At 31.1% G+C, this 140,978-nt stretch overlaps 17 protein-coding genes and 1 non-coding gene across 30 annotated transcripts in view; 10 read left to right on the plus strand and 8 right to left on the minus strand.

The window, feature by feature from the left end:
* The first annotated feature begins 1,121 nt into the window (after nucleotides 1-1,121).
* LOC8283244 (FT-interacting protein 7) lies at nucleotides 1,122-4,836 on the plus strand. Its single transcript, XM_002521771.4, has one exon. The coding sequence runs from the start codon at nucleotides 1,450-1,452 to the stop codon at nucleotides 4,546-4,548; it is 3,099 nt and encodes a 1,032-aa protein (XP_002521817.2). The 5' UTR covers nucleotides 1,122-1,449; the 3' UTR covers nucleotides 4,549-4,836.
* Nucleotides 4,837-4,957: 121 nt separating this feature from the next.
* LOC8283243 (threonylcarbamoyladenosine tRNA methylthiotransferase) lies at nucleotides 4,958-12,438 on the minus strand. Of its 2 annotated transcripts, XM_002521770.4 has the most exons (11): nucleotides 12,161-12,438; nucleotides 12,024-12,062; nucleotides 10,361-10,452; nucleotides 9,134-9,383; nucleotides 8,776-8,895; nucleotides 8,629-8,704; nucleotides 7,845-8,053; nucleotides 7,603-7,711; nucleotides 6,809-6,901; nucleotides 6,121-6,281; nucleotides 4,958-5,701 (listed from the first exon to the last, which is right to left on the minus strand). In XM_002521770.4, the coding sequence occupies exons 1-11, from the start codon at nucleotides 12,344-12,346 to the stop codon at nucleotides 5,144-5,146; spliced, it is 1,893 nt and encodes a 630-aa protein (XP_002521816.1). In that variant the 5' UTR covers nucleotides 12,347-12,438; the 3' UTR covers nucleotides 4,958-5,143. The 2 variants fall into 2 exon arrangements, with proteins under 2 accessions (XP_002521816.1, XP_015576425.1); XM_015720939.3 differs by lacking the exons at nucleotides 12,024-12,062; nucleotides 12,161-12,438 and adding an exon at nucleotides 11,189-11,315.
* Nucleotides 12,439-17,841: 5,403 nt separating this feature from the next.
* On the plus strand, nucleotides 17,842-22,988 carry LOC8283242. 2 transcript variants are annotated; one of them, XM_015720955.2, is made up of 7 exons: nucleotides 17,842-18,201; nucleotides 18,439-18,570; nucleotides 20,417-20,551; nucleotides 20,882-21,016; nucleotides 21,466-21,594; nucleotides 22,220-22,457; nucleotides 22,614-22,988. In XM_015720955.2, exons 1-7 carry the CDS (start codon nucleotides 18,025-18,027, stop codon nucleotides 22,787-22,789), a joined length of 1,122 nt encoding a protein of 373 aa, XP_015576441.2. In that variant the 5' UTR covers nucleotides 17,842-18,024; the 3' UTR covers nucleotides 22,790-22,988. The 2 variants fall into 2 exon arrangements, with proteins under 2 accessions (XP_015576441.2, XP_015576442.2); XM_015720956.2 differs by having other exon boundaries at nucleotides 17,843-18,201; nucleotides 20,885-21,016.
* A 3,255-nt stretch (nucleotides 22,989-26,243) lies between these two features.
* On the plus strand, nucleotides 26,244-29,571 carry LOC8283240. The gene is made up of 4 exons (XM_015720918.3): nucleotides 26,244-26,861; nucleotides 27,124-27,730; nucleotides 28,171-28,380; nucleotides 28,519-29,571. Exons 1-4 carry the CDS (start codon nucleotides 26,317-26,319, stop codon nucleotides 29,404-29,406), a joined length of 2,250 nt encoding a protein of 749 aa, XP_015576404.3. The 5' UTR covers nucleotides 26,244-26,316; the 3' UTR covers nucleotides 29,407-29,571.
* Nucleotides 29,572-34,770: 5,199 nt separating this feature from the next.
* On the plus strand, nucleotides 34,771-35,229 carry LOC107261465 (basic salivary proline-rich protein 1-like). The gene has a single exon (XM_015720917.2). It carries the CDS (start codon nucleotides 34,771-34,773, stop codon nucleotides 35,227-35,229), a length of 459 nt encoding a protein of 152 aa, XP_015576403.2.
* Nucleotides 35,230-37,853: 2,624 nt separating this feature from the next.
* Nucleotides 37,854-53,197, minus strand: LOC8283259 (phosphatidylinositol-3-phosphatase SAC1). Of its 4 annotated transcripts, none has more exons than XM_048370643.1 (16): nucleotides 52,925-53,196; nucleotides 51,760-51,964; nucleotides 51,512-51,677; nucleotides 48,555-48,777; nucleotides 47,921-47,997; nucleotides 46,545-46,732; nucleotides 46,324-46,421; nucleotides 44,979-45,112; nucleotides 44,730-44,870; nucleotides 41,459-41,843; nucleotides 41,235-41,356; nucleotides 40,895-41,002; nucleotides 40,570-40,782; nucleotides 39,315-39,506; nucleotides 38,730-38,841; nucleotides 37,854-38,420 (listed from the first exon to the last, which is right to left on the minus strand). In XM_048370643.1, the coding sequence occupies exons 1-16, from the start codon at nucleotides 53,042-53,044 to the stop codon at nucleotides 38,217-38,219; spliced, it is 2,688 nt and encodes an 895-aa protein (XP_048226600.1). In that variant the 5' UTR covers nucleotides 53,045-53,196; the 3' UTR covers nucleotides 37,854-38,216. The 4 variants fall into 4 exon arrangements, with proteins under 4 accessions (XP_048226600.1, XP_048226601.1, XP_048226599.1 ...); XM_048370644.1 differs by having other exon boundaries at nucleotides 37,854-38,408; nucleotides 52,925-53,195; XM_048370642.1 differs by having other exon boundaries at nucleotides 40,892-41,002; nucleotides 52,925-53,195.
* An 880-nt stretch (nucleotides 53,198-54,077) lies between these two features.
* On the plus strand, nucleotides 54,078-55,407 carry LOC107261466. Its single transcript, XM_015720927.3, has 4 exons — nucleotides 54,078-54,389; nucleotides 54,885-54,944; nucleotides 55,044-55,090; nucleotides 55,217-55,407. The coding sequence occupies exons 1-4, from the start codon at nucleotides 54,222-54,224 to the stop codon at nucleotides 55,302-55,304; spliced, it is 363 nt and encodes a 120-aa protein (XP_015576413.1). The 5' UTR covers nucleotides 54,078-54,221; the 3' UTR covers nucleotides 55,305-55,407.
* TRNAR-CCU lies at nucleotides 54,704-54,776 on the plus strand. Its single transcript has one exon. It is a non-coding gene; the product is annotated as a tRNA-Arg (tRNA).
* Nucleotides 55,408-57,340: 1,933 nt separating the features above from the next.
* Nucleotides 57,341-59,448, plus strand: LOC112535291 (probable LRR receptor-like serine/threonine-protein kinase At3g47570). Of its 2 annotated transcripts, none has more exons than XR_007214679.1 (2): nucleotides 57,341-59,110; nucleotides 59,261-59,400. XR_007214679.1 is itself a non-coding variant. In XM_025157823.2 (2 exons), the coding sequence occupies exons 1-2, from the start codon at nucleotides 58,741-58,743 to the stop codon at nucleotides 59,446-59,448; spliced, it is 492 nt and encodes a 163-aa protein (XP_025013591.2). The 2 variants fall into 2 exon arrangements, 1 of the variants encoding a protein (XP_025013591.2); XM_025157823.2 differs by having other exon boundaries at nucleotides 58,741-59,044; nucleotides 59,261-59,448.
* LOC8281638 (protein NRT1/ PTR FAMILY 5.10) lies at nucleotides 59,167-63,130 on the minus strand. 4 transcript variants are annotated; one of them, XM_048370646.1, is made up of 5 exons: nucleotides 62,819-63,129; nucleotides 62,496-62,713; nucleotides 60,847-61,406; nucleotides 59,862-60,724; nucleotides 59,167-59,516 (listed from the first exon to the last, which is right to left on the minus strand). In XM_048370646.1, the coding sequence occupies exons 1-4, from the start codon at nucleotides 62,964-62,966 to the stop codon at nucleotides 59,896-59,898; spliced, it is 1,755 nt and encodes a 584-aa protein (XP_048226603.1). In that variant the 5' UTR covers nucleotides 62,967-63,129; the 3' UTR covers nucleotides 59,167-59,516; nucleotides 59,862-59,895. The 4 variants fall into 4 exon arrangements, with proteins under 4 accessions (XP_048226603.1, XP_025013590.2, XP_048226605.1 ...); XM_025157822.2 differs by lacking the exon at nucleotides 59,167-59,516 and having other exon boundaries at nucleotides 59,773-60,724; nucleotides 60,847-60,924; nucleotides 60,994-61,406; nucleotides 62,819-63,130; XM_048370648.1 differs by lacking the exon at nucleotides 59,167-59,516 and having other exon boundaries at nucleotides 59,773-60,724; nucleotides 62,496-62,647; nucleotides 62,819-63,130.
* A 1,562-nt stretch (nucleotides 63,131-64,692) lies between these two features.
* Nucleotides 64,693-67,933, minus strand: LOC112535293 (protein NRT1/ PTR FAMILY 5.10-like). Its single transcript, XM_025157830.2, has 4 exons — nucleotides 67,571-67,933; nucleotides 67,238-67,455; nucleotides 65,801-66,315; nucleotides 64,693-65,699 (listed from the first exon to the last, which is right to left on the minus strand). The coding sequence occupies exons 1-4, from the start codon at nucleotides 67,734-67,736 to the stop codon at nucleotides 64,883-64,885; spliced, it is 1,716 nt and encodes a 571-aa protein (XP_025013598.2). The 5' UTR covers nucleotides 67,737-67,933; the 3' UTR covers nucleotides 64,693-64,882.
* A 9,142-nt stretch (nucleotides 67,934-77,075) lies between these two features.
* LOC8281636 lies at nucleotides 77,076-77,891 on the minus strand. The gene has a single exon (XM_002521761.4). It carries the CDS (start codon nucleotides 77,848-77,850, stop codon nucleotides 77,299-77,301), a length of 552 nt encoding a protein of 183 aa, XP_002521807.1. The 5' UTR covers nucleotides 77,851-77,891; the 3' UTR covers nucleotides 77,076-77,298.
* Nucleotides 77,892-78,877: 986 nt separating this feature from the next.
* On the minus strand, nucleotides 78,878-88,934 carry LOC8281634. The gene is made up of 4 exons (XM_048371250.1): nucleotides 85,847-88,934; nucleotides 82,916-83,011; nucleotides 82,536-82,643; nucleotides 78,878-81,911 (listed from the first exon to the last, which is right to left on the minus strand). Exons 1-4 carry the CDS (start codon nucleotides 88,675-88,677, stop codon nucleotides 79,055-79,057), a joined length of 5,892 nt encoding a protein of 1,963 aa, XP_048227207.1. The 5' UTR covers nucleotides 88,678-88,934; the 3' UTR covers nucleotides 78,878-79,054.
* On the minus strand, nucleotides 81,884-84,005 carry LOC125369187. Its single transcript, XM_048370987.1, has 3 exons — nucleotides 83,665-84,005; nucleotides 83,452-83,502; nucleotides 81,884-82,643 (listed from the first exon to the last, which is right to left on the minus strand). The coding sequence occupies exons 1-3, from the start codon at nucleotides 83,781-83,783 to the stop codon at nucleotides 82,484-82,486; spliced, it is 330 nt and encodes a 109-aa protein (XP_048226944.1). The 5' UTR covers nucleotides 83,784-84,005; the 3' UTR covers nucleotides 81,884-82,483.
* Nucleotides 88,935-98,069: 9,135 nt separating the features above from the next.
* LOC8281633 (protein ROOT PRIMORDIUM DEFECTIVE 1) lies at nucleotides 98,070-102,695 on the plus strand. 3 transcript variants are annotated; one of them, XR_003079451.2, is made up of 3 exons: nucleotides 98,071-98,421; nucleotides 100,310-101,941; nucleotides 102,362-102,695. XR_003079451.2 is itself a non-coding variant. In XM_025157824.2 (2 exons), the coding sequence occupies exon 2, from the start codon at nucleotides 100,428-100,430 to the stop codon at nucleotides 101,625-101,627; it is 1,200 nt and encodes a 399-aa protein (XP_025013592.2). In that variant the 5' UTR covers nucleotides 98,070-98,421; nucleotides 100,378-100,427; the 3' UTR covers nucleotides 101,628-102,046. The 3 variants fall into 3 exon arrangements, 2 of the variants coding, with proteins under 2 accessions (XP_025013592.2, XP_002521804.2); XM_025157824.2 differs by lacking the exon at nucleotides 102,362-102,695 and having other exon boundaries at nucleotides 98,070-98,421; nucleotides 100,378-102,046; XM_002521758.4 differs by lacking the exon at nucleotides 102,362-102,695 and having other exon boundaries at nucleotides 100,310-102,046.
* A 1,449-nt stretch (nucleotides 102,696-104,144) lies between these two features.
* LOC8281631 (protein NRT1/ PTR FAMILY 5.10) lies at nucleotides 104,145-108,813 on the plus strand. Its single transcript, XM_048370830.1, has 4 exons — nucleotides 104,145-104,557; nucleotides 104,657-104,874; nucleotides 106,398-106,939; nucleotides 107,897-108,813. The coding sequence occupies exons 1-4, from the start codon at nucleotides 104,410-104,412 to the stop codon at nucleotides 108,699-108,701; spliced, it is 1,713 nt and encodes a 570-aa protein (XP_048226787.1). The 5' UTR covers nucleotides 104,145-104,409; the 3' UTR covers nucleotides 108,702-108,813.
* Nucleotides 108,814-121,258: 12,445 nt separating this feature from the next.
* Nucleotides 121,259-124,136, plus strand: LOC8281630 (patellin-3). Its single transcript, XM_002521755.4, has 4 exons — nucleotides 121,259-122,814; nucleotides 122,913-123,037; nucleotides 123,198-123,339; nucleotides 123,432-124,136. Exons 1-4 carry the CDS (start codon nucleotides 121,453-121,455, stop codon nucleotides 123,684-123,686), a joined length of 1,884 nt encoding a protein of 627 aa, XP_002521801.1. The 5' UTR covers nucleotides 121,259-121,452; the 3' UTR covers nucleotides 123,687-124,136.
* A 14,518-nt stretch (nucleotides 124,137-138,654) lies between these two features.
* LOC8281627 (patellin-3) overlaps nucleotides 138,655-140,978 on the minus strand; it is a 2,654-nt gene continuing 330 nt past the window's right edge. Inside the window, exons 1-5 of one of the 2 annotated variants that reach the window (XM_048370765.1) lie at nucleotides 139,827-140,978; nucleotides 139,604-139,728; nucleotides 139,332-139,482; nucleotides 138,971-139,197; nucleotides 138,655-138,814 (exon numbers count right to left, since the gene is read on the minus strand). The exon at nucleotides 139,827-140,978 is cut by the window's right edge and continues 330 nt beyond it. In XM_048370765.1, coding sequence (XP_048226722.1) covers nucleotides 138,799-138,814; nucleotides 138,971-139,197; nucleotides 139,332-139,482; nucleotides 139,604-139,728; nucleotides 139,827-140,978 — 1,671 coding nt within the window. In that variant the 3' untranslated portion in view covers nucleotides 138,655-138,798. Of the gene's footprint in view, nucleotides 139,198-139,331; nucleotides 139,483-139,603; nucleotides 139,729-139,826 lie in introns of both variants that reach the window. The other variant, XM_002521752.4, reaches the window with a different exon arrangement.

Genomic DNA, 140,978 nt, shown 5'->3' on the forward strand with positions numbered 1-140,978 from the left:
TTTAGAAAAGAATTTATTCAGATGATATGATCAGTATACTGCCACAGGAAACCTGGTTGTTGTGTTGCCTTTCTAACCTTTAAGTCAAAGAATTAGGCTTGCTGAGTTCATAACAATGAGAAAGAATTCTTGAACTTAGTGTCATGTTTTGAAATTGATGGCTCCAAAGGTTTTTATGGACTGTTTGGATGGGAGTATTTTTAAGGGTTTTATAAAAGCTTTTTGTTTGAAAAGGAAATAGGAATTTAGAAGATAGATATCTTAAATTTCAACTTTATCATATTGATGAATTCAAGAGGATAGAATAAAAAATAATATAATTTTATTTTCTAAAATTATTATTTATCATTCATTTCTTAAATAAAATAAAAAATCACATGGGATCAAATTGAGAAGAGAAAAACACAGATGTAAAAGCATTAAACTGTGAAATTAGCAGAGTACAATTTTATTTTAAATTTTTTTAAAGAAAAAAAAAAGGGTTGAAAAGTGACTGTAATGGGAAAAGAGAATCAATCTGATTTGCTGATTAGAAAAGGTGGGGGATTTATGGAATTGGTGACCTTTTAGACAATAGGAGTAGACAGCCCCCTCCCACAGTTATTAATAATAATAATGGATCTTCTGCCTAATTCCTTGAAAAGGAGAGATCCTATTAAAGGATATATAAGATTGCTTTTCAAATTAACTTTTTAGGCTTTCATCAAACAATTGATGATCACTTTCAACTTATTATTATTATCTTCTCTTCCTATCTAAGCATTGTGTCCATTAAATTCTGCTACTAATATACTTAATTATTTATTTTACAATAAAAAATTTAATTTGATTTAAATATATATTCTTATCAATATATTAAATTAATAGATAATTAGTATATATTTATTAATTTTATATAATTGAGTATATATTAATTAAATTTATGTATATTTATTATTTCTGTATTTATTGGGATGTTCACATTAAGTAAAAAAAGTTACTCCTTATAAATTTACATTTGCCAACTCATTTTATTTAAGAATTACCCAAAAAATAAAAAAAAAGCAAGACTTTATCTCCCTCATTCTGAATAAAACACATGTAGCCATCAGAATCTCCCTCTATCAGAGATATATGGCTTCAGGGGGCCACCTTCACACTAAAATAACATTTTTTTCTCTTTCTCTATTTTTCTTTTTTAATTTTTGCATATGGTTTCTGTCTTCACACTCCAAAATGACCACCTCATCTTCACTCTCCACTCTTCTTTACACCTCTCTTCCCTCTTCTCCTAACACCATAGTTCTGTCTTCTTCTTCAATCCTACTCTTTTCACTACCCACCACATCTCTTTCCCCTGATTCTTTTTTTTGTTAGGTGTGAAATAGTTCCTTAGAAAGATATAGCATAACCCATTTTTTTCTTTTCCTTTTTCTTTTTTCTTTTTCTAAGGCTTCCCTTAATTCCACCATGACCAAACTAATAGTAGAAGTTCTTGATGCAAGTGATCTTATGCCCAAAGATGGTCAGGGTTCTTCTAATCCTTTTGTACAAGTAGACTTTGATGAGCAGAGACAGAGAACTCAAACCAAACCTAAAGACCTCAGTCCTTGCTGGAATGAAAAGCTTGTTTTCAATGTAAACAATCCAAGAGATCTTCCTAACAAGACCATTGAAGTTAATCTTTACCATGATCGAAAAGGTGATCCTGGTCATGACAAGAACTTCCTGGGTCGTGTTAGAATTTCTGGTTTTTCTGTCCCTTTATCTGAGTCTGAAGCTAATGTCCAGAGATGCCCACTTGAAAAACGTGGCCTGTTTTCTAATATCAGAGGTGATATAGCGCTCAAGATTTATGCAGTTTTTGATGGTAATGGTAATAATTACTATCCTCCTCCTCCTCCTCTTTCTCATCCTCAACAGCAACACAATGCTGTCAATATTGAAACTGAAGCTACTCCTGTTCAAGAAATCAATACCGACAAGCAGCTTGAAGAAGATATTATGGCTGCTGCTGAAAAGAAAACCAAGAAGAAAAAAGAAAAAGAAGTGAGGACTTTTTACTCTATAGGGACGACTGCAACTGGTGGAGGTCCCGCCCATTATCATCATCCTCCTGCTCCTGCTCCAGCTCCTGCTCCCATGTCTTCTGGGTTCGGATTCGGGTTCGAGACTCATGTAATGAGGGAAAAGGCACCTACAGTTGAGGCAAGAACTGATTTTGCTAGAGCAGGGCCAGCTACTGTTATGCATATGCAAGTTCCTAGGCAGAATCCAGAATATTTACTGGTGGAGACTCGCCCGCCAGTGGCTGCTCGTCTGCGATACAGAGGTGGAGACAAGACCACAAGTACTTATGATTTGGTTGAGCAGATGCATTACTTGTATGTGAGTGTGGTTAAAGCTAGAGATCTTCCAGTTATGGATGTTACTGGTAGTCTTGATCCATATGTGGAAGTGAAGCTTGGGAATTATAAAGGCAGGACTAAACACTTGGAGAAGAACCAGCATCCAGTGTGGAATCAAATTTTTGCTTTCTCAAAGGATAGATTGCAGGCCAATTTACTTGAAGTTACTGTGAAAGATAAGGATTTTGTTAAGGATGATTTTGTGGGTAGAATTCCTTTTGATCTATCTGAAGTTCCTCTTCGTGTTCCACCTGATAGTCCACTGGCTCCTCAATGGTATAAATTGGAAGACAAGAAGGGTGACAAGACTAAGGGGGAAATTATGCTTGCAGTTTGGATGGGAACACAAGCTGATGAATCATTTCCTGAGGCATGGCATAACGATGCTCATGATATTGGTCATACAAACTTGGCTGATACTAGATCAAAGGTATATTTTTCGCCGAAATTATATTATCTTCGAGTTCATGTCATGGAAGCTCAAGATCTTTTCCCCTCGGAAAAGGGTCGAGCGCCTGATGTATATGTGAAGGTTCAACTTGGGAATCAGGGAAGAGTCACTAGACCTGCGCGAAGCATCAATCCAGGTTGGAATGAAGAGCTTATGTTTGTAGCATCTGAGCCTTTTGAGGATTACATAATTGTGAGTGTTGAGGACAGGGTTGGACCTGGCAAGGATGAGATCATGGGAAGAGTGATTATACCAGTTAGAGAAGTTCCACCAAGAAGAGAGACTGCGAAACTCCCGGATCCTCGTTGGTTCAATCTCTTCAAGCCTTCATTGGCAGAGGAGGAAGGGGAGAAGAAGAAAGAAAAATTCTCTAGCAAGATTCTGCTGTGTCTCTGTTTAGACACAGGATATCATGTTCTTGATGAGTCTACTCATTTTAGCAGTGATCTACAGCCATCGTCCAAGTTCTTAAGGAAAGAAAGAATTGGAATTCTTGAACTTGGGATCTTGAGTGCAAAAAATTTGCTGCCCTTGAAGAGCAAGGCTACCGATGCATATTGTGTGGCCAAGTATGGTAATAAATGGGTTCGAACCAGAACACTTCTTGACAATCTAAATCCTCGTTGGAATGAGCAGTATACTTGGGATGTTTTTGATCCTTGCACTGTGATCACCATTGGCGTTTTTGACAACTGCCACATTAGTGGAAGCAAGGAGGACGCTAAGGATAAGAGAATTGGAAAGGTGAGAATCCGTCTTTCGACTTTAGAAACTGATCGAATTTATACACATTATTATCCTCTGTTAGTTCTTCAACCTGCTGGGGGATTAAAAAAGCATGGGGAAATTCAATTGGCATTGAGGTTCACCTGCACAGCTTGGGTTAATATGGTGACTCAATATGGCAAGCCATTGCTTCCCAAAATGCATTACATCCAACCAATTTCTGTTAGGCACATTGATTGGCTTCGCCACCAAGCAATGCAGATAGTGGCAGCAAGGCTAACAAGAGCTGAGCCACCACTCAGGCGCGAAGCTGTTGAGTATATGTTGGATGTGGATTACCATATGTGGAGTTTGAGAAGAAGCAAAGCAAATTTCGCCCGCATAATGTCGCTGCTTTCAGGGGTTGCAGCTGTCTTTAAATGGTTTAATGATATTTGCACTTGGAGAAATCCAGTAACAACCTGTCTCGTGCATGTACTGTTCTTGATACTGGTTTGCTATCCAGAATTGATTCTTCCCACCATCTTCCTTTACCTGTTTGTCATTGGAGTATGGAACTATAGGTTCAGGCCTAGACACCCATCTCACATGGATATTCGGCTTTCGCAAGCTGACACAGTGCACCCAGATGAGCTTGACGAGGAGTTCGACTCATTCCCAACATCAAGACCAGCAGATATTGTGAGGATGAGATATGATAGGCTGAGAAGTGTTGCAGGCAGAGTACAGACAGTAGTTGGGGACTTGGCAAGTCAAGGGGAAAGAGCTCAAGCAATACTGAGCTGGCGAGATCCAAGGGCTACAGCCATCTTCATAATCTTTTCATTGATCTGGGCTGTGTTCATTTACATTACTCCATTCCAGGTTGTGGCCGTACTGGTCGGACTGTATTTGTTGCGACATCCCCGGTTCAGGGGCAAGATGCCCTCTGTGCCTGTCAACTTCTTCAAGAGATTACCATCCAAGTCAGATATGTTACTATGAGCTGCAAATTATTATCAATAATACATTCATTCGGCTAATTATTTTCAAGGAAGGGTGAGTAAGTAAATAAAGATTCGTCAGTGTCATAGCAGCAGAAGACAGAAAAAGAAAAGCAACAATGCACCTTTCCTTCCTGCTACACCAACCTGCAAAAGAATCTCACTTTTCGCTAAATATGCATATCCTACCTTTTTGAATCTCATGTATGTCACCCCACCATTCTTTTTGGCTCTATATTCCATATTCTGTAATATTGCTGAGGAATAATATTCTGCATTTCACAAATAATAGATATTGTCAAGAAGATAAGCTGATAAGGGAGTGGTTGGAAAATGTGCAAAGCACAATATCATATTTGTTTAGAACAAACTGCGTGTAACAAATATCATTGTAGCTAAACAAGAATCAATGCTTTTTGTGGTTATCCGAAACCAAAAATCCAAATCAATGAAGCCACATCTTAGTAATGATTGTGCAGAAAAATACAATTTTAGTATCAGTATTACGACCAAAAACTTTCCTGGCATGTTCTTGAATCTTTCATAAGAATCCTCTCTCAAAAATTGGACAGGTAAAACTTAAAAGAAAGTACAGTTTACTTGGTTGAGGTAGTCCTAAAACCAAGATGTAGTAGTAGAGCTACAATTGTTACTAAGCTGACAAGCATTCCTCCGAGGAGAGCCCTATCGACAGCGCCCCACATACTAAAGGTTCCTTTGGTCCACTCTTGCTTTTTTATGGATTCCAAGGCAATATTATTCTCCACTATTTTCTGTGTTTGGTTTTTTCGCTTTCTTAATAACCATCCTATTAGATTTCTTCTATTTCGATCTTCCAGCAGCATATCATTCTGTGCAATGGCACTTTCTTCCAAAGGATTCTGTCCTCCACAACTCTCTGGTCCGCAAGCACAAGACTCTGGCTCTTTTGAACATGCACAAGTTTCACATGGGTCAGAGCAGGGAGAATATTTGCCCCCACTAGGCATTTTTTCGGCAGAAGCCACTCCCCTATTTGTTTGGTTGAGAGTCTGGATCACTTCTCCAAAAACAGACCACCTTCCAACAGACGTTATCTTAACAATAGCCGAGGTTCCCAGCATGGTTTCTGGAGCAATCACAAGCACCTGCACATATCCCTTTGTATGGCCAACCTAGGGAAGTAAAGGAATGACTAATTAGTAGAAATAAGAGGTTTCTCCACAAAGCTCTAGTACATTGTCATACAGTGATGGTAAAATCATACCAACATATCTCAAGATCATTAATACAAGTTCTTCCTTATCATTCTATTCATGCTAAGTATGAATTTGGGGAGAAGGGAACATTCTTTCATATGGGACATAAATTATAAGCTCATTTTGACAATGTATACCTATTGGTTTCAATAGAAAATGAGATGCATGCCAGAACAGCCATTGGGCACAAAATACAGTCTCTCACAAGTCACAACCAACTAACTTTATTTACTGGATAGCAAACTGAAATCAGCAACTTAACCTCACAAGTAAATGACATAACTAAATATAAAGGCAACTGTGTTTATCTTAGATACTGAAGTTAACAGACTCACCAAGTGAATTCCATCAGTTGCTATTTCAGTTATCCATATTCTTTCCACTCTACCCTCCATTCCATTATATGGAGTGAAAGCTTCAAAAACAGCAGTCAATTCACGGCTCCGTTTCTTCACTATGTTACTTGGAACCTTTTTCATCCTTGCAGCAGGAGTTCCTGGATTCAGAAGCAGAAAAAAATGAAATGGCAGAAGATTTGTACAGTCAAACCACTAGGTTCAAGCCCATAATGGTAGAGCTGACAGATAATCATAGTCAAGTTAAAAAGTTCAGCATGCACAAATGTGCAAGTTTTTCCTCCTTGCATTGAAGCGAAGTAAAAAATGATACTGCCTATATGACTTGCAAAATTCAAAAGCAAACTTTAGAATAGGTGAACTACCAAGATGCGCACACAAGAAACAGCACAGTTTATTATAATTTTCTCCAATTTTAAGCTTTGCTCTTGCAAGGATTTATATCTAAAAGGAGAGTAAATTAGTTCTAAAGCAGGCATGTTTCATAGGATATTCAGATTGTCCTAAAGGTCTATATGATACAAAGAAGCTTGTATGCCTAAACAATTTAATACACACATTTTGAGTGCTACAAAAATCTTGCGAGAACCCACTGTATTAGAGAGAGCATAAAAAAGGCTTAGCATTTTATATCTATGAATGAAGTTGAAAATCATACACAACGTACCTGGTCTAGGATAAAACTGTGATATATGAACTTGAGGGAGTTTGTATTCATTAATAAGGCTGACAGTTTGAGCAAAATCATCATCCGTTTCACCTAAGAAACCCAAGAAATCAGTGCCATATCCTAAGAACCATTCAACTGAAACCTTATTACATAAAATGCTATAAATAAGCCATTAAGACTTCTTTAGTTCCTGGATTTTTCCAATTGAAGTTATAAAGTGAAAAGAAAAGGAAAAATGATTGAAGCTTCTTTTTTCTCCAACATACATTGACAACAATAATAATTAAGAAAAGAGTGCCCACAGTGCATAAGGCTCCCTCTTAGCATAGGAGGAGGGTCGTCTATCATATGTAGACTCTTTCTTTTTTTTTTTTTTTCGGCTAAAGGGCTGTTTCTATGATTTAAACCTGTGACCTTTCAGTCATAAGGGAGCAACTTTAACATTACCCTTGCCCTCTTACATTGAAAACAACCAAGTAAAATTAAGTTCAACTGCCCCTGGATTACTGAGAGAAAAAAAATTTGAAAAAAGAAAAGAAGAAGAAGAAGAAGAAGCAGCTAAGTTCCATACTCCATTTTTTTCTCTGTGATATACGATCCCCACCTAGAAATACAAATGTCCATGGAAGAATTATACATTACTTGCTTAAGCTGGATTCCTTCTCATGCAACCAGTAAAGCAAAAGTCTCTATTCTATGATTTGAGGAATTTGCAGATTAGTGATGTGAAAACTTTATTATTATGTGACATATAAAGGTCTGTGAAGTGAATATTTCATCCAGAAACTAACCTGGGAAACCACATATTATGTCGGTGGCAATTTGCATCCCTGGAACCAGTTCAGTTAAGGTATCAACCACTGTCCTGAAATTGCTCACAGTGTATTCTCGATTCATTGCCTGAAACAAAAAAGCAGCCATATGGTTGGGCTTCTCTGGCAGCAGCCTTATATAAATTGTATATTGCAATTTCTTTTCAGAGTAAAATTGGATGTAAAGGAAGACTGAGTTTAAAAATAGCTTTTTGACTTACATTTAAAACATTATCACTCCCAGATTGCACTGGTACATGAAGAAAAGAATATACACATGGGTGACGCAAAACTTCTGCTATCTCTTTCAAGTGCTCAAGAATAAAAGGAGGATTTGTCATCCCGATACGGAGCATTGTGCTTGCATCAGCAGGAAGTTCAGAAACAATAGCATTCAATAAACGTGGAAGATTGACCCCAATATCACGACCTGCAAGATTTCAAGAAACCTAAAAGTGCTCAAAGGACTTGCATACTATAGAAAATTACAGATTAATTTATATTTCAAAAGCATCACTCTAACTCTAAGTTATTTTTAGGAGTTCTGAAACAAATTTTTCGTGCCAAACACCAATACATTTCCAAATGATATCAACACTGTGAATTTATAATAATTTTTGTTTTACCACCTTGCTAGTTGGTGGATAATTCACTTGTAATCTCTATAGAGAATATGCTTCAAAACGACACATCGCCGTTATCATATCTCTAATCTATAAGAAATGAATAGTGATGTTGTATAAACACAATTTGTACTTTCCATAGAATATACTTTAAAAGTCACATTGTTGTCAACTTATCTTTGATCTGTATGAAAATAAGAGTGATGCTGTATAAACAGAGTTATTGTTCTTAATGCGCATGTGCAGGGAAAAAAAATTCTATGTAAGAGGATTCCTTGTGAAAGCTTTGCTCAGAGGATTCCTTTTAAGAAACAAGAACTTTTAAAGTAAATTCAGATAAGCAAAAAGCAAACGTTACAACAGAAAGGTCAAAGTAAACTACCATATGCTCCAGTATCTTCACTGCTCAACCATATTTCTTTTACTCCATCACCTACAACTGTTCTTACACGCCCTACCTGCACAATTAAATTTTAATAACAGAAAATCAAATAGGAAAATATAACAGTTTTTTCTGCCATAAACTTACAAGGCTGTCAATAGTGTAGCTCCCTAGATGACCACGGGCATGCTTTGTCTTGCAGTAAGTGCAAGCCCCTAAACAACCAACATTAATTGGAAGAATCTCCACAAACTTGTTCTTTCGAACCTGTTGGGAGATCAAGTGAAATACATGCAAAGAAAAGAAGAATTATACTTCATCTCTAAGAATAGTTGGTGATTCAAAGTGAATTAGAAATGTCATACATTTGTAAGGAGCAAAGAGAGAGAGAGACAGAAGGCAGGAAGGGGAGGGAGAGAGAGAGTAGGATGTGGTTCCACTAAACAGCCATAGTGAACACATGAAATGTTAATGCCACAGTGTGTATCTGGAACTAAGTTTGCACCTTTGGGAGGTCGAGTGCTGGCAATGTCTTGCGGGTTAAAAGCCGCACTTCATGACCTTTTAGAGTCTCTTCAACAACTTCAACTACACGGTCTATTTGCTGCACTCCAACTATACTGACTCCTTCTAGTTCTTTCAAATTTCGACTACCTTGGGGCACACATCCAGCAACCACGAGGGGCTTTTTTGCACTTTTACCCTTTGCTATTATAGTATCCATGGCAGATTGACTTGGAGACTTTACAGTGCATCTGCATTGGAGAATATAAATTAGTATTTTGCTGGCAATAGTAGTACTTCAATGCTACTACCAGTGTCAGCAGAAAATAACATTTTACAAATCAAATCTATATGTTTCCCTGGTATACCAAAAGCTTCAAAGTGCTCTCCTGAACTCTAATTCCAAGTAGGCCCAGCCAAATAGACACAGCAAGCTTAACCGCACAGCCGAAAAGCCTGAATCCCACGTTGTCAGTGATAAGCCTATTTAAGTAGTTATATACAACACCATTATAGCCTATATTTCTATTGTGGACTTTGGCATTACGATATCCCCACTTTTCATGTCCTTATTGCACCTTGTCACAATCTAGCCTACGATCAGCTATGGTAGATGACGAACATGGATATGCACAGTCCTGAGAGACACCAATTTCACATCTGTGACACAACAGATCAATAGAATCTAAATAGTTGTATTCCTAGGTCACCTTGTAACAGCCAACAGCATGATGGAGCAGGCATAACCTTGCGGCTCAGGAGCTTAGCCTCATCTTAGTAGTAGCCTATTTTAGGTACTTAAACACAAGACAATCTGAGAATTTGTTTTTTTTTTTTTTTTCTTTTCTCCTCTTAGGGGAAGAGATTTGAATATTTAAGCACCAGCAAGACACTGGAAAAGGGATTGCTATGATACTAATTTTGCAAATCCAGGGATCTCAACCAGTTCTCAAAGCACCACCTGGAGATGTTACAATCAGCTTAGCCTAGTTTATCTTTTTGTTAATGTAGATAATAAAGTGTGAGAGATGAAAAGAAAAGAAACATTCCGCTTGACTTTTGCATCAACTCATGTATAACAATCATCAAATATGAAACAACAAGACTCTTATATGCCACATAATGATGTCCAATTGATTGGCTGAGAATCTAAAACAGTATTTGCAAGAAACAAAAAAACAAATAAAAAAGAACTTAAGAGAAAATGAGAGAAAGAATGATTGCTCACGTATTGATCAGCCACAGGTCTCCATCCTCAGGAATGTCAGTTAATGCATAACCAAACGATGAAAGCTGACCAGCCATATATTCACTATCACTCTGCCACAATTACCAGTAGTGAGAAGCATAATTCAATGGGAATTAACTGAAAATAAGCTCAATCAACACTGAATCAAGAATAACAATGCTAAGATACTATTAACTTCGCTAAGCTCAGTAGAGCGTAATGCTAGGCTATGCATATGATGGCTAACTGCTAAAATGTAGATCAACTTATGACTCAGTAGATACATATTATGTCAGGCAACAACTTTTACTGTAGCTGTACACTGCGATGCTTAATTAGTTAGCACAACGGGAGTTTAAAAATCATTTTATAAAAAAGCACAAAAAGAGGGAAGAGGAAAAAAGAAAAAGAAACACCATATGATAAGAGAGCAGAACAGCATGAATATCTTTAGGGAAAAGGGCAGATCTTTAAATTTTGAACAGATCCATACACCTTTGTTGTGCTTATTTTCTAACAGATCTAAGACTCTCCTGATGCTTTAAGGAAAAGGTTAAAAGTTCTGAAAGGGGGGCTAGAATGCAAATAAGCCAAATGACCAATTCAAACCTGCTTAAACTACAAATATCAGTCTTGCAAGTTAACAGAGGAACCTAATCATAATACATTAGAGAACCTTACATTTAAAGCAGTACCTTCATTACACTTCGATCGCCACTGATTATGACATGAAAAAGAAGTGTAAAATCAAATACACCACTCTAATAGTCACACTTGACTCTCATGTTATTAATTACTAATCATCTATTTCTAAAAAGCGAGCATTACCTAATTTTCTGCTTGTACTTCGGCCTTCCTTTACCATTATCTCCTGCTACTTAACAGGAGTCCTAAAGATGCATTTGTAACAGCCATAATGGCTTTCCATTATCACTAAGAGCTCTTTTAAAAAGGCCTCACCTAAAAATTAAAAAGAAAATACAAAGAATAAATAAGAAAGCATTCTCTCCTTTATTTCATGTTAGAAAACATAAAAAGTCGCTTACAACTTTGAATATTCATCTCAGCTACGACAGTGAAAAGGGAAGCTCATAATTCCACATTCAAGCATTATTCTGAATGTTCCTTGCAAAATTTAAACTAAAACTACTGTGTTTCCAATTTTTCATTTTTCCTTTTTTCCATTGGAAAACTTTCATTCAAACTTGACCTTTTTAAGCACCAATACAATGTCGGTGGAAAATTTAAATTAATTTTCTATTTGACAGATAAAAAGATTAAAAAATAAAATAAATTGACATTGCATCCCTTTTAGCATTTCTACTAATAGTACAAAAATATCACCATGAGATTGGAGCAAAATAAAAGAAAATAGAAAGAAGTAGAGTATCGTAAGAGTAACAAGATTAATGCATTTTCCTCAAAAATGAAAAAACGAGATTAATGCACTGAAAGTATATAAGTAAGGCACCAATTACAAAATCAATCAAACATATTATTGAATTCTTCAAGGTCAACATGAAAACAACAACCTTTACACAGAAGAGTCATAATTATTGCAATTAAGCATCTGGGTTATTTTCAAGCACACGAATCAACATATAGTAAATAGTTATATTCCCATCGTAGTCTTAAAAAATGGGAAAAGAAATACAGAACTTGCCTGATTATGTGAGCATCCAAAAGTCTTGATATATATGGTCTGGAATAAAACAACAAGATTGTTGAGGCGCAAGTGTAAACATACATATATATATATATATAATTTAAATAAAAAAAAAACAGAGTGAAAGCAAAGACCTGAGTGCCAGGGATTTTGGGAGATAAAAGGGATTGAGAAAGGCTGATTCCATGATTAAGGTAACCTTTGTTCTTCTTAATGATTTTCTTGGGATAAACTCCAACTGAATTGAGTGGCAAACGAAACCCAGGAGGAGCACCACCTCCACTACCACTACCAATTAACAAATCTTCTATGTCTTCCATTTCGCTCTTTCAAACACTTGCAGACTGCGACTAGTGCTGTGTGTTTACTATAGTACTTTTAAGTCCATTTCAGTTCTTGCCTATATTCAAGCTCTTCTTTTTGGGCTGAGAGTATATTGGATCTACTTGCAAACTTGTTTGATCCTCACTTTTAATTATATTAAGCCCATCAAAGTATAAAATTTGATTAATTAACTAATTAATTTTTTGTTCAATTTGAGTCCTTCAATTTTATAATTTAACCTTTTTTTAGTTAAAATATAATTCAGAAATAAAGATTGTCATAGTATTTAGTTGAAATCTATAAAATTTATAGAATTTGTTTACAAATCTAAAATTTATATTTAAACGAAATGAAAGTTAAACTAATATGTTATATAATCAAATTTGTATGGAATTAGCTATAATTAAATTAAATTCTAACAAAATAGGTAGAATTGTTAAATAAATATTATATTAGTAAGTTAATTTATTTCATAACATTAAAATATTTCTTTTTATTTTGTTTTCTCTCTCGTATCTTTTTTTCAAATGAAATGAATTCTTTTATGAATTTCAACCAAATATAATATATATGTCTTTTTTCTTTATGGACTAGATCTGAACTTATATATAAATTTTTCAAGTCGAATTAAGATATAATTGTTTGCCATACTATTTTAATTAAATATGAAAAGTATTTATTCTTTTTCTGAAAAAGTGAATCAAAGATAAATTTTTTGGTTCATGTATATTGTTAGTTTTATTTTACTTATTCTTTAATGATGTTTTAGAATTTAATAAATCCTCATATTTCTATTTTATCATTTTTAAATATTTCTATTAAAAGGCATGCACACAAACGATGTCAAAATATCTGCAAAACTCTTATTATTAGTTTATTGCGTCCTTAAAAGATTTATTTTATTTTAAAAATTTCTTATCTTTAATATTTTAAAATTTATATCTATATATAAATCTTTGTTGATTTTGAGAGTTTCTCTCCATGGGAAGAACTTAAAGAAGGAAAAATAAAATAAAATAGAAATGCGAATGAGATAGAAAGGAAGAGTAACATAAAAATAATAAAGTCAAGAAATAAAATGCATTTTAGCAAAATATCATTTGTAGGACAGCTTATTACCATATTTTTTTTGGATAATATACAACAATTCAATCGATTTTATGAGATTGGTATTTATTAAAAAGATTATTTGCAAAACAAAAAGAAACTAATGCTATTAATCCGATATTAATTAGAGTTAGAATAATGATTTTATAGATATTTTAGGATGCCTTGAAATAAAAAGAAACTATTTTTAAAAAAAATAAAAAGCCTAAATTTAACAATAGTCTCATATTGAGATTTTGATTTTCACATTGAATAAGAAAAAAAAAGAATGAATGAAATAGTAGAAATGAGACAAATTAAATGAATGACAAATCTATTATACAAGTATTAGATTTTTTAATACCAAATCTAATAGTATAGCGAATGAAAATTCAAATAGTGTTTAAAAATAAAAATTATAATTCAAAACTGTTTAGATGAGATGGTAATAATATTTTCTAGCTGAATTAAGATTTTGAGTTTGAAACTTGAATATGCAATTATGTTAAAACTTTTAATAGAATGACATTTTAAAGATTATGCTCGACACACTCTAGATTAAATTTATATAAATTTACACTAAAAAGATAAAAATTATATAAGATATTATATCAATTAGTAGGACTTAATAAATCAAAATTAAAAAGTTAGGATCCTTTAATAATATAAAAAAAGAATTTAGGGACCCATTAAATATCAGTATTTCATTGATATATTTTTTGTTACTTATTCGTCATAACAATATTTATATGCATGTTTAGCTGATAAAAATAAAAGTATAAAAATTTATTAAATAGATTAATATATATAAAAAATAATATGTGATTTTATCTTTTGACAATTTTAAGTACGTAATTTTAGATAAAAAAAAAACTATATAGTTATAAACTGTGATAATAAATAGTATTTCATTATTAAAATTTTTAATTTCCAATGATTTAACCATTAATGTTATGATCAATTACGATTATCGTATTCATCGTGTCTAATAATATAGATTTAGAATTTAACAACTCATAATGTCATTGTTTGACCATCAATCTAACGATCAAACTATGAAGGTAGAAATTATTAAGCTCTAAATTTAAATTATTACATATAAATAATATGTGATAATAAGGACTAATTAGAACGAAGATTACAAAATTTTTATAGATTTTTAATTTTTTAAGAGCGACATACTTAATTTTCTTTCTTTGTATGAGAGGTAAATGTGAGATACTGATTCAATGATGTAAAGGCTAAAAGGACAAGTACATGTAGTTCAACCTGAACTCATACTGGCTCATCCTGGAAATTCCTGCTTTAGCTGTTTAATGAGACCTGGCATTAAATTCTGAAATATACTGACTCGTCTTGTAATTGAGCTCAGGACATTCTATTAGTTTGTCTAATCTGGGCAGCAAGATATCAGTTCAGCTGATTGAAGAAACTGAAATCAAATTTGTGACAGTTTCTGAAACACTGAAAAAGATTGCCAAAACTAACATCACCTTTTTAGAAACTAGAAGGTTTATTACATAAAAGAAACAGTCAACAATGTGTATGGAAGTGTAAATCGAACACAACAACTTTAAATTATTTCAGTAACATGCCATTCTCATGAACCCGGAGCTTCTGCCCTCAGGAATTTTTTGTTATTGTTAACACAAGACTTAACAAGTTGTGGACTAATAATATTTACCGTAAAAATGAAAACTCATCTAATATAAAAAAGAGAATTCAAACATTAAATTTTTTTATTTTATAAAATAAAAACTCTTGCTTTCTAAGCTTAGAATTCTGAATGCGGGAAAAGTTTCTCCAGGGCCACTTGGCAAGGAGTTAGATTCCTGAACTGTAACTATAGAATGCTATTTTGTATTATCTATCTTTCTAAAGTGGACCTGAAGCAGGAAATTTTTTAAACGTTTGTCCTTCCAAAACTAAGTCATGAAACTGACTCACTACACTTAGCAGCTCCTGTCTTTTCAGGGACTAGGCTTAACAGTCCATGAATAGAGATTAATTATTTTATGTCAAGATAATATAATGTTATTATTGTGCCACAGATCCTGAATGAAGAAAAAGGAAAAAAAAAAAAAAAAGACATATGTAAATTAATTTTTTTTTCTGCAATTCTCTCACAGAAAATGATGACCAATGTAAAGATTATTCTTTTGATTACTCAATGTAATTGTCATATAGAAACCAATGATGACCACCTGAATTTTGAATTAGAAACAGAAAACAAAAATTACATTTACTATGCAAAAAATTATCTTACATAGTTCTTGAAAGGGGATATTGTTGAATTATTATTTCTTTTTAATTCAAGATTCTTATAAGGAAATGACTATGGAGTCAATAATAGTAAAGCAATAAAATCCAAATCTAAGAAGAGTTTCAAAAGAAGAGAAAAAAACAATAGTATAAACAAAAAGAAAAACAAAGAAAAAAAAAGTGAGAACAAGAAATTGTTGAGAAATAGAAAGTAACTTTATTTGTTTCCTTGAAATGCACGAGGCAGATTGCATGTACATGAACATGAACATGGAACAGTTGTCAAAACAATTCTGCCACTCTTCTGTCTTTTTTCTAACTAATGTATTTGCTTTATCAAGTTTATGCAGATTCTTTTTAAATGCAGGTACCTCATTTCTACACCCTTTCTTTCTCACTTGAATTGGCAAGTTCATTAAAACAAAATCTACAATTGACCCATTCCAGATAATTTGTCCTAAAACAGCATTCTCTTTCAAGAAAAGGAAAAAAAAAAGAACAACGCAGAGAGAAAGAATACATTCAAGCCCTTGAAGTCTTGATATGTCTCCTCTTGAATTGTCTTCAGATTTCATTTTCAGTCTCTCTATTTCTTAAATGGAGGATTTTTAATTTATATTTAATTGTACTAGTTAACATTTAACTATAAATGACCCTTTATAATTACAAATTAGCAAATATAAATACAACACTTACCAAATAATAATTTATTTTTATTAATAAAATCTACCTAATAATTTCTGAAAAAATAAAAGGCAAATTCATATGGGTTTTACAAATCCTTGTTCCTGAATCTAAAGCAAGGGCATATTTTAAAGTCCATTCATGTGTTACTCCACTTATGTATCTTACTATTATTATAACCATTTCAATCACGAACCTTTAATAGTAGAAATTAGAATATGAGAAAATCTGACAACTAGATTTTTCGTTTTCACTAATAAAGAAATCCAGGTTAAAAATAGAGAAAAAATCTACCCTAATTTATATAAAATTTACCTATATCTATTTAATTCATATATATAAATTACAAACCAAAATAGTTCAAATCAATTAAAAATTACTAATTAATGACAAGCATGCTTTCTTATTATGAGTGGTCAAGTGAACAAGTTTATGAACAAGCATAAATTATAATAAATAGTAATTTCTTTTTTGTTTTTCATTTGAATACATATATAAGAAGTGGTGAGTAGAGATTTATAAATTATTTTTGTATTAGTTTACATTTGACTCATTTTGTTATCAATTAACCAAAAATAATATTTTGACCCTTTGTATTAACATAGAAGGCTATGTTCCGATTTATGTTGCCATTTTTAAGTCTAATATAATCATTATTCTATTTATGAAAATTAATAAATATGGTAGATAATACATTTTTCTGCTCATATTTAGAAATATAGAGATTATTGCAATATATTTAAGAGAAATACTAGTAATACTTACTTTCGATATTCTCTTTACACATTTTCTATATAATTAATTTAATTCAAAAATATTAACAATTATCTTTTTTTCTTTTAGTTATAGAAATTGAAAAGAATAATATTACATTACTATGCAAATTTATCTCTCATTTTCAAAAGGAAACTTTATTGGTTTATTCTTTTAAAATGGTCATTTTTTTAAGGGAAATGAATATTAAGTTAATCGAGTATTTATAGACATATATTATCGAAAATGCTATAATAATAAATTATATTAAGTTAATTTATTTCAAATATTTTTTTAATTACATTTATAATTAAGTTTGTAACATCATTAATTAATATAACTTATTTTTATTAAATATTTCTATAGATGACTTGATATATAAAATTATTTCCAAAATCTCTCAAAATAAAATAATAGAATCAAAATCTAGAAGGGTTTCAAAAAGAAGAGAAAAGAAAAGGTAAAAAATAAAAGAAAGAAAGGAAAAAAAATGGTTGGAGAATTACTTGAAATTAACATATATTAATATTATAAAATTCCCTCAAACAAAACCACCTTATTTGTTTTCCTTGAAATGCACGAGGCAGATTGCATGCATGAACATGAAACAATTGTCAAAACAATTCTGCATCTCTTCTCTCTATTTTCTCTAATATTTTCTTTTAATCAAAATTATGTTAAATTGTTTTGATTATAAATAAACCCATCTCCCCACTCTTTCATTCTCACTTGAATTGGTAAGTCTTTTACCAAGAACATCAACACAAAGCCATTCTAAGTAATTTCTCCTAAAATGGCAATCTTTTAGCAAAAATCCATTCAGGCCCTTGTAACCTTGATTTGTCTCTCAATTCTTGGCTTTTAAATTCTCACTCTCTATAATTCTTGGATGGGAGATTTTTATTTTATGAGCCACCAAGAAAGAAAGACGACAACAACTAATAATACTACTACTACTTCTTCAGATTTACAAATCTTTGTTCCTAAACCTAAGCAAGAAGAAGATGTTTTGTTCATAAGCCGCAAGCACTTTTTGTCTGCTCTTTATACAAAAAATATACAAGGGGTAATTTCTTTTTATATGTAGAAATTCAAGATTTGATGGATTTTGACTCTCCTTTCTTCATCAATTTATGTTATGACAATTTTTATTTGCTAGATTTTATCTTGGTTTATTTAGTTCTTGAATGAGATTAACCATATTAAAGGGCCTACTTCTATTTTTAACTTTTTAGTTGATCTAATGCATGGATTAATTGAAAAATTCTTTTCTTTTGTTGTTGTTGTTGTTTTCTTTTTTCAGAAGCGATTGCCATTCTACAGATTTGTCCAACAGAGTGGAATCGGAATGAATCTAGTGCCAAATCCACCGATTCCTCATCAGCTTCAAATTTATACAAAAAAAACTAATGGATCCGTTGGTGTTGAAGAGTTGGTATATTTTCTTCTCTCATTTTCATTTCTATAATCTTCCCTCTCTTAGTTTTCTCTATGTAGTGCATAAATTTATACATAGATTTACACATGCATGACATATCCCTTGTGAGAGCTTGAAATCAATACATCATCTTGTGAGCTTTGCTCATATGTTGTGATTATTGATGCAAATCTTCAAAGGGGGTAAACATTTTAGACACTAGATGTTCATATAAGACTCCTAAAATTCTACAAAATAGAATCTTAATTTAAAATGATACTGATTTTTTTGTAAATGAAAAACCGCAAAGTGATAGTAAAATTTAAAACAAATTGGTGATATAGATTATTTATGCTCGAAATTTGAAACCCTAAAATGGTAGAATGGTCGACATGCACACGACTGATCATTCGACGTGCCGCCTTTCTCTTTTTAGAATTAGCAAGTGAATTGTGATCTTTATTAATGTAATTACAAAATCTTTATAACCATAAACAAATTGCGGCGAAAGAAAAAAAAAGATATACTAAATGTGTTAATTATAAATAGATTTTTTTTGCTAACACCTCTTGTAATAAGATTTTTTTTACATAGATAAAAAGGCGGCATAAAATTTATTTATTTTATATTCTTAAAATAAATAAATTCTACGCCAATTTTTAACTATGCAACTATATTTTGTTATGACATGTGTTATCAAAAAAAAATCTTAAGGTTATTAATATTTATGATTAATATATATTTTCGGATCTAAAATATGTTATAAGACCTTTAAAATGATATAACTATTGATACTCATAGGATTTATAATTTTATCTATCATTTTTTTTTTCTTTTAAAACAATCATATGTTGTTGCTAGTTAAAATAACATATCTTACAACTAAAAGTAGCTTGATCATATCAAATCTTTAAATGATTGGATCACCGGTATATACATACTTATATATAATTCGACACGCCGTCTTTCTTTATCAAAAATCATTATTGGGTGTTGATCTTTATTAGATAAATACAAATGATATTTTTCAACTATAAATAGTGAAGCTAAAAAGAGAAAGACCACCAATTTATATATAATTTGACGCGCCGCCTTTCTTTTTTTAAATTATCAATTGATTGTTGATCTTTATTAGATAAATACAATTGATATCTTTCAACTATAAATAGTGAGGCTAAAAAGAGAAGATCACCAATGTATATACTACTCATATATAATTCGACGCGCCGCCTTTCCTTTTTAAAATCATTAATTGAGTGCTGATCTTTATTAGATAAATACAATTGATATTTTTCAACTATAAATAGTGCGGCTAGAAAAAGAAAAAAATACACTAAATGCTTTTACCATATAAGATTTCAATAGTATAAGAAATTGCATGACTAAGATTGGTTGTGAGATTTACTTATTATAATTTTTAGATAAAGAACATAGCCTTAAGGCTATAATCTTATTAATATAGATTAATTAATAACTTAAACTATAAACAGATTTGCAAGATATTTCATTAAAAAAGATGCAACATAATTAAAAATCAGCCAAAAGATTAATATCTTTCCATAACTTAGAGTAAGCTTATGTATTAATTCAGTGTGCTTGAAAATATAAATTCTGATTATACATTTATAATTTTGTTTTTGTAGCCTTTTCATCTTCATTTCTTTTGGGGCTTTGCTTAACAAGGCTAATTTATACTTAGCTCAAGTCTTTGTGCAACTCCAGTTTTAGTGTCAGAGATTGTTTAATGAAAATTCTACTGATTGTATTGATTTCAAATCTTGCTTAAATAATGAGAAATTCTATTAGAACCTTAAATTTTGTTGTTTAATTATGTATTCACTTGTGATTGCTTTGTGCCAATTAGGCACCAAAGCCAGTGGCAGGAACATCAAAAGTAAAATCAAAGCCACTTCCCTCAGATATATCAGTGGATGACTATCCCATTGAAGCTGTTCCAATTTCATTTAAGATGCCGAATTTCATCGTGCCAGATGACCAGGTACTATTCTTTTCCATAATACTAATACATAAATACATATAATCTCCAAACAATATTGGAAATAAACATTGTGCTGGCTTCAATATGTTTTTGGGGGTTCTTCAATTTATCTATGATTTTGTTTTTTTGGTTCAATGTTGGTTGTAATAGTAAAGAATTTAAATTATGCCAAAAGTTTAAGAAAAAATTTAAGCAGATAAAATAATATCATGTTCATACATATAGTGTCAACCTTTTATTTAAAATAAAATAAAATAAAAAAAATTATTCTTAAGTGGTGGATTATGGCAAAATCTAATTCATTGTTATTTTGCTTGATTATGGGTATAGCAGCTTGTTGCTGGTCAAACTGAGGAGAATGCTACCTTGAGGAATATTGGAGCTAGAAGCAGGAAAGAAGAGCCCAGTTGGCTGAAGAATTGGAACATTTACCCTAGACAACGCCCAAATGGGAGAATTGACAAGGTATTTTGTTCACTCCCCACTATTTTATACTTACCCTTTTTCTGAAATTTATACTTAATATGTTCTATTTATTCGTAAAATTATTTGTTTAAGAAAAATTCAGAATTTTATTGATATTCTTTAGCAAATTACCTTGCCACTTGGGTGATATATAGAACTAATGCAGGTTAAAAAATATATATTTATGATTTCGATAATTAAAAAAATAAAAATATAGCAGCAATCATTCACTACAATTAGGAAATATTGTGATACAAAGATTACTTGCTTGAAAAATAGTGTATTATATCAGTCATTAAAGCATTTACATATGTGCACTAGCTATCAATTAAAATTAATTATAATATTATTTTTTTCTTAGCCTTCAATAGATAATTAATGTTCGCAATTTCCTTTGGAATTTAAGCTATAATTTATTTTCCTTTTGGTACTAAATTGTTTGCCTGCAGTACTATTATCACAAAGAAACCAACGTTATGTGCCGATCACTTGTTGAGGTTGATAACTATGAACTGTATGGAATAAGCCCAAGGCAACTGAAAAAGATGAAGAAAGAGGAAGGGACCGAAAATCCAACGGTGAGTTTGGAAAACATTTACACATCTGTTCAAATATTTTAGTAGTTCATTTTTTCTCTTTGAATTTCTTGGGATATCGCAAATTTTTAAAAAAAGAATAAAATTGTAATCTCGAATTTTTTTTTTAATTTGAAACCTTATAATTTAATAGTAATTGCGAATTCTTTTTGAATTTTTTTGGCCATTCTTTGTTTGTTGCATTTTTCATATTAGATGAGTAATAAGAATAGAATATGTAGTCGTAAGACGAGTTAGTGGTTGGTGCAATATAGTTAGGCAAAAATTTTCTGATTTTATAAAGGAATGAAGGGTAGATTTCAGATTTTCTGACAATTCAGATTAGAAACTATTCCTTCTTTCTGGTATTTTGTAGATGACCTGAGGAGTGGGGGTGGGGGTTGGGGGTTTAGGATTTGAAGCTTTAATCTCCTGAGCGTCATACATAGGCAATCAGCAAGAGAAACACTTTAATTAATCATTGGGTTGCTAATAATAGATGACATGAACCTGAGACTGAGTTATTAATCAACCTAACAATTGGAATAATTAGCATGGAAGCCTTCTATTAGTGTTATTGGGACATGATCATATGTACTACGGTATATATGTTATGATAATTTTTCAGCCACAAGCTTCAGCTTCTGAAGGGGCAAGCAAGGCCTCATTGAAGAGGAAAAGGGCGTCCTCTAATAGCTGTTTGAAAGAAGAAGATCAAATGGTGTACCAGTCACCAGACAATTCCGATTCGAATCCCATTTCCAAAGCAAAAATACAACAAACTGTTGAGGAGTTCCTCAGAGAAGCTCATGAAAACCAGCTCAACCAGGTTTATGCTGCTGAATATAGTCCAGAGGCACCACTTGGTATGTAAAATTCATCTTTTTTTTTGGGATTCCTTTTCATAATTCTTTGGTAAAAACATGCTTACTTAATTACTGAATATAAAACAAGTTCCTTTTTTAATCATACACTAAATTTTTGTAACTTGTTATTCTTTTCTTTGACCTTGGTTTCCCAAGATTGCTCAACTCTCGTCATGGCTGAAGAGAAGAATGCAGAAGTGGGTGACAGCATTTTGCCTGAAACTGACGGGAAAGACGACATTGCTAGCGGAGATAGCCAGATCGAGGAGCCTATGACTGATTTTCTGCTTATGGACATCCCTATCGACTTTGGTTTCGACTCTATGATTTAGTAGATAATTGTTTTCTTCAGAATAACAGAAAGAAAAGAAAAGTGTGCTTGTTACTTTTCTGGGATAATACTCCTCTAAGGACATTGGACTTATCTAGAGGTTCCAGTTCCGTTTTAATTCCTGTCTTCAGAATAATTATGTAATGAGTTAAAACTCATTTTGGTTTATAACTTAATTTCATAATCGCTTTTATATGTCATTATGAATTGAATTTTCCTGGTTTTTACAGCATGATTAGTACGTGTCTAGGTTATTTATATACTATATCTTATGCCTGAACATGCAGCATTCTCATGGCTCTTGAGACTCGAGGCTTGTTGGAAATAATAAACTTAAGTTAAAGTATTAGTCACAGGTGAAGAGTTCCTGATTCATGTGTGAAGTGATTAAGGTAAGTTGTTATATATTTTTAGATTTTGTGGTACTCCATCATTTGATATACTTTCTTGCATAATTTCAGAGCACTTCCTCCTTTAGATTCCAAAGAAACCAGAACCTCCTCCTCCTCCTCCTCCATCTCCACCTCCACCTCTCCCCCTCCACCCTTTCAAGTCACCCACATCCGAATCACTTTTACCTGCTGCTAGAACCCGCCAGAACTATAATGAACTTGTTTTCACCACCAAACCCCACCCCTCCAGAGGTACAGAATGGCACAATAAGTACATATCAGTTTTTCTGTGTGGATCATCTATGAATATGATTATCTTTTTACAAGAATATATTATTCGAAGATACATTAATTTTACTCCAGTACGGAATATCTTAATAATAGAGTTCATATAATACTTGTACCAGTCGTGCTATTTTTTTGAAAGAATTTCATCAGTCAGAACTATATTTTGATGGTATCCAATGCACCATAATCAAGGCATAAAAATGGTGGCATTTAAAAAACTGAAAAATCTAAAGAAATAATATATATATAATTGTTAAAAATCATATATTTTATATTAATTATTAAATTTAAAAAATTTTATCTAAACTTAATGTATGTTCTCACTTATACATCAAATCAATACATGATTGACACATATTTTATTAATCATTTATCAGTTTATTATCTAAAACTAATAAATATGTATTACTTTCTTATTAGTTGTGGTGTATATACTAAATTTAAGTAAAAAAATTTTAAATTTAATTTATAGCTTTTAAATTTTAAAAATATTAGTATTATATTTTAATATTAATTTTGATTTTAAATCTCCAAAAGAATTATTATCCAAATTTAGTGAGTTCGTGACATTCAACTAAACTGACTTAAGAGATAGGGTTATGTAAGACATGACGTTGAGCTTGTGGTGCCCAGTGACGTAGTTCCCACATTTTTTTCTTTTGTCTTTTTTGGATACATCAGAATATAGCAATTCACAAGCTTCTCCCAGGAATTAAAGGTTCATAGACTTATCTTGTATGAATTTTTGCATTTCCAACTCTGTGAAACTTCCAGGAAGGAGGAGTTGTGCCAGGGCACACCTGATTCCTTAGATCAGTACAAAAAATTAGTTATCTTGCATGTTAATTAGATCGACCCGTCAAATTATCTGCACAAGATAATATTTAAAAACAATTTAAGCTTTCTCCCAGGAACTTAATTATTTGAATAATTTAGCAATTTCAACTTCCAGAAAGTACCAGGAAGTAAGACTTGGATCAATGGCACACTAATCCAGTCCCTTAAGATTATCCATTACTAGATAATTAATTAATTTAATTACATATTAATTAGAGCTACCCGTCAAATTGTATCTACCCGAAATAACTGTTTATAAATAAATATTTTTAGCTTTCTCCATTTCCGCATTCCAATGTTTTATGGAGCGACACATGTGATGAGTAAAGACAAATATATAAGTTGCTGTCACAAACCCTAGATCTAGTTGACCCAAAAAGAAAAACCCTAGATCTCAAAACATGTATAATAGTCACAAAAGTCAATGAAATTTAAGTGATTTTGTTGTTTATCACGTTATTTGAAATATATTTGAACAAAAATAAATCAAATTATTAATTAACGATGATATTAATTTAGAATAGTTTATTTTAGATATATTTAATTAAATATATATAATAAAATTTAATTAATTATTCTAGATGTTTTCTCATTAAACAAGTCAATAGATAATGTATGAAATTTAAAGAGGCTAATCAATAATAATACTAAAAAAAAATATTTTTTTTATCTCACGTTTCTATCTTTACATTTTTCTTTTAAATCTTTCTCTACCCACTTATTATAATGTGTATGTATTCTAGAAAACTCTTTTAACCGAGGTATTCTCGTATTTTTCTTTTAATTTATTCACTATTTTCTGATCACGCGCAAATAATTTTAAAAATTTCTGTAACTATTTTTTTCACTTCCGACACTCTGACACTCTTATTTATCACATATTGGTAATCATTAATGATTATCAACTAATTTCTAACCCGTGAATTTTAAGGAATAAATACGAGTCAAGAATCGAGATTATGACTTAGACTTTCATAGACTCATAGAATTTAGATAATATTTAAATAAATTTCTCATCGGGCTTGACCGATACTCAATAAAGTGAAAAACTAAAAATGGCAATAATGAATTTTTTATATGATTCATTTAATAATTTGATCATGAGAAGATTGAACCTCAAGGCAACAGTGTAAATGAAAAAGAAAAGAAGTATTGAAATGGATGCAAAGTTTTATAGTAAGCTTATCATGTAACATTTTTCAGCTGCAGTTGAAGTTGAAGGTTATTAAATTACCAGAGAAGGAGCTCAATAAATAAGCACAGTTGGCTGCAGTTAATTAATTTTAAGACCCATGTGTGAGGTGCATTATGCACTGAAATAAATGTTCTTGTACTTTTACAAAACTGTTCCTTAATATTCTAAAATTAAAAATAATTTTATAAAAACAGTAAATACCGCAGAGGTAAATTTAATGAAATAAAAAATATTGAAATTTTTAGTACTTTCTCTACTTCAAAAGCAGGTTAAATATTATGCAATTTTTAAAAATGTTGGAGTGGGAATGACCATCCCATTCTTTCCAAGAAGCTCTACCTTCTGCAAAGCTAAACATTTGTGGTTGAAGTTTTTCACAAGGAAATATAATGGTACCTAAAGGAAGAGAATTCTCAGAAACTGACTTAATTATTTATGCTAATTATACGAGCCGTGACTCAATTCTTGAATAACATAAGCATATAATGTATGAATGCAGAAATAGTGATTTAAATATGACACGATATAAATATAAAGATGCAATAATTTAATTTTTAAAAAAGGACATGATACAAATATATACATAATGATTGATTATATATAAGATAATAAATTATCTCATTTTATGTGTTATATAATGTTTTAATATATAATATAAAATATGTAATATCATGTAAAAAGAAATTTTAAAAAGAAACAAACTACTGTATAAAGACTCGTCTTGTTGGCTGAATGTCCAACGCCATAGCCAGTCAACTCACTATACTTTTCTAACATCACAAAACACTACCAACTAGTTAATAACTAGATTCTGCAATGGCAGCGGAGGGCATTGAAGAACTCCCTCGTTCTTATCCTCATCCTCCTCCCTCTGATCTTCCACTGCCACCGCCACCTCCTTCTCAGCTTTCTTCCTGGAGATACGATGTTTTTCTCAGCTTTAGCGGTCAAGACACCCGCGAGAACTTCACTGACCATCTCTACACTGGTCTAGTTGAGAGAGGCATCAAGACATATAGAGATGATAAGAAACTAGCAAGGGGAAATGTCATTACCGCAACCCTTCTACGAGCAATCGAGAGATCGAGGATGTCCATCATTGTTTTCTCCAAAAATTATGCTGCTTCGAGATGGTGCTTGGATGAGCTTGTAAAGATTGTTAAATGCAACAAGCTTACGGGACATATGATTTTACCAGTTTTCTTGAATGTAAAGCCAGATCATGTATCTAAGCAAACTGGTGCTTATAGGAAAGCTTTTAGAGATCATGAAAAGGAGTTCAAGAAGAAGAGGGTTGATAAGTGGAGGAATGCTCTTAAAAAGGTTACTGACGTAAGTGGATGGGACAAGGACAATTACAGGTAATTTTGAACATTCATTCATGAACTTAATTCATTATTTTGTTTCTCTTTTTTGTTGATTCTTATTAGATTTTTTTTAAGATAATTATGAAAATTAATGAATATTGTTCTTGTGGATCCCTGAATTTGCAAAGTGGGGAGTGGGTTGCTTCTGTAACAACCGAGCTGATTGACTTATAGTTGACTTGTTTTTATTGAATTGGTAGACTCCTGCTCTTTTTATTGCTAACTAACTAAACAATTTTCTTTTTTCCCGTTTCAGATCTGAGTCGAAGTTAATCAAAATAATTGGACATAAGATATTACGTAAACTGAGAAAAGCAGGCCCAAGTGTTGACAAGCAACTACACCAATTGGATTCCAAAGTAAAGGAAATGAATTTGAAGTTATATGAAGAGTTGGATGATATTGGTACCATAAGGTTCTGCGGGCTGCGGTGGGGCAGAAAAATATGGGATAGTGCTCAAGAAAACAATCTGACAAGGAAAAGGCAGCACTCCAAACAGGTTCATGTAATTGTTGATGAAGTGTATAAATTAGAACAATTGGTATCTTTTTCTAGAAAGCAAGATTGGTTTGGCCCTGGAAGCAGAATCATCATATCATCTGGTGATCCCAGTGAAAATATCATGGATGTTCTTCATATAAGTTTTGATGGACCGACAGGTAGGGACAAGGTCATTTTCTTGGACATTGTGTGTTTCTTCAAAGAGATGAATGAAGATCATACAATGAGAATTAAGAAGCTACTATTTGGTGGTGGCTTGCACATAAGCAATATTGGCACAAAGGTTCTTATTGATACATTTACAATAACCATTTCTGATGATCACAATCTCTTGATCCACGACAGAAGACACAACATGCTGGTAAGATCTCAAAGTTTTGGATGATATCTTGCTGTTAGGGAGGGACTTTGGCAGATTTGCACAGGAGCCCAGATGACAAACCAATCTGTTCAAGAAAGATATAAAGAAATGAAGCTTTCTTGGACAATTGTGTTTGTAATCTTGGATGATATGCATAGATATCTCAAATGTAAAATTATAGTATAGATCAGGCTGCTGACATTGAATGACAATCCAATAAGAGACCGACATATGGAAAAGTGAAAAATTAGTGAGTAGTTAGTTTTTTTATTATTTAATGAATAGTTTAGTAGGTAATGTTTTAATGTTTTAATTTTTTTATTAACATTTCTCTGTTGAATTGTCATTTCAGATGCTGAAATAGAAAATTTGATTGTAATAAAACTTATTTTGCTTTGAGTTTTGCACTATATACTAGTTAATTCGTGTTTAATTGTTAGGAAATAAGGGAGATTGATGGATTGACATGGAAAGTTTTCCCTTCAAAACCTAAGTCTACCAAAGGCACAAACAGTTTAGAGCCACAATCAAATGGTGCCCCACTAACTCAAGTCTCCAAGCCTCGATCGGAAGTGGAAGATAGTACGGAACCATCTAAGACAGAAGCTACTCCACTGAAAGAAACCTTCTTCCTGCACAAATTTCAAAAGGTATCGACATTCATTCTGAATAATATACTGATTGAATTAATTTTTTATGCTATTTGTAAAAGTCTCTTGTAATTGGTAGAACAAACATATATGGTTTGACAATCGCTTCCTGCCATTTATGAAAACTTTTATTTACAGGAGCCAACAACACCTGAAACCGGAATACTATCGGTTCCTGAAACTCTCGTGAGTTTGCAGCAAATTCCAGTAGGAGATGAAATTGAAGCAATAAAGGCAAAAACACATGTCTATGCAAATGCGACACCTGCACAGGCTGAAAAAGAGGCAGAAGAAGAAGCCACGTCTCCACCAGATGGTCCAAAAGCTCCAGGCTGCTCAACTGTGTTGTCTTCCCAGTCTTCTTCGGGTGTGCAACTGCCAAATGTGCTCGGTAAGCTTTCAGACGAAACCAAGACTGGATTATCTTCTAGTCCTGCTCTCAGCCGGGACATCTTGCAAGAAAAGAAACAAGCATTAGGAGGATACCTCAACATGTCATTAGAAGCTATCAATCAAGCTGGCATCTTTAATCAAATTAAGGAAACTGTGTGCAGCCTGGTTCAGCATGTTCCTGATTTATATGAGAGGGAAAATCTCGAAAAGCTGATGTCTCGTTTAGCAGAATTCAAAGAGAGTGTCCCTGGAACTGTGATCACTGCAGAAACTGCCCAAGTTCAAAGGAAATCTCTACTGGGAAAGTCCAAAGAGCTCAGTGCAAGTCTATTGGAAGAACAAGAAAAGCTCAGTTCTTTAGAAGTTAAACTTTCCAGGATAACAGAAGAAGAGGAAAGATTAGAGATGGAGATTCAGGAACTGATCGCCAGAAAGGAAAAGCTACTAGATAGTAAAAGATTAACTGCATTGCAATTGGAAAGAACCAATAAAAAAGCGTCCAAGGATCAAGCAAATTGGAATAAGATGGAGGAACAAATCAAGCAAGCAAATGACAACTACTACGAGGCAAAGGAGAAACTAGCTTTGGCCAATGCAAGCTGGAAATTCTTCAAGGAATGCCTCGAGTTATAACTAACGGCGTATGTAAAAGCTTTATCCTTTCATGCCAAAATTTTCCCATTCATGTCAATTTTGTTGTCTTCAGTTCTTGGTTACTGTATCAAGGTTATGAAGCAATGAATATGATAACATGGTCTGACCTGCAAATCCATCAATTGAATAACGTTTCTGCTTAAATCTCCACCTTCTTCATTCTCACTCCTTCTGCTTCTCCTTCCTTTCCTTTCAATTTTGTCATCAACTCTACGTAAGGTATCTTACCCACAAATTGGCTGTACCCAAGGTCAAAAGATAAGCATTTCATTGCAGCAGGTGGTAGGATTCCTCATTCCAGCCTGAATCCTGGACGATCTCCAGGTGACATAACAAAATATACAGTTGATGATCGCACTCCACCCTCAAAATTGGCTTTTGTGACCATCTCTAATTGATGGGTTAATTATCGTATTTGCTTAAATCTCCACCTTATTCATATTTGCTTATCTGTGAGAAATAACACATTTGCTTCAATTTCGATCTCTTGGGCTCAAAATGCATTTAAGAACTCATTTGCAAATCAATTTTCTATATTAAATGTGTGAAATATTAAGTATGGAAATCATTTCAATGAAATAAATATTATGCCATAAATAAATTATAATAAATCTTTTTCATTATAGAAAGAGATGACACATGAAAAAAATAAAATTTAAAATTAAGAAATATAGTTTGATTTTATGAAATATATTAACTTGTTAATATAAAATACATTTAAGAATTTTACATATCTTATTAGAATTTAATTTAATTATAACTAATTTCATAAATTTAATTATATAGATTTTAAATGAACTTTTATTTCAATCAAACACATAAATTTTTAATTTATAAATGAATTTTATAAAATTTATTTCAAACAAATACAATGTTAGAGAAATAATTTATTTTAAATTACGTATCATTTTAAGAAATTAGTGAGCCATTCATTTTTTTTCTATATCAAATTAATAATATATATCAAACATGGACAGAAATGGAGAAAAAGAAATAAATTTAAATCTTATTATGCAATTGATTAAATACTAGTCATGCAAATTCTTCTATAAATATTAATTAATTCTTAAAATTAAAAATCATAACTAGGTACTAAAATTAATTCTATGAATTATAATTTATAAGTTTACATTTAATCTATTCATTCAAAGATTTTGCATGTTTAATATAATATAAATTTTGTTTCTTCTTCACAAGATAGGAACACATACTTCTCGTACATTACTTAATTATTTACTAATATTAAATTGCTTAAGTTTCTTATTAAAAATTAAAGATAAAAAAGATATATTTTACCAGTTTGTCCATTTTATTTATTACTTGTTATATTATTATTCCATATTAAATGTTTGGCGTCTTTCACTATTAAAGAAAATATTAGTTTACCAACAAAATCAGAAATCTAGACTATTAATTATTTCTCTCTTCTCTCTCTCTCTCTCTCTCTCTCTCTCTATATATATATATATATATATATATATATATATATATATATATATATATATATATATCAACTTTTGAGACTTAGAATTTTTTCAATATTTGTGTTTAATTTTTGACAAATAGGATTCTTATTTTAATATGTATATTTATTTGATTTTGACATGTATATTTATTTTTAACATATGAGATTCAAGTTTATATATAATTTTATTATTTTTTTATTAATTTATTAATTAATAAGTTACTGTCACGACCCACTCTGGGGGCCCGTGACCGGCACTAGGGAATGGGTAGGCTTAAGGCCACCGAAACCCGTAGTAAGCCTTACCAACCCGCAAATCCAAATATACAATTAACCAAATATAAAATAGTCATAATTGTCTTGCATAATACATCATCATACTACCAACAAGAGTCAAAATAGTTATACAAATTTTAAAATTTCCTACTGCGGATACTCTAGAGTAAAAATGACAAGTATACAAGTACAAGATAATTACAAAAGTCCGAAAAAGAAGAAATCGGACTGTCGAATGTCGTGAAAGTCTTTAATCACACCGAAAAATTACAACCGAGACCGGTCTAGAGTGAGTCAAAATCAAATAATCTAAGGGCTTTTGCAACCTTCACATGATATATTAATTATTCAAAACAATATACCAATTTCTGAATATAATTGCAGTCATAATATAAAATCATACACCATAATAATAAAATGATAAAAGGAGAGAGTGTAAATAAATAAAGACATTTTTACTTTCACGGGACGTGTGGCTAAGTAGAACCCTAACCCCAAATTCTAACAGCCACTTTGGCTCTCTTAATCCAATAAGACTGGCGCCCCGAGAGCAATGCTCGACCAGGGACCTTACCTCCAGTCTGGTCACTTAAATATCCAAATAAGAAATCTAGTAGCCATTCGGCTCTCTTAATCCAATAAGACTGGCGCCCCGAGAGCAATGCTCGACCAGGGACCTTACCTCCAGTCTGGTCACTTAAATATCCAAATAAGCCGGCGCCCCGAGAGCAATGCTCGACCAGGGACCTTACCTCCGGCAATTTACACAAATCAGCCCAGAGAGCCATGCTCGACCAGGGCAAACCCATAAATATCTTATTACATGTCCATGATCATTACTCCGATGTAACCCATCGGTGGCATGTTCTACAAGCCACATTTCCCAATTCGCAATCATCACATATAATAAATATCATTATCTGATGAACTCAACCAACACATATCGAAATAAAGATTAAAGATTTAAGGTAAAACAACGTGCAATTTGTGAGGGGAAAAATAATAACGCTTATCTTATTATAACATACTAATAATAATATTTATATTATTTCAAATATTAATAATCAAGTGAAATCATTTATCTTGCGATACTAATAATCATATTAAGCACAAATTCTAAATAGCATATTAAAATCAGACTAGCAATAGCGCAAAGATTAAATGACTTTAACTCACAGATTTGATGCGTTCCACAGTCCGCTCCTACGCCTCGGGTGGAGCTGGCGGGAAGGCTGAATTATCTAATAACAAAAGACATACAATTAATAGACATTCGAAAATTTTTCCTAAACTTAGACCCTAAGGTCAACTGCCTAGAATTAAATTGGACTCGAGGATTCTCACGAAATTTGACAGAACCTCCCTAAATTACGGATATTTACCCCCCGTAAAACGGGTCCAGGACTTGCCAAAAACATATCAGACATGCTGGAATTTAATAACAGGAGCCGGGCCACAAGAACTGCATTAATATTTTCCCGACTCCAAAACACCACAATCCAAACAATTCAATTTGATTTATTTTTAAACTACCCAACACAAGCAATTAATAGCCTCAATAACTTTCTAATATTATAACAAAATTTTTCAGAGTCTAATAAAATTATACCGAGTTAAAAATTAAAATATTTCGCGCGTCCAGAAAACACTGGGTCCGGAAGCCGGTCCATGTGATGTCGAATTCAAATCCGGGCGCCTACGCGAAGCTCAAGTTAAGGGGAGTCCGAAAGTACAAGAGTTTTGGCTAGGAAAGTGGCCGGAAGGCGGCGGATCGGGGCCGGAAAGTCGCTGCTCACGCGACACTTTTCAAGGTGCCGCAAGGATTTCCGACGGAGGAGGGTTGCTTCCGGGGTTTTCGGGGGTGGGAGTCCGATTCCGGCCAGATCGCCGAAAACAAGCCGGCAAGAGGCCGAACGGCGAAGACAACTCCCTACCTTCGGCCAACGTCGGAAAGGAGGAAAGGGAAGGGGAGAGCCGCTGCAGAGCGGGAAGGGAGGAAGGCTGGCGGCATGGCGAGCTAAGGCGGCACGTAGGCGGCGGGGAAGAAAGACAATCAGCGGGGAGGGAGAAGGAAGGGAGGAAGGAAAAGGAGGAGGGGGAGGGGAGAAAAAAAGTTTTTTTTTTATATATATATATATATATATAATTATTATTATAACTAAGGGTGTTATGTTTACATTCCTAATTAAATATTGACTTTAATCCTAAGAAATAGTATATTAATTATATTTTAATATTATATTAACTAATAAATAATTTTCTAACCGGATAATAATACTAATTCTATCCCAAGAATTAATAAATTAATTATATTTTAATTTTATATTAACTAATAAATTAGTTTATTAATTAGAAATTAATTCTAATTTTAAAAAATAATATTTTAAATATTATATTTAATAATAGATTAACTTTTTAAATTTTTAACCTTAAGAAATAGCAATATCAATTATATTGATAGTATTAATTTATATAATATTTAAATTAATTAATAAATTTTTTAAATAATTTTTATATTAGTGCATTAATAAAATTTTAAAATTTTAAAAAATTAAAAATATTTAAAAATAGTTAGTTTGCTGTTATTTTAAAAATATTATAAATTAATATTGTTAAAATCTTATTAAACTGTATCTATCTATTTTATTTTATAATCAAAATAATAATACAACCGCGCGATGCACGGGTAAGTGATCAGTTGTCTGTAAATTCATTGGAAAAAATTTGTAAAAATATTGTTACCATAATATTTAGCAATAACTTATTCTGTCAATAAATTTAATTTTTTATAAAAATAAAAAAAAATAGTTTATCAATACTTTAGCGGTAAATATAAGAGAAGAACAAAATTGACAATAAAATTTAAAAAATAAATAAATAAAGAGTATATGAGATCATTAAAAAAATTATTCAAGATAATAAAGATAAAAATGATATAGATAAAATTCAATAAACTTCTTTTGCAATCAAGATAAAGAAATTAATAAAAAAGAAAAGAAACAAAAGAATTTCAAATAAATTTACTTCTTTAAAACTTTAGTGGATTTGGAGAAACTACAATATAAAAGAAAAACAAAGTATTGTGGAAAAAGTAAAAAATAATGAGTGAGAAAGAAAAAAATGAAAAATAAAAAATAAGAATAAGTGAGAAAGAGAGAAAAAAAAAAGAGAAGAAAAGAAAGGTGTGAGGAAAAAGTAATAACAAACGATTTAATTGTAAATTATTGAAAAATTTTAAAATTTAAAGGAAATTACTTTATTAATTATAAAAAAAATCTGTCGATAAATTAAAATTAAAACATTATATTAGATTCTATAAAACTAGTTTCCTTGCTAAACTCAATTGTCATGAGTTTACTAATCCATTTTTAGAAAAACAGGATTAGACTGTAAATATAACCAAACCTCAAGGGCAATAGCAATCAGTCCTAAAATATATTAAGAATGTACAGAAACTAATATCAACAACAGGATCTCCAAAGATATGGTATTAATTTTCTGCTTAATTAGATTGCTATATGCCATTTGCTATAAATACCCTATTATATAAGAGTCCCACTCATTTCCTGAGACTGCTACTGAGGGTTTCTTCATAAAGAAAAATGGAGTTTTCAAAAATCTGTTTACTTTTGGCCTTTGTTTTTCTGTTTGTCTCCTTTGTAGCCGGTGGAAACACTCCACCTTCTGGCCCAAGTCCCAGAAAATCTCCAGGTGAGGCACCTATGCAAGTGGTTGATGGTAAAACTCCTCCTTCTGGCCCGAGTCCTAGAAAATCTCCAGGTGAGCCACCTATGCAAGTGGTTGATGGTAAAACTCCTCCTTCTGGCCCGAGTCCTGGAAAATCCCCTGGAGAGCCACCTATGCGAATTAAGATTAAAAATTCTGAAGTTGATGGGAAGACTCCTCCTTCTGGCCCAAGTCCTGGGAAATCTCCAGGTGAGCCACCTATGCGAGTTAAGACTAAAAATCTCCAAGTTAATGGTAACACTCCTCCGTCAGCCCCGAATCCTGGAAAATCTCCTGGTGAGCCTCCCATGCAGATTTACATAGAAAAACATTAACCGTATGTCAGGATTGCTAGAATACAGAAATATGATTGTTCCAATATAGTGGCAACTATTCGAGATTTTCTATCTCGACAGGTCATGTAACTTTGCTACGCCTATTCTTCTCCACTTTATTGAGATTTTAATACAATAAATATGGAAAACTACGATCTCTATGTTTGCGTTTTTCTCCTTAGATATTATCATACAAATGGAATATACATTCTTGCTTCATAGAAGCTTCATGTTTTTCTTTAGTTTAAGAGATACATAGAATTCCAACTTTATATATTTTTCTTGTTGGTATATGCATCAAACATTAAGCTGAACTTACTATTACATTATAATATTAAATCATCTAATGTTATATGAGTTTATGGCACTGTATAAATCCATAAAAATTGTATTATTTTAATTTTAATAATTTATTAACATAATTAAATACTAAATTAGTACATAGTTATTAATAAATCAAATGCATTATTTTTATTTATTAGAATTTTTTATTTATGTTTAGAATTTAATCAGTAACATTGAACAATTGTGAAATTCGACTGTATAATTTTTATAAATAATTAATAATTATATATAAATTAATTAATAATTTATATTAGTAGGAGTATGTATAAAATAAATAAATTATTTAAAATAATATCTGATTGATTGTCTGTAATTAAAAATTTGACTTATAATCATAGAGTGCTATAATGCTATTCTAGCAAAACTCCACTTTCATAATATAAATTGTTCGTCATTATAATTTTAGATTCTATTAATTAATTGCTAAACAAACTTTATAAGGCTATTATGCCTAAAGATATAATCCGGCAATATAAACAACTATGCGATCTCAAACAAGAAATCATACCAAGGATCACAGCATGCAATGGGTAGCCTGGCACACTCTTTGCAAAAGCATCTCCGGGGCTTCAACTTGGCTCTCCTCTCCAAGCAAGCTTGGCGTGTGCCTCTTAGCTCGAGTTTTGAAAGGGAGATATTTCGCAACCTCAAGGTTATTCCCCTTCATGGGCATGGCGTAGCTTATGTCAAGGAAAGTATTTTCTCAAGCAAGGTTTGCGGTGGCAAATAGGTTCAGGGACCAATGTGAAGATGATTTCAGACCCTTGGGTTCCAGCCTTGCCTCATTTCAAACCTCAGCAACTTCCGGCTTCTAATCTTGGTAATCTCCCTGTCAGTCGCTTCATTTACCAGGATAGACACATTTGGAAAATCTCACTTCTGCACCAACATTTTTCAACCTAACCAAGTCAAGGAAATTTTAGAAGTCTCCCTGAGCACCAAGAATGCCATTGATCGACTCAAATGGCACTACCATAACTCTAGTCGCTACTCTGTTGGTTCTGGTTATTTTGCTTGGGTTCATCGGGAGCGTATAGGGCATCATTCTAATCTGCAGGAGGCCACTGCTGTTCTTCACCACTGTAAAAATCTATGGAAAATGAAAATTCCAAATAAAATAAAAATTTTCATTTGGAAAATTTTTTCCATTGCGCTCCCTGTGGGATCTTCAAGCGCAAGTCGTTTAGGAGCAGATGGAAGTTGTATCTGGTGTGGAGCATGGAAATCCAGAATGCACCTGTTTTTTCTTTGCCCCTTTTCCCAGCACGTCTGGTCCTTATCTCCTCTGAGACTCCTTCCTTCAGTTTTCCATTTGTCTGATATTTCATTGGTATGGGAGAAGATTTTACTGGATATTCAAACGCTCAGCTCAAATGATCATCTACCTAGCTGTCCGGCTTTCATTTTATGGCACATTTGGAAAGCGAGGAATGCCTCAGTTTTCGACAACAGATGGACCTCTGAGCAAGGTTTACTCCACCGTGCTTTAACAGACTTGGACAACTTTCAACCTGGTACCTAAGAGCACAATCATTCTCATATTAATGCAGTCCCTTCTGGAAGTCCTTCACCCTCACTTCACAATGATTGGATCAAAATAAACTTCGATTTTCCAGGAGACCACATCTCGCTCGTGGAAGTGTGGGGTTCATAGCTCGGAATAATTCCAACCACATTATGAACTCCTTGGCAAAGGTTTAAATAGGTATTTCAGGCCCTTTCTTGCTATTAGAGATAGCATGCAATAGGCTCTGAGTTACTCCTGGAGGAAGGTTTATTTCGAAGGAGACTCTCTTTCAGTTATGAATATGGCAAACAAGAAACCCTTGCTAGTTCCTTGGTTTTATCTGTTTTTGATGACGTTTTTTCTATGTTGCCTTTGTTTTCTGAGGTTCTAGTCTCGCATTGCTAGCGTTCTTGTAATTATTTGGCTCACAATATGGCCAAATCTATGTTCTCTTTTCCTAATTAACTGCATTCTATCTGTGTTAAAAAAACAAAATACTATCTTAAACAATTAGAAATAGGTAATATATGGTCGGATAGGTCAAAGTTAGAAAATTGAAAAGGAAACAAGCTCAAGTAAATGTATCATAACCCTCTAAATTTCGTAAACTACAATAAAACATTCAGCATAAATATCAGAGTATTATTTTAAGGACAGCTGAGGCATAACTCAGGTAATAAGATTGTATGTTAATTTGGAGTAGATGTTTTGAATCCAAAGTCATCTTTGGCATATTAGGTTAAAGATCAGGTTCCTTTTCCTAATAAGCTAATTAAAGAAACAAATCTTACTATAGATATGGCATTAAAATGAGAAAATCATAGTGATAATCCCACCACTGAGTTAGGTTATTTACAAATTATTTACTTTAAATAAAAAGTTCACAAAAGTGCATACATTCTTTACAGGTCTTTTCCTTAGGGCTTGGAACTAAATTTCAACCAAGAAATATAATGAAGGCTTCTGGAACTGGTATTTCCTGTCCCCATAAGGCTGTTAGATTTTCTTTTAAAAAAATTTGATGCTGGATGCAAGGTTTTTTATGCCTTCTAATTACAATATTCACAAACATATCTCAGACCCTTCTACCTTCTTTATCTCCACAATAATCCCTCCAGTCAATTGATTCGAGTCTTCAGCAAAGGATTTGCAGGATGTTGGTGTTAATCCCAAGATCAGCACCGATTTGTTCGTAATCTTTGAGAGCTGCTGCCATCTCTGCTTCGATCGCAGCATCATCTACAACACCAATTGCATTCATGCGCAGAATATCGGCGTACTGCTCCTCCCTGTCCAGATCGTGCTGGAAAGGTTCCATAGCCGGGCCCTGTTGATTCCACTATTTTCAGTATGCTAAACACATTAGTAAGGAAAGAGATTGATTTCATACTATCCTATGTGTCTTTCCTTTCTTTACTGATAAATGATTAAATTAGAAAGAAAAAACTTAAAACATAAGGAAACCACAGAAATCTGAAAAATACTAGATGCCAAAGCTAATCCAAAATATCAGAATCTATGCAAAGAATGCAATTGCTATAGAATAATACTTTGCACAGTGCAAAAGAGCCTGTCCCATTAATAACTGTAAATTCATCGACCAGCCTAAATCAATTATTTTTTTGATAAGGGGCCTCAATCAATTTACCTGACATAGTTCAGCATAATGTTTATAAATCTCACTGCTTTCATCTTGATCTCCGAGTAATGTACCACCATACCAGCCGCTGGCTTCGTCAACTGAAGTCATTGCAAGGTACCTTGAAATCAAAACAAAACTAACATTCAATTAGCTAGTACAATAACATTGGCAATTGGCTTCTTAGGTAAGGTCATTCAGAACTAAAATGAAAAGAAGGAAAAGAGATATTCTTTTTTTTAAAAGAAATAAAATAGAGAGAAAACAAATATATGGGTTCGAGTCTTCCCCATCATTGTGCAATCAATTCAATAAATGCACTTCCAGAGTTGAGTGTATTCTTACTGAGACAAGGGTGCTCACCATCTAACTTTGAAAATAAATTGCAAATTGGAACTAGCAAGCATCACGCACATATGCAAATAAGGATGCTGGTATGACTTAATCCAAAATCAACAAGCCAAACCATAAAACAGAAATGAACTGTTGGTTCATGAGAAGCCAACTTGAAGGCAGCCAATGACAGGAGATAAGTCAGGACTCTGGAGCAAGTTAATCTGTGCGAGAAATGGCAAGACACAATCAAGAAAATACCTTTGGAAGACGTCCTCTTCGTTCATATCACCAACAGAAGAAAGCCAGTCCAAGTCACAGTAAGCATCAACTCTAATATCTTTATGAGATCCTCCATTTTCATTTTCGTGTTGAGGAGCCTTGGGGCCAGTACCACTTTCTTCATACTTTCTCTGGCCAAAAAGCCAATTTGGGCTTTTCAGCTGTATCTCACTGTGGAGAAACCATATATGTCAGACGTTTATGTTAGCAATTGCACAAGTTACCAAGTACCATTTCTTACAAACATGATGACGACAAGCACCTCTTTTTGTACAAGCCAGAACATCCTTTGAATTAAAAGAATTATGAATATGATTGCCAAGTTATGACAAAAAGAAAAAACTACTGAACTGAACAAAAAATTCAATTTGCAAGCCCTGCTACTATTTCAAGTAATTTTTCCAACAGTATAAGACCAATAAGCACATGAGTAACAAGAAAGTTTTCTATGTTCAAACGCTCCATTAACATGGCTAACACAATCTCAAACAAGCAGACGTCTTCAAGGATGAAAACCTGAAAGTGCAATAATTAATTTTGATATCATTACTTGATCAAGAGAAGTCCAAAAAGTGAAATATAATCAGGTACCTTTGCTTAAATGTACAATTTGACTCGTAGTCACCCTTCAAGCAATACCAATATTCCCTTTTTCCTTCCCAATTCCATATTATTTTATTTCCTTTCACTACCATATCTAGAGGTAATATAGAAAAAAAAAAAAACGAAACCACCAACCTGGACACAATCAATTTTTACATTTTAGACCATAAACTATAACACATTTTCAAACACACTCCCCCACGCATATAAGCACCCAGCAAGAAGGTTGCATGATTCCGATGATACTCGCAGCACATAAATCAGCACCATTGTTTCAAATAACACCCATAATAAAATGGCTGCTGTTTAATGGTTTTTCAACAGCCCATTACCTTTCTACAAGCAACGGTAGTGAAATTTTCACATTAGTAACAGCCATCAGTAACAGCCACTGTTTGATCATGAAAGGCTGCGGCAGCCACATAAAAGTGCCAGCAATTAATTTTTTTTTTTTTTTAACACAATGAAGAATATTAAAAATGAACAAACGATAAGACATATCCAGGATAAAGGATTAAGGAACTTAGGAAAATAGTAACCATGTCTGCACAGGGAAGCAACATGCATATTCATGAGATGGACGCAGTGATATAGAGAGAGGAAACAAAAGCTAAGGTAGGGGGAATATTACGCTGCATCAGGTGCCACACCAGAATTTCCCACACCACCACCTGGTCTTTGATCAGGCTCACAACAAAGTCTAACATTCTTTATCGTCCCACATGTCTTCTCAATCAATTTGTCCAGAGATGTCAACTTCATGCGTGAAAAGTCTTCCCTGCAAGCTGGAATAGGAGTGAGATTCATTCCAACTCCATCAGGTGTAGCATGAGTTTCCAGAGTGCTAGAAAAACACAGCAAAATTAAAAATTAGAAGATATAGAAACTTCTGACCATATGTATAACAAAATTAGACGCAAGCCAGCAACAGAAAGCAGAAGTTAAGATTTCACCACATCTCAGGATCAAGGTCTTCTTTAGTCCCAGCAACATGGAGATAGTAATCTGTATCCAACTCCCAAAGAGCAGGTTTACCTTCCTGCGGTCGAAAGTAACCCAAAAATCTGGTAAAACCGAGAAAAAAAGGAGAAAAGAAAAGGGATAGTTTGAGAACATGTACATTTGCAAAGATTCCCAAGAAAAGGAATTGCATATATATGGCATTAATATTTGGGAATTGGAAGTATGTTAGGCCTTAAATAAGCTAAAACAATGGCAGTGTAAATTTCAAGATGATTAAAGAGCAGCCCATTAAACCAAGTAAAAAGTAAATCATGATGAAGGAAAAACCCTTACAAATTTATTGCATCTTGCTTTTCACCATCTGTATAGGCATTACTGTAGTAGCGCTTGATTGACTTAATAAATTCTCTAGATTGAGTTGTAGCTTTCCACTTTCCCTGCCTTTCTGGGAATACCTGAAACGCCATATTAAGCATTTCCATGATGAAGTTAAAACCAAAGCTATGTACAAAACCAATGATTAAGTAAAATATAAAGTTCCATGAGGAGAAGCATACAGTGTTATGTGCAGCAGAGCCACCATATTGTTGGGCAAGAGCATCCCCCATACTCTGATACATATCCATAAGAGCTGCGGCAATGGTACTGTCAGGATCCACTTTTGGAATGTCTGTCAGACCCATTGCATGGAGTTGGCGCCCTAGAGCTGCTAAGCCATAAGCATACTGAGCAACATTTGTACGATCTAAGCAGTCAATGCAGTTGGTGCGTAGAACTCCACTTTGAAAAAGTGGTGCTTCACCACCAACCTTATCTAGTTTAATCTGTTGATTACAATCATTCTCTCTTTCTCGAGTAATTATAGAATTTAGATTTTCACTCCCACTTCCAATCCTAGCAAGATCACCAGAGCTGGCTCTCAGATCTCTAAGGGAAGCATCCCTATAAAAAATGCAAAAAAAGATGGGAGATGAAATCAATAGTGAATCAGCCTTTAGAAAATAACATTATATAGTTTTGTTCTAGAAGCAGTTTCTGCCTCAAACATTTATTTTGAACTTGAAGGGTGGGAAAAGAAGGTAAAATGCATCCTTTGAAAGGAATGGCCAACCTTCAAGCTTTCTACAAGTACACAAGAAAAACTGCAACATCTAAGTAGAAGAAGAGGCACAAGTCTTCACAAAACTTCCCCATACTAAATTGCAGTCAATTAATTGTTATCATGTTCATTAATTAATAGCAGGCTTTCTAACACAAATATGAGATACAATCATGCGACACACTTCCACTTGTAACAGACATTATTTCAATTCAGTGCACCCAGTGCATGTTCATTACAAAGAGAAAAGACATCAAAATAGTAAAGTTGCCAACAAATCTTATAAAATTGTGCTGTTGTGGAATTCTTAACCTTCAATTACCCTTAACTAAATCTGTGCTTATCATTGTTACCAGTCAACTTAGAAGTACAATTACTTATCTCACTGGAATGACCACTTCACCTTTCCACTTAAAAAGTAAAATTGCTCATCCATTGCAATGTTCACTTCAACCTCAAAAACAAAATAAAGAAGAGTTCAAATTACACTTGAACACAACAAAAACTGGATTCTCATATTGGATATGATTGAGAATCAAAAAAGTTATACAGACTGGAAAAATACTACTATGTGCTAACTATTCACACATCTATTCAGAAATTTTCGCTCCCTTTTCCAACAAGTCTGGAACTCACCATACAGCATATAGTAAAAAAGGTAAACCCGGTGCTTATGGTTGGAAACTTTCTTTACAAAATATATGCAAGAGGTTGGCATGCCAATTAGGGATGAGCCTTCAGTTCAAAAATTGTCAAAACCAAAATAACCAAATTTCATACAAAGGGAAACAAAATCAAACCAAATTAGTGTAATTCAGTTGGTAAGAATTGTTTCCCCAGGTCTGAGAACCAGTTATGGGGTTATTCAACTAGAAATTAAAGGACAACAAGGGCTCATTTTGATATCTCTATAAGAGCTTGTTAGGAAAAACCCTTTGATCTCTTGAGTTTTAGGAACTCAAACCTTATCTGGAGTTCTCCTTGCCTTCTAGATTAGACAGAATCAACTAAATACAACTTAACTAGGAAACTAACTAGTAACTACCCACTAACACAATAACTGCCCACACAACAAGCTAACTAATACTCACATCTAGCAATACTTGAAGGGAAATATCACTATTGAAAAACTGAATATAATTGGATATTAAACACATACATCTGTTCGATCCTATGAAGCACTGACACTTCCCGGGGGTTGACATATGCATGTCCAACATTCTGGGAACACACCGGAAAATGTATGGGAATGCCTAAAACCATGTCCTTGTTTTTTTCCTATTCACAAGTGGGGGAAATGCTTGAAACACGCCCAAGGCGCACCTAGGACACCTGGGACACACAAGGGACACGGAAATTTAAGAGTTTGCAAAACTTTGGGACAATTTTAAAAAAAAGGGGTCTTTTTTAAAAAAACCTAAAAATTATTGGGTCAAAGTACAAAGCCAGAAAACATAAATTTTTTAAGAAAACCTAGCCAGGGATTCTTAAGATTGCCAATCCATCACTCGATGAACCAAAATTTGAGTCACTATTGTTTTTAGATGGGTGGAGATGAAAAGCTTGAAGATGTTTTAGACTTATAGTTTATTTTTTATGAATGAATAATGAACCTTACTTATATAAATTGGCATTATAACAGTTGATGTATATATATATATACACTTGAAAGAAATTGTTGCGGCCCTGCCGTATCCATGTCTCACCTTTAGAAAATGCCCATTCATGTGAATGTGTTTCATAGCTTTGATCTTTAATTATTTGAATGCAACAAAGTAGCAACTCATGACAAACTATGAAATATGAAATGCAATGTTAAGACCACTACAAAGCACACTAACTATTTTGTTACCTAGCATAAAGAAAAGAGGGAATTGAGTCAATGGGCAACAGATTTAACAGCCTAGTTATTGACACAACAGTCTTGAACAACATATTACATTAATGCATCATGTCCCTGTTTTCTTCATCTTAATGAAAAGTTATTGCATCTTATAATCATAGTACCAGTTTATCTATAGCATTTCTTTTTCTTTGTTGTTTTATATGGCCATACCTATGTCACATTCAACGATTGTCTTTTTTCTAAAAGAATTAAAAAAAAAGAAAAGAAACACCATACTTCAACAGTCTTCGGACCTTTTAAGATCAACCCAGATTTTTCATCTTAAGTCATACATTGTTGATGGAATAGATATATTTTTTGTGGAACCTATTATAAGGTTATAGACATATTGTAAAGTATGGAATACTAACAGTCAGGAGAACTGTTTTTAGCAAAAAGAAATAAGAAATTAAAAAAGTTCCAGTCCTACACTTTTTGCAAGATAATCTACTACTACTCCATTAGTTCCAGGTTTGATAAATTTCCTAAAGAACCAAGTAAAACAATAGATGAGCAAACCACCATAATAAAATACTACTTAGGGTGTGTTTGGGATTGCTGTTTGTTGTTCAAAAAGCAGGTTTGAAAATATTTTGATTTATAAACTGTTTTTCTCGTACCTGCTTTTAGGAAAAGCATTCATTCACCTGCTTTTAGCAAAAGTAATTTTCAGAACTCAAAAAACCAGTAAAATAAAAAATGAAGTTGGAAAAGCACTTTTCTAACCTTTAAGAGGAAAAGCATTAAAGCATGAACCAAAGTTATGTAAAGATTCAATCATAATATCACTGCAAATGTGTAAATGTGCACACATAAGAAAAGTTCAATATGAGAACTGCAGTACCTTCCGGTGCTTGTTCTGCTAATTTGGTTGGTCTTGGTTCTCCTCTTCACAACACTAGGTTTACCACTATAGTAAAAGCCAGTCAAGTCAAGTGCCTCACTTGCCACAGCACCTAAAACAGCCAAGACATTGGCAGACTTGCTTTTGCAACAGCAAGGAGAAAGAAAACAGTGAGCTCAAACAATTAAGTAAGAAACAAGAACAAAATGAAGACTTTATTCAATTCATTAGAAGAAATGCATCCTTTACCTCTTTGCAAACTTGTGAAAGTCCCAGTGGATAAATTTTAGATGGTTTTCTTCTGAAAGAATTGTGTTCAGATACCCAACGGCATTTGCAAACTCACGCCTTAGCATCATTTCTCTAGGTCTTTTTTCAACAGTCTGCGTGTTAGAATATAAATGAACCCCAGGATAACTAAAAACATCTGAACATAGGCATAGCCCAAGTAAATAGGTTGATAAATGTGGATTAGATGCAGTAAATAGGGGTTGGATGATAATGGAGAAAATCAAATGCGTAAATAAATCTATGCCTGTGTAAAAGCTGAATATGATTCATAGTTACCATCCAAAAACAAAAGTATATCAAGGAATGGTTCTTGACACTGCCACATATGCATGTAAACATACATTTAGAGAAATAGGGCTACAAACATGTCATAAACCCCATTTACTTGAGGGAAACTGACTAGTAGAAAACAATTTTCAAATAAAGCCCCTGGAAAACGATTATTTTCCATGGTTTAGTTGTAAGATTTAAATCAATAGAATTTTTTCTGGCTTTTGGATGTTTGAGCAGATTGGAAAAAGAAAGAGTATTCCTTCAATAAAGAGATGAGAACATTTGGACATATGAAGACTTCATACTGGTACACTTGGTTTTAATCTACCACAATAAAAGAGAAAATTATAAGAAAAAATGGGAAGTTATCATGGCTGTCATGATCACAAAATCAATGCACAGTGCCTATCCCCATATATTATTTATTTATGGGTAATATCAACCAGGAAAATATGTTCCACAAAACAAATAATTTCCTCTTAGAAAAATAATGGAAAGGGCATGTGATAAAGAATTACAAAAAAATCTTATCACCATTTTACTCCAATTTAACCAAAGCCAAAAATAACAATATGTTTATCATGGTCACTTCACTAAGCTAACCAAATGTGTAAGACAATCACTCATCATTTTCTTTTGGTTTGCCATTTGAAATGAAATACAAAAATCAACAAGAGGCTCAGCACTCATTACTCATTAATGTACAATGTCTAATGGAAATTCAAGGGAAATTCCAACCAAAGCCACTTAATAATCATAGTAAATGCATTTGCATTGCTCAAAAGTTCTGCAAGGAATAAATAGCAAGACTATCAAAAAACAATTGGCAATTAGCAATTAGCAACAAATTTCCATGCTAGCTTGGATGCTGTAACAAACAATTGAAATCGCAATACATGAAAGGCCTTGTTCAATAAAGTCAAACACCAGAATTCCTCAATAACACTGTAAAAGAGAATGCATGGCTAACTCAATAACTAATTAAGCTTGATATAGACAGATCGCTATCAAGAATGAAATTTGAAAGAACCTTAATTAAGTTCAGCACAATTATTGGGTTGCCATATCTCTTTGCCAGGTCCTCAAAATGCAATTTGGTTGCCTGGTAGGTAGGATCGTACCTTTGCACTGATGTAGAACAAGAAATACGAGTTAGAGTACATAATTTTTATGGAGCTAGACATAATGTAGCACATATCAGTATAATATTGAATGACTTATGGACAAAATATATCAAATCAATGTCCTTACAGATTATATCAGGTTTAGGACTGAATCTCGAAGCTTCCTGTGACCAGAAAAGGGGAATTGATCCACGCATCTGCACAACAGAACTCATTCTCCCCTTGCATGATCCAGCTTCTTCATCAAGAACAATTTGCTCTGTTTCCACCTCATTTGCAACCTTTCCCCAATCGTTGACTCCCCTCTTCAAGTAACTGTGCCCATTAACAAATATCATTATAGTAGTTCCTACCTCAAAATAAATGCCAACTATTTCCATAGTTGCAAATGTGAAGATCAAACATTTTCCTGTTCTATAAATTCTTAAATTTCCTTTCCAGATAGCAGCAGCAATCAAAAATTAAAATGAAGGTTAGTTTTATCAGCAATCACTGAACTAATATAGAAACTTGTAACTCTTCTACTTAATGAATATTGCAAGTGACTCTCCATGGAAATAGGTACATTGCCGAGCCACGTAACGTTTGTTGTTTCTCTTTCTGCAATTTTATTTAAATCTGCGTGCAAGTGGACTGCATGGATTTGTACTAACAAAACTCAACTACTATCTCCATACAACCCCCATTCCGTTAACATTGAATATTTCAAGCCCTCCCCGTATCACCACAAGAATCACAACAGCTTCACACTCCCCATCCTCAACCTCAAATAATTAAGATGCTTCCTCATCTTACAATAACCACAACTTTCCTGCTTGCCACCAGAAACCTAAATCCAAAATCTTATTTGCATCACCAAATTAGGCAAATTCTAGAGCATATTGATGTATAATGTTCAAAATGCACTTTATTTCCTTCACTCTGTAATCTCTAGCATCATGTCTAATTGCCTAAACCCATCATAACCAACATCTAGTTAAATTTGAAGACTCGTACTAAAAGTAATTACTATAGCCCATTGGCAAACTTATGAACCATTTAACACCTCCCTCCAGCCCCTCTTTCTCTCTCATCCTAAACCTTACATGTTTAGTTACCAAGGAATTCTACTCAAACTAAAGACAGCGGAATTAAAAATTTCGGAAGTTCATCATCCACTTTGATACAGGCGAAAAAGTATAAGGCCGCAAACTAGCCTGACCCCTTCCAAGCAGATTAGATACTCCTCTCAAAACCACTTTATAATTCTAGTATAATACCCCAAAGATAACGTCAAACTAAAGTAGCACCACTGTTGATGCATGTGGAAATGCTGTAAGAAAAAGAGTTTTTCAGGAGATGGAAAAATCTAATTATCTGAAACTCTAGAAGCATCAGTTTCATAACTAATAACATGAACCCATTTCAGTCAGTAATTAAAAAAAAAAAAAAAAGGAGATGCAGCAGAACTGTATCCTTGTATTGGAGAAAAACCAAAAACCCTAAAATTGAAACCAGACGTACCGGGTCCCTGCAAAATGTCGAGAGCGTCTAGAAACCAGAGAAACACTAAAGTCCCTCCCATAGATTGATAACCTATTCTGCATGGTTAACCATAATAGAATCAGTGAGCAGCATGGTAAATACACAATTTTCTCAACTGAAATGAGTAAAAATAATATCATGCAATCATGTATAATGAGTTAATTTTGATGGATTACACAGTGCTTGGAACCAAAAAGAATTCCCATCTCATAATACAAAATCCCTAGAATTATACAAATTTTATAACCAATCACCAAATCACTCGTTATCAATACAAGATAAAACTTTACCATGCTAATATTCCTTTCAGAACTAGTAAAATCTAATAAATCGCATTTCAATTTATTTAACACATTCCAAGCATCTATAAATGCATAAAAATCCTTATTATACATGCCATAGTATTTTCAAAACTTGAATATCAGCTCATAAGCATATAGCATGACTTCAGACAAATGCAACATTCTATTTGACTCAATAAAAAGAAGTGTATGATGCTCAACTAGATTTAGGAATGCATTTTCATCATAACATATCATGTGTCGAATACTTTGTTACATGATTATTTACAGACTCATTAAATAATAGAATGATGGATAAACCATATGAATACCTGCTTAAAATGCCCATGGACTAATGCTATTGTCCAAATGGTATTGCCACATCTTGAACGAATAGATTTTGTCAGAAACTCATTCCACACAAACATGTTATCATACGGCATCCTATCTTTATCTGTTGATGACAAATTCTTTTGCAAGCTTTGCATTATAGGATACGTATAACTAAAGAAAAAGTCTTTTGTCAAATCCACACTGGATAATAGCTTTTTGTACCTGCAGTTAAGACAATTGAAAAGAAAATAAAAGAATATGAGTCTAACTCATGCTGGGAAAGACATGCATCACACAAGAACATCATGAAAACAAACTCAGGCATAGAGTTCTTCAATGAAGAAAAGAGAAAAAGACAAAAGGAAAAACAAATATATTCAACATTGGAAATTCACACCACCCCAAACTTATGCAACCCATTAATGGATCAGTCAAGCAATTTGACATCAAAAAGCTTCAATATCCCTCAAGGTTAAGTTGCAATGGGCAATATGTCTGATGCAGTCAAGGAAAGCTAGATTTAGGGATTTAATTTTTAATTTTGAAATTCAGAATTTCTTTTAGTCCTTATTTAGGAAGTTTCAAGTTTAACATTATTTAGGAATTTTTATTATAGTTTGGAATATTTCATCCTTTAGTCTTTGTTTAGTTTTTCTATTTTATTTAGTATCATGTTTGGGCTCTAATTAGTGTAGGTTTCATTTTAGTCTTCATTTAAATTTTCCATTTTTCTAACAATTATAAATTTTGGGGAGGGGGGAAGGTGGGTCTCAAACTCGAGACCCAGCTTGGAGCTACAAGGCTCCTGGCCACCAGGCTATTTTGTGGTGAGGAATTGAACATTATACTAAATATACTGAATACAATTACACATTATACATTACTAATTATACTAAATATACTAAACAAATTATACATTATACATTATTTGATTTAGTATTATGTTAGATTCCTAAATAGTATAGGTTTAAGAAATTTTATGTTTTAATTCCCTATATAAAGGTTGTAGCCTCTAATGCATATTTAGTTTTGGATTGAGAAAAAAATTGTTTTTGGTGTGAGAACATAGGTTCTACATCAATATCCTAAAGAAAATCTCCTTGGAATAGAGATACTAAATGGATCTCGATTGAAAAACGAATCAGGATAAAGATGTTCTTATCAAGCTAGCTAAGCAATTTCCCACACTAGTGACAGAAGCTCTAAGGTCAATGCTAGAACATGATGATGTGGGTGTGAATGATCCTTGATCAGCAAGAATATGAGCAAGGAATTAGGTCAAAACCCAAATAGGACTGTCATGCAAGAGCTTGGACGGCCAGCATACAAGTTCTTGATATTCCTTTAGTGAAGCCAACCAACATAAGTGATATTCTTGCATCTAGGATTTTTTTTATTGGGTAGTTCCAAGGACTTAAACAGAAAGAGTATCAACAGTCAACAAGATGCTATTAATAGGTGTAGATTGGAATTGACTTCTTTGGTAGACACAGAAGCAAAGAGTATCATATACATTATGAATGAAGATGCAAACAATGTCCTTGACAATAATGGTAGATGGTTTTAAAAGTATGTTCTTTTTCCCTTCATCCCAACTCCAATACTTTCGAGTTCGATGAAAAAATTAAAAAAAAAAAAAAAAAGAAAATCAAGATGCTATTAAGACCACAAAAGGAAAAAAAAGAAAACATTTCCCAATGTTAGACTTAATTTTGAATTTTGATGCATATGAGGAAGCAATTACATGCTACAAATATTTCCATCCTATACGAAAAAGGAAAAAGAGTCATAATGAGTTTTTATCGATGATTCAAGTGGAAAAAGACGAGGGAAAATATTGAAATTGTAAGCTAGAGATGGGTCTTTTAATTGATGTCATAAAGCATCTCTACACAAAGAATAACCTTAAGAACCAAAAACTTAGATAAACTTATGATAGTGGTTGTTCAAAGATGTGTGACATTGTCCCACATTGAGTAGATATAAAAATATATGAGAGTTTATGATGTAAAGGGAAAATCCGTTAACTTGACTTAAGTTGTGCTAATGGTTAGGCTCAAATTAATTTGATTTGTTTAAGCCCGTTCATGCTCCTCCCTTGTTATCCTGGCACATGGATTTTATCATGGTCTCAGAGACTGCAAATGGGCTTAACCTTCGGGCCTAATTAAATATTGTGTTAGTCAAGGACTAAGGGCTTATATTGACCTTCATGCAAGCCGAGTCCATATATTATTGTCAAGTGTAAATAGTAATTAAGGGGGAGTGTTGAAGGATGCGTAACATTGTTCCATATTAGGTAATATAAATATTTAAAAGAGTTTATAAGGTAAAAGGCAAGCCCATTAACTTGACTAAGTTGTACTAATGGTTAGGCCCAAAATAAATTTCATATGCTCATACTTATTAATAATCCTCCATTGTTATCTAATGGATTTTAAAAATGCCACCTACAATACTCTAGAAAATTTCCTTAAAACAATGCGAACAAGTAATATGCAACCAATAACAAGCCACTACTGGTTTTAGCATCAGCTTGTCCTTTGCTCGTCCTCTTTAATTCATGCCCTACCTCTTGTAGCATTATTTTTCCTCCTAGCATTTTCAAAGAGTGATTTTAAAATAAGGTTTATTTCCATGGAAAAGGTAGAATTTTTTGGTAAACTAGAACAAAGGTAGCTGCAATTAAGGGGTCATATCATAGCGGACTCCATCATACAACATGCACAATCTAAGAAGGAAGCTGGGGGCTAAGGAGCATAATCTATACTATGATATTAATAATGGCTTAGGTAATCCTACCAAAATCTTTTTTGCACCTTGACATAATTATTTATCATCTAACTAAATTTTCCATCACGCAAAGAAACCTCTCTCCCTTGCACATGAATGCACGCAGGATTGAGAGAAAGAAACAAACAGTAAGCAAATTTAGGCCAATAGAGGAAAGTAGTACCTTAACTCAGTTTTAGAATGTGCCACATCAGTTTGAATTGATGCATGTGGGATTGTTATTAGTTGGCTTTCATCTATACTATATACTGCATGACCACATATACATCCTATTTGACGACGCTTTGTAACTAGAATCAAATAATATGACTCTAGAAACTTGATGGAACCTGAAAAAGACCACAAAGAACAGGCATGCCATCATAAAGAAACCATCTAATAATAATAAATGCCAAAAAGAATAATACTAACCAGCAATGCCATAAACCTTTGCCACAAAGTTTAGTCCACCTGTGGCACGATTGCCTTCAGCAATGCGCTGAAGCAAGCTCTTGATTTCTTGTGGCGAATAAACCACTGGATCTTCACTAATATTGAGATCATATGGCTCTGAACGATCAATCTTCAATACCCGAAAGAACCTCTTATTCCGATCACTACCAATCAGATAAAATCTCTGTTCAACCAATGAAACCTTAAATTGTTATGACAAGAAAATAAAAATTACCTCAAATTAGCTAAAATCATTCTAACGCAAATGCAAAAAGGCATTTTAATTAAAAGCTCTATATTATGTTGGCTGACAACGATTAAAATGTTTGATATCATTTTCCTTTTAGCACATAACATGAAGAAACAAATCATGTAAAAAGTAAATAACGTTTTAGACTATGAACTATATAGTTTACTCTTCCTGAAAAAACTACTGCTATTAGTATGGTCGTCAATTATCCCCCTTGCCACCACGGCACCACTATCGCTACTACTGAAGCCATCATCAACAATCAACACCACCACCACCACCAAGGCTGCAGCAATCCTGTCCAGCTTCAATCACCCCTACCATTGACATCACCCTCCATTACCAGCATCACTACTACCATAACCGTTCTCGTCCCAACACTACCACTACCACTACCAACACCATCATCAGCATTCATATACCACCATCATCATTACCATCCCTATTTTATCTTAAATTAAACATAACTAAACTATGTAACTGAATTCACAATCTATTATTCAGTTTCATTTCTTTTCAATATTCCCAAACATTTTTGTTAACACGCCACTCTATTCAGTACTTCACAATCTCTTGTTTTAAATTAATCAACAACCTACAGGCATAACAAAATAAAACTAGATACTTTAACTAAGCCACAATTCAAGACAATTAAACAGCTTTCTAAACACACCAATCAAAAAGATATCATGCCTTGTTTAGAATAAATCATAAGCAAGAGCTCGATTAAATTGAATTCCTCCAAAATGCCTAGAGTTGAAAGAATTGGAATTCTAATAAGTATAGACTTTCCAAGACAAGAATTGAAATACAATTCGAATGAATTATTGATATTTGGACTTTTCAAACAGAGTCTTAAAGTTAACCATAGAAAAAAAATCCGATTAAGCTTACCTGTCTGGTCTCGTAGAGCCTAAACTTCTCGAGCGAGTAGGAATTGGGATCGGTTTCTGGATCATTCGCCGGGTGGACTTTGGCAGAGGAATGAGGTCTCAAATTATCAGATTTTGCCATCGAATTTTAGGTGACACTTGTTTCCAATTGTTCTTGAGTTGCTAATTCGCCATGGATGTGTTCTTTCTGCGCATGGAAATGGTTGAAGGACTCAGAAGGGCGTTTTGGAAAATTTTGGGGGTTTTATTTATTTAGTTAATAACACAAACACACATGTATTAAGGAAAAACTATGAATACTTTATATTCTTCTTATTTGCAACATTTTAGAATTTTCTTTTTCTGCTTTTGGAAAAATAAAAACATTCATAATTCTTTTAAATAAGATTTTCGCTTTAGCATTTAAGAGTCAGCTAAGTTCTTCTTTTTCAATATTAAAAATATTAATATAAATAAACTTTTTATAAAATTAATATTTCTAAATAATTTAATCCCAATCAAATATTAATATTTATAATAAATTATTAGAAAATATTTCTAATTATAATTAAATATAAATATAGTTTTTTATTTTTAGTTAAATTTTAAAATATTTTTAAATAAAATATATGAATATTTTTACAATACATACATGTTATATCTTTTATAAAATTATATTTTAATTTCGTTTGAAATAGTTATATTTTAATATTGTTTATATTAAATACGAATAAAATTATATAATAAAAAAATTAATAAATATTTAAAATATTATAAAAATTACCTTTTGATATTATTATAGTCTAAAATGTCAAAACAAAATGCGGTTCTTTTAAAGTTTATCCTTTCTATTATAAGAAGAACATTTCAAATACTTGGTTCAAAGAAAAAGAACAATTCAAATACAAATGCTAGTGAATACAAAAGTTTGATTTGGACTAAATATGTACAAATTTACCCTTTTTTTAATTAACATTATCAAATCAAATTAGTTTTCTGGAAAATCTTTTGTTTCAAAAACATAGATACCTGAAGCACATTGACACGAATGCATTTTTCAATACCTTTTCTTTTATCTTTTTGCCAAAAATTTCAATAAATTATTTTTGTGGATGGAAAAATGACATTAGAAAGTGGTGGCCCATCAAAATCTTAATATATCCACTATTCTAAAGTCTCAGCCTCATCTTTTTATTCTAAAAAGAAGAAGAAGAAGAAGAAGCAATTCCATTGCCTGTGGTGGCTTCAGAAATTCAAAAGCATCAAGGGGAAGGGGAAGGATTGAAGACATAAACTAAAGGTGAATTGGCAGAGCAAAGATGGGCAAGTTATGTGGTGGGAGCAATAACCTTATGGCAGCAGCTCCGGCGGCTGTAGCATCATTCCATCCTCAATTCAACCCACCCACACATAAAAACTGCACTGAAACTAAGCCAAGAACTGTTAGGGTATTTGCTGCAAAATCTGGTGGATTTTCCTTTAACTCGGTACGCTGTCCCTCTTTATTTTATTTTAAATTCCCCCATTAATAACGAAGATACCTCAAATTGAACTATATATATATATACCATCAAGTTATACCTGTCAAATGCGAGCGTTTGCGATCAATGATCTTATAAGAGAAAAAGAAAACAGTGGTACTTATATAGGTATATTATATACTTCCTTTTCTTTTCTTTTCTTTTTTTTTTTTTTGTAATTTTGAGTAGTTCAAGTAGCATTTAGAGTGTAAAGGGGGGTGATATTTTGATTGTTTATGCCCGATTATTTAGAAAAATAACAGACGCATTTGTCAACTGAAGCGCCTGTAGCTCAGTGGATAGAGCGTCTGTTTCCTAAGCAGAAAGTCGTAGGTTCGACCCCTACCTGGCGCGTTTCCTTTTTTTTTTTTTTTTCCTTTACATTTTTGTTTAAATATGAATTTCCCAAAAAACATTATGAATAGCCATTTTTACAATATTTATTTTGACATGGGTTGGCAGATTCTTAAAGGGTGTAAAACTTGTGGAGGTAAAGGTGCAATAGAATGTCCAGGCTGCAAGGTACCTATCATCTAACCCAATATATATATATATATATTTGATCCCCTTAATTCCCTCTATCATCTTTCTTTCTTTTTTTTCTTCATTTAAAAAATTCAGGGCTCAGGAAAAAATAAAAAGAATGGGAACATATTCGAGCGTTGGAAGTAAGATTTTACCTTACACTAAAATGTTTTTTCACTGTAATTTTTGACACCAATTTTTGTTTATAATGTAATTTAATTTATTTTTGACACCAATTTTTGTTTATAATGTAATTTAATTTATTTCAGATGCTACGACTGTCAAGGTTTTGGGTTAAAGAGTTGCCCAAATTGTGGGCGAGGAGGGCTCACACCAGAACAAAGAGGAGAACGATAGATGTATTTTATTTATATATGCGTAATGTAATAAATAAAAAATTAAGTTATTAGTTATTTTTCATGAAAGAAAAAAGTGGAGAATATCACATAATTTGCTGTTCGATTAGGTGTTTAATTAATAATTAACATGCAAAAGAAACATAACTAATGATGATTCCAGGTACAAAGATGGCCAACTCTAGAGCTTGACTAGGTGTTTTAATAGCTACTATGGTTGTTTTGGAATTATCGTTGGTGAAGAAAAAATAAATATTTTTTTATTTTTTTATTTAATATATACATTTTTATAAAAGAAATTTTTAATTTATTTTTTTAATATTATATTTAGTTAAAATTTATTAAAAAAATTATTTCATTTAAAAAAATACAAAAAGAAAGTAAAATGGAAATGATAAAGTTAAAAGAAATATTTTAGTATTATGAAATATATTGACTTATTAATGTAGAATTTATTTAAAAATACTATTTATTTTATTAAAATTTAGTTTAACTATAATTAATTTCCTACAAATTTGATTATGTATAATTCTAAACTAATTTTTATTTCAATTAAAAAAGTATAGAAACTTTAAATTTGCAAATAATTTTCAAAAATTTTATGATTTTTAATCAAACATAATGTAAAAGAATTTACCAATTTAGAATTGGCTTAATTTATATTTTAAATTATACCTGAAATCCTACACTGAGTGTGTATATTGTATTTGGTTGAAATCCATAAAATTTATAGAATTCATTTGTAAATATAAAGTTTATGTAGTTTGAATGAAACAAAAGTTAATTTAGAATTATACAATAATCAAATTTATGTGGAATTGGTTATAACTCATCTAAATTCTAATAAAACAGATAGAATTTTTAAATGAATTCTATATTAATAAGTCAATATATTTCATAATACTAAAATATCTTTTCTAATTTTATCATTTTATTTTATTTTTTCTTTCGTATCTTTTTATTAAATGAAATAAATTTTATTAATAGATTTCAACTATAAAAATGCATTAAATTTCTTGTGTTCCAATTTGAAACTTTTTCTATTAAAAACACTTCAAAACGAATATTAATTTTTTATTTTGGACATGTAATTGTGCGATCCACTTCTTAGATTTAATTAGCCTAATTCTATAGATGAAGGTTCAAATTTTGTACCTTAAGCCTTATTATGATTGCATTGAAACCATCACACATATATTATTTTTTATTTTCTTCTATCTCTCATTTTATATCTATAACTCTTTAAAAGAATAAAATAATTAATTTATGTGCTCATTTAAAAGTCTTTTTATTTTTACTAAATAAATTTAAAATATTAAACCCATGTATCTAAATTGCTAAAAAAGTAGACATTTTTTATTTTTGTTTTTCTATACTTAAAAGCTCATTGATTTGTCAGCATGAGGTTGGAATTAATCTAGAAGTATTTCACTTTGCTATGTTGTGTGAAAAATAAAAGTCACCTTTTTCTGATGATTTTCTTAGAGCATTCAATGAAAAATCTATCTTGTTAATTATATTATGTGATTATTTTATATTTTTGGATATACTAAGCCACTAATTTGATGAATTTAATAGATTCATGAGAAGTTAAATACAATAAAAATAGATATTTTTTTATTATAAATAGAGAAAAAGACTTGGTCTCAAGTCCTCACTTCCAAGAGCAAACAGTAGGGATATAAAAAATGGATCATTAATATAATTTTTTTAATTTATTTGGTAACAAATAAAGAAAGAGTTTCAAATGAAACACTTTTTTTTTTCTTTAGAGGGTTACAAACAAAATGAGAGATAGAAGAAAATTAAAAAAAAATAAAATTGATGTTTATTTGTTATTGCAGTAGTAAAAGGCTAAGAATACAAAATGGACTTAAATGTTAAATGTTTTTAACTCATTAACATACTATTCAAGCAGTATGCTTTGTATGAGGCAGCCATTGTTTTGCTGATGCTTTTGCAGATGCAACAAATGGCTCTCATAAGAGGATGCAATGCCCATTGAGTGGTCCAATTGAGCAACACTGATAGGTACTGTAAAATGTGCTTTCTGAATTCTTTTTTTTTTTTTTTTTTTTTTTGTTTTTTGTGGTTGATTTGAGAGTTTACTTCCTCTATCACATTCTTATTATAATAATTATTTTTGGGTTGTCACAATGTTGTAGTCATTATTCTAAGTGTAAATGGAGGAGAATCTTTAGCAGGAGTGGAACTGCAAATCACGAGTGTAGCTACTATGAATACTTGATAGACTTGACCACATTGCAAATCCAAGGTTAAAGCAGTCATACCAGTACCAGGACTTGGTCTGCTATCTATAATTACTGAAAGAAGACCCAAAATACTTTCAACTGTATTTTCCACTGAACTGATTCCTTCACTAAGCTTCATGTCTAGTCCATTGATTCTACAAGACTCTTAATATTCGAAGTAAACCACTGATTCCTGGCATCAAATTTCCATTTGATTTAGTCTTCTATCTTTCCAGTTATTACACTGGTTTTTGAACTGTCTAGTGTGAAAAAATCATGGCTCGTGATTGCAAAGAAGCTATGGCGATTAAGAGGTGGTCTCTTTACATTCCTTTCTTATTCTGGTTCTTGTGTTCAATCAACTCAACCACTTGCTCGCAAAATGAGACTGGTCTACATGTTCCGATATCCTTCAAGACGCCATACAACAAGACCCTTTTCAAGTTCTGAGTTCTTGGAATGATTCCCTGCACTTCTGCTATTGGGTTGGGGTTTCATGTGGTCGCAGACATCCTGACAGGGTCGTTGCACTAAAGTTGAACTTACAAGGCTTGGTTGGATCACTTTCTCCTCATATGGGAAATCTGTCATTTCTCAGGCGCATCAATTTTCAAAATAATAGCTTACATGGCCATATCCCACAACAGATTGGTAATTTTTGCCGCCTAAAGTATATAGAACTTAGCAACAATTCATTTCAAGGTAAGATACCAACTAACTTATCTCGTTGTTCCAATATTATTTATCCAAATCTCATTAACAACAAGCTAGTGGGGAACATACCAGCCGAGCTTGGCACTTTACTAAAGCTTGGAGCTCTGGGCCTGGCCAACAATAACCTCAGAGAAACATTCCTACTTCCATTGGAAATCTATCTTCTCTTTCAGTAATTTCACTGACAGTAAATGCCTTGCAAGGAAAGATTCAGTGGAAATCTGTAGACTTTAGAACTTAAATATCTGTTATTTGGAGATAACAATCCGGATGGCCAGATTCCTCGTGGGCTCTTCAACATCTCTAGCATTGTTTATTTTTTCGTGTATTTTAACCAACTGCATGGCAGCATCCCTTCTGATATAGGTCTCACTCTTCCCAAGTTGACCTACCTTTTACTTGCATTAATAATTTCGCAGGACCTATTCCAATTTCATTGTCAAATGCTACTTCGCAAGTGTCTGCTCTAGTATGGACTTTGAAGGCAATGTCAAAGCTTTGATATATGAATTCATGGCTAATGGGAGCTTGGAGAGACAGTTGCAGATGAATTCTGCAGAACAGGGTACGCAACAAACAGAATCAGGAAAACTGAAACTAATACAAAGACTAAGCATTGCTATTGATATTGCTTATGCAATTGACTATCTTCATAACGGTAGCTCGTCAACCATAATACATGGTGATCTAAAGCCAGGTACTGTTCTTTTGGATGAGGAGATGACTGCCCATATTGGAGATTTTGGCTTGGCCAAGATTGTGTCCTCAACTTCTGGTAAGATTCAATAGTATCAAAGCAATTCTATAGCAATCAGGGGAACTATCGGCTATGTCGCTCCTGGTACACTTTTCTCCTTCAGATATAGTTGAAAATTTGCATTTGCAGGAAAGGAGACAAAAAAAGAAAAGTTCTATATGCCTTTCCATCTTATAATTTCTCAAAATATCTTATGCTAGATAACTCATAATTAGTACTCTTATCAATTTGCAGAATATGGCATGGGTGGCAGTGCTTCTACAGAGGGAGATGTATATAGCTATGGGATTCTGTTACTAGAGATGTTTACTAGAAATAAACCAGCTGATGAACCATTTAAAGATGGGCTCAGCCTTCATACTCTTGTCGAGAGATCTTTGCCTTATGGACATTGTGAATCCAACCATTCAATCAGAAGATGAAGGAGTGAACTTCAAAGACTGCACCATCTCTGCACTGAGAATTGGAGTAGCATGATCCAGGGAACAACCTGAAGAAAGAATGAACATACAGGCAGTAATAAGTGATTTGCAAAAGATCAAGGGCTCTTATCAGAAGGAAATGTTGACCCAAGAGCGAAGAAATGCATACCGGAGTGGAGGCGCAAGCACATCTTGCTTTAAATGACTTATTTTTCCAATTACAATTACTAATCAGGTAGTGTCTGTTTGGATAATTTGCTTTTTTCTTTTCTTTTCTCTACTATCTACCGTAATTCTATTTCTAGTTTTATAAGAGGTATCAGATTTAGGAGACTATGAATTTGATCACTCATTTCTGTGAACTTACAGTTCCCCAAACAAGTTCAAATTACAAACAAACTGAAATCATTTACCTAGAATATGCTATATAATATCAGGAGTGATTCTTCAATAAGACATCTGACTTCTGTTAGCCTTCTGATAAATGTATGATCTAGCAAAAATCAAGAAGGCAAAGAATCCTACTGCACTAAGTCCAGCAAGTAACCAGTAGAAATAATCAAGATGTGCCCTATTAAGATTACTGGAAAACCAACTCTCTTGGACACCTCTAGCTGTTGCTCTGTCAATGACAGACACAAGAAAGCTGCTCAGAAAGCTTCCTACACCTATCACACTGAGGTAGACTGAGAGGCCCACACTTCTCAGACCATCTGGAAACTGATCATAAAAGAATTCTTGAAGGCCAATAAGGGTAAACACATCAGCAACACCACATAGTACATACTGAGGAACCAACCACCAAATACTCATTGGAATCACTGCGTCTGGCAGGTCAATCATCCCATGTTCTTTAGCAATTTCAAGTCTTTTTTGCTCAACTAGAGCTGCAGTTACCATAGAAAGAGCAGATATAGACATCCCAGCTCCGATTCTCTGAAGCATTGTAATTCCAGATGGACTCCTAGTTAACAACCTAACCAGAGGGACCAAAATTCTGTCATAAATAGGAATGAAAATAACAATTGCCAAACCGATAAAGGATTGAATTGAAGCAGCTGGAATCTGGAAACCTTGGAAAATTTTTCTGTCCATTGTAACTCCTTGCTTTGTGAAGAAAGTTGTGGTTTGTGCATACACAATTGTATACACCAAGCTTGTAGTCCATATAGGAATGAGCCTCAGCAATGCCTTTTTTCCTTCAACATCACTGACAAAGCATGCCTCTTGATCTCCCACTGAACCATCTGATGCTTGCAATGATTTGTTCAGAAACCTTCCATGATAGAAAAATCACTCCGTTAGAGAAATTTGTAATCAGAAATGTAAATGGACAGTGATTTCGATCAGTAAGTTCTTTCTGAATCACAAAAGAATATTCTAAAAACAGTCTCTTACTTGAATCTTTCAGAACTTTGATCAACCAGATAAGCTTCCTCCTCTGCAGCTATTCGGAAAGAAGTATTTCGCCAATTCCTGACAGCTCTAACAATTAATTGACCGAACCGAATAAAAGGGTTCTTCTCATTTCTTTTTATATTATACCTATAAGTTCTGCTACCAAGCAAGAGAACAAGCAGTCCAACAAGCATCACAATGCAGGGTATTCCAAATCCAAGAACCCAGTTAAGATTTTCTTGGATGTATACTACCACCATAAGTGTTACAATAATGCCTGCAGATAAGCTAAAGAACCACCAATTGAAAAATGAGCTCTTTGCTATGCTCTCGTTTGGGTGTTTTCCATCAAATTGGTCAGCTCCAAAAGCTTGTACACAAGGCTTATGTCCACCTTGTCCAATAGCAACTAAATATAGAGAGAAGAAGAACAAGATTACGTGGTACCAAGGAGGAGAACATGATGTTCCAGTTTTTGTTGTTTTGCAGTCATGAGCATCAAGAGAAGTCAGTGCAGCTGATAGAGTCAACATCCCTAAACCCTGTGAAGCACTTTCAGACTACGTGAACAGGAAGCTTATTAACATTGGCAGTTGACAATAAAATGCTAACATGAACATTTCCCTGCTATCTATTTGCTTCAAATCCTAAATTAATATTTTCTTGTTTAGTTTCCTAATTTTGTTGAAACAAATCATCTTTACATAACCACTGGAATTCTACCATGAATACTCTTTTCATCTAAATTTTATAAAAAAGATGTACATAATAATGCTAAACTGACCCAGAACAATAGTGACTCCCATGAGATAACCTGAACTAAATACTAGTAAAAAAACAAAATTTGACAATTCCAATTTCAAAGTTTTAGAAAATGTGATTGGTATAAATAGACGAATAAGATGTGGAAAAATAGAGTATTGGTAGGTCAAGTTTAAGTTATCCCTTGCATAACATTTTGTTTTAAGGCAAGATTTCATCTTTGGTCCCTATATTTTTCAATTGAATTTACTTAAACATTACATTAATAAATCTCTATAATTTTATTTTTGTTAAAATTTTTAGGGTCTTTTATTTTTTTTTTAAACTCTTTTTAGGGTCTTTTATTAGAAGCTGAATATATTTATCAACAAAATAATATATAAATTTTTAAGGATCAATGAACTAAAATTAAAAAATCCAGAGATTTTTTAAAAAATTTAAAATTCATAAAAATGTAATAAACTAAATTAGATGGATTCAGTATCTTGTTGGCATGATTTTATTTTACTCATTCATAATAAAAATATTTATATATACGCTCTTAATAAAAAGATTTAAAAATAACAAGAAAAAATATAAAATCTTATCAAAATGCAATGGATCATTAAAAATTAACTAAAATAAACCAAAAAGAAAACACATTAATGAAATAAGTTTTCCTTGTTTTAATATTAAAATATAGCCTGTGATCCACGAATGTCTTATCTCTTGAAATAATTTGATGAACAATGTCAAAAGCTTGCATTAGTAGACAAGTGAGGCCAAAAAATATCAAATCACATCACATCACCTGGATTTTCTGTTGAGATCGTCCTCCATTTCTTTATTAGCAAAATCAGATCAATTAACAATTTTGATAATCAAACCAAGAGTATCATGATACTAACCAAGATGTAGACAAGTGAGGCCAAAATGATAGTAAGATATCGGCCAAGAAAAAAATCAGCAACGACACCTCCGAGGAGGGGCAAAAGGGCGGCGACGCCTGACCATGTGTTCACACTCTCAGCTGCGGCTGCCGTGGACTGTCCAAGTGAACCTGTCAGGTATGTTATAAGATTGGAGGATATCCCATAATATGCAAACCTCTCCGCCACCTCCACAGCTACAGCAACAACGATTATTATTTTAGCTCATTTCTGTAACTCTTGTTTCCTGGATATATATATATATATTCCAAGAAGATTAATGGAGAACTTCGTGTATGTACCTGTAATGAAAGATGCTGATCGCCAACCGCCGGAGATTGATCGATGAACAGGACGGCCTTCGTAGTCGACGGACCCATCGACTGTGTCTTGTTGAATTAATGGAGTAGGAATACTGCTGCTGGTTGAGAGATTATTGGAGATTGTCATTTTCTTTGGCTCAGGCCAAGTGATCACGTAGTCTTGTTTTTAAAAGGTGTAATATTACTATTAGGAATAAGTATATTAAAACAAAAAATTTGTCATGCAGTTTAGCTTTTTTGAATTTAAAGGATTGTATTTCTTTTTGTTGACAAAGTACTATGTGTGATTTAATTTTTTATATTAATTCTATTATTTTATAAATTAATAATATAAATTTAGAGCTTAAAAATTTAAAAATTATTGTTTGATCATCGAATCAATCTCATCAAATTAATAATTTTAATAATTTTTAAATTGTAATTTGACTGTTAAATAAAAAATTATGAGTTGTTAAACTCTAAACTCATATAAAATGACACAAACAATATGATAATAATACGTTAATTAAAATAAAAATAATTAAGTCCTTGCAATCGAAATTTTTTAATGATGAGATATAATATGGTACTTTCTTTTTATATTTATCTCTATAACTTTTAAAACAGTAATACTATATGATATTTTTTTATACTTATTCCTATGATTTTTAACATTTTATATGATTAAATTTTGAAAAAAATCAAAAAATATGCTTGTAAGTTAGCATATTTAACTTTAAGTATGCATTCTTCTTCTTCTTTTTGTGATAAATCAATATTCTTGATTATGTCGATTAGTTAGAGATAGTGTTTTATTATAACACTGTAAATTTCTGCTAACGTAGCTTAATTTATCCGAGGTGGCACTTATAGAATAGAACTATTTAATTATAATGAAATATTATTTTTTACAAATGAATAAAAGCATGTATATTAATTTATTATGATTATTAAGCACATATTTAAAACTAAAATTACGTAAGTGCCATCAAGCATGATTTTAGATTTTTTTTAAGATACAGTACAAGTGAAACATTAGAAAGTTACGAGTATTTAAATATTAAAAAATTTTCAAATATATGTTAAATTAAATCAAAAATTAAAATATTAAATCGACTAATCGATTCAAGTTCATAGCATAAACATTTAGCCTGAAAAAAATACATACTTAAAGTTAAAATGCACAAAATCTTATAACTGTTTTCTAAATTTAGTTTGGTTTAAATCCTAACGCAACTTATAATTAGGAGGAACACATCATATTTTAATTTTATTTTATATCTTTATTTTTGTTAGAATTTTTATATACTTGTGGCCTTCATAAATATCATTTTCCCTTCCTTTTATTGGCACCCTTTGCCCATTCATACACAAACAACATGAACGTGGCTTGAAGAGTTGAGATTTGAAGGTTGAGTGTTAATTAAGGATGAGAGTGAGTCCAATGAGATGGGATTTGAGTTTGGACAGCTCTAATTCTTATGGAATTAATGGATTTAGAAGAGCAAAATACGGTTCGTTCACCTTATTATATTCTCCTACATATAATAGGACACATAACAGATTGTTCAAAGTTTGGTAAAATGTTGAAGCAAGCAGCATTCAGAGTTTCTCCTGACTTCTTATTAGTAATTTAATATTTTATTACATTATATAGTTCTAATACATTAATAATTTTATAATTGTTTCAGAAACTCAAAAAATTATGATAATTATTTGTACCGTATAAAATATTTAAAAATAATTATTAAATTTTACATTCACCAATCTAATCTAACGATAAATACATATCTTAATTTAATATGATAATAAATATATATTTTAATTTTAACTCTCAAGTTACAGTCATCTTCCCATGTAACTAAAAACAAAAATGGCTACTAGATTTCTAGGAAGTTTAATTTTGTGACAACAAATGTAGGTAGGCATGGAGTAGAGTTTGTTCCCTTTACACTATAGTTTAAAAAAAAAAAAAAATTCCTTTGTTAAAAATACAAGAATCCCAATTTCTGCTCACAATTTGTAACTTAGACTTTAAGTGGAGATTTTTGTATAAGAACAGATCTATCTTCCAACTCCACTTCTATAAATATAAGATGTAGCAAAAATCCAAAAGGCCATGAATCCCATTATACTAAGTCCAGCAAGTAGCCAGTAGAAATAATCAAGATGCCCTCTGTTTAGATTATTAGAGAACCAGCTTTCTTGCCCATCTCTATCTGTTGCTTTGTCAATGACAGACACAAGAAAGCTACTTAAAAAGTTTCCTAAACCAATCACACTGAGATAGAGTGAAAGGCCTACACTTCTCAAATCCTCAGGAACCTGATCGTAGAAAAATTCTTGAAGGCCAACAATGGTGAACACATCAGCAACGCCACATAACACATACTGGGGAACTAACCACCAGATACTCATTGGAATTATTGTGTTCGGATGATCAACCAACCCATTTTCTTCAGCGGTCTGCAGTCTTTTTCGCTCAACTAGTGCTGCAGTTACCATGGAAAGAGTTGATATGAACATCCCAGTTCCGATTCTTTGAAGCATTGTAATTCCGTATGAGTTTCCAGCTATATGTCTTGCCAGAGGAACAAAAATGCGGTCATAGATTGGAATGAGAAGAATAATTGCTATGCCAATAAAGGATTGCAGTGAAGCAGCTGGAATTTGAAAGCCTGGAAAAACTGTTCTGTCCATTGTAACTCCTTGTTTTGTGAAGAAAGTTGTAGTCTGTGCAAACACAATCGCATACACCAAGCTTGTAGCCCATATTGGAATAAGCCTAAACAGTGCCTTTGTTTCTTCAACATCGGTGGCACTGCAGGCTCCTTGATGTTCAATTGCATCATCTGGTATTATCAGTGCTTGGTTCAGGAATCTTCCATGGCAGAAAAGATCAATGCATTAATCGAAATTCTTATATGTAAAAGTAAATCAAGGACTAGTTTTAATTGAAGCAAGAAAAGCCTCTTTAATTACTTGAATTGCTCACAAGTTTGATCAAACAGGTAAGATTCCTCCCCTGTAGCAATGCCTGAAGAAGTATTTGCCCGATTCCTGACTGCTCTAACAATAACCTGACCGATTCGCATGAATGGTTTTTTCTCATTCTGACTGATGCTATACCTATAAGTTGTACTTCCAAGCAAGAAAATAAGCAATGCAGCTAGCATCACAATGCAGGGGATTCCAAATCCAAGAACCCAGTTAAGATTTTCTTGGATGTAGACAACAACCACAAGTGTTAAGGTAATGCCTACAGATAAGCTAAAATACCACCAATTGAAAAATGAGCTCTTTGCTATACTTTCCCTTGGATCTTTTCCATCAAATTGATCAGCTCCGAAAGCTAGAACACAAGGCTTGTGTCCACCTTGTCCAACAGCAACTAAATATAGAGAGAAGAAGAACAAGATTACTTGGTACCAAGGAGGAGAACATGATTTGCCATCAAGAGAAGTTGATGCAGCTGATAGCGTCAACAACCCCAGTCCCTGTTAGACATTTCCTATCCAAGTTTCATCAGAGTATTGAAATAATGGGAGGTCATAATACAACGCTAAAATAAACCATTGGAATAGATATTTTCATTTTTAATTTTCAATTTTTTTCTCATTTCAAAGTTTTCTTAATTTTTTATTTTTTAATCTAAAAATAAAAAAAAATCAAAATTAAGTTAAGAGACATTGTAAAGAAAACAAAATGTGTTAGTTTAAATATATGTAATAAGAAGTAACAATGGAACTACCACTACACGATTACGTATTTTCTAAACAAAAAATATCAGAATAATACTCATGCATAAATATGAATATTTGAAAATATTTTTCTTTTTTTAGTTGTAATATTATATTTTTAAATATGAAATTATTTTTACTTGGAGAATTTTTTTAAATTTTTTAAAAGAATTATGTTTCTAAAATATTTATAAAATTTTCAAAATTATTTTATAAAAAAAATAATATTTAAATAATATTAAAATACAAAAAATAGATTTTAAATAAATAAAGTACAAATTTCTTATTTTCATTTAAAAACAAATGCCAGTTATATAAAGAAAAATATAAAAAATATGTCAGAATTTTTTAAGAAAATTTAAATTTTATCTATAATTTTAAAAATATAAAAATTATTTTATTTTCATTTAGAAAATAAACAAGTAAATATAAAATTCTAGATATTTTTTTATTTTTTATTTAAAAGATTTTCTAAAAAGCTAACCTAATTTTTTATAAATAAACGCCCTTTAGTTGTTGAAAGTTTTGCTTTTAATATAAATATTTGACGCCGTGATACACGAGGATGGAATAGATAATTAACCAATTAACATTCAAAAGAAAATCACCGTTAAATCGATTTTAATTTTGTAATTAATCAGAAGAACCATAAACACTACTTTACGCAAAGATTACTGACCAGTACATAGATTACAGAAGAAACAATGATAGTACAGTAGCGTCCAAGAAAAGAGTCGGCGATGGCCGCTCCCAGAAGCGGCAGAAGGGTGGCTGTGCCTGACCATGTATTCACATTCTCAGCCGCGGTCGCCGTCGACTGGCCAAGGTAACCGGTTAAGTAGGTTATGAGGTTGGAAGATATCCCAGAATAAGCAAACCTTTCTGCAACCTCCACAGCTGCGTACGACAAATACACACATAAAAGATTGTTTTAGCTCATCATTATGCTTCTTGATTCTTGATCCTTGAACGTATATATGTGGGTTCCAAAGAAAATTAAGCTCTGGCTTACCTATAATGAAAGATGATGATCTCCACCCGCCAGAGCTTGATCGGTGGGCCGGCCGCCCGTTGTAGTCTACTGATCCGTCAACTTTGTCTTCCAATAATGGAGTGGAAGCAGAAGCAGAAGCAGAAGCAGCTGCAGTAGTGTTAGTATTAGTAGTAGAGATTGCCATTGGCTTTCAAAATTCAGACCAGTTCTTGGCGCAAATTATATTTATATACAAGATTTCTTAAGCTCGTGCTGAAAGATCATAGGGTTGACTTCTTTTCCCAATCTTTAACTTGTTCAGATTCATAAATAAAAATACCCATAAAAATCACTAAATAGTTTTTAATTTAGTAAGCATATCTAAAATTTTAATATTTTATTATTTTTTTTAGAAGAATTAATAGTGTATTCCTCTATAATAAATTTTCAGAATGTTTTTTAACAGAATCAAATCCCTAATTAAAAAAAAAAAAAGTAGTTTCTCTTATCTATTGGATTCAGTCTTTTAAATAAAATCACCAATTTATGTTAAAATAAATTAATAAAAAAATATGCAGATATTTATAATCTAATAAAATATAAAATAAAAGTAGTATCTAATATAGTAAATTACTTAATACTCCTCTTATTTTAACAATAAATACTAATCTAATAAATGAGATGATGATGTTTACTTTTTTTAAAAAAAAAAATTCAAACTAATGATGTAATTGAAATTTTTTATATCAACATAGATTAAAACAAAAATGATATTTCTAATGTCTTCAATCTAGACATTTTTATAAAAATTTATTATTACTGAATTAATATAATAGTTAAATAATAATAATAGTTGAAACTAATAAAGATATGTCGATAAATAAATTATCCACTAAATATAAAATAACAAAATTTATATAAAATAAAATATTAAAATAAATACTAAGAAAAATATAGCTTAACGTATTTAATCTCATGTTCAGCAATTAAATAGTTAAACTTAAAAAATAAAATAAAAAATAAAAACTTTTTTCAGATCGACAATATTTTTAAGGTATGAAGTCAATTTTCACTTCTTAGAAGTCTTATTGATCCTCAAATAATACTAAAAATCTATAACTAAATACTGAATAGAGAGTAGTGTGTCTGGTCTCCAATACTCATCTTAATAAGTAGAAATTCCTTTTGCAGAGTCTTCTTAATTATCCATAATTAAATAACTAATATAAATCCTTAAATATAAAAGGACTAATTTGTCCTGTTGTGTTATGTAATTTTCAACTCGGTCTGTAAAATAGCTAATCCACGAATCTTGATCTTGGATCTTGAATCTTGACACAAACACGTCCAATTAATTTTTTTTAATATTTCGCTTATAATTTTCTTTTTGGCTAATATTATATGAAAATAGACAATTAAACTAAAGTAAGATAAAAGCACATACTTTTATTGTATTATATATATATATATATATATATATATATATATATATATATATGGATCTCATATATTATATTTATATTTACTAATTAAATAATAATTTTAATTTTCATATATATGATTTTGATTATATTTCAAATACTAAATTAATTAAAATGTTAGTTCTTTAATTATATAATGATATCTTCTTGTAATAGTATATTAGTCATACTTATAGTTATTTTGAGAAAAAGAAGATTTTATCAGAAAATGAATGGGTACAAATATTTACTATAAAATTGCTTCGAAAGTTTTTAAGAGAGAAATCCAATGGAACAATACGTCACAAAGAAAAATGTTTATAATTTATAAATTAAGATATAAATAATTTTATAACATATGTGTTCAATTTTTATATATAATATATATTCCATATAAGTATTTTGCTGATATATAATTTTTATTTTTATTATATTATTAATATATTAATTAATAAATAAATGTTTGGTTAAATGATAACTGAATTTAATTAATATTATTAATATTATATTTAATTAACAGATTTGTAATTATATAATAATATTTAATCTTAGAAGATAGCATTTCAATAAGTAGTTTTATGGATAACTAATAGTCAAATAATAAACATCTTAAAATAATTTTATATTTACAGTATTGATATAATTTTTAATATTAAAATTTTATTGAAAAATACATTTAAAATATTTTAAATTTTTATTATTTTAAAAAATGTGATAAATACTTAAAAAGAATTAAAATTTTATCAATTTTTTTTATAAATTACATCACTCTGAACTTACACATAATATATTGATCATCTCACTTCAACAAGTGATGAGCATAATCGGATCTTGCTCCTCTGCAATTTCTGGCACCATATTCTAGGTGTGCCATGGGGGAATATTTCCACGATAATAGAATGCACGCATTAATAATCTATGATGAACTTAGTAAACAGGTCGTGGCATATGGACAAATGTCATTATTATGGTGATGCTCGTAGAGATCAGAAAGAACACCAACGGCGAAAGCACTCTGTTGGGCCGACACTGACACTGAAAGACGAAAGCTAAGGGAAAAGTGTAAAAGTTGAACTTGCTACTCCTTGATTTCATATAAACAACTGAGTGCCTTCTGCTCTTTTTGGTCTTCTCTTTCCGTGTCTATTGATCTCCTACCCACTCATCACTCACATGTCGGCCGCATACAATAAGCTGAGATGCGACGAGGTTGGAAAAGAACAATACGATGTTGAGGGATGGGCTGCTCGCCCTACTTTAGTAAAGGCTTAACCTCGAGATCGCCTAGGGGGATTTTGAGGTAAACCCATCTTCAGAATAATAAAAAAATGAGAATCGAAGGATATTCTTTGCACTGAACATGCGACGACGATTTGATATCTAGTGGTAAAGTGCGCACATCCAGTTGGAAAGTTTAGTTGATGCCTGCCTTGCAATTTTGGTCCATGCAATGAGACTAAGTCTTATTATTTTCTTTCTTGGGCATTTATTTCTTCCTGCATAGCATATTTATCCTTAGTTTCAGTCAAGCTTCATCCTGGTCATGGATAGATCATCTTGGTCGTTACACCATTCGTGCAGGTCGTTACTTATACAACAAGGAATTTCGCTATCTTAGGACAGTTAAAGTTACTGCTGCTGTTTACCAGTTTTACTCTAATCCGGTTGAGGTGGTTTTCGTTTACCAGTGCGTAGGTGGTCTAAGTTCCTATGACCGAGTCTTACTGGAAATCCTTATTAAGTTAAGAATCGCAAAAGGTATGGTATCCCAAGTGGGAGGAATAAGCGCAATAACCATCGAGTCACGACATTAAAAGGCAATGCCCAATTGAATCAATAGATGCGATGCGGGAAGAAAATGATCAATAGCAAAAGCGGGAAGAGATACCATGGATGAGAGATATTTGTCTTGTTTAAGCTTCCTTATGTTAACATGAACAAATTCTTCTATGAGGGCCTCTCTAGAAGAAGAAGAGTGAATTGATAGAAATAGAAAAACGGCTTTAAAGAGTTCTCACTTCTAGATATGGGTTTCAACTCTAAGGTTCCATGAAAGGTTCCTGCCCATCTAGGGGACTAGATCATTCCTTGAGCTTCAAAGCCATACCACTAATTCCGAAAAAGATTACTAGCCTCCATTTTTTTATAAAAATTTTGATTAAAAGGATATACATAGATATCTTTTTTGGTATCATTAATATTCCAAGATTACTCGAATCCATTTACGATTCTGAGTTTCCAGACACATCGCACTTCCGGTTGCGTCGAGGCTGCCACTCGATCCTAAGACGGATCAAAGAAGAGTGGGGAACCTCTCGCTGGTTTTTATGGAAGAATCGAAACACATCGAAAATGGTACCAGCCGTACTTAATAATATAAGGATTTGGTAGAAATATGTAAAATTGATCCTCAAAAAAAGATTATTCCAGAATAAATAGGCAATAGTTAGGAGAGGTGCGCCATCGGCGAGCAGCGAAAATAGAAGAGATGTCCGTTAAGGTCGGTTTTATGAAAGCAAGCGGCAACATGATTATGTACTTAGTATGGGAACAGACCCAAATAAGAAGATAATTGATCACACAGAATCGTAGAATCATTGAATAAGTCTTCATGTGACGAAGTCAGATCGAAAGTGACATAATATACCTCCTCTGAACCCTCAACAATAGAATGTGTGTGTTCCTCGTAGGGATTATGCCTTTATTTGGTCATGCTGCTATGATGTAACGTGCAGTCATCCCGAGGCAGCAGGATGTATGGTGTAGGGCCCCTTATTTTATATATTTCGAGTCGGGAATAGAGCAGTGGCTTATTCGGCGCTATATCACAATTTATTCATTCTTATATTATTATTTATAATTAAAATAATAACAACAATCATAGATTTGACTAAATTATCTATATATTATAAAGCAGCCAGCATAGTAAAAGGAAAAAATAATATATTACGGATGCATAAGTTCCTACTCGTAAGAAATATATATTTTATATGAAATATAATAAGACGTGCGGCGAGTTTTAATTAATTGAAATTTAATTTTTTTTTTAAAAAAAATAAATATATTAACTTAAATCAAAACGTAAAAGAAAATCTGGGACAACACAATCCTAGACCATAGGATCTAACCAAGAATCACAAGCTCCAGCAACTATATGAGCTGATTGATTCACAAATCACCTTACAAATGATAGTCTAACCTCACTTATCTCATTGATTAAGCCCAAACAATTCTCAAAGATCAAGCCACTAGTGGGAAACATGAACCTATGAATATTGCAGAGCTTGATGAACCACAAAAGCAACCATTTCAACAATCACTCTCCTCCAGCCTCTATTTTTAATCCAACTTAAAGCCTTTGTTACACCTAAGGCTTCTGCCAAAACCGTTATAACAACCATACACAGTGGCAGACCGAGCAGCAACAGAAGTACCATTACTTAATCTAGCCACCATACCAGAACCAGTCTTACCCCTTATATTGAGAGTATTTGCATCCATATTAACTTCAATCCAATCGGCAGTAGGTGTACTCCATATAATAACACCATTCCCACCATTGTTGAACCTGATCCGAAACAAATTGCATACTCCCCACCGATTGCCACATATGAAATTGAACACCTTCAAAATAAGCCACTTGCCTCGAACAAAGATGTTTAGCATTCCACACCAAATCATTACGAGATCTCCATAAAGCCCAACATAACATCAAAGCTAACTGCACTTGTTTAGCACCAATTTAGTAAAAACTAATACTAACCATCAGTTGAAAGAGGAAACTTATGCAACATCGAGATTTACATCTAAAAGAGTCCAACAAGCATACACAAATGGACATATGACCAGAATATGTAAAATTGTCTCCATTCCATGAATGCAAACAAGACGACGAGGAAAAACCTGCACATGTCAAGAGGAAACTTGACAGCAGTTGGCAAACAACCCGGAGAGACTCCCCAAACCATATCTTTAACCTTGGGAGGAACCTTACAACACCATATCTTTCTCGTTATATCCTCATTTCCATCATCATAATTTATAACAATTACGAACAGAAAAAAGAAAACCCTCCGCCATTGAACTTCCAAAAGAACATATCTTCTGTAACCTTTGTACGAATACATTTTTAAAATCGATAGAACAGGATTTATTTTTTCCAATTAAAGTCTGTCAAAAGAATTGTTAAAAAGTAGATTGAAACCCAATCAACAAAATTACGACTCAAGATCTCCAAATAGAACCACCAAAAACAACCTGCAACGAAAAAAATAATAAAATAGAGTTCTATTTTTTTTCCAAACAATCTGACAAAGCAAAATAGGCCATAAAACTCCCAAAATAAAGCAACTAGTAACAGCAAGCAAGGAGCTAAAGAATAATAAAAGAAATTAAATTTATTGGAATATAAATCTAATTAAATGAAAATATTCATGCTTCCATAATAGATAAAGTCCATTTACTTTTTGGACGAATTTGAAAATATAATTTCTTTGAGGTCGCCTAACAAGTTCGATTTGGTCCGAAAATTATAAAATAAAGTATTTTAATTTTTATATGAGAGGCCGAGCTCGGTCAAAATTTAGACCTGTATAATTCGATCGGGTTGAACTCAGATTTAAACTTGAAAATTTCAACTTCAATCAAACCTAGTTTGAACCGACCAGCCCGAGATTTGATCGGATCTATGGAAGATACCATTCTTGATACTTTTTATTTAATTATATATTATTTAATGTTTTGGCTCCAAAATAAGCACATTCAAAGTTTTACACAAATATTAAATCATACAGATTAACATATTATAGTTTTTTGATTCTGGAATCTAATATTAAATTATGAAAGAAGATTTTAATTTAAACTAGACATACTAAAATATAATTCAGATAAATGAAAAAAATATCATCTCGTAAATGAATACCAAAAAGTTTGAGAACATATATCATTAACGAATTTTAATCTCTGAGAGCTTGAATATTACCATATATTTAAACAAAAATAAAAAATAAAAAAACAATTCTTTAAATGTGCTTTGATAAGATGATAAAGTTTTAAAAAACTATAGATTTCTTTTTTGAAAGGATAAAATATGTTATTCACCATTGCCATCTCTAAACTCGTGACTTGAGAGATACTTGGCCGTGAGCCTCCCAACTAAACGTTTGTGATTCAAACTCATATTTAATAAAAAAAAAAAAAAAAGTCTTATTCATACTCATGAAAATGCTTTGTTATTATGATTATTTATTTTTTCACATAAAACAATAATTTTTCAAAATTTACTATTTGTGTGTAAATTATAATATTATGTATTTATTAATATCACATATATTATTTATTATTATTATTATTATTATTATTATATAAAAATGTAATATACAATTAAAATAAGATAATAGAGTATATTTTATTATGTATTATTTTAATTATTATAATTTAAATTATTTTATGTTTAATTATTTTTAATATATTAATGTCTTGTTTTATCTTAATTCCATATGAATATATTAATTCCTTATTAACAATAAAATAAGAAATATACCCTCACTAAATAAGAAATTCATACCATTAAATAAATAAATTGACAGAGAAAAGTCTAATAATTGACCCGCCGTTCTGGTGTAAAGTTTATATTCTTTTACTTAGAAACTAGTTCTTTTTAGCAGTTTTAGTTAGAAATAGCTTGGCGCTGCTTTTTGGACGAAAATCATTTTATATAAATAATTCTTATAAAAAAAATGAAAAAAAAATTAAATAATTAAATAATTAAAAACAAAATTATACAAATTTTTCTACAAGAACTAAATTAAATTTATAATTTAAAGAAATAAATTAATTATATTAAAATAATTCTTATGATCACATGATATGGAAGAACATTCAAATTAATCAAGTGTTTGAGAATAAAATCATAAATTCTTTATTGTCAATTGATTTTTTTTGGAATAATTAATATATCTTTTTAACACTCACATTATCATTATTTTATAATTGCTTTCCTATTTGTTCACTTTATTTAGCTATTCAACTTAATAATTTGTTATCTATTTAACAAATTAAATTAATTTTATATTTATTTTAATAAATAAAAATAAAATAATTTTTTTATTAATGAAAAGGTAAATCCCTTTTACATATGCAAATGTTATAATTTAAGATTTATTGTTTTAATTTCAATTTTGAAAATATTTATTACGTATATAATAATTTTTTTTATTTTTAACAATTTTGTACTTTTACAATTATTTATATAAAAAATAAAATCTATATGAAATTGTTAAAAATAAAAAATATTGTTACTCATATAATAAAATATCTTTAAAATTAATCGTTAGTAAATAAATTAATTTTATTTTTATTTATTAAATAAATTAAAATGAATTTAACTTATTAAATAGATAATAAGTTATTAAGTTGAAAAACTAAATAAAACGAACATAAAAGAGTAATTTTCTAAAAGAGAATTTAAGAAAGAGTATTGCCAGTTCTTTTTTATTTTTGATTATTTTTTTATATAAATTCTTAAACTTACCATAATTTTTTTTTTAAATAACTTAAACAATTTTTTTGTGATAGAAATAAAGCACTTAGAAAGTCCCTAAGGTTCAATTAAATTATAATGGTATATCATCTATTTATACTTCAACTTGGGGTATTGATTTGGTATTACATGACACAATTGTCATAAATATTTTTATCTATAATAATAAGTAAAACAGGTAATCTATAATTAATAGGTAAAACATGTAATAAGACAAGATAATTTTTTTAAAAAAATCTTAACCATTTATAAGATAAATTCTATTTCCATTTAATATCATTTAAAATTATTAAGACTTTAGATTTGATTAACAACAAACTTCTTTCTTTTTATTTTTTCTGTTTTAAAAAGTTTCTGTTCAATTTATAAATATTACAATTTCTGATCTATTAGTATAAAACTTCAATCTAATAGCAGGTTTATTTTTTATTTTATTATACATCTCCAAGCAATAACAAAAATAAAATAAAATCTTAATTTGATATCTCATTTGAATAAAAAGGTGATTTTTATTATTCTCTGAAGAGAAAAATATTTAATTCAGATGTTATTATTATATTGAAATTAAGTCTACAGAAAACACAATTGATTGGTCAAAATGTTTAATTTTTCACTCCACAAGCCTATGCATAGGCAGTATTTTGATAGTGCTCTTCCTCACCCAACACCATGGGTACAATTTGATATATATTGTATAAACTGTATGAAATTAAATATTTGATCTGAGTTATAATACTAACATAATTATTCTTTTTGATTTTATCAATGCATTTCGAAAAGATGCCTAAAATTGGATTTTATTTTTTTATAATGATGCCCAAAAGTTAGATTAGTAAAAAAAATGGTTAAGAAATTAATAATATTTTTCTTAATAACTTATTTGATATAATTATAATTATAATAGAATTTTGTTATTGAAATTCATAAAAATAAATAAAAGTCACTAATAAAAAATCATACTAAAAAAATGAAATAAAATAGTATAAATGTATAATTTATAAAAAAATAATATGATTTCAAAAAAAATTTGGAGTTTAAAAAGGAAGTATTGAATTGAAATAGTAATATTTAATTCATTAAATGTAAAAAATATAAAATCCATGATCCAATTAGTTAGTATAAAGAGTTGATATTTGGAAGGTCAAAAGGCTTCTTCTTTGACAAAATTCAATTAAAATATTTATAAGGAATGATGAAATAATGTATATCTATAATATGGTGTCAAATAATGTCACTACTTTCAATTTTATAGTTAAAAAGCTTATATTTATTTATCATATTTTCTAAAATATTATTATAATCAGTTATTCAAGTTACTCATTATTTCTTTTAAGAAAAAGTTATTTATAATACTTATTTATAATAAGAGTCACCCATTCTAATTATAGTATTCACCATATTTTGATTCATAAATCAAAGCACCCTTCCTTTACGAACATTATAATTAGTATGATTTAGAACTCACTGGGATTGCTGTAAATACATTTATGTTTATATAATATTAGTTGAAAGGATATTAAAAGAAAATCTTAGATTTACGCTGTTGATGATAAAATCTCAGATTACTGATATGGTTGTAAAAATTGAGCAGAGTACAGTCGCACAGTACTTTTCCAAACTCTTCATTCCAGTAAATGGAACAGTAATACTGAAAATTGGAATCCAGAAAAGATCCTAAAATGAAAAACCCTCAAAATTCTTGGTAAATAAGTGTCATTTACAACAATAATTAGCAAAAAGAACCAAAAAACAAAAAAAGAAGAAGATTAAGCCAAAAGAGGAGTTCTAAAATCAGTATTTTGAGTGATATCTTGATTTTCTTGTTGTTGATCATCAAATTCATCACCGCATTCATAAACAGATCCAACGAGTCTCAGTTGATCTTCCAGATACCTCTGTAACAGCCCCACTTCCTTTTCCTCTTCAGCTCTTCGACTGCAACCGCAATCGCGGAAACCTTCTTCGCATCGCCTCAGCCCATCTACATCGTCATCCTCATCGTCATCGCCGTCTTTTCTCCGCCGAGCGCGGCGGCAGATACGGATACAGAGCTCGGCGGCGCAGAGGAGAGGGAAAGAAGCGCACAGGAAGGGGAGAAGAATAGGCGAACAGAGGAGGAGGAAAACACAGCGGCTCCGTCTCATGCGCAGCCACGAGGGGGCGGCTAGCATGATCCGGCGGAGTGGCGAGAATACCGAGGTGGTGAGACTGCGGTGGTGGTGGTCGGGATCATGGCTGGTGAGAAGCGATGGCGAGGGTTTGGGGTTTGAAAGGAGAGGGGTAGGATCATGTGAATGGGGACTCTTATTTTTATACATATGAAATGAAGATTTGATGAAGAAACATGTGAAAATGCGAATGCGATTGTGATTTTTGACGATTTTTTTGCTTGTGTTTTTAACTGTTTTTTAAAAAAATTTAATTATTATTAATAATAATTATTATTCATAAAGTGTATCTCTTAGCTTAAGATTCCCTTTACTGTTCCTATTCTTCTACTATTTTTTTTACCAGTCTTTGTTTAATCTCTTGATTATGTTCTCTAATTAAACTTAATTATTTTAATTAAACAGAGAATATATGTACAAAACCAATGTATGTACGTCTTTAAAAAATATCCATAAAATAACAGTGTTAATATTTCAAAAGAAAGACAATTTAGTATTATTAAATTTTTGATATTCCAATAATTCCGTATGTTTTTCTTTTTAATGGATATGTAATAAATACAGTTATTGCCACACTGCAAGTCCAGACACTTTATTTATACTCCTGTCCATTTTTAATATTTAACTTACTTCTCAATTTTATTAAAAATTATAAGATATAAATAAAATAATTTTATCTTAGCGAATAATTTTTAATTTAATATTTTCTTGTAAGATATAACTTTTTAAGAAAATGTGATAATTATTCTATAATTCAACCAAAGAAATAATAATAAATATCAAAGATAAAGAAAAAAGAAAAACAAAATTAAGAATTAAATGTTGCAAGTAAAAAGGGGCTCAATCGAAAAAATCAATTGAATGGTATAACGGATTGCGGGTGTGGCAATAACCAACAACTTTCCTAATAATTTTAATAGAGAAATAAAATTTAATTTAAATTTAGGATTTTTTTTTTATAAAAAAGAAAACAAAAAGGAACAAAGATTTAGTAACAAAGATCAGCAATTATTTTGTAGTAAAGGTTGGAAAATAGTAACAAATATTCAATAGCTCAAAACAGGCGGATAACAAAGTTAGGTAGAGCAGCAATTCAAATTCAAACGAGCAAATAATAATAATATATAAGAATTATATATTATTCTTACTGTTGACGTCTACTAATTAGATATAAGTATTAGAAAAATAAATAAAATTTAAAAATTATATAGTGTAAAGATGGATGATACTAATAACATTCAGATAAATTCTAAAATGTCATAATTAAAATAATTTTTTTAACATTCTTATTTATTGATTGAATACATGATCATCACCGAAACTACCAAAGAAAGACTCCATGTCTGGAGGATCACTATTTCCAGATATGCCGAGGACGCTGCATAATGCTTGAACCAGACTGAGCAGAGCTTTTGTCTTTGAAACTCTCCATAGAAATGATATCCCAATTACCATCATACCAGTAGGTGAAGTAAACCTCCGGGACGCGCTCAACCTTCCAGTAGTCTCCATTTTCTCCTCCACTGGGATGCAATGCCATGATTAATTCTAAAGGCATGTTGTAGAACTCCAGAACTTTAAGCTCATTCAGGTATTCAATGCCTAATGGCACCCTCTGCAGTGACCTGCAGCTCTGAACAATCAGCTTTTCAAGATTAGGCATTGCTCCCTGCTCAATAGTTATTGTATTGAGTCTATGTAACTTGTTTAGCCCCAAAACCTTAAGCCTTTGAAACCCCCTGGCTTGAAAACACAAAATCTCTCCATCATAAACCTGCACAAATTCAAGATGGACCAGATTGGGTAAATGCTGAAGCAATAGCAACGGATCATCACTTAACCCACTCCATTTCAGAACAACCTTCACCAAACTATCAAGTGAAGATATCCATTCTGGTAAATTCTCCAAACGTCCTGTCAAGTACAACCGTTGAAGAAATCTAGGAGGAGAAGATAAGTAATTTATGTCAATGACCTCACTCTCTTCTACAGAAATAGACAATGCACGAAGGTTTCTCAGCCTTTCAATGGAAGCGCACAGCGTCCTCCCATCTTCTGTCCTTATCTTTACAATGCCTAACCTCCTCAGCTGATTTAGTTTTCCCAGTTCTGCCAAAAGAGTATTGCCTTGATTTGCTTCCAGGAAGCAAAGCTTTTGTAAAGACTGCAAACTTCCTATTTGAGCTGGTGCCTTGCAGCCATATTTGGTGTGAATCTGATCATCAGACTCAATTTCATAGCGATATACTAGTAGGTGGCAAAGCTTTTGGAGCTTCAGAATCTCGGCAGGCAATTCAGTGACATGGGTCTGCTTCAAATCCAAGGTTTCTAGGTTCTGAAGCTTACCTATAGAGCTTGGAATCGAAGTCACCTTGGTATTCCTTAAACTCAGATATTTTAGAAGGTAGAGACTGACAACTTCATTTGGAAATTTCTTTAAAGGTGTGCCTCCTAGATCTAAAACATTGAGCAATCTTAAACGATGAGAAGATAAAATCAATACGAAGGATTTAGGTAAAGAATCAAACCACCAAAACATGAGCAGTGAACGTGGTCGAGAGGCAATAAGTATTTCTTGTATGCTTGGCATGACATTATGTATTGATAAGCGGCGGATCTTTTCAGGCCACATCATGCTAGTGTTCTGTTCATTAGCTATGGCTGCAAAATCTTGGTCTCTTGACTTCCAAATTATCATTTCTAGGAGAATGTCATGGACTCGGCATGTTTTGACTCGTCCATCACTAGTTGTCTCTACCACTTGGACCAAACTTCTTTTTACAAGCTCATTCAGGTAGCCTTCTGCAACTTCCTCTAATGTCATTCCTTCCTTTTCTTTAACAAACCCTTCTGCTATCCATAATCGAACAAGTTTCGCACGCTCAATTAAGTCACCCACAGGAAAGATGCTAAAATACATCAAACAGTATTTCAGATAGTAAGGCAAATCATTGTAACTTAGGGAGAGTATACTTTTCAATCTGTCATGATCTTCTAGAGCAGCGCCAAGACCTTGATGCACCAATTCCCATTCATCTATTCTACTTCTATCCTTCATTGCAAGAACTCCACCAATTGCTACAATTGCAAGTGGCAATCCCTGACATCTGACCAGGATTTTTTGCAAAATTCCGTTCAATAGTGGAGGGCAGGGGTTGTTTTGAAATATTTTCCTGCAAAACAAAGTCCAAGACTCTTCTTGAGATAATGGACTCAGGTTGTAGGCTTTATCAGCAGATGAGGCAAAGGCAACATCATGATTTCGTGTTGTAAGCAAGATTCGGCTGCCACAACTATTGTTTGGCAATACAAGCTCAAAATCATACCATGCTCTAGTATCCGAGACATTATCCAGGACTATAAGGTATCTCCGTTCCTGAAGAAATTCTTCAATTACTGTTCTGAGCTTAGCATTGTCCATGTTATCCACTCCTTGAGGGTCTGATAATGGAAGAACATGGGAGAGTTGTAGAATTATATCTTTCAACAAGTCTTCTATTGTGAAAGATTGAGAAAGAGTGATCCAAGCACGGAACTCAAACCGTTTCTTCACTTCTTTATCATAATACACTTTTGTCACCAAGGTAGTCTTACCCAAACCACCCATTCCAACAACTGAAACCACTTCACGCTCAGATTTGTCTTCGACAAGCCACTCAATAAGCTTCATCTTGGGACGTTCAATACCCACTGGATTAGCTTCTTCAAGTTGAAGGGCATCCCTTCTTCTGGATGGCTGTCTTTCAGCACTGGTACTCGAGCCCTGTTGCATGATATTATTTTTTATCAAATATCTTCGATGTGTTTCTGAGATATTTATCACTCTGATTTTGATGCGTTGCATTTTTAAAGCAATTTGATGTCGAGCTTTTAAACCCTTAATCAAATGAGACATCTTCTGAAGAGAAGCACGGAACCCATATCCATGATCAGAAGGAAGGTGCAACTTGAAATCATCAAGAGCATCTTCGAGGTCATAGACAACATATCTCACTTTCTTTGCGAACACTTTGAGTTGAAGGTCACTATCCTCCATTGCCTCTGCAACTCTTAAAAAGGCCTTCATGAACTCAAGTTCATCATTGATGTACTCAACTTCTTCTCGAACTTCTGACAATAGGCTCCCCTCTTTTTGGAGAAATTCTGTTAGCTTAGTAAGAAGAAATACTACTGAACCTTCAGCCATTGCTTCTGTTAGGTCAGAGATGGTTTAGAGAGTTTTTTTTGTAGTGGCTGGGTGGAGGAGTGGAATATATAATTAGTGTGCTCTATGAATGAGTGTTATGACAGATGAACCTTGTAGGAATATTAACGAACATAAAAGGTTTTTTTTTTGTATAAAGTTTAGTATCAGAGAAGAGCAAGCAATTTTGTTTTTAGGTTTTGGACCAAATGTAAAGGGTTTAATGTTATTCCTGAAGAGCTAAAGAACTCAAGATAATGTCAGGAGAGTAGTTGGTTGTGTGTTACTGCAAGTACTGACATTTTACCTGCTTTTATAGTTTGTTCCAGCACTGAGTCAATTAGCCATGTTAATAAGACACATAGAACTTACCTAGTACTTGCTAAAGAATTCCTCCTCTGTAGTTTATAGTATTTTACCTTGGCAGCCAATAAGTGATTTGGCTAAAAGTGTACGCTTCTACAACAAGTATTATAAATTTAAAATTCCATAAAACTTCTTCAAACCAGTTATAAAATAGTCTTAATAGCAAGAACTTTTATCTGGTTTTCTAAATCTTTTCATATTTTATTATGATCATAACACAAATACTAACAGAAATTAGAAGGCCTTAGCTTCTAATGAAATCTTCGTTTTTCCAACTAAATTCAACCTTGAACACAGAACTGTTAAACCTATGAACTTCAGTGTAGCCAACTCTCTTGAGCCATCGAAGGATAGTGCAAATGGCTGATAATTTTCTCTTGCCATGAATGAAACACTATAACATCATAGAACACAAGATGTCATCAACTATTTCTTGCATTTTAAAATTCAGATGTTTGAAACATTCTAAAGCCATCATTTTCATGTGTGAATCAGCATCTAATAGATTCATTTCCTATTTTATTCCTCAGAACAAGGCTCGCTTCCTTCACTCTGAAGAAAGAAGAACTACCCCAATAACTATTATTGAAATATTCCTATTTCCTAGCAACTTGCTAAAACAAAAAGGTTTTTCCGTTGTTTTAATAAATTGACTGACGTACTTACCACTCTCTTCCATGGAATTCAATGACTCGAACAGATAATGAAAGACACAATAACAACTGCAATTTACTTCTTAAACTAGAGGAAATCCAATTTTTGCTGCATATAACAGTTTAAGTTAGTTTCTACAGTGTTTAACAACACTTTCAAGGAAGATCAATTGTTCTGTACTTTCAGAATATGTTCCCTTTCTCACAAAATACTAAGACATGTAATCTGAATATGTAGATGTCATTATTTGTATCACAAGATACACAATCATAGAGCATTAAACAATTCAATAATTAGTAATCTGATTCATCTCCTCAAGCTACTAAAGTAGCTTTAACATGATCAATCAAATAACAAACGAAAGTTTTGTCATCTATGATTCAGTCAACAACTAAATTCCAGGCAAGTTACCTTTCCTCCCTCACTTACATCATTCATTGTATGTAATACATTAGTTGGAAAAAGAAAAAAAAAAAAGACAAAAACAAAAACAAAACGAAAGGGTACTCATGATAAACAAACATCATTGAGAGAAATTCAGGACTAACCAATAGGAAGAGCCAATGTGCCTTGTCGTACAGCTTTTTGACTGCTGTAAACTGCATATTAGGAAAAGAGAAAAAGAAAAAAAAATAATAAGAAACTTTTAAAAAAATTAGAAAAAGAAATCATTGTCGTAAAGCTAGTTTGGTTCATAAGAAATTTATCAGAAGACTTAAAAAATTGTCAACTGAGAAATTGTTGGTGATAGAAAACATAACCAATGAGATTGATAATGCGAAGAAAAAGAAAATCGCAGATGTGGATTACTGTAGAAGACTTGTTCAATTAACGGGCCAGGCGGGTTCAATCGGGTATGGATAATTTCTTTGTCAGTCATCTCAAAAGTTGTTAAAAGTACGTCATACCAATAGAATTTCACGATTTTAACAATTTTTTTATCGCTTGTTGCCACCACACGTTTGATGAAATGCTTAATAGAGAAGGTACCATTTCCTCGGCCTGTGATTTGATCTCTATCAGTACCCACCAAGTGTGTAATTGGTTACCGGATAAGAAAGAGAAATGGGCTTGAAAAACTTTGAATCGCTTGTCAAGTTGGTTAAATTTGGTGAGAGGCATGCATTTTGATCGAATTGAATTTGATTTATAGGTCAATTTGCCTCCTCAACTTTGAATCAATGGCCAATTTATTCAAATTTTAAAACTTTAGCTGATTTTATCCACCAACTTCGTAAAAGCAGCCAATTCAATTCAAATTCACACAAAATTAAAAAATTGAATTAAACGCATTATATAAAGCAAGTAAAAATTCAATTAAAGTACCTAATTAATAAGTGAAATTCAATTTTGTCTTTAAAATTTAATATTAAGTATCAAATTCAATTAAAATAAAATTACCAAATAATTTAAATTAAATAATGGTAACTGATTACTAATTTTCTTATTTTACTTGACTAAATTATGCTAGAAATATTAGAAATTGAGATTAATTATTTTAGAAAACCAATTTTTTCTAATTTTAATAAGAATTTAAAATTTACATGAGTTCTAATTTTATTATTTAATTTAAATTTCTTACTAAAAATTAAAAATTTAATTATATTTTATTAGATGTTATTAAAAAATTTATTATAGAAATTATTTTATTAAGTTTAATACATAACATAAAATTCAAGGACTAAAATAAACTTTATTTATTCATTAAATCTTTCATTCATTTGGTGGAATTCAATTTTTTAATTCGTAGAAAATTAAATTAAATTGGCCGTTTTTACTAAGTTGATGAGTAAAATCGGCTAAGAATTTAAAATTTGAGTAAATTGGCCATTGATTCCAAATTGAGGGGCCAAATTTGCCTTTAAAATAAATTGAATTTTGTAGCTTAACATTCGTTATGGCTTGAAAGCAAGATGAGATACTAGAACATTTGGTCGTTAATTAGATAGCATTTCAAGTAGCAAAGTGATTGATGAAACATATGATGTTTGTTAGACCAAATCCAAGATTCCTTAATTTGGGTTAGGAATTAAGTTATTTATTTAATTAATTTAATTATTTATTCTATTTTGATTTCTTATAAGCACAACGCAGTTTATGTACTTAGTATATTGAAATGAGAAAACAAATTGGCCGAACAGAATTAAATAAAAAATAATAAAAGTCAAACTGAAAAAATCAGTGAACTGAACCTGTCCCTTTTTTATTAGAAAAATGGATTTCATTTTGATTTAGACTTTTTATTTAAAGAAACTCTTAGTTTGGTGAATTGATTGATTTTTTCATTTATTTTTATAATTTATCAATTTCTTATTCATTAATATATATATATATATTACTGACTGAATTTTTTTTTTTTAAATATTGCTGATTAGCATAATACGCACCATTTTACATAGTCTTCCTCTAATTTCAAAAATAAAAAAGAATTGTTGTTTATTTCAAAACTACTAATTTTATTTTTTTTTTTTAAAAAGAAATTATTCTAATGCAGCATATTACTTCTAATTATTTCCTTTCCCTGCTTAGTGATGGTAACAGATTTAAGTATTTTTGTAGTCAATTTTAATAAAATGGGGTTAAAAAATATATTATATAATCAGATTTGAACTAATTCAAATTTAAATTTTAATATTCTTCATAGTTCAATTTATTTGCAAATAAATTTTTTTAAATTCTGAATCCACAAAAAAACAGATAAAAACAATTTCTGAAAATTGAATTGTACATTTGGTGCTGATGTCTGTTAATTACATACAAGTATCAGAAGAACAAATCAATTCTGAGAATTAGAGACTAGTACAAAAGGGCTGATGATACTAATAACTTTCAACATGAAAAGGGTTAAATGTAAAATAAAACCAAGAAAAAGCCATAACCTCCTTTATATATGAAAATAACCAGATTATCAGAAAATTTACCAAAGAATGTGTGGAGGATCACTATTTCCAGATGTGCCGAGGACGCTGAATAATGCTAGGCCCAGATTGAGCAGAGTTTCTGCCTTTGAAACTCTCCAAGGAAATGATATCCCAGTTGCCATCATACCAGTAGGTGAAGTATACCTCAGGCACACGCTCAACCTTCCAATAATCTCCGTTTTCTCCTCCATTGGGATGCAGTGCCATGATTAGTTCTAAAGGCATGTTGTAGAACTCCAGAATTTTGAGCTCATTCAGGTACTCAATGCCTAATGGCACCCTCTGCAGTGATCTACAGCTCTGAACAATCAGCTTTTCAAGATTAGGCATTGCTTCCTGCTCAATGATTATAGTGTTGAGTCTGTCCAACCTGTTTAGACCCAGAAATTTCAGCCTCTGAAACCCCTTAGCTTGAAAGCATAAGATCTCCCCATCGTAAACCTGCACAAATTCAAGATGTACCAGATTGGGTAAATGCTGAAGCAACAGCAGAGGATCATCGCTTAATCCACACCATTTCAAGACCACCTTCACCAAACCATCAAGTGAAGATATCCATTCTGGTAGCTTCTCGAAACGTCCTGTCAAGTACAGACGTTGAAGAAATCTAGGAGGAGAAGATAAATTCTCTATATCAATGACCTCGCGCTCTTCTACTGAACAAATAGACAATGCACGAAGGTTTCTCAGCCTCTCAATGGAAGCGCACAGGATCCTCCCATCTTCTCTCCTTAACTTGACAATGCCTAGCCGCCTCAGCTTATCTAGTTTTCCCAGTTCTGTCAAAAGATTGACTTGATTTGCCTCCAGGAAGCAAAGCTTTTGTAGAGACTGTAAACTTCCTATAAGAGCTGGTGCCTTGCACCCATATTTGGTGTGAATCTGATCATCAGATTCACTTTCATAGCGATATGCTAGCAGGTGGCGAAGTTTTTGGAGCTTCAGAATCTCAGCAGGCAATTCAGTGACATGGGTGTGCTTCAAATCCAAGGTTTCTAGGTACTGAAGCTTGCTAATAGAGCTTGGAATGGAAGTCACCTTGGTATTCCTCAAACTCAGATATTTCAGAAGGTAGAGGTTGACAACTTCATTTGGAAATTTCTTTAAAGGTGTGCCTTCCAGATCTAAAACATTAAGCAGCCTTAAACGACGAGAAGACAAATTCAATACAAAGGATTCAGGTAAAGAATCAAACCACCAAAACATGAGCAGCGAACGTGGTCGAGAGTTATTAAGTACTTCTTGTATGCTTGGCATAACATTATGCATTGACAATCGGCGGACTTTTTCAGGCCACATCATGCTACTGCTCTGTTCAGTAGCTATGGCTGCAAAATCTTGGTCTCTTGACTTCAAAATGATCATTTCTAGCAGAATATCATGGACTCGACATGTTTTCACTCGCCCATCAGTAGTTGTCTCTACCACTTGGACTAAGCTTCTTTTTATGAGCTCATTCAGGTAGCCTTCTGCAACTTCCTCTAAAGTCATTCCTTCCTTTTTTTTCACGAACCCTTCCGCAATCCATAATCGAACAAGTCTTGTATGCTCAATCGAGTCCCCCACAGGAAAGATGCTGAAATACATCAAACAGTGTTTGAGATAGTACGGCAAATCATTGTAACTGAGTGATACTATACTTCTCAATCTGTCATTGTCTTCCAACGCTGCGCCAAGACCTCGATGCACCAATTCCCATTCGTCTATTCTACTCCTGTCCTTCGTCGCAAGAACCCCACCAATGGCCACAATTGCAAGTGGCAATCCCTGACATCTGACCAGGATTTTCTGCAAAACACTGTTCAGATGTGGAGGGCAAATGCTGTTCTGAAATATTTTCCTGCAGAACAAAGTCCATGACTCTTCTTGAGATAATGGACATAGGTTGTAGGCTTTTTCAGGGGATGAGGCCAAGGCGACATCATGATTCCGTGTTGTAAGCAGTATTCTGCTGCCGCAACTATTGTTCGGTAACACACGCTCAAAATCATTCCATGCTCTGGTGTCAGAAACATTATCCAGGACTATAAGGTACCTCCGTTCCTGAAGGAATTCGTTGATTACTGTTCTGAGCTTATGATTGTCCATGTTGTCCACTCCTTGAGGTTCTGATAATCGAAGAACATGGAAGAGTTGTAGAATTATATCTATTAACAAGTCTTCCGTTGTGAAAGATTGAGAAAGAGTGATCCATGCCCGGAATTCAAACCGTTTCTTCACTTCTTTATTATTGTACACCTTGGTTACCAAGGTGGTCTTACCCAGACCAGCCATTCCAACAACTGACACCACTTCCCGGTCAGATTTGTCTTCAAAAAGCCACTCAATGAGCTTCGTCTTGGGGCGTTCGATGCCCACTGGATTAGCTTCTTCAAGTTGAAGATCATCCCTTCTTCTGGATGGCTGTCCTTCAGCACTGGAACTCGAGCCCTGTTCCATTATATTATTTTTAATCAAGTATCTTCTATGTGTTTCTGAGATACTTATCACTTTCAATTTGATGCGTTGCATTTTTAGAGCAATTTGATGCCGAGCTTTTAAACTTCTAATCAAGTGAGACATCTTTTGTAAAGAAGCAAGGAATCCATTTCTATGATCAGAAGGAAGGTGCAACTTGAAATCATCAAGAGCATCTTCAAGGTCATAGACAACATATCTCACTTTCTTTGCAAACACTTTTAGCTGAGGGTCACTATCCTCCATTGTCTCTGCAACTCTTAGAAAGGCTTTCATGAACTCTAGTTCATCATTGATGTACTCAGCTTCTTCTCGAACTTCTGACAACAGGCTTCCCTCTTTTTGAAGAAACTCTGTTAGCTTAGTAAGAAGAAACACTACTGAACCTTCAGCCATGGCTTCTGTCTGGTCAGTGATGGTTTATAGTATACAGTCTGTTTTTCTGGTGGGCTGGGTGGAGGACTGGAATATATAAATATGAAGCTCTTCGAATACAGGTTCTGACAGAAAACGGATCTTGTAGGGATATTAAAGACCATATAGGGGTTTGTCTTTTGCATAAAGTTTAATATCAGAGAAGAGCAAAAGCAAGTTTGAGTATGTTATGTGCTGCTGCAAGTTTCAGAGGTTCTACCTGCTTTTATAGTTTGTTCTGGCACCAAGTCAATTAGTCATGTTAACAAGAAACATAGAACTTACTTGCCGAATTCCTCGACTGCCAATAAGTGATTTGGCCAGAAGTGCACGCAAATACTATAAATATAAATTTCCATGAAACTTCTTCATCCCAGTAACAGACTAGTCTATATACAGCATAAATGTTTATCTAAAGAATACTTTTCTAATTCTTCTTTGGTCATTCTAACCATAAGTCCATAACCCAATACTTACAGAAAATTAGAAGCCCTTTGCTTCTAATCATATGTTAATTTTTCATACTTAATTGCATATGGTTGATAATTCTTTTCTCTTGCCATGAAACAGTCAGTATTAACATTAAAATGCCATCAAAGGGTTTCTTGCATTTTATAATTAAGATGTTTGAAACATTCTGAAGCCATCATTTTCATGCATGACTCGGCATCTAATAGCTACATTTCCTTCACTGTGAAGAAAGGAGAACTACACAAGAATAGTCCAAACCCCTAATTGAAATGTTCTTATTTCCTGGCAACTTACTAAAACAAGATAATCGTTTATCCTATTGTCTTGAGCAATTAACTTACAGTAGTGTCACCTTCCATGAAATTCAATGACTCAACAAGATAACGAAAGATGCAAACACTTTCAGGGAAGACTAATTGATTCTTATGTTTTCTTTCTAACAAAATAGTCAGACCTACAAAGTAACCATATCCCAAATCATGCAGAAGTCAATATTCATATAAGTTAATTATCTTCTGTATATTATTAAAGTTAAATCAAAACCCAGAACCTTATTTGCTGTAAAGTATGACTTTTCCAAATGGGTATTTGAAGCTTAATTAATTTGTAGATACAAACTGTGACCTGTACTTTTGAATTTATTAATTAGTAATCTGATTCATTTGATCAATTAGATAATAAAAGAAGTTGTCTCATCCATGTCAGTCAGCGACTATAATTCCAGGAAAATTACCCATTGCATATATTAATGCAAAAGTGAATGCAACAAACAAATTAAATGTGCCTTATCCTATAGTTCTTGGTACTGTAAAACTGTACGTTATAAACTGAGAGAAAAAATTTCCTTAAATTACCTTCTAGTTTAATATATTTTATAGTCTATAATTTATTTTTTGTCACTTTAGTATTTTGTAAATATGATTGTTAGCAAATAACAGTTAAATTGTGCAATGTCCTTAAAAGATTTTAATGTGTTTTTTCAACTGCCATGTCAACACTTCTTAATGATACAATGAGATTTGATCGTTATTTGCTAATAGTCATATTTATAGATATCAAAGTGATAAAAAAAGTTCATAGACCCTAAAATAAAAATACGTTAAACGATATAGTAATTTATTAAAATTCTAAAAAAAAAAAAGCTAAGAGGAAAAAGAAAAAGAAAAAAAACTTAGTTGGGTCACAACAAAGGTAGACGATGGACGTCTTCGATCAGCGAGTCAGGCGGGTTTGATCAGCCATATAAAAATTCTAAACCAAACATGCGTACTTTTTAATAGCACTTTCACTTTTAATAATGTGCTGAACTTTGGTTTTATAAGATTTAAGAATTAATGATTAGTAACTAATATATATATATATAAATTTTTAAAATTTAAATTTTTTAATATATATATTTAATTTTTGATACATAAAATTTATATTTTGATATATGTATTTACTCTTGATATATAAAATTTGTATTTTGATATATGTATTTATTTTTGACACATAAGATTTAAGTTTATATATAATTTTAGAATTTTTTCTATTAATTTATTGACTCATAAATTATATTTCTAATTAGATATTGCCTCTAATCTTGAAAAATAATATATTAATTATATTTTAATATTATATTAACTAATGAAATAGTTTTGTAATTAGATAATAATTCTAATTCTAGAAAATAAGATATTAAATTATATTTTAATATTATAATCAATAATGAATTAATTGTTAATTACATAATATATTTTTAATATTAAAAAATAATAATATCAATTATATTGAGATTAATTTATATAATATTAAAATTAACTAATAAATAGTTTTTAAAATAATTTTATATTATTGCATTAATAATATTTTAAAAAAATTTAAAAATAGTCAGTTTGCTATTATTTTTAAAAATTTATGTATAAATATTAAATTTTAAAATTTTATTAATTTTATCAAGTTGATTTTATAATAAAAATAATAATAACAATTGTGCAACGCATAGATAGACAACTAGTTAATTCTAATCGGCTGAGTTTATCAAAGTTGTTTATATCAACTGATCTGATTATTTTATTTATTTAGATAATATTTTCTTATTAAAAATAATTCATAATACTTATTTTAAAATATTTTTATATAATTAGCTTCTAAAATGTTGAATAAATAATTTCTTAACTTGAATTATTACTTAAATAAATATAATATGAATATTTATAGATTAAAACTAGAAATTATTTATTAATAGAACTTATATTTCCTAGTTCCAAAATAATTTTTTGAGTATTTTAGTAATAATTATAATTGAGTTCAGATAATTGTAGAACTTTTAATTATTATAAGTTGTATTATTAATTTGTATACTTATAAATGATATTATAAAATAAAATATATTTAAAATAAATTAGATCTTCAATAGTTATTTAGCATATAAACAATAATATTTAATAAAATTTCATTAAAAAATTTAATTTATCACACATTATCTATCAGTTATTTGCCACAGACTATCATTTGCATTAATAATACTTTTCAACATTTTATCTTTTGTTGATATCATATGTTTGATAAAATGCTTAATAGAGAATGTATCATTTCATTTCTCTTTTATTTTTAAATAAATCATTTCATATGCTTGTCTATAAAAGCTTAAGATTTGGAATAAGCTCGGCCTGTCTTTAAAAATATATAAATTTTTATTTTTAATTTTTTTAGATGAATTAGGCTTATTGAGTGGAAATAAAAAAAAAATATATTTTTAAACCCGCCTAAGAAATAATCAGCCTTTCTTGAGTGTAAGTTTAACAAATCTAAAATATATATCCAAAAAATTTCAAATGAGCTTGGGTCGGCTAGATATAAGGGTGATTATGATTGAGTCATAATTGAAAAATTACATCAAACCTTCCAAATTAAAAAATTCAGTTTAATTCACTTTTAATTTTAATTTTTTTTTATTTTTTATTTAAATTTTAGATAATGTCAATATTTTATAGTTATAGCAATGATAGACTATTTCACTTGAATATGAGATTTATACACAATTATAATGGAGAAATTCACACAAATATGAGATGGTTTATCATTACGTCCATAACTTATATAAAAGCAATGTTTTAATATTATTATTTTTTTCCTAAGACATGTCATATGAATTCTAAATTAATTTTCTTAACTTTTAGAAAATTAAATCATTTTAACATATGCTTTTACTATCTTAAAAAATATTATATCATAATTTCTAATACCTTAATTGTGATGTTTAATTATTTTATATTCATCTATCTTTTTGAATTCTTTTACATAATTTCTACTTTAGATAATTTTTTTCTTAAGTTATTACAATATATAACATCTTAATTATAAATATTAATTATTTTATAATCCTCTTTCAATTCTTTTTTTTTTTATAATTATAACTTTTAATTAAGTTCTTTTAATTTTTCTATTTTCATATTGAGATAACTATCTTCTTAGCTAAGAAAATATATTTTTTTATTTCTTTTTAGTCATTATATTTATATTCATTCACATCCTTCACTATTTTATCCTACAATATTCCATCAAAATCATTTCAATATATTTTAATTTCAAGTAAAAAAAATACGTTAATAGAATCAAATTTATATTTTTAGAATATTTGTGAAAATAGTATATATTTATTAGAGAAGCTAGTCGGTTATAACATAATCCACGTGGATTATTTTCATTGGTGGAGTTGATTGGTTATTATGACAGTGTAAATCAATTACAACTTATTACACGTGGTATGCTTCCATAATTGCTTTAAAACACTTGAATTTTACCCCTCATTGTGCATATAATCATTTTAACACTTGTGATATTTGCTACATGTCAAAACAATATCGATCATCTTTTCCAATCAGCCAAACTCATTCTCATGATATCTTTTATTTACTTCATAAAGAAATTGCACATTATGTTTTTACTTTGGTGATAATAACTTTGAGTTCTGAAGCTATACCTTTTAAGATCTTTTACATTTAAATGGGATTTTACATTACCCCTCTTGTGTTTATACGCTCTAGCAAAATGGAGTTGTAGAACGCAAGCACAAATATCTCCTACAACTTGCTTGCTCGATCTTTAATATTTTAGTTTAAACTACCAAAGAAGTTTTGGGCTCACTCCATTCTCCTAAGAACCTATATAATCAATAGGTTACCTAGTTCAATTTTACAACGACACTCTCCTTATGAATTATTACATGGTTCTTCTCTAGATTACTCTATGCTAAAGATCTTTGGTTGTTTATGCTATGTTACCAACACGTTTTTTAAAAAGGACAAGTTTGATTCTAGATCCTTTAAATGCATCTACATTGGTTACAATTTTAGTCAGAAAGCTTTCAAAGTTTATAACAGCCAAAGACCTTTAGTTGATGTGTCTCCTAAAGCTCTTAAAAGATTTTCACTTCTTAAGACATTGCTTTCCATGAACATGTTTTTCCATTTCATTCAATCATTGATGTGCCTGCTGCTACTCCTTTACCTATGCCACAGAATGACTCCTTTTTTAATACACCTAATCCCATTACTCCTATTTCTTCATCATATTCTCCTTCTACACCTTCTTTTTCTACTTCTTTTTTACCAATGCCTAATACCCCTCCAATTTATATTAGTTACAAAATCATTCACTTAAGTTGGTTGTTAGACATAGTAGTTATGTTAGACAATAACCAACTTAAGTGAATGATTTTGTAACCAACATAAATTGCTCTCTTTTTAATTTGTTACACCTCATGCGTCATCTTCTTACACACCTATCGTATTTTCTTTTTACCATTCACCTCTATTTTATAATGCATATATGACTTTCTAGTAAATGTCTACTTTACATGAACTTATCTCCTATAAGATAGCTAGTATAGATGTCAAATGGATAGAAGCTACGAAGAATGAGTTGGTTGCTTTTGAACAAAATCACACCTGGAAACTAACCACTATACCTGCTAGCAAGCAAGTAATTGGCTCCAAGTGAGTAACAAGATCAAACTTAAACCTCATGGCACAATGGATAGCTACAAGGCCAGATTTGTGGCTAAATGGTACCATTAAATAGAAGGGGTAGACTATTCTGAAAGCTTTTCTCTAGTTGCCAATTCAGTCACTATGAGACTGTTTTTAGTAATAATTACTGCTAAATTCTGGCCTATTCACCAACTAATTATCAATAATACTTTATTGCATGGATATCTATATGAAGAAGTGTATCTCATGCCACCTGAAGGTTATGATAAAGCAGCAAAGGGTCAAGTTTGCAGACTCAAAAAGTCCATCTATGGCCTTAAGCAAGCATCTCGACAATAGAATTCAAAATTCTATCATCAACTAATGAAATTTGATTTCAGTCAGTCTGCTCATAACCATTGCTTATTCATTTATGCACTTATACTATTTTCATGGCTCTCATTATATATGTATAGATGATGTCTTGGTTACAATTACCAGTAAGGAGCATATCATCAAAGTTAGACAGTTTTTGAATGTCACTTTTACAATCAAGGACCTTGGCAATGCCAAATACTTCTTATGCCTTGAAATAGCTTGCGGCTCAGCAGGGACATAGATTAATAAATGTAAATATAATCTTGATATAATTGATGACACTAGTTTGACGGGTGCTAAGCTTGCTCTAACTCCTTTTCCTAAGGGCTAGAAATTTCTTCATACTTCAAACATAGTTCTTCCTGATCTTGATAAGTACAAACATTTAATTGGAAGGCTATTATATCTAAGTCTTACAAGGCCCGATATTACTTATGGTGTTTAACAACTTAGTCAATTTGTAGGTAATCCTAGTCCATGTCTTTGGGATGCAACTCTTCACTTGGTTAAATATCTCAAAGGCACCACATCCAAAGGTTTATTTTATCCTGCTCATAACTCTTTAAAGCTTAAAGCCTTTTGTGATGTTGTCTGGGCAACTTGTCTTAACACTCGATGCTCTCTCACTGGGTGTTGTATTTTATTGGGATCATCCTTATTTCTTTGAAGACCAAGAAACAAACTACTGTTTCAAGATTTTTTAAACATCTTAAAAAAATAAAATCAAATTAAATTAACTTTATATAGTGAATAATTCCTTATTAGTATCTCCATGCAACGCGCATATAATGAGTTCACATTTTGAAATTAGATGATTAACACATACTATATTTCTAATATTTTTGCTTATACCATTAATGGTACCCTCCTCTTATGTTTTCCATCCCTTTTTTCTCTAGTTTTTGTAGCAGTTTAATAACTAATTTTTTACAATACTTCATGCTTTAATGGTGCTTTTTTTGTTACTTGTTGTCGTTGTTGCAAATATCCTGAAAATCTTGGTGCAAATGTCCTTGCCATTGTTGTTGGGTTTACTTAGATTGCAAAGTGACATGCTAGTGTGTTTGCCCTTTGAAGGAAAGGATCTGTTGACGATTCAATAATACTGCTTACGGTTTAGACGGTATTTTTTACTGTCCATAACTCAATCCTTCCTGTTACTGATGGCCATTTTGGTATTGGGTGCCTTTGTTTTGGACCTCCTTCGCCCTTACCATCATAGTTATTTTATTGTTGTTTATTTGGCTTTATTGTGTTATTTTGTTCATTTGTGTTTGTGTATGTTTAATTATTAGGTTTTGTTTGGTTAATGCTCCTCTATGAGTATGTTTTTTATTGTCTATGAGTTACATAATTAAAAAAAAAATATTGGAGTTTATTGCTTCAGCATACCCAATTATTTAAGTGAATTTTAAATATTTTTCCTCTTTCGAGAGAGTTATTTGTATATGTCTTTGCCACAAAACCAGATACCGAAATTTGGCATATTTTCTCAATCTTCCAATTGGATTACCAGTTTTCTCCCTTCGAACTTCAGCTAATCTTCAAGCTTTGTTGCTTTTTTAGAGTCCTGATTGTCTATGATTTGGCATTTATTGACCTTTTTTTGTTGATTTTATGCTCCTTGCACTCTTTGTATATTTTTATGGAGGTTTGCGTTTTACTGATTTATATCTTATGTACCTCTTTTATTAATTGAATTTTTCATTTTAATTGTTCAAAATTGAGAGTTTCCTAAATAATTGTTTCTATTTGCATTTATGAAATCCTTTCTTGAAGTTTTAATAGAAATATTACTCTCATTTTTCTTGACTATTTCGAGTATATTATAATTTACATTTAAATGAGTGAGACTGGTATTTTTTTCAAGTCGAAATGTTATAGACAGTAAAATCATTTTGATGAATGCTGGCTTTGGGCCAAAGAATACATTAGTATTTAACTGGTGCCCATTAAACCATCTATATATTAGTATATAGTCTAATCGGTACAATATATATTTAGACACCTTAATTTTAATTATTTAGTCGCTTTAACATATTAACTTCTAATGCAACCTAACAAACATCTAAACTTTATTTTTATAATCTATTAAACACTTTTAGTTTTTGTTTTAACTTAATAGACATCCGGACTTTGTTTAATGATAATATTAAAATACCTATACATAATATACGTGGACATGTTGAATGAATTCACATTATATAAATTTATAAATTGAGGTGTCTGTTAAGTTAAATTGAAAATTAAAATATTAAAGTGATTAAATAATTAAAATTCAGATGTTCAAATATGCATTTTTTGTGTAATCTTTTGAGACAAAAATATTACTTCTTTAAAAAAAGAAATCAAACTATGTAAAAGGAAAAGAAATCAGAAACAAAAGAAGTGTGTTTTCTGGCAATTTAGAATGAGCAAAAAGTTGGCACGTTAAATAGTGCAATAATTTTAATAAACAGTACATTTTAATCATTTAGTGCCTGCATTTCATATTCGATTCTTGTTCTTGTTTATTATCAGATAACATTTAGTAATTTTGCTTCTACTTTCCTTGTCTCTTTGGTGCTATTAAGAGTCTTATTTTCTCACCAAAGGCTTTTAGAACTAGGGATGGCAGTCGGACGGATATTTTTAGATATCCGACCTGACGAAATTTTATTGGAACGAATTTGGATAGTAATAAATGGATTTGAAATGTTTTTGGAATTTAATTTTATTATATGTGTCGAGTTCGGGTTGGATTCGAGTTTGGATACACGGATATCCGTTATCCGAACTCGATTATATAGGCGAATATGGGTATAGAGTACCTGAATCCAAACCCAGTATCTATTTTATTTAAACATGTATTTTGAAGGGTATCAATAGGTACCCTACCCTAATAAATCCGTTAAGAATTTCTTTTATCATTTTGTGGTCTATGAGCATTGAACTTTAGACTTTTTATAAAAAGAACGGTCATTCTATCACTAAACCATTTAATAATTTTTATTAAAATGACACATAAATAATATATATATAGATATACACATGCATATAAAATATATACAAATATACATACATATATAATACATATATAATAAAAAATTAAAATTATTAATTTTGTTGCTTGTGAATAAATTTTATGTATTGAAAAAAGAATATATATATCATTTAGAAAATATTATTATTACCGAATCTATTAACCTTTGCAGCTTATAATTATATAGTGCCAATGATATAAAATAATTTTTTACCATATCATTATATAATAGAATTTTAATTTTAACTTTAAATTTTTAATTTTAATTATATGTATCATGTATAGAAATATAAAATATTTTTTTAAATTTAGATATATTATATTATTAAATTTTTATTTTTATAATATTAAAAATATATATTTATAAAAAAATAAAATATTATATATAACTTTAGTATTTTGTATTAATAAATTAGAAAATATATTATAGAAATTACAAAATAAAAATTTAATTTAAAAAATTACATAATTTTAAATAAAATTATATAATTTTAAAATAATCTAATATAATTCTAAAAAAAATTACAGTTTCTACCATACCAAACTAAAAACAACTAAAAACATTTGTCAACAAGCAATTCCTAATTCTATTCTCATCTCATCTCATCTCATCTAATCTCAAACTCACATTAACCCTCTCAAATCCTCCACCACCCTCACAAACCCTCCTCTCATCGCCAACCTTGCTGCCGTTCCTGTCGTTGCTGCTGCCATTTCCGTCGCTGCTGCCGTTCCCGTCGCTGTTGCTGCTGTTCCCGTTGCTGCCATTGCCGTTCCCGTTGCTGCCATTGCCGTCGCCCTTGCTGCAGTCGTCGTCGCCCTAGCTGCAGTCGCCTCCACCCTTGCTGCCGTCGTTTTCAGCCGCTGCTCCAGTCTTCTCAGCCGTTGCTGCCGTCTTCTCAGGTATTGTTGTTGTTTTAATACACTTTTATGGTGTTGTTGCAGAATAGCAGACCTTGGCTTCTATGGTAATTTTTATTTGATTGAGTTCCTGGCAATATGTCCACTTGATGCTAATTAACCCTGTGGTTTAGAATCTATTGGTTTGTAATGATTATCATTTATTGATGAGATTGCAGGACTTTGAACATGCAATTTTTTCAGAATATTTTGAACTAGTTGGCCTTTGAAGGCTCTTGTGATTTTATTATTATGATTTTTTTTTGTTTTACTGAGATTGAGTTACTGAGAAAGAAATGAATATGAATGTTAAGAAAATACATAAAGGTTGGCTGGACCATACTTTATTTGCATAAGAGTTTCTCTGTTAACACCATTAATTCATACTGTTATGTTTCAGCTTTATTTTTATCTTGTTTTTTAGGTGGTTATTAGGTTCTGTCTTTCTTGATAATGCTTTTGGAGTTGTAGAAATAGGGTGGTCTCATTATTTTGGTTGATAAAAAGGAAGCTTATCATGGTCTGAGTGGAGATGGAATTTGTATAATTATTAAATGCACTAGGAAAATATAATGTCTTCGTTCCCTAGATTGAGGCAAACTTTGTTCATAACAAAAATCATTGCCTTCTGTGTTTAGGTGGAGCAAGTTTGATTGTATTTATATTATAATGCTATTTAGTGATTATAGAGATGATTGGGATGATTTTTCGTTTTGGATAGCATCCTATTGGCTTTTTCTCTTTTTCTTTTTTTATGAAATGAAAGCCTATTTGAGCACGGTTGATATGTATATATATATTATCTTTCTTTAAATTAAGTTTTGCAACATATTTTATATACTCTCACCCTTATTTTTTTATTTTTAGGATATTCTTCAACTGCAGAAGCAAGTTGATTATATATTTATTTGAAGAAGATGTTAAATTATAATATATATTTCTATGAAGTTGTTGTAGAGTAAGTGTTATTTAAATATTTCTTTTAATAATAGTTATAAGCATATCTATTTTTTTTTGTATTTAATATGGTAATTGTGTATTTTTTCAAAGTGGTAGATAAATACTCTTAAATATGGAGTTTTGGAAGATGTACAAGTTGTAAAAGATATTGCATCTTATTTGGCTTTTTATTATTTAGAATATTATTTTAAATTTATTGAATTTATGCTTGGTTGTATTAATATATTGAACATTTAAAGTTGGATACTTATATTTATTAATTTATATTGTAATTTTTTTGTTTTTATTAATTTTTATTAATATATTTTAGAATTGAATTATTGTAAACGGATTTAGTAAATGGGTACCCATTTAATTACCCGAATATTTATATAAATGGGTTTTTGAAGGATTGGGTATCCGTTACCCATTTTAATAGTCATTTAATTTAAATAGGTTTTAAACGGGTATAGATAGTATGCGGATATTCCTATTCGGATTTGGGATGGTTTCAGGTAATAAAGACAATTTTTTAAACCGATTTGAGACGGGTTCGGCTATGTGCTATTTAAATGGGTTTGGGTTTGGATATTGATAAATGGGCAGGTATCCTATCCATTTGCCATCCACTATGTTGAAATGCTTGAAAGAGAAGATACACTTCCCATTGCCTTATACTTTCTTTTTTTCCTTTTCTCCAAACATGTCAAATTTTTTATTATAGAAAACAAGCTCTCAAAAAATGTCCACCAATGCCTTTGAAGGAAACTCCCACCTATGATATGGTTATGATCATGCGGTGAGTTCACCTGGTATTAGTATTGGCGTCTATAATTTTGTATCCTGTTGTCTAGTATGTTTTTGCTCATATTATAGTTTATATGGGCTTATGAACTTAGATTCAGTCAATCATTATCAGAAAGCTGATACACTTTAAATTGCCTTGTGCCAGGCTTGCTTGAACTTGCAGATGGATAGGAGTGAGGCACCTTCTGATACGATATTCACTTTCTGGTGCAGGACTTCTAACTGTTCATCATAAGCTTAGAGAAGCTAAAATTCACGTGAGAATGAGAACCCAGATCTTGAAATCTGTTTTAAAACACCCATTTATGGTATCTATTACTGTAAGATCTAAAACAACCTCAGGTCAGTATGTAGCATCAAGATCTAGAGATCCTACATTTGAAAAACTAATGGAAAAGTATAAAAACCTTGTCAAAGTCATTGCCATTCAAGACCTCATTCTCGCAAATCCCACCAACAGCCCTCCATCAGTATCTGTTGATTTCCTCTCTAGACTCTCCCAGAAGCTTCACCTCAACCGTGGTGCAGCCTCTTTCCTCCGCAGATACCCTCACATTTTCAACATCTTCTATAACTCCACCTTGTCTCAACCCTTTTGCAGATTAACTGACATTGCTCTCCAAATTTCCTGTCAAGAAGCAGAGAGTATAAAAGCTTGCTTGCCAGTTGTTGTTGATCACTTGGTTCGGCTTTTATCAATGTCCACATCCAAATCTTTGCCACTTCGTGCCATCTTCAAGGTTTGGAGGGAGTTAGGGCTTCCTGATGATTTTGAGGACTCTCTGATATCCCAAAATCCGCATCTATTTAGACTGTGTGATGCCCATGAGCCCAATACACATATTTTGAAACTAGTGGAGGAAATTCCTGACAACCATTTCTCGGCAGCAGTTGATATTTGGCGGGTCACTGAGTGCTGTAAGGAGGATTGCAGTGTTGATAGAACAGAAATTCAATTCAGTTTCAAACATCAGTATCCTCCTGGAATGAGGGTGAGCAAGAATTTCAGGGCTAAGGTCAAGGAATGGCAGAGATTGCCATACATAGGGCCCTATGAGAAGATGGGAGAGAATAAGAGGTCTAAAGCAGGAATGATGGGATTGGAGAAGCGATCAGTGGCAATTGTGCATGAATTCTTGAGTTTGACAGTGGAGAAGATGGTGGAAGTGGAGAAGATCAGCCATTTTAGGAAAAGTTTTGGAATTGATTTAAACATAAGAGACATGTTCTTGGATCATCCAGGCATATTTTATTTGTCTACAAAGGGGAAGAGACATACAGTTTTTCTCAGGGAAGCATATGAGAGGGGTCGCTTAATTGATCCTAATCCGGTATATGATGTTAGGAGAAAACTTCTTGATCTTGTCATTCTGGGTCGCCGTAGTCTGCTTGTTAATAAATCAAATCCTGGTGAAACTAGACAGGGTGAAGAGTGTGGATTACAAAATGAGATTAATGACTGACGTAATGAATTGTCATCTGTTACTTCTCTACCAATAATCACTGACTTGTTTCATTTGCATGGATTGCACATATCACTTGGGTTGCATGGCTATGCTTGTCTTGATTAGGCTTTTATGATGAAGAGATAAGAATCTGACAGGACAAAAATGGCCTGAATTAGAAGCAGTGCACATCTCTGGAATCTAACATTTCTGGCCCCAATGCTTCTGTTACTGCTACACCAATAGCTGACAAAGTTGAGGGACTCCTCGACTACAGAGGTCTCCAGTGCACTAGACAATCTCATGTGGATGGAAATCAGTTATCATTACAGGTGAAGCTGTTTTAATTTATTATTATTATTATTATTGTTGATTCCTTGACTACAAGTTCCCGCTGGCCTTGATTTAGAATAAGAAATGGGGCCGCTTTCTATGCTTCTTTTCTTTTCAACTCCATCATTATTTGTTACAAGTTGCAAAGCAAATTAGCAGTTTTAAAATGTAAATAAGAATAGATATTGAAGGGAATAGGCTTGTTTCTACCCATAGAATGTCTACTTAGCCACTGTCAATGTGGAAATTGCAACTTCTATGGCAATGAGATAGGATCGATTTATTTTACTACATAATCAAACCAACACAAACATAAGATAGAAACAAGTGCTTGTTCTTGGGAACGCCTTGTTTGATTTCCTCCAGGCGTACCTGGTTGTGAATCCTCTTATTTCTGGTCGTTTGGTCCCTGTTCGCAGCGGAGCGTTGCAGCCACACGCTTTCTCTAGCGGCGGTGGAGCAGGAAGCTTGTTTCTCTGCAGCTTCTTTCTGACTAGGGAAGTTCTTAGTTATTGGGCCATCGTGGGCAAGTTTCAAATGCATGTAGGCCATGTACCGTTTAATTGCAGTCTTTTCTGAACTCCTATTTTTCATCTCTTGTAATGTTTGGGTCCTAACCCTTTTTCAATGAAATTCTTCTTTTGATAAAAAAAAAAAAAAAAAAAAGAGAACAAGTGCTTGTTCTTAGAGGCTGTTTCCACTGATTATCATGTATGTTCATTTCTTCATATATAAGTATTGTTGTTGCAATAAGTTAGAATCAATTTATTTATGTCATTGTTATTTATATAGTGCTTGGTTGAAATTTATAAAATTTATATAATTTATTTATGAATTTAGAATTTATATACTTTAAATAGAGTGAAAATTAATTCAGTATTCTACATAATTAAATATATATGAAATTTCTTAAGGAGTTTTTTTCTTTGTGTGTTCATAATTGCGCTTCTGAATTTTATGTGTGTGTGTGTTTTCTCTAATAATCTTACCTTTGTTTAACAGATTTTTCTAACTCCTAATTTTATTATAGTAAGTACTCTTTCAACAGACTTCTAACTCCGTTAAAAAAATAACATTCTAAACCTCTAAATATTTTTTTTCTTATTAAACTCTACACTTTATTATTTTGTCTATTAAGCCCCAAGATCCCATGGATATTCTCTTTTATTTATCTATTTTTATAAAATCTTGCTTTAATTTTATTTTATACTTTTAAATAGTACCAGATAAATCTTTTTAATATGATTGGATATAGATTTCGTATTCTAATTGTTTATAATAAATATAATTAGGCCTTTCAAATTTTGTGTCTTTTCATAATTGGAATTTTGAACTTCATTTTAGTTTAGTTGAAATTCTCAAATTTTCAATTTTTTTATAATTAAGTTCTTTTCTCCTGCGCTTTAAACGGAATTTAGTGCCCGTTATGCTTGATGTTTGCTAAGAAAGAATTTAATTATAACAAGATTTTAAATATAGGGATCCAATCAAGTTGAAATAAAGTTAAAGGGCTCAATTACAAAAACACAAAGTTCGGAGGTTCAATTATACTATTAACCCTTTCTATAATTGGACTTGAGTTATTTTTTATTTTTACAGATTTCCAAAAATGAACCCATTTTAGTCCAACTCCAAAATCCATTTATCAAATTTGTGAAACTAAATTGCGTGCTTGTCAAAGTTTTAACCTAAAAGAAAAAACTAACATATATTATTAAGTGAATGCTTTTTTTATTTCATTCGTCTAAATATTAATTTTGGTTCGATTAAAAAAAATTATATTTATTTTATCAAATATATATTTACTTTTACTTTAATTAAAAATTATTAAATTATCAATTAAAATAAAAATAAAAATAAAAAAACTAATAAAATAAAACAAAATAAAAATTAAAAGACTTTCTTTTTTAAAAAAACTAAGAACTTAAAAGGACGCATTTTGCTAAAAAGAAATTCCAATTTAACTTATACTATCATTGCATGTTGCATGTGGTGTCCCAACAAACTTCACCCAAATTTGGAATTTAACAAAACGCATATTTAGCTCCCTAAGACTTTTGCATTTTGTGCAATCGAGTCTCTTAACTTTAATTTTTGTTAGAATGAAGCTCAATCTATGCAAACACAAATTAAACCCAATTGTACTACAATAAAGCTGAGGGAGTCAATTGCAAAATAACAAAAAAATGCAGGGACCAAACACTGAAACACGCAAACAGTAGATTACAAAAAAGAAAATCTACACATGACGCAAATCCTTGTCAAGATCTGTAGACTCTTTTACTACAAACCAAAAGACGACGAGAAAAAGAAAACAACCGCACACGACGACACTGGCAACACCATCAAAGCCTATATAAAAAGAACAACACGTTGAAAAGGAGTGGCTGCTATTCTATTCGATATAATTGCCTGATTATAGAGAGAACCAGGATAACGCCTGGTGCGGGCTGGTGGCTACAGAGAAATGGCCATCGCTAGTATTATCTCAGAATCAACTGCTGAGGCACAAACTCCGCTCCTATACGACGTCGTAGAAGGCTCCGTTGATTACAAAGCCGGCCCCGTTTTTAGATACAACTCCGGTGGCTGGAGATCCGCTTCTTTGATTATCGGTATTGTAATTCTTTTCTTCTTCTTTTTCTCTTTTTTGGTTAAATAACTTGTTGGAGATTAACTTTTATTGAAGTACTGGATTGATTTAAAAACTTTAGGAGTGGAAGTAGCAGAGAGATTCGCGTACTATGGAATAGCGTCGAATTTGATTACGTATTTAACTGGTCCGCTTGGTCAGTCAACGGCTTTTGCGGCGGAGAATGTGAATGCGTGGTCTGGAACGGCGTCGTTATTGCCTCTGCTAGGTGCTTCCATAGCTGATACTTTCCTTGGTAGATATCGCACTATTATTGTTGCCTCTCTTATCTATATCCTGGTAATTAACACACACTCTCTCTCTCTTTAATTACTGTTTAATTATATATATTTAGTCATAGAACTAACTATATATGGCAAGTCCCTAACGGTAATGCTATTTTTGAGGAAAGTGTAACAGCACCTGAAAATGTCAATTTGTCGTGACTTTGACTATAGGAGGATGATTGATCTGGTCAATAGTACTAGGGGTCTAATAGCTCGGGTTAATTTTCACGAGATCAACTCGACTTGAGTTGAGTATCATTATATGTTCACATTAATTAAAAACAAAAAATTCATTACCCTTAATTGGAGCTCAAATTGCATTTTGGTTATATGTATTAAGGATAAGGTGTAAATGTAATAATCAATGAGTACACCATTAAGCTTATAAGCTTTCAGAGTCTGAGTATTGTGATATTCAAACTTGGTTGGACTCGTTTTTCAAACTAATTGAGTTTGAGACATCTGAGTATTTTGTGAGCCAAGCTCTAGTAGCTTGATTCATTTACAGCTGTAAAAAAGCGACCTCAGTCACTTCCAAGAATGTAGGAGAACATAAGTTGTGGTTTTGCTAGATTACTCTTTAGCTTTCTTCAAGGTATTGTTTGATTTTTGTGCTAACTGCTAAAAGGCTGTTTGGAGGTGCCATTATAGGTTAGTGAATTTGTGATGATGGTCATGTCAAGAGTAGTGGTGATGTAATTTTTTGTGTTTGGAACTTGGATTGTAATACAAAATAGGATCTACTGTTAGCCCATGGTTATGATTATAACTTGGGTTTTCTTGGCTTGGTAAAGAATTGAGATATGCTGATGAAAGATGTTTAGTCCCTCATGTTGATTTGGGATGGTTTTTACATTGCTATATGTAAAAGTTACTATAGATGGCTGCTAATGCAACAGTTAGCTTCAGTTATGCTAAAAAGTATGCTTGAAACCATATCGTTTTCCTAGTTCTTTCTATTGGGATTCTTATCTGTCTTGAGCATTTTAATTGGGAACCAAAATGGAGAAACTTGACAATGTCTTCTAAAATTGCTAAACTTTAGGATATGTTCTTAATTTGATTTAGCTAGCACAAAAGGATCTTTGTGTGGCCCGATTATGCATCATGTTGTTCTTTCTACCTAAACTTCTCTTGTGCTAAGCCTTTAGATTCTGTGCTTTGAGAATATGATTGTATCTGAAAAGAGAAAGAAATAAATGATGACAGTTATAGTTTAGCAATTAACTATAGAAATTAGTTCCTACTTCAGGCACCATTTCAAACCAAACATGGATAGACAGCTTGACCAAAATATGCTTTCTTGGCCTCTGTTTAACTTGTGAGGCAAGAAAAATCTAGATTTCTGACCTCCAATATTATATAGATGAAGGCACTTGATGGATCACTACTACTACTTCCTCCTACTTACAAATAAGTTGTGTAAAAATGTCTTTGCTGATCTGCTGTAAAAAGTTATGAGCATGTCCTTGATTATTAATATTATTCCTTTGCTTTGGATTTAAAATTTGTAAAATTTGTTGTATCTAATCACAGGGACTTGGCTTATTGACTCTATCGGCTGTGCTTCCTTCTCTCAGTGACTGCCCAAGCACCAAGTCTACTGCGTCATGCTCTCCTGATCCAATTCAAGTAGTTTTATTCTTCTCTTCTCTATATTTGGTAGCACTTGGACAAGGTGGGCACAAACCTTGTGTTCAGGCTTTTGGAGCAGATCAGTTTGATGGACAAGATCCTAAGGAGTGCAAAGGCAAAAGCTCATTCTTCAATTGGTGGTATTTTTGCATGTGCGGAGGCACCTTGATAACACTATGGGTCTTAAACTACATCCAAGACAACCTTAATTGGGGTCTTGGATTTGGAATCCCATGTGTGATGATGATGATTGCACTTATCATCTTCTTACTTGGAACTAAGACGTATCGTTATAGTGTCAAAGTAGAAGAGAGAAGTGCATTTCGAAGAATCGGTAGGGTATTTCTGGCAACTATTAGGAATTGGCAAACATCCTCTTCTGCAATAGCTTTAGAGGAAGAAATTCGCGGAACACTACCTCACCAGAGTTCTGAGCAATTCAAGTAAGATAAAGAACTTTATGCTCTTTAAATAACTTTATACTCTTTATGAGTAAAAGATAAAACTGAATACAAATACGTTAAGCTCTCTGGTAGATTTTAGAACATTTAAGATTCACAGCTTGCAAAAATATTCTGAGGTCTGAGCTCTATGATTCGTTTGAAGAAGTGTTGCATGGTTAATTAAATAACTCCATTAGGATCTGCTAAAATCTAACTGAAAAATTTGGGCATCTGAATGAACTTATTGATTTATACAAAGCCTTACTATATTAAGTCATTATTTTCCATGTCAAATGGATGTGACATTCTTGCACTCAGTACCTTTTAGAGCAACAAGTGTCTATAAAAATTGAGGTGCACAGGCTCATCCCCAAAGAGACAAAGCCTTGTCAAATGTAGCCCATAAACTGGGATTAGTGTAAAAACTTCCACTCACATACTTGAGTAAATGGATGGTGTAATATTAACTATACCCTGTTCTGTGCTTTATAAATGGGAGATTCATATTCTGAACATAATTAATATGAAATTCAGAACATGTAAAGTTTTCTAGTAACTATTATTGTAGGCTTTTTGTTGTTCTTGCTCATTATTTCAAGACATGAATTGCACAGATTTGTAAGAAGTCTCCTATTTCTTAACATATTATTCCTGGGAGGGCAGCAGCTATTGACTAATTCTTCACAACTTCTCCATGATGCTGTATTTCTTTCAAATGCTTTTAGATTAACATCCTTGCATTGTTTGAAAGGAATACCATACTATGGTATTGAAGTAACTCTTGAATCGTGGAAGAAAATGGTCTCGTCATCTTTGATTTTTTTTTTTCTTTTCTTACCAATGAGGAGCTTTGCAGCTAGTTGTTTGGTCAAAACTATGAGTACTTAAAACATCTCAATTACTTTCTCTACCTCAAAACTCCTCTAATTTAGGAATTTGGATCTCATAATGTGCCAGGTTTCTCAACAAAGCCCTGCTTGCTCCAGATGGGTCAAAGGAAGATGGGAAGGTGTGCAGCCTTAGTGAAGTTGAAGAAGCCAAAGCAGTACTTAGGCTTGTTCCCATATGGGCTGCATGCTTGGTATATGCTGTCGTGTATGCACAGTCCTCTACTTTCTTCACTAAGCAAGGAGTAACCATGGATAGATCAATTTCACTGGGTATCGAGATACCACCAGCTTCACTTCAATCCTTCATCAGCCTTGCTATTGTCTTGTCCATTCCAATCTATGACCGTGTCTTTGTTCCAATAGCAAGGGCTTTAACTGGGAAACCTTCTGGCATTACAATGCTTCAGAGGATTGGAACTGGTATATGTTTATCAGCTCTATCCATGGCAATTGCTGCAGTGGTCGAGATGAAAAGGCTCGAAATTGCTCGAGAATATGGACTGGTCGATAAGCCGAACGCAACGGTTCCAATGAGCGTGTGGTGGCTAATTCCTCAATATGTCTTGTTTGGAGTTGCAGATGTATTTACGATGGTTGGTCTACAAGAATTTTTCTATGATCAGGTCCCTAGTGAATTAAGAAGTGTGGGTCTTTCTCTCTACCTCAGCATCTTTGGTGTAGGAAGCTTTATAAGCAGCTTTCTTGTCTCTGCCATTGAGAAAGCCACCGGTGGAGAAGGGCATTACAGTTGGTTTGCCAATAATCTGAATCGCGGTCATCTTGATTACTTCTATTGGCTACTAGCAGGGCTAAGCATGGTACAGTTGGTTGCTTACTTGTATTTCGCAAGAAACTATGTATATAATAGGTGAGCCACAATGTAAGATGCAAAGCGATGGTACTATTGTTATATATTATAGTACAGTTTGTAGCCAAAAAAATCCAAGTATTCTTTCACTGGCAGTTGTCTGGTGATTGGAAGAATTAGGTTCTCAATGTGTTTTAGAATTAGCTTTGGGTGTTAAAAAAAAAAAAAAAAACCAAATTTAGAACTTTTATGATTTTATGTATTGATTTTTTTAATTTTTTATAAACTATTTTTTAAAAACTTATTTTTTAGAAAATATTAATTTATCTGTTTTTCTTAAAAGGAATTTTAAAAATAAAGATTGTGGTTGGAAAATAAACACATCCTAAATGTCTATTTGAAATTATGTTTGGAAAAGCACAATGTTAAAAATTAAAAAAAATTATTTTGAAGATTTTTGGAGAAAAATAAAATTTTCCTTCGAAATATGAATTAGATAAAAGTAACTTATACAATTTTTTAAATTAAATAAATTTTAATATATTTTTTAACATCCTATAACAATTTCAATAAGATCCGTTGATGGATGTAGAGCAAGAAGCATGATGCTACTATATAATGGCCAGTGCACTGCAGAGACTGACAGAATGGCCCTATCCATGTTAGGCTAGTGTTCTTGAACAATCAATGAACCTGGGTCATGCAAATCTTATCAGTGGCCCATGCTTAGTCAGTAAATTAAGTCTCTTGCACCCTCAATTCTGCCCTGTATTCCATCTTTGACTGGTATTTTCTCAAGTCTACTAGCCTGGAAATTGAGGTTCACAAGCCAACATTCAGGGCCTAACAAGCGTGCTGCTAAAAGTCTGGTAAGCCTAACTATAAAAGTAAACTTCAAAATCAAGAATTTTTCCTTTATCATCAGTAATGTGGTTGTAGCATGGCAAATTAATACTTGGTAATGTGATTCTTGTCAGAATTGGCTCCATGCCATTATGCACTATTAATATTAAAAAAACTTGAATTGTCTGGCTCCAGGGCCTACAGCTTAAAAATAAATCATGCAGAATTGGGTAAGATGGAAAAAGGAATCAGTAGTTTTAAGTTTGAAAGACTTGTTGGTTGGTAGCTCTAACACCTTAATTAAAGCTAAAAGTATGAATAAATCTCTAACTATCTCCACTATTACAACAAATATGCCTGCTAAACTAATTATTTAACTCTAAAATCTTTTACAATGCAACAACACAATCAATTGCATAATTTGCACTAATTGGGAACAAAATGACAGAGTTAGCAATTAAAGTTGACTTGTGATTAAGAAGAAAAACATTACAACTTGTAATTGAAAAAGTATATGAATGGGTCTGAATACTAGCTGGATCCTCCATGTATTTGTTTACTAAGAATAAAGAGATTTTGAAAGGATTATGCTTAAGCTTTATACCAAGAAAAAAAAAATACATATTTTAAAAGAAAAAGAGGAAAAAAAGAAAAGAATAATTTGTTGGGATTTTTGAACTTTGGGATTCCAATAATTTGGCTATGACAGGTATTAGTTGGATCTTACCTGTCAACCAATGCCACCTCATTACTTGGGCCGTTCCTTAATCATTGCCACTTGCTGCCTAAATAACTTGGGGGAAACCTATTTGTCATGCACAAATCCACTTCAAATTGCAATTCTTTTTTTTCCCATTAAGAACAAAAGAATATATGGAACAGCTATGTTCTACCATTGTTTTGTTCTTTTTATTCTTTTAGTTTTTCTTTTGTCTTTTAAAAAACATTTGTGATGATTTCATTGAAAAGGTTTTCATTGGCAACATTACAGAACTAAAGAATTAACTCAAGCCAAATACAAGGAAAACCACTTCCAAATAAGCCTAAACAATGTAACATTAATCCTAAAGGATGAATGTGATGCTAAACAACATAAACTTAGTCAAAGTAGGAATAAATATGTGTAAATAAAATATCGTAAACTTTCCAATCAAATTGTGATTTTATTAATATTTTCACTTGTGAAAATTAAGAAATAGTTTTCGAATTCAAATCTTTTTATTCATCATGCGCCAACGTTGATGAAAATTTATTATATTTATAATGACAGATTTATTATTTTATACTAAAACTCACCGATATAATCAACTTTTAATTAGTATAAAATAAAAAATAAAAAAAATATCAGCTGTCCGCCAAGAAAACAAAAGCTATCCTTGAACACTCAAAAACAACACTATCTAAAGCAGTTTAAGACAGCCCTAGAGTTGGAAGGATTGGTTGTCCTTACAATGGGGCAATTTTCAGTCTCCATTTGAAACTTTTGAGCCACCTTATGCCCACTGTCATTCAAACACTAAGACCATGAAAAAAGTAAAAAAGGATAAGATAAAATGTGATGTCCATTTTTTTTCTTTCAAGAAATTAGAGCCATTGCACACCTAAAAGACCCTACTAACAGGCCACTGATTCTATGTCAATGTCATACACAATTTTCTTTTATGTTTTAGGGGTCCATTCTATGGCAATTAGAGTTAGTTCATGTGATTTGAGACCAATCTAAATGATGTTTATCGTAGCATTATACATATACATATACATATAGATATAACTTAATGATAGAATTATAATAAAGTAATGTTAAACATGTAGCTCTATTTTATTCAATTTAATTTTGATCATTGAACAAAACATTGAATTTTTATTGATCTTTTGATCCCAATTTTTTTCAGTTTAAATTAATTTTTAACTGATTTTTATTTAGTTTTTGAACCAAATAATCTGAACTAATAAAGTGATCATTTCTTGATATTTGGAAAAGAATAATAATCCATTATGAAGTGTACATATCATAGTGGAATACAGACTAAAGCAGACCTGTCATTCTGATGAATCTTTCTTAAATTTTGGTTAAAAAGTGCTCCAGCTAAAATTTAAATAAATTCTAAAAGAAAATAAAAAAGAAAGAAAAAATTGATTGATATCAGATTAGTCTTATTGCTGATAAGGGAAGAATATAATATAAAATATGTCAAACAGTGTTTCAATTTGTCAATAGTCTGAATTGAGTGGATTCCCATTATGTGATTTACAATTTTATGTTGTGTTTTCCATTTATTAAGATATTTGATCTTGAAAAAATTAGATTAAGAAAAAAAGTTATCAAGTTTCTTTTTATTTATTTTTTTATAAATTTCAGATTTTGTTAATGTTATTTTAATTATTAACTTTATTGATTTGAATTGTAGAAGTTCATAATTAGAACCACATTTCTTGGTTTTTGCTGAAACTTTGTGCATTAAATCTGTCACTCCAACCTTCAATCAATTTTATAAAGTATGCTAATTATGATTAATCAAATTAGTGTCTACCCAATCTTTAGATAATTGTGTCATGGGATATAGTAATATGCTATTAGATAATTAATTGTGAAATATGCAGTCTACTCCAATAATTCTTCAAACTAAGTTTTAAGTTTGTAGTCAAAAAATAGAAAGTGTTTAAGTATTAGAGTACATATTTAATTAGGAATGTAACTTATTAATTAATAAATTAATAGAAAAAATTATAAAATTATATATAAATTTAAATTTTATATGTCAAAAATAGTATACATGTCAAAACAAAAATTCTACATATCAAAAATTAGACACACGTGTCAAAAAAATTAAATCTCAAAATTTAATATATATAAATATATCATTTATCAATTTTGCATATAAATGAAATCATTAAAATTGAAAAAAAAAAAAATCTTTCAAAGTCTAAGAAAACTGCTTTGCGTGCACCAAATTTTCTCGCCCTAAAAGTTTGTTTTCGTAACTCTAAACGCGAACTTAACTTTATAAATACATCTTTAGAACTAATCATACTTAATGTAATTATTTATAGGGATTAAATTTTAATTATTTAATCATTTTGACAAAGATATCTTCTAAAGTGGCATATTATTATAACTAGAAAAATAATTTATTAATTTATATAAATATTAAAAGATAATTTTAAATGCTAATTTCTAAGATTAGAATCATAATCTAGCTTAATTAGAAAATAACTTATCAATTAATACATTAATTATATAATTAGTATAGTGCTTATATATGAAAAATAAATATAATACTAGAAAATAGTATATCAATTTGTAATATTAATTTTATACATAATTAATATATACTTTTAAAATAATTCTTATACTTAATAAAATATTAATATCAATAAAAAATTCTAGAATATTTTAAATTTTATTATTTTTAAAATATAGAAATTAATTATAAAATATTAAAAAATTCTATTAGATTTGTTTCGTAAATTCATTTTATGTTATAAATTATAATCAGAATTATAAAAATAATCAAATAACAATAATTAACATTTAATAATAATGTGGTTTAATCATTGCATGTCATTGAGAATGCCACGTGGCTAGCTCCATAGAAGAGTATGCCATGTAGCAACTCTTGATACTATAAAAGATTCACTTAAAAAGCATGCATAATACAAATTTCTTTAAAGAGAAATGCATAATAGAAATTAAATCTCTAGTAAGAACCCTAATGACAAAATTATGATGATTTTAAATTTCTCCATTTCATGTTGTCTTTAATCCAAATAATACAAGTTTTTCAAACTTATGTCCCTCCCAAGCACAGCAGATGCCCTTTTCATCCTTCCTATAAATCTTTTAGCCGTTGAATTGCCATCCTTTTCCCATTTCAGGATTTGCAATTTGCACTATCATTTGATGGGCCATTGTCATGTTAGTTTCTTTCCGAATTCAATTCCTTTTGACTCTTTGCTTCCCCATCAAATTGGTTTACATGTTTTCCCTCTGTCTGGTGCACAGAAAATTTCATCAATTCGTCCAAGAAAAGTTTCCCAGAAAAAGATTGGCAATTTGAACCCCACCTCCCTGAAATTTATCCAAAGTAATACTCGACAGTCTACCGTTATTTATTTCAACTCTTATTCCCTGAATCCGTCATTATTTATCATATTAGGCGAGTAAAAATTGGGATAAATAATAGTCGGATGTCTAGCATTTTTCATTTTCCACGTATGCTTAGGCCTACCACCAATTTCCACATGTATACCAACTCATATTATTGTGAGTGAAATTTTGAAATTCATGAGATATACTTGAATTTTCTTTTATAATGCAAAAAGTCAATAATTAATCTAAAGAACTCGTTTTATTCTTAAAATCTATTTTGAAGTATCGAAATATATAATTATTTCAGTCATGAATAATAAATTTTGAGGTAAATTTTACAATCTGTTTTTCTCGCAACGCTAAAGTAAGTTCACATTTTAGGATACCGTAAACGTAAATTGTTTTAGTCATGGATAATGAATTGGTAGAAACTAATGCCATTTTGATTTAGTGAAAGGGTTTATAAAAAGAATTATTTGGAATTCTTATTAGATCTTAAAAAAGTAAGATCTTATATATTCTCTTTTATAAACTAATTTTGTTTTAGTCTTGTTTTTAGAAAAGTATTAATTTGCATGCTTCGTTTGAAAAATAATTTCTAATTATCGGCGTCAGCTTGGCGTTTATTTCCTTATAAACCCTCCTTAAAATTTAAAGATTTTCTAAGATAATAAATATTTAGATTAAAAACAGTTTGAGAAAACAATCCTAAATTAAAAATTATTACAAACTCCTAATTTATCACGTCATTAAAAAAATCCATCTAATAAAATGGTAATATTTCATTTTATTTTTTCATATCATCCTTATTTCTATAAGTAACGATTTTATTAATTTTTTAACTGTCTCATTAATTTTAAAGACAAAATTAATATGTAAAAATAGAATAAAATATAGTTATTTTATTAAATAAATATTTTAATAACGATATGAATCAAGAGCATATAATAATTTTCCCGCAAAACAGGCTTCTAAGTGTCAAGAAACAAGTTGCTGAACTCATGTGATTCTGTTTGACGATTTGCTCATGAAATGACACTCCATTTGCAATTTAGTTGCCATGAATTGAAATTAAGCCAGCTTGCACATGTCCTACAAAACTATTCTGTAATCATTTTTCCAACTTCGTATTCTGATACTGCATGTAATTTTACTTTTTCATATTTTTTGAATTTTCTTGGTGCCAAGATTTTCTAATTTTGAATTTTACCTATTTCACTTGTTCCCTACTGAATACAAGTTGTTTTTTTCTTTTCCTTTTTTAAAAAACTATCAAACTCATTAAATGGGTTACGTACAAAGAATGGAAACATAATTAATAATCAATTTGGACCGTTCCAAGGATAAAACCTTTTTTAAGGCTAAATTTCCAGTGCATACGTACATAATTCAATTATCTTATTGGTGTGAAGTCCCTTTTGATGTGTTCTTATAGAATGGTCCACCCATTAGTCCCTTGCTAAAGATAAGGGTTTATGGATATAATCCAACCCTTAAGGCCAATATATGATTTTAATTTTCTAGGATAATGACTCAAATATTAAACCATCATGGCCTAATAATAAATGGTTTAATTATTTGTATTATTATTTCTTTGAATGTTTAGGTTAAGTCTTTTTAAAGGTAAACTTAGCTATCATCATTTATGGACTTTCATTTTCTTTATGAACTTTCCCTAGCAAATGCCTTCTCTACTCGAGTTTTATATCCAACTAACAAAAGAATCCCTTGTTATTTAAGATGAGTACAAATTGATATATAAAGCAATTATAAAAATTTATTATTTCTTAAGATTCATCTCGATCGAAATTAGAAAAATAGAATTAATAATTATAACAATAATTATTATGAATATATAAATAACTTAAAAAGTAATTATTAATATATTTGAGCTAATTAAAATAGAATATCAAAATATATTTTATTCGCAATATTAGAAATTTAATATATGTTTTAGTCTGATATTGAAAATCTAATATCAATTTTTTCAGACTCCTCCCATAATTAGTCTAAAGTCAGTACCAATCCAAGTTTAAGCTAATAAAACATGTATTTAAAATTCAATAAAATTGATTTAGGAACAAATTGAAAACCCTAAATTTTTGAAAAAAGAAAAAAGATTGAATAGAAAGTAATCTATTAGCAAGAAGTAAAGAACTATCATAATATAATTTTGCTTAGCACTTCACTTCGAATGGTTGCCTGAAGTAAAACATCATTTTACAGTGAAACTCAGACACATCAACACTCAAGAAATGAAAGCAATTGCCTGTAAAAGGAATAAGGACAAAGAACAATACAAATAATGGTAGGCATATACATCCATGGTAATAATTACAACATAGAAATATAAATACAAAAATGAAAAATTGATGGGTAGTTTTGGTGAGAATGGATGGGTGTAGATTTGAAATAAAAATTGTCTTGTTTTATTCATACAAGATCGGACGGCTTTTATTTTCTTGTATTCGCTGTAATAATACGAAAGGAAAAATTTGAATTTAAAATCACTTAATTTTAAAAATAAATATTCTTACCGTTTGAGTTAAATATTAAATTTTATTTTTTATTAATATATGAAATTAGCAGCAACTTCACAAACTGACAGTACAAAACATTCTTAAAACACACCTCATGTCTTCAAAACAGACAAATTAACTAAACTTCTTCTTTATATGCAACCAATCCTTTCTCTTTTTTTCTTTCCCATTATTAATTTCTCCCAAATTGGTCCCGACAACATTTTACCCCACAAGTTTCCTTCATGTTCTCTCTCTCTCTCTCATATTTTTTTCAATTTTCTAAGATGTTGTCATAATGGGTTCACACCCATTGAAAACAATTCTCATTTTTAATGAAATATTTAATAATATACTATTGTTTTAATATATTATTTTTTTTAAACAAAAAAATATGTGATTTGTAAATTTATAAAAAAAAAAAAGAGCATCTCATCACTAAAACAATTTTGATTGCAATATATTTATTATGATGAGCCATCATTATCACATTCTATTTGTTAATATGAGTTTAAAACTTAACAACTTTTAATATCGTTATTTGACCGTTAATCGATCTCATCAGATTAATAACTTCTTAAATTGTAATTTGACGGTCAAACAATAAAATTATAAGTTACTAAACTTTAAACTCATCTTATTAAATACGAGTAACATGATAATGATGGTTGATTAGAGTGAAAATAGCTAAATCGTTGCGAATTAAAAATTTTTAACAGTGACATACATTTCCCTATCATGTTTTGTAATCATGTATAACACGATGAAACTATCTCTATAAGCTTAATCTAATGGTTGCACATAACTTGAGCAAGAGTTAATCTCTCTTTATTCATAATGATTGAAAAAGACAATAAAAATTCAAGTGTTAAGTTCTTATATTTTTATTATGTTGATACTAAGTATCTATATCGAGAATTAGTCCAATTTGTACGGATCCAATTTATCATTCTTCATTTATAAATAACTATTCAATTATACTCTAATAATAATAAAAGAAATAATATTATATATATATATATATATATATATATAATATTAGTACTTACAATGTATTTATATTTATTTTATGTTTACTTAACATCTCTAGTTTCTAACCACTATCATCTAATGACTGGATTTTAATTACCAGTTTCTGACTATTATATATATTTAAAAAACTAATAGATATAATATTATTTTTAAAAATTTTATTTTAATATTTTATTTCAATGTCAACTATTAAATAAATTAAATACTAATATAAAAATTTATAGTTATGTTATACTATATAACTTTTTTATTATAATTAAATATGATAATAGAATAATTATAGTACAATTTTTATTATTTTAAATAATTGATTATATTATATTTTATTATTTTATATATATATATATATATATAATATTTATAGAAAATTATGTGAGATTTTTAAAAAAAATTCAAATAAAAACATAAAATAGAACTTTGTGTATATTTATGCTATTTTCAAAATAAATTTTTTATATTTTTAAAATTATAACTAAATTTTAAAAGAAATTTAGAAATAAATATAATATATTTTTTTATATTTTTTAATATAAAAAGTCACTTATTCTTAAACGAGGACAAGGAGTTTTTACTCTTTTTTTTTCAAGATCTATATTTTATATTTAAAATATTATCTAAATATAAAACAAAATATTTTTTATAATATTTTTTCTTAAACTAAAAATAGAAAAATTAGTCTATTTACTGCGAATTGCTTAAAACGTTGCTAATAAGAAAGAAAAACAAAAACAGTGCTTTTTTTCTTTTATATTAAAAGTAAGATTCATTTAAAAAGAAATATAAAAAAAAAAAAATCAAATGGGAAGAAAAAGACAGCAAATGAGAAAACCAGCCAGCAGCTTTGGCAAATTGGGGATGCTTTTAATTAGATAGACTAGAATCAGCTTAAGAACACACACTGACCTAAGTCTTGGGCCTTTGTGGGCCCCCACACTTTACCCCCTTCTCTCTCTCCACTCCTCGTAATTATCTCATTTTCGGGCCGGCTTTTCTACAACAACGATTCCGATAACGTCAAGGTCTCAGAAACAAGTGTTTTAATTTTAATTTTAAGATAATACATATATTTGTGATCCCATGACAGCCTGTTCTATAGCTCATTACACGTGTCATAATGGGAAAAGGCTGTGAGTTTTTTTTTTTTTTTTGGGTCTGTGCAATACATAGTCAAAGGATGTAAGAATACCATAGAGGGTTCTGTGACATTATTCTAGTTGACAGCTCTGTCGTAGTGTATATTTGTTGTGTTTTAGATGTTTGTGGGAAGAATAAAATCTTTGTTATTTAGATTATCTATCTGTTTATTTATTGTCATTAATTAATATCTCATTACGTGCAGAGATGGTTTTGTTTTTCTATTTTTAATCAAATTTTGAATCCTCTTTGTTCTTTTTTATTTTTCTTTTCCTTCTTAAGGTTGGCACTGCCCATTTTTTATATGCCTTAACCAGTGAATTTGTGTTGTCATGACACTGACTTTGTTACTATTTTTTTTATGTATGTTTTTTTTTTATTTTTTTCGTGTAATTCAAGAAAAGAATAAAATAATTTTCTTGGGCAATGTCTTTTTTGAGGGTTTTTTTTATAATGAATTTATAAATTTTGTTAAAATCTACTATTCGATACATGCTAAGAAATAAAATATGAGTAAATTTATTAAATTAGAATAATTTTAAAAAAAATTAAATTTTATAATCTATTTATTTTAATAAAATTCATAAATTTTAAAAAATTTATTCCATACGCCGTTCTTAATTTATCTTTTACAAAATAAGATGGTCATTGTAAATAATAACTGACGGGGCGAGACTATAATTTATAATTAAAAAGAGTAAATTCAATGCATAATTTTTTATTTTTTAAGAAATTAAAATATTATTTTTAATATAATTTTATTAATATAAATTTCTATAATTTACTATCTACAAAAGGATTGATTTAAATACATTCTCTATTAGAAAACTATGATATAATTTTTGTCCATAAAGTATTCACCCCTATTGTAGAACTAGTAATTAAAGTCTATTTTCAATTTTTTATTTTTGGTTTGATGGCATTTGGGAAAAGGGTACCATTTCAAAATTCAATCATTAACATGTGACATACTTAATCACTAATATTTTCTTTTCTTTTCTTTTTTAAAAGAAAAGGTTTAGCAATTGTATCATGGATGGCTCTATTTTTTATTAAACTTATCTATTGGGTATAGTCAAAAGTAAACTATTTATGATAGAATTACAAAATTCACAGAAAAAAAATAAAATAAAATACTTTTCTTAAAAGTTATGTCCCAAAATTCAAACTGAGATATCTCAAATGGGGTATCAACTTATTTTATTAATAATTTTAATTTGCAGTAATTTTAGGTTAATCCTTTATGGATTTTGAAATTCACTGTATTGTGACTTGGACTTAGCTATTAGAAAAATATGATTAAAATCTTCAAAGATTGGAAGCAAGCATTAAGAATCAATCTTGTTTGCTGAAAATAAAAGTATTCATTAAAATCTTTATGCATATGTAATCATTCTTAGAACTTAACCATATGTTTTTATTAAGAGTATTATATTAATATTTTGGACAGGTATTTATAAATTTAATCTTACTGTAGGTATTATATTTGGACTTTGAGTAAGATATAAAGTTTGAATATGTTTTTTTTTTTTTCATTTATGAATCTAGAAAAAAAAAATCTTGAAAAAGAATAGCAACCAAATATATGGGATAGTTTTTTTTTTCTTTTTTTAACTTAGAAAGGGATTAGGCTTTTTTAATTACTATTCTTCTATTTAATTTATTGCAAAAAAAATAATTATTTTCTTTTATATTTTTCATATTTTACAATATTAAGAAATATTAATAACACAGCTGATAGTAATTTGTATGAAAGATTAATTAAATGAATCATACATAATTTTTAATATTAAATAATTAAATATATAAATCCATAATCTAATGTCAAATGTAAAGCAGTGGTATAGTAAAATGTGGCAGAGAATCTACTAAAACTTGGAATTCTTCTGCTGTGGGTACAAGCCAACAACATCATGTAGAACAAATTCATTGGGCTGCTATTTCAGAGTTCATCATTTATTTATTTAATTTTTTTTTTGTAAGGGTTTTAATATTCTTAAGGAGACTGGAAAAATAGAATAAACTCACTTTTTTCACTTAATCTGTTAGCTACTTCCTTAGATTTTTAAAAATTACTTCTATTTAATAGAATGTTAGCTCACTCCTTTGATTATTTTTATTGGAGTTTATCATATACATCACAATTAATAGAAAAACGACACATATATATAAATATTTTATATTTTAATATTCAATGATTGAGACATATTTTATTATTTGAAACTAATAAATACATGTCAATTATTTATTGGTTTAGTATATAGATTAAAATATACAGCTAAGCAAGAAATTTTTTATTTTTATTTTTTTTATTATTAAAAGGTAAATCCCAAAATGAGATATTGTGACCTAAGTGAGATCAAAAATTATATATATGGCCTTGTTTGGATTTATTGGTAGTAGAATAATAACCAAAAAGACAATAAAATTAATCCAAACTATTAAATAGGAACTTGGATCTTTTTTTGTTTTGAAATTATTCTATATGCATCAGTGACTATTAATTAGAACATGAAAAAAGTTCTGAGTGTCATTGTCTCAAATAGGACTACTTGTTGTAAGGAGGTTTAATTAATTATTTATTTTTATATTAATAATGCACTTAAATTTCATCAATCTTAATTAATTTATTGTATCAATTAATCCAACCATTAATTAAACTTAAATCATGCTACTTCTAGAACAATTTATTAAATTTAAATATTTGATTACATACGATTTACTAGTATTTTTTGGGTATTATTGTTTGGAATAATATTTTTAATATCTTAATTTTTAATATTTTATATTTTTAAATAATGATTATAGAAAAAGCATAGTGACTATTTTATTTTATTTTTTCTAAAAATAAGTGAGAGATTAGCTAGCAAAATACATGGATTAAACTCGTGACAGTACATAAAATTAATTTCTTTTTTTAAAGGGAGAAAAAAAGGGGGAACACAGCGGTTAAGAAGTTAGAGGGAAGAATGGAAGGGGGTCCACTAAACAAAGTGGCGTAGTAGCTGGCAAACCGGTCTTGACAGTCTGGTTTCTTCCCTCACTTCTCTTCTTTTAAGCCCTTCCTTTCTTTCTCAATTTCTCTGTTCATCTCGCTCTCACTCTTTCTCTTCTTCAGATTCTTTCTTTTCTCTCGTCATTCTTTTTCTTTTTAATTATTTTCTAGACCTTCATCAGAACATCATAAATCTTTTACCATGGCTGAGGAGACCCAGAAGCCGGCTGCACCAGAGGCACCATCAACAACAACAACAACAACAACTGAGGAAGTAGTGGTGGTGGAGAAGCCTGTTACTGAGAAAGAACCAGTGCCTGCACCAGAACCTGAGCCAGAAGCACCGGAAAAGCCAGCACCTGCGGAAGAGGTAGCTATTGAAGAAGCTGTTGTTGAAGCAATGAAAGGGGAGGACAAACCGAAGGAGGGAACTGAGGAAGTGAAGATTTCTCAATCTGTGTCTTTCAAGGAGGAAACGAACGTTGTTGGTGAATTACCTGAAGCTCAAAAGAAAGCTCTTGATGAGTTTAAACAACTTATTCAAGAAGCTCTTAATAAGCATGAGTTCACTGCTCCACCACCGCCACCATCTCCTGTTAAAGAGGAGGAGAAGAAGGTGGCTGAGCCTGAAAAAACTGAAGAGCCAAAGGTTGAAGAGAAAACTACCTCTGATGCTCCGTCAACTAGCGAAGAACCTAAACCTGTGGGGGCTGAGAGTGAGACTGCAGCCCCGCCGCCTCCTGTGATGGAAGTGAAAGAGGAGGAAAAGGTGGTTGAAGAGAAAAAAGAGGAGAAAGTCGAAGAAAAAGTTGATGTGAAGGAGGAAACGAAGGAGGCGGCACCAGTTGTTGTCGCGGAAGAGGTTGTTGTCTCGAAGATTTCTACTGTGGATGAGGACGGAGCCAAGACAGTAGAGGCTATTGAGGAAACCGTAGTAGCTGTTTCTGCTCCTCCTGCTGCTGTGGAAGAGCCAGCCGCACCAGCAAAAGAAGCTGAGGCAGCTCCCGTAGAGGAGACCAAAGCAGAGGAGACTCCTGCACCACCACCACCGCCACCAGAGGAAGTTTTCATCTGGGGAATTCCAATTCTTGGAGATGAAAAGAGTGATGTGATCCTCTTGAAATTCCTGAGAGCTAGGGATTTCAAGGTTAAGGATGCTTTCACTATGATCAAGAACACTGTACGCTGGAGAAAAGAGTTTGGAATCGATGCTTTGCTAGAAGAAGACCTTGGAAATGAATTGGAGAAAGCTGTGTTTATGCACGGATTTGATACGGAAGGTCACCCTGTCTGCTATAATGTTTTTGGAGCTTTCCAGGAGAAGGAATTGTATCAGAATTGCTTTGCCGATGAGGAGAAGCGTGTGAAATTCTTGCGATGGAGGATTCAGTTCTTGGAGAAGAGTATCAGAAAGCTTGATTTCAGCCCTAATGGTATTTGCACAATAGTTCAGGTCAATGATCTCAAGAATTCTCCTGGACCTGCTAAGAGGGAGCTGAGGCAGGCCACTAATCAAGCACTTGCTATACTTCAAGATAACTATCCTGAATTTGTGGCCAAACAGGTAAATGATTGTTTAATTTTATTCATGATTCTTCAAATTTTTTTATCTTCTTTTTCTATGTTTGAATCTTGGAATGATATGGGTCTTGGTCTTTGAAGGTATTCATCAATGTTCCATGGTGGTACCTTGCATTTAATAGGATGATCAGTCCTTTCCTGACACAAAGGACCAAGAGCAAATTTGTATTTGCTGGTCCATCCAAATCTGCAGAGACCCTTTTCAAGTAAGTGCGGAAACACCTTTTTTTTTTTCTCTTCTTTTTTTTACATCTATCATTAATGTTTCTGTAAGACTTCATCGAATTTAATTGCTTAAATTCATTTTCTGTTCTTTCTTCTTTATTAAATTAGTCATTAATATATTCCTCTTGCTAACATAATCAGGTACGTAGCTGCTGAGCAAGTGCCAGTTCAATATGGTGGACTAAGCAGGGAAGGTGTTCAAGAATTCAGTGTCAGTGACGCTGTCACTGAGGTTACAATTAAGCCAGCAACAAAACACACTGTTGAGTTCTCATTTTCTGAGGTGAGCTTCCTAAATTTAAAGTCAAACCCTGAATGTAAAAAATCAATACAATTAACAACGGTACTAATAAAATCGGATTACTGAATCTGCAGAGATGCCTTCTGGTTTGGGAACTCAGAGTTGTGGGTTGGGATGTGAGCTATGGAGCTGAGTTCGTGCCAAGCGCAGATGATGGTTACACTGTTATTGTATCAAAAGCAAGAAAGGTTAGCCCAAGCGATGAGCCTGTTATCTGCGACACATTCAAGATTAGCGAACCCGGCAAGGTAGTGCTCACCATTGATAACCAAACTTCCAAGAAGAAGAAGCTTCTCTATAGGTCCAAGACCAAACCCCTCTCTGAATAAGCTTTCAATAATCAATGGATGGAATTGGAATTGCAGAAATAAGGAAGGAAGGAAGGAAGGAAGGAAGAAAGGAAGAAGGGTCTTTTGTTCTTGGAAGAAGAAAAAACAACTGGGGTTTTTGTTTTTCTTGTTTAAATTTAATTTTGTTCTATAAAAGTCTGGGGCATTTATTTATAATTTTTTATTAGTTTATTTTTCTTTTCTTGGGGGGGTTTATTTTTGTTATTTGGTGTTTGATTGGATACAGAATTACTGGTAAAAAAAAAAAAAGAAAATGTCTTGGATGCATTGGGAAGACACAGTTGAGGTACTATGTATTGTGGGATATGAATGTGTGTAATGTGTCTCCAATGTGCACAGTATCTATGTTTATCATTCTTGAATCTTGATACTCTTGCCTGTAAAATTTGTGTAAATTTGATGGTGTAAAACTTTATTTTAATCTTCTTACCCTTTTTGTTATTATTGTTATTATTTTCTAAATATTTTAATTTGAGTAAGCTATTTGAAAATTTGTTTTCTTGTTAAGAAGACAGCTAATTGAAAGTGATTTTAAATCTTTGGAGTTTTCTGAAATTGATTTTAAGGTTTCTTTTGGTAAGAATTAGGAGAGCATCAACTGGACAACTCTTTCTTGTCCTTATGTTTTTCCTTTTCCTAATATCTAAAAAAGCTTCTCCAATGCAAAAAAATCAAACAGCATTGCTGTTTTGTGTTTCTCCATACACTTTTTGTCAACTTATGCTGTTATCTTTATCATTAAGTGGCACCTAACCAGGACTTTTTAATTATTATATTGATACGTACGATGAGGATTATTCTATTATTACCCATGTATCATATTCACCTTAGGATAAAAATATTTCTATATTCATTGCATATATATAATATAAATAAAAATTACCTCTTCTCATTATATGATTAAATATTTATTTTATATACATTAGTGGACATTTAATAAATAAATGGTATATATATGTAAACTAATACTTTATATATTTTAAATACTGAACTATTAATATGTATTTTATCTTTTAAATATAACAATTTATATACTCATTTATCCGTCTGATATTTTAAAATCAACCCATTAAATCCGTTAAATTTTCATATATTTGACTCCAATTTCTATTAATTATCTCATTGATCCTAAAAATTTTAAAATTTACCTTCGGTTTCTATTAATGTCTCCACCAACCTTTAAAATCCTCAAATTTTTAAAAACTTACCTCCAGTCTTAATTAATTTCTTATATTTGATCTAATTCTTATCAATTATTTTTGCTTTTGTGTTCAGTGACAAAAGTTCCTAGATTTATTACTGACCCCTCAAATAATACTTTTTGAAATTTATTACTTTTACCACAAGAGTAATATATGGTAAAATTTCTTTCTGGATTAGTTTATTTTACAAAGTTTAACTTGTGCTTGAAATCATATTCCATGTTTCCAAGGAGAAAAGGGGAATGTTACTATATTGTTTACTATTGACTTTATTCATAAATTAACCCCAAAAGCTCAAAACTTTAGCTTAAAATAGAGAAGGGGCAGTAAATCTGTCAAGCACTTTACAGAAAGGCAAAGAAAAAGCAAAGTAACACATTCTGTTGGGTGTCTTCTTCTTCTTCTTCCTTTTTTTTTTTTTCGGAGATGATAGCAAGTCTCTCTTTATTTGTTTGCCATGTCTCCACAGGATTTCGGCTATTTTTATTTGTTTATTTATTTATTAATGTTGATTCTTTCATAGGATAGGGATCCAATCCAAGGTTTAGCCACTAATCATTTTCTCCACCCACCTTAATAAAGAAAAGAAAAGAAAAGAAAAAAAAGAAGGAAAGATTGAGAGTGATTTTGATTTGCTTATTGCTTTTACTAATTTATATCAATCAACAGCTACAAAAGCCATTTGCAATTTGATTATTGGGAAATGGGAAGGGACTCAATGCTCACATTTGAATTATGCCCTGTAAATTCTATCTGGTCTCAATGATAAAATTTGATTCAATAATAAAAACTCACCACTTAATTTTCTTATAATTATTGAATGCTTAATGGGTTCTGATTACATTACTTAAAAATTCAATATAAAAATGATAAACTGTTATCAATGTTAACAGATGATTAAAAAAATTAAATTTAGAGATTATATTTTTATAATTTATCTTTTAATATATACGGAAATTGAACGATATGAATCTAATTGCTTGATATTTTTATTTGTGATAATTAAAATAGTTTTGAATTTGAATTTTTCTATTGTTTCAAATATTAATAAAAAAATTATTATATTTATAGTTAAAAATGTATTCCACTATAGGGCTTTAGGCCACTAATCAACACTAATGAAAAAGAATAATCCAATAATTTAATCAACAATGATTAGCAAAGGCACATGAGATTCTTTGGTTTAACAATGACTTTTAACATTACTTTGCATAAATATATTTCGTGGAAAAGTACCAAATCAACCTCATGTGAATAAGAATTATATTTATTTATTTATTTATTTGAATTTTGACAAAAACAAAAGAAAAAAATTAAATCTTTGTCAAGTGCACGAGCCAAGTGTCAATAGATGGTGAGATCATACCCATAACTCTTTATCTCTTACCATAGCCTAATGGATAATTAATCTAAGATAATTTATTCTTTGGATATTTATCTTTTGAGTATAAAATTCTTGATTTATTTGCAAGAAATTGACAACTTGACATGAAACTGTAACTGGGTAGCAGCTCATGAATTCCCTTTAAAGTTTGGCAAGTCACATTTATGATTTTTGTGACTACCCATTTGGCACATCAATCAAATTCTTCTTGTTCTTCTGTTTCACTCTTAATTAATTCCATAATTGTTATTATCATTGATTATCTTTAGTTTAATTTAGTACATGTAATAATTGAATATATACACACATGGTTTTAATGCATGTACATTCCACTACATCAAACATGTATTTAACACTTTAAGTTCACAGCCACAATGCAATTTATTTCATATATTTTGTCTTATTTTGGAAGAATAATGTCAACACCAAACCCATAATCTGCACATAAATTAAATTTCTAGCCTGATGTTACTATTACTAGAAGCAACATATTATTGTGATATCATAGAAAATCATGTCAATTGTGCCTAAGCTTCCATTGGTGCATCTAGAGAGTGAGTCAATTTTAAAAGTCTCCAATCACAGTTGAGATAAGCATCAATCTTTTCAAAGACTTTTCAATTTTCATTAATATATCAATTAGTTTCTACCAGGAAATTAAGAAAAGAGAAGAGATTATTATTTAGAAGTTTTGGGATATTTTTTCTTTTTTATTGGTGGAGAACCCACTTGCTAGAATTTGATCACCTTGTTAGAATATTTTTGAAGTAACTATGGCATCCACAATATAAAGGTTCAAATTCTACTATTTTCTATAAAATATTTTGAAGTATTAGATAAGTATAGAGTTCAAATTTATTTATATTACAATTCTTTATGGATCAATTCTATATATGAATGACTCATATTAAAATATCGTGTTCATAAAGTCTTTCTCAACTAACTATATTTTTAAAAAAAATTAGCCAACCAGTCACATGAGTAAATTTTATTCTTTGCTCCAAGTTTTTTTAACGAAGATGCAAAGGACAAGGATGGGTTGATATATGCAAAGAGTACAATTGTACATAACTAGAAAACTACAGGGGGGAAAAGATGAAAAGAAAGAGTACAATGAAACCAACATGAGAGGATGATGGTGACACTATGAAGTGCATTGCCTCTTATGTTCAATGACTTGCCCACTTACTTGCCTTTGCCTCTATGTTTATTGTTCAATGACTTGTCTACTTACTTGCCTGCCGGCCTTATCCATGATTGAGAACTATGGCATACAAATACTCATAAGTGACCCACACCATAGACTTTATAAGATGCTTGATACTTGCGATCACGTTTAGTTTTGCATTTCATCAAACACTTTGCAATACCCAATGATGGTAGTTAGTTTGTCTTCCAACTTATCATTCCAAATTTTATATTGCAAGAAAATAATTATTGAATAATAGTATCAAATGTGAAGTGCATTTTTTAATTTATTTGAATTGTTTTTAACAAATCATGATTATAAATAAAAATGAAAGAAAAAAATACAAAAAGAAAAATATGAATATTAAAATGAAAGTAGTCAAATTAGGGTACTTGGTTAGTAGTTGTGTGGTGCTAATACATGAATAATGGTGGGTCGGTCTTCTTCTTATTCTTCTTCTTCTTCTCCTCCTCTTCCTTCTGATCTTCTTTCTTTCTTCTATTTATGTAACGAAATATATGTTTATAGCTAAATACATCAACAACTAAGACTGGTATATCGAGCAATAAGGGTTTAATTTCTCTAATGTTCACTGAAATTATAAACTTTGAATCTCCACTTAAAAATAATTAAAAATTTAACATAATAATATAAATAGTCATCTTCAAAATATATCGTGATCTATTCTTTAATTTATAATTGTATATCTTTATACCACAAGATTAAATCCTCTTTATCCATTCAAAAAGAAATTGAACGATGAGAAATTAAATAGACAATGAATGATTGAAATTAGAACAGAAAAATAAATATATAAAAGTTGTAGGGGTGAGGAAGTTGACATTTTCTTTTATGAATTAGGAGAGGCATCAAAATCCACTTCACATGTATATAGATTCTTTAATATTGAAAATTATTCTTATTTGAATTTAATCGAATTTTGACTAAGATAAGCCAATCGGTATTAAATTAAAAAATTTAAATTATTTTTAAGTGATAAATTGAAGTATAATGACTACAAAGTGACATAACCAGTGTTAAGCATCATATCATGTGATTCTATTGGCCTTACAAATTTAATTTAGGATAAGAAGATAATACCACCTTGAAGGCTAGATATAGTACATTGAACCATTTAAAAGAGTTACATTTTTATTAATTTATGTTTTAATTTCTGCTGATTTATACTTGAAGATTTAGTTCAAGTGACAGAAGTGATTATTTTTAAAATTTAAAAATTGTTTATTTTATATTAGTTGAATTTTACCTTATGTCTCCTGAATAAAGAAAGTGTACTAATATACCTAAAGATGGTGAATTCACCTTGGTTAAAAGATAAAAAAAGTAATGAAAGTTCTAGTCATAAGCTAAAAAAGAAATTAAAAGAAGAAAAAAAAATCAAGCCATAGGTTACTAAAAGGTTAAGTTATATGGACCGGGCTTCTTATTTACATAGCCCAAACAGTTATGGATCCTGAAGCGGCAGAACCATTTGCTTTTTTCATTATCGCAAAAGGTACAAAAAAAGACCTTAACTAATTGGGCTAGATAATTAAGCCCTTATTCCTCAAATTGGCTCAATTTCAAAAGAATCCAATTAAACCCAATTTGTTAATCCCGTTAACTCCTCTATTAACAGTGGAGCCCATTAAATTTAAAACCAACATATGCTGACATGTGGATATTAATTTTTTCTGATTATATATTTAGACATAATAACATAAATAATTAAAATTAAAAAATATACTTTTTATTAAAGTTAAATATTTTACACCCAGTAATAACTGTAACACCACTATCTCTCACCGCCCCTCCACCACTGTTCCATCGCCACCCATCGATCCTAAAATTTACCGTCACCACCGCTGGCACCATCAAATCCATGGCCTCTCAACCATCACCTTGCCTCCATCATCACCTCTTCAGCGTCACCATCTCTGCTGCTTACATCAAACTCGTCAAACCCATGGCCTCTATCAAATCACTATCCACCACTACCTCCATCTTCCTTATCAAAACCCATCATAACCTTTGTTTAACCAGTTCAATCCAACCAAAAACCAAAAAAGAGCACTGCTACTTTGATGAGTAATGTCAATCTATCTTATTCATTTCACCTCCACAAACCGAATCAAAAAGGCAAAAAATCACACTGCTACAGTTGCTTTGAATGAGATATGGAAATGTAAGAAATAAAAAAGAAAATTTACCAAAAAGGAAGAGAAAAAAATGAAGACCTTATCTCCAGTATTGGCTTGTCGTTCTTCTTCGTTAACCTTCACTATCGCTTACCGTCCTCCTCGCCACGCTCGCAATCTTCATCGCCTTCAGACAAATCCGTCATTATCGCCGCTTTCAACCATTTTTGTCGTCATCATCGCCTTCAACAATGTCTGCCGTCATCATTGCCTTCACTGTCGCAGGGCAACGACAGTTATTGTGTGAAGCACTAAACTTTTTTTTATTCGGTGTTAGTTAATTTTTTATTCTTCTATCTTACTAGCATTTAGTATTTTTATTTTATTTTTTGAGAAATAGTAAAGAGTAGACATGTGTCATCTCATTATTGGTAAAATTTTAAATGGATCTACCACTAATGAAAATATGAACAGAGTTAACAATTTGGGTTTAATTGAACCATTTCATAAATGTAAAGGATAACATTGAGCCAAAATGAAGAATGAGGGTTCAATTGTCTTTCTCTAAATATCCTAAGGGTTTTCTTTTTTTACCTTTTACCTTTCATTATTAAGATTCTGTACTTTTGTTCAGTTGGTTATTAAGTCGTTATTGCGAGGAAAAAGTTAATAAATAAAAGTTTCAGGGAGCAACTTGACTATATACAAAAAGTACAAGAGCTTAATAGTTAAATTACAAGTAATTGAGGGTTCTCGCATGGACTTTTCTCTTAAAAAATTAGAAAATAACTGTGATCTCATATTAAGATTGTTAATAGGAAGGAAAAGGACTCTTTTTCTTTTTTAATTCTAAGACTCAGACGTATAGAAGAAAGAAAAATAAAAAAAATCTGACGATAATTTGTCAAATTTCATGTGTATTTTCGGATAAGAATTCTGATTCATCCAATTGGAATATATCATATATATATAAAATTTTTTCGAGATTTATTTATAGTATCATTTTTTATATATAAATTTTTTATTTTTATATATGTATTTAATTTTTGACACATCAGATTCAAGCTTATGATTTATTTTATAATTTTTTCTATTAATTGTTTGATAGTAAATTACATTTCTAATTAAACGCTTATTCTAATTTTAAAAAATAAAATTTTAATTATATATTAATATATATTAACTTATAAATTAATTTTTAATTAGATAGTAATTCTAATTCTATTCTAAAAGTAACATATTAGTTATATTTTAATATTATATCAACTAATAAATTAATTTATAATTAGATAATAATTTTGATTTCAAAAATAATATTTTAAATATTATATTTACTAATAAATTAATTTTTAATTATATAATAACTTTTAATTGTAAAAAATAGTAATATTAATTATATTGATAGTATTCATTTATAAAATACTAAAATTAATTAATAAATATTTTAAAAATTATTTTTATATTAGTATAATAATAAAATTTTAAATATTAAAAAGTTAAAAGAAATAATTACAAATATCTAATTTGCTGATATTTTTAAAATATGCTGAATTTTATTCATAAATTTTTTATTTTATAATTATATAATAAGACGGGTAATCACAGAGTTAGTGCAACGGGTAAATAAGTAGTCTCAATTAATGTAGAAGCTAAAATATAACCAAGCATGGAGTTGTTGAGAAGCGAGTTTTATTTAAGACGAACAGTAAAATTCCTTATGTCTGAGAGGGTTAATTTTACCAAACAAGATGCGACTCTTTCCTACTGACCTAAATAAACAATCCTTTATGAGAAAGCCACCAGGTTTCGTTGCTTTCTGGCAGTGTTTTATACTAAGCACGAAACTTGAAGTAATCTGTCAAATTTTACACTTCTTTCTATCATAGAAATTCTAATACCATATTATAGATCTGTTAGATAAAATTCAGAATGATTTTGTATCCCTAACATAAGTAATCATTTCCTTTTGTTTTTGCTTGTGTTCAAGGGAAATTGACAGTAACCCTTAAGCCAGTAAAATGTATCAAAACTGGCGCCGCCAAAACTCAGTGGTCCTATATATTGAGTAATTCTACTGAGTTGGGGAACTTGGCATGTGCCTTTGGCGGAGGCAGCTTAATTTTCGGCCATGTTCAGTAAATGAAAACACACATACGTAGCAGAGCAGAAAGAGATGAAAATGAAATGAAACTTATCTTTTCTTTTTCTTTTTTTCTTTTTTTTTTCTTTTTTCTTTCTTGACTTTGATGCCAAATAGAAGGCATGCATGGCTGTACTGGTGTGGGATGTTTATCTGCATATCAGGATAGATCAGCCGCAGTAGCAACTAGCAGCTAGTAAGGAACAATTGCCCATGTGCTTAGCCGCTGGTTTTGTCCATTTAAGAAAACAATATTACCTGAGGTGTGTTTGCATGTGTTTTCTGGTTTGTCCCCTTCTTCCATTTCACATACGGCACCCAGAAAAACCCTACATATGTCATATTTGTTTGTATATTGCATTTATTATTGTTATATGTATAAATTACATGGAAATTGCTGAAAAGTTCTGTCTAGTTATTGACTTATGAGAGACAATTAAGCCAATTTTCCAGATGAGAAAGAGAAGAAAATCAAAGAAAGGGGCTCGAAAATTGTCAAAATAAGCACATGGCAGATGCATGTTCTTTGCATAAGAAAAAACAAAATCTTCTTTAGTTTTTATGTAATAGGTGACAAAACTTGAATTAGAAGAACATAATGCGAGAAAAATACCATTTCGGGTAGTTAAAGCGGATGAGCATCCTTCCTTGTAACGACTCTCTACCTTTTATCTGAATTCTTTTTTTTTCTCCTTTTCCCCTCGATTGCAACACTTTTCACAATGTTCTTAACTAAATTTATGTATTTTAAAAATTTTATGGTTTGGACTAATGAATTAATATTTTATTTTTTTTATTTTTTATTTAAAGTTAAAAACAACTTTGAAATAATATAAACTTAATAGGGATATGATATTAATAAAATAAGTATTATATATATTTTTTAATTATAGACTTTTGAAATTTATGATAATCATGTAAATGGTCACTATTATAATTAATATTTTAGACACATAATCTTAATTTATTTAATTTCAATTGTTCAATTTTAGTTTTAGTTATAATTTAATTACTTTGTCAATAAGAAATTGACATATTGTTTTTATTAATTATGTTTTTGCTACATGTCAATTTTTTATATATAAAATAATTTAATTGAAATTAAATAACTAACGTGAAATAAATTAAAATTTTGTGACCGAAATAAAACTAAATATAAAATTCAGTGAGAATTTATATCGTTATCTCTTTGAAATTTTTCACCTTCTAGATAGAAATTAAAATTCTAAAAAAAAGGTGAGAGATTGTTTTAAACTCTATAAATCTAGACTTTTTTTTTTTACTTATTGAATAATAAATTTAAATTAAATTTATAAATTTTATGAAATTTATCATTAAAAATTTATTCAATGATATAAATTAATATATTAAATGACCATTGAGGATATAATTTATTATTAAATAATATATTATTATATTATATTATATTCAATGATACAAATTAAATAAAAATAATCTATAATAATTAAAAATATCATAGTTAATTTTTTCAGTTTAATTGTATTTATTAATAAAAATATTTATAAAAATTATTTTGAAAGTAAAAATTTAGATTTAAATTCTACGAATTAAAGTTTCTAATTTCAAATACTATAATTATAAATATTATAATTATTTAACTATTAAAAATAATTTTAAAATAATAATTATTTATTATAAAATGTAAAAATTTAAAGTAAATTATAATTAATAAATTTTAATAGAGTAATAGCATCTAAATAAATAAAATAATCAAATAAGTTATGAGTTGATAAGAAGAAATTTTAAATTAGAGTTGTCTCAATCAACAGCTAATCGAAACTAAATCAGCTATTAATTATTGTTTTTAAGTGCTTTAATACAATATAATATTTAATAAAAAACAGTAATCAACTATATTAAACTTATGATCCAAACACCCTTTTAATATGAAGACTTCTCATGAGAATTTACTAACATCAAATTTGATTTTCTGTTTTACACTTTTTGTTAATGGTAGTGTAAAGAATAAAACAAATAAATTTAACATAAAACTCTTAAAAAATTAACTGACTTTTACCCACTGTAATTATCAAAAAGAATTACTTAAGCATCCAAATCAATGGATGAATATTGGCAAGGAATCTCATTTTTTTATAGATATTCTATTTTAAAAAAACATGTTCAAGATAATTCCTCTATATAAGAAAAAAAAATCATTTAGAATTCAAAAGCCTCAAATCTCTCAAATTGATGTCAACTATATAAAACTCACAAAAGAAGTAGCCTGTTGTTCCAAAGCAACAATTTAATCATATGAAAAAACTAACAAAATAATATTTAATTAGAGAAGTAATGAGTTCTAATGATGCTTTTCCATGTGAGGCATGGCATATAACTCCAAAGGCACTTGTTGTCTTCACCAACTGTTACATTGGCATTATGTTACTTAGGTTTCAGGTTTCAAACCAAAGCATGCAACTGGGATTTCATCATTGTGGCTGTTTTAACTCTTTTTATACATTCATGTTTTCTTATTATAATAATAACCTTAAATATAGTATCATATCCTTGACCTCTATAATAAAAAGGTGGAGAAGCATGCTGGGTTTAGGGGGTGTTTGGCTGTGCAATAAAATAAATTGAGAATGTTGGTTGCATTAATATATTTTACTTTCTCAAACAAAATTATTTGTTTAGCCCCCATTGAGTCCAATGGCAAATTCTCACATATATGTGAATGTAATTTTTTTTCTTTTAAAAAAGTTGCGGACGAAGCCGAGCTTTGAAATTAAAGGAGCAAAAAACGATCTATAAATGTATATTTTAATTTGAATAAAATTTTAAGTTCGAGTCTTTCTTTTATTTATAACTAAAAAAAATAACAATAATTTGACAAGAATATAATTAAATTTATATATTTAATTCTTTATTTCGAAAATGATAGGTAATGTTCCAATTATTTTATGATTAAATTTGAAAAAACAGTTGTGATTTAACTAGAAATTTTATCCAAATGCAGACACATATATTAGTGTCAAAAGTTGTTATTTGTAATTCAACAAAATAAAAATGTTCATATCTCCGAAATCTTCTATATTCAAACAAAAGTATTGCACTCAAAAAACAAAGACTACCTTAGCAATTAATATTTGGAACTTTATTAGCATGTACAAGAATTGTTCCAAAGTTAAGACTAGAAGCCGTAAAAGTACATATATGATTGTAATACAAAGAGGTCCCATAAATAAGAGAATGGTCACGCCTGTACAGAAAAAAAGCAGATGAAAATAATACAAATTGAAAAGCAAATGAAAATGAAAAGGGTCAGCCAGCCACCCACCTAACATACTCCACCTAAAAATTGAAAGCCCAACAAACAAAGCATTTTCTTTTCAACGAATTGCAGGGTTGTTTGTAGACCTGTTTAAGCTCAGTAATTATGGCACAAACCCACAATTTTAAAAACCATAATCATATATGCCAAAGAAATTAATAAAGCATCCGAAAGCTGCAATATTTCTTTGAACTTTTGAAGGGTCCGATTTGGGTTCTAATATGGGGTCTAAATTCTTGGATTTGTGTCTAATTGGTATCGGTATTTAGTATTTGGTAATTGGTGGCCGATAACTGGTAGCTGATAGCGGTTATTGTTAGTATATTAAAAGACAATTGAATGTATAATTTATCGTTAAATATATTTTATTTTAATATATTAATATCTAATGATATAAATTAATAAAATAACTCATAATAATTAAAAAGAATTGTAGTTAATTTTCTTTAGCTCAATTGTACTTATTATTAAAAATATTTATAAAAGTTATTTTAAATATAGAAATTTAAATTTAAATTTTACTAATAAAAATTTCTAATTTCAAATACTATAATTTTAAATATTTTAATTATTGAACTATTAAGATTAATTCTAAAATAATTACTATTTATTTTAAAATATAAAAATTTAATTATATGAGATCAATTTAAAGTAAATTATTGTTAATAAATTTTAATAAGGATAATAGTGTCTAAATAAATAAAAATTAAATCAGTTATCAGCTAATAAGAAAAAACTATAAAATAGAGCTGATACAATTAGCAGCTAATTGAAACTAAATCAGTTATCAGTTGTTGTTTCTTAAGTCTTACCAAACGCTTTAATATAGTTATTAAATAAAAAACAGATATCAGCTGCATTAAATTTCTGAACCAAACATTCTCTTGGTACAAAAAAAGGTGCTTGAAAAGCTAACAACAATCTCAAAGATATAGGAGGCATTATTTGGCACAACAAAATTTTATTTTATAAAATTCATGGCTTACTGTCAAAAACACTCCGCCTGTTATCCCATCAATAAATTTTAAACATAGTATACGTATATAATAATATATTGACAAAATCAGTGAATCCATTGATTAACGAGCGATTTAATTGGTATTTTCACTCGTAAAAATAAAAAAAAAAAGTCTCAAATTTGAATCTTACCGAATACTAACACGCAGTGAGAAATATATAAAAAATATTTTATAGCCATTCTATCTTCACATAAAGAGAAAAATGGAATTAATGAATCGTATAACAGAAATTCTTGAATATTCCGGCCACACATGTCAATGTACTATTAATAAGCTGTATCATATTGTTAATATATCAAAATCTTTAGTTCCTTTTGATATTATAAACCACCTTTTTTAAGGCTAATTTTAGACTTTTTGTCTATCTATAGGCTGTAAAGGTACTGAACTACTGATACTTTGAAATTTTGTTGTCCTAAGATTAAATGGTACTTTTCTACTATTATGCCTTTTGTTTTTTCTAAAACAAATAATTAAAGATATTAATTTCGATAAAGAAAAGATTTTGATCCAGTTGCAGGATGAACAAGAAATGTATGGTTTAATCACATTAGGAAAGAAATAAATAATGAACAAGAAAGAGACTTGGGTGGTAGCAGGAGCAGTATTAACTGCAGAGAAAGTAGGGTTTCTGAGCATGAGAGGCAGGCCCTGGTGCTACATTACCAAGCCAGAATACTAATAATAACAGAAATATAGACAGCAATGATAATTAATGGGTCAATTATGAAGTCCTGTGGTCCAAAAAGCTGAAGAATTAAGAAAAGAATGGAAAATTTAAACATGCCCTTTTTCAACGAAAATGACCATCATACAAAGAATACAAATAGTTGTCCATCATCATACATAAAATTTTATGATTATTTGCATACAAGTGAAAAGATAAGAATCATTCTTTGAAGGCATTGTTCAACCTAGAATATAATCAATGAAAATTCATACTAGCCTGTACTCTTGCTCAAATTCTCGGTTTGAAACTAAACCCATATTGAAAAATTCTGATCGGTCTCAGTTCGATTTATACTAAAATTAAAATTCATTTTCTATTATAATTTGTGTTTAATTTCCAATCATCTAGATCCGATTCGATTCAATATTCGAATTGATTCATGGCTGGTGCTAAGTATAAATACAATTTATTTATCTCTCTATTTTTTTTTAGATTCTCAAATCTAGAAGAAGTCACAATACATACATAAAAAAGAAGAAGTAGGGTTTGGAAGGAAAGTAAAATTTCTCCATGACCTTATTTTGAGATCCATACTCATAGTCAATGAATTTTATGTGTAATACCCAATGGTGGAATTGGGAACCTTTTCTTAGCATGAGCTTATAATGTAAACGAAATGATGAATGGAAGCATCATGCATGAAGTTGGTCCCAAACACTCTTTTCTACTTTTAGTGAATTCCTTGCAGTCAATAACATATCAGATAGCCATAGGAAAGGGGCATACAAATTTGACACAGGAGCAGCAATGGACAACAGCACTCGATGGAGAAGGCAAAGCCACTTGTATTTTTCTGCTTACCATTTGTCCTCTTCTTGTTCTTCCAGACCATTTTTAACCTTCATATCCGGAAAATGCTTGTCCATTTTCATGCAACAAACCCTTCTAATATTAAATTTGTATTGATTAATTTATTTATATTTAAAAATTAATTAACAAAAATATAATAAATAATATTATTATTATAAAATTTATTTTTATTTACGGGTGATCCGATAAACCGGCTCTATCTTATAATTTCTCCATTTGAAGATGAGGCACAGTTCAGTTTTAGCCAAAAAAAAAAGAAGTGAAAGAAAACTAAGAATCTGCTGAAGGGTTAGTTTCAGGAATCCAATTCCAAGGGCACCAAATGGTAAAATCGGATTTGGACCACTTATTGTCTTAGTTTGATTAGGACAAATTGATTCTTCAATTTATTATTGTTTTCTAGTATTTCTTTTCTTTTTTCTCTTGTCGCCATTGGTAAAGTCTTATGATCCATCTTTAATGAAATATGACTAGCAAATTAAGGATGACAACATCTGGCTTTGATTTTTAATTGTTTTCTTTTTTTATATTACATATTATTATATTTAGTCTACAGCTAAATTCCTAAATCCAATTTTCAGTTTTTTTTTTTTAAAAAAAAAGAAAAATAGAATACACCATACTTTCTTAAAAAGAGAATTCAAAAAGCAAAAAATAATGATCATAAGAATGATAAAAATTCAAATTCTGAAAATCAGGTGCCCACATGAATGCCAAACTGACCCATAATGTCTCAACCAAACTGGATTGTGATGTTGACAATGATCCACGTGACAAAACAAGCCATCAAAGATACAATTAGACCAGAAAAAAGAAAATCTGTGCATGCTTGCTGGACTGTGCAGTGCAGGGAAATAATGAAGAAATATGAACACCACAAAGGAAAACAATAATTCCAATGTTCTTTTTACCAAGCTAGACGAAATTACTTGGAAGTTTTTTGCTGAAACAAGAAGAATTAAATTAAACATGTCTATCAATAGCATTCTATATATATATTTTGGTGTGACCATAATTAGAAGGGTACCAGAATATAGATATCCACACAAAAAGTAAATGTACACTGAAAAACATCTCAGTAAGTTTTACAACCACATTTCTCTCTATTTTGTCCTCAATATTTGTTTGTTTGCCTAGAATGATTGACAGGAGGAAACCAAAGGCCAAAACCATGTGCCTGATATTCACCCACCAACTATGCTGCCCACCCAGAAGCCGAAAAACATACATAAGAAAAGGGGAAAGAAAATTATCACCCAAGAACTAGAGATATAAATTAATCCAATTTTCACACCCAATTATATCTGAAAGCCCATGTAATGAAATCCTCAATCTGAGAAAGGATTGATCTTGAACCTGTAGAGGAGTTTCTTTTTCTTTGAGGTTGGATTGTCCACTGTGAGCAATATTTTACCCAGTTCACCCACTTTGAAGCTACTAGTTATCACTGGTTCGTCTGTTGGACTCAATTTGGTTGGTTTCTGTATGATAACTGTATATGCATCTTTAGCATCAGGCGCAAACTCAGCACCGTAGCTCACGTCCCATCCGACAACCCTGAGTTCCCAGACAATGACACATTTCTGCAGTGCACCAATTTTACTATTATTATACACAGAACAATCACAGTCACAGCCACAGCCAGATAGTATAACTCCAAGAAAAAAATAAAAATAATTATGCAAGTGTTGAAACAAAGGAAGAAATCCAATTGCACCTCATAAATTATAATTTCCACAGTTTGCTTGGTTGCTGGCTTCACAGTTATTTCAGTTGCAGGATCAGCAACAGTAAATTCCGGGTTGCAATCACAGTAATCCACACTCAGTCCACCATATTGAATTGGCACTTGTTCGGCCGATATATATCTGTTTTAACCATAAAAAAATACAGTGTTCAATCAGCCACGCAAAAGGATACCAAAAACACTATGAATGCCAATATAGAATGTCAATTTATAAAAACAGAGTATGCAGAGTCTTCACTAACTTGAAAAGTGTTTCAGGAGATTTTGATGGGCCTGCAAATACAAATTTGCTTTTGGTTCTCTGTGTCATGAATGGACTGATCATAGTGTAAAAAGCAAGATACCACCAAGGCACATTGATAAACACCTAATGCAAATCAAAAGCCAAAAACACATAAATTACTAGAACATAATACAGAATCGAATTACCTTCGGATCAGAATTGAATCACGAGCAAAAGCTTACCTGTTTAGCTACAAACTCAGGATAATTGTCTTGAAGCAATTGAAGAGCCTTCCTAGTAGCCAATCTAAGCTCCTTCTTACCAGGTCCTGGAGAATTCTTAAGATCATTAACCTGAAAGATAGTGGAAATACCACCAGGACTAAAATCAAGCTTCCTGATACTCCTCTCCAAGAACTGAATCCGCCACCTCAGAAACTTCATTCGCTTTTCCTCATCAGCAAATGCTTTTTGATACAATTCTTTATTCTGAAATTCTCCATAAACATTATAACACACAGGATGCCCTTCCCTATCATGACCATGCATAAAGACAATTTTCTCCAGATCATCACCGAGATCTTCATCAATAAGCTCATCAATCTTAAACTCCTTTCTCCATCTAATTGTATTTTTTATCATGACAAATGCATCTTTCACTTTGAAGTCCCTAGCCCTCAAGAACTTCAAAAGTATCACATCACTTCTATCATCTTTAAGAAGTGGAATCCCCCATATGGAGATTTCCTCGGGTAAAGATTCAACCTTTGGGTCTTCTTGCTTGGTTTCTTGAGTTTCCTTTGATGGGTTTTCTTCAACTTTTGGTTCTTGGTATTCTTGGTCTGTTGGGGTTTTAATCTCAGTACTAACATCAGATTTTGAAACGGATACTTCAGTGGTTGAAGTAGCCTCAGCTGGGGTTTTTTGGGCTGTTTTTTCTTCTTCTTTTTGCGGTGGTGATGGTGGTGGTGAAGAACTAAATTGATGGGTGTTAAGAGCTTCTTGAACTAAATTCTTGAATTCATGCAAGGCTTTCTTTTCAGATTCAGAAAGATCAGCAACTATGTTACTCTCCTCTTTAAAAGACACCAAAGTTTGAGGAACCTTTTGCTGCTGTTGTTCTTCACTTTGCTTTTCTTTTCCAGCAACATCAACTTCATCAACAACCACCTCTTCTTTAGTAACTAAAGATTCAGTTTTTTCATCATTTTTCTCCTCCAAAGAGGACAGCGGAGGTGAGGACTGTGACTCTTCTTTCTCCATCATTGCTGCCAGTGATTTAGATTCTTGCGGCGGTGCAGGTGGCGGAGGTGACACTTCTTTCTCTTCTTCCACTACAGGTGGTGGTGATGGAACCGGCGGAGAGGTTTCTTCTTCTTTTACTTTCTCTTTTTC

This window comes from Ricinus communis, chromosome 2 (assembly GCF_019578655.1).
Source record: "Ricinus communis isolate WT05 ecotype wild-type chromosome 2, ASM1957865v1, whole genome shotgun sequence".
Classification (NCBI taxonomy): domain Eukaryota; kingdom Viridiplantae; phylum Streptophyta; class Magnoliopsida; order Malpighiales; family Euphorbiaceae; genus Ricinus; species Ricinus communis.

What these genes read in the sequence shown, in the direction of transcription:
- LOC8281634 (XM_048371250.1), bottom strand. Translation starts at nt 88,677, where the DNA reads ATGGCTGAAGGTTCAGTAGTGTTTCTTCTTACTAAGCTAACAGAGTTT. An exon ending in GAATTCCATGGAAGAGAGTG is followed by an intron (nt 82,644 to 82,915) that starts GTAAGTACGTCA and finishes ATGATGTTATAG; the next exon opens with TGTTTCATTCATGGCAAGAG. An exon ending in TTAACAGTTCTGTGTTCAAG is followed by an intron (nt 81,912 to 82,535) that starts GTTGAATTTAGT and finishes AAAAACTCTCTA; the next exon opens with AACCATCTCTGACCTAACAG.
- LOC112535291 (XM_025157823.2), top strand. Translation starts at nt 58,741, where the DNA reads ATGGACTTTGAAGGCAATGTCAAAGCTTTGATATATGAATTCATGGCT. An exon ending in GATTGTGTCCTCAACTTCTG is followed by an intron (nt 59,045 to 59,260) that starts GTAAGATTCAAT and finishes ATCAATTTGCAG; the next exon opens with AATATGGCATGGGTGGCAGT.
- LOC125369187 (XM_048370987.1), bottom strand. Translation starts at nt 83,783, where the DNA reads ATGACTGACAAAGAAATTATCCATACCCGATTGAACCCGCCTGGCCCG. An exon ending in TCGCATTATCAATCTCATTG is followed by an intron (nt 83,503 to 83,664) that starts GTTATGTTTTCT and finishes CCTAATATGCAG; the next exon opens with TTTACAGCAGTCAAAAAGCT. An exon ending in CACATTGGCTCTTCCTATTG is followed by an intron (nt 82,644 to 83,451) that starts GTTAGTCCTGAA and finishes ATGATGTTATAG; the next exon opens with TGTTTCATTCATGGCAAGAG.
- LOC8281631 (XM_048370830.1), top strand. Translation starts at nt 104,410, where the DNA reads ATGGCCATCGCTAGTATTATCTCAGAATCAACTGCTGAGGCACAAACT. An exon ending in ATCCGCTTCTTTGATTATCG is followed by an intron (nt 104,558 to 104,656) that starts GTATTGTAATTC and finishes TAAAAACTTTAG; the next exon opens with GAGTGGAAGTAGCAGAGAGA. An exon ending in CCTCTCTTATCTATATCCTG is followed by an intron (nt 104,875 to 106,397) that starts GTAATTAACACA and finishes ATCTAATCACAG; the next exon opens with GGACTTGGCTTATTGACTCT.
- LOC107261466 (XM_015720927.3), top strand. Translation starts at nt 54,222, where the DNA reads ATGGGCAAGTTATGTGGTGGGAGCAATAACCTTATGGCAGCAGCTCCG. An exon ending in GTGGATTTTCCTTTAACTCG is followed by an intron (nt 54,390 to 54,884) that starts GTACGCTGTCCC and finishes ATGGGTTGGCAG; the next exon opens with ATTCTTAAAGGGTGTAAAAC. An exon ending in TAGAATGTCCAGGCTGCAAG is followed by an intron (nt 54,945 to 55,043) that starts GTACCTATCATC and finishes TAAAAAATTCAG; the next exon opens with GGCTCAGGAAAAAATAAAAA.
- LOC8283244 (XM_002521771.4), top strand. Translation starts at nt 1,450, where the DNA reads ATGACCAAACTAATAGTAGAAGTTCTTGATGCAAGTGATCTTATGCCC.
- LOC107261465 (XM_015720917.2), top strand. Translation starts at nt 34,771, where the DNA reads ATGGAGTTTTCAAAAATCTGTTTACTTTTGGCCTTTGTTTTTCTGTTT.
- LOC8283259 (XM_048370642.1), bottom strand. Translation starts at nt 53,044, where the DNA reads ATGGCAAAATCTGATAATTTGAGACCTCATTCCTCTGCCAAAGTCCAC. An exon ending in CATTCTAAAACTGAGTTAAG is followed by an intron (nt 48,778 to 51,511) that starts GTACTACTTTCC and finishes TCTTAACTGCAG; the next exon opens with GTACAAAAAGCTATTATCCA. An exon ending in GCTCTGCTGCACATAACACT is followed by an intron (nt 41,357 to 41,458) that starts GTATGCTTCTCC and finishes ATGGCGTTTCAG; the next exon opens with GTATTCCCAGAAAGGCAGGG.
- LOC8283242 (XM_015720955.2), top strand. Translation starts at nt 18,025, where the DNA reads ATGGGAGATTTTTATTTTATGAGCCACCAAGAAAGAAAGACGACAACA. An exon ending in TCATCGTGCCAGATGACCAG is followed by an intron (nt 20,552 to 20,881) that starts GTACTATTCTTT and finishes TTATGGGTATAG; the next exon opens with CAGCTTGTTGCTGGTCAAAC. An exon ending in TAGTCCAGAGGCACCACTTG is followed by an intron (nt 22,458 to 22,613) that starts GTATGTAAAATT and finishes TGGTTTCCCAAG; the next exon opens with ATTGCTCAACTCTCGTCATG.
- LOC8283240 (XM_015720918.3), top strand. Translation starts at nt 26,317, where the DNA reads ATGGCAGCGGAGGGCATTGAAGAACTCCCTCGTTCTTATCCTCATCCT. An exon ending in TGGGACAAGGACAATTACAG is followed by an intron (nt 26,862 to 27,123) that starts GTAATTTTGAAC and finishes TTCCCGTTTCAG; the next exon opens with ATCTGAGTCGAAGTTAATCA. An exon ending in ACAGAAGACACAACATGCTG is followed by an intron (nt 27,731 to 28,170) that starts GTAAGATCTCAA and finishes TTTAATTGTTAG; the next exon opens with GAAATAAGGGAGATTGATGG.
- LOC8281636 (XM_002521761.4), bottom strand. Translation starts at nt 77,850, where the DNA reads ATGTATAAAAATAAGAGTCCCCATTCACATGATCCTACCCCTCTCCTT.
- LOC8281630 (XM_002521755.4), top strand. Translation starts at nt 121,453, where the DNA reads ATGGCTGAGGAGACCCAGAAGCCGGCTGCACCAGAGGCACCATCAACA. An exon ending in TCTGCAGAGACCCTTTTCAA is followed by an intron (nt 123,038 to 123,197) that starts GTAAGTGCGGAA and finishes TAACATAATCAG; the next exon opens with GTACGTAGCTGCTGAGCAAG. An exon ending in TTGAGTTCTCATTTTCTGAG is followed by an intron (nt 123,340 to 123,431) that starts GTGAGCTTCCTA and finishes CTGAATCTGCAG; the next exon opens with AGATGCCTTCTGGTTTGGGA.
- LOC112535293 (XM_025157830.2), bottom strand. Translation starts at nt 67,736, where the DNA reads ATGGCAATCTCTACTACTAATACTAACACTACTGCAGCTGCTTCTGCT. An exon ending in ATCATCATCTTTCATTATAG is followed by an intron (nt 67,456 to 67,570) that starts GTAAGCCAGAGC and finishes TGTCGTACGCAG; the next exon opens with CTGTGGAGGTTGCAGAAAGG. An exon ending in CAAACTTGTGAGCAATTCAA is followed by an intron (nt 65,700 to 65,800) that starts GTAATTAAAGAG and finishes CTGCCATGGAAG; the next exon opens with ATTCCTGAACCAAGCACTGA.
- LOC8283243 (XM_002521770.4), bottom strand. Translation starts at nt 12,346, where the DNA reads ATGGAAGACATAGAAGATTTGTTAATTGGTAGTGGTAGTGGAGGTGGT. An exon ending in CCAAAATCCCTGGCACTCAG is followed by an intron (nt 12,063 to 12,160) that starts GTCTTTGCTTTC and finishes GTTTTATTCCAG; the next exon opens with ACCATATATATCAAGACTTT. An exon ending in TGAAGATACTGGAGCATATG is followed by an intron (nt 8,054 to 8,628) that starts GTAGTTTACTTT and finishes GAAATCTTGCAG; the next exon opens with GTCGTGATATTGGGGTCAAT.
- LOC8281638 (XM_048370646.1), bottom strand. Translation starts at nt 62,966, where the DNA reads ATGACAATCTCCAATAATCTCTCAACCAGCAGCAGTATTCCTACTCCA. An exon ending in CCTCACTTGTCTACATCTTG is followed by an intron (nt 61,407 to 62,495) that starts GTTAGTATCATG and finishes CTGTTCACGTAG; the next exon opens with TCTGAAAGTGCTTCACAGGG. An exon ending in CAAAGTTCTGAAAGATTCAA is followed by an intron (nt 60,725 to 60,846) that starts GTAAGAGACTGT and finishes CTATCATGGAAG; the next exon opens with GTTTCTGAACAAATCATTGC.
- LOC8281633 (XM_025157824.2), top strand. Translation starts at nt 100,428, where the DNA reads ATGAGAACCCAGATCTTGAAATCTGTTTTAAAACACCCATTTATGGTA.